General features: G+C 56.3%; 3 protein-coding genes across 11 annotated transcripts; 2 read left to right on the top strand and 1 right to left on the bottom strand.

Moving 5' to 3' along the window:
• Nucleotides 1-47,374: 47,374 nt before the first annotated feature.
• PEMT (phosphatidylethanolamine N-methyltransferase) lies at nt 47,375-106,068 on the top strand. 8 transcript variants are annotated; one of them, XM_070393911.1, is made up of 9 exons: nt 47,375-47,387; nt 47,801-47,913; nt 48,792-48,849; nt 62,552-62,659; nt 92,336-92,451; nt 102,559-102,704; nt 104,218-104,329; nt 105,362-105,436; nt 105,795-106,068. In XM_070393911.1, exons 4-9 carry the CDS (start codon nt 62,567-62,569, stop codon nt 105,850-105,852), a joined length of 600 nt encoding a protein of 199 aa, XP_070250012.1. In that variant the 5' UTR covers nt 47,375-47,387; nt 47,801-47,913; nt 48,792-48,849; nt 62,552-62,566; the 3' UTR covers nt 105,853-106,068. The 8 variants fall into 8 exon arrangements, with proteins under 8 accessions (XP_070250012.1, XP_070250015.1, XP_070250017.1 ...); XM_070393914.1 differs by lacking the exons at nt 47,375-47,387; nt 47,801-47,913; nt 48,792-48,849 and adding an exon at nt 49,151-49,226; XM_070393916.1 differs by lacking the exons at nt 47,375-47,387; nt 47,801-47,913; nt 48,792-48,849 and adding an exon at nt 49,270-49,505.
• A 4,499-nt stretch (nt 106,069-110,567) lies between these two features.
• Nucleotides 110,568-112,345, top strand: RASD1 (ras related dexamethasone induced 1). 2 transcript variants are annotated; one of them, XM_070393483.1, is made up of 2 exons: nt 110,568-110,964; nt 111,279-112,345. In XM_070393483.1, the coding sequence occupies exons 1-2, from the start codon at nt 110,679-110,681 to the stop codon at nt 111,992-111,994; spliced, it is 1,002 nt and encodes a 333-aa protein (XP_070249584.1). In that variant the 5' UTR covers nt 110,568-110,678; the 3' UTR covers nt 111,995-112,345. The 2 variants fall into 2 exon arrangements, with proteins under 2 accessions (XP_070249584.1, XP_070249583.1); XM_070393482.1 differs by having other exon boundaries at nt 111,205-111,828.
• Nucleotides 112,346-113,592: 1,247 nt separating this feature from the next.
• On the bottom strand, nt 113,593-126,183 carry MED9 (mediator complex subunit 9). The gene is made up of 2 exons (XM_070393485.1): nt 125,950-126,183; nt 113,593-115,377 (listed from the first exon to the last, which is right to left on the bottom strand). Exons 1-2 carry the CDS (start codon nt 126,147-126,149, stop codon nt 115,161-115,163), a joined length of 417 nt encoding a protein of 138 aa, XP_070249586.1. The 5' UTR covers nt 126,150-126,183; the 3' UTR covers nt 113,593-115,160.
• Nucleotides 126,184-138,965: the final 12,782 nt, after the last annotated feature.

Below are 138,965 nucleotides of genomic sequence, written 5' to 3'. Positions count from 1 at the left end.
TATGCAGTGAATGCTGTTGGCATTTTAGGTCAAATGCTAGATGTGTGGGGATGGTCCCTTCCATTCGTCCAGAAGCTTCCTCGCCCCCAGCGTGGCCCTCCCTGCCTTAACCTGCTGCTGCCGAGAACCTAGGGGAAGGCCACGTGCTGGGAACAGCAGTGAGCAGCAAGAAGAGGAGGACCCTGGGAGCCATTTCTGAGCACCTACTGTGTGCCAGATGCCTTCCGTATGTGCTGGTCTCCTAGGGCTATAGTAACAATGGACCACAAGTCTAATGGCTTAAAGGGACGTAGATTTCTTCTTCCCAGTCTGGAAGCCAGAAGTCTGAGGTCAGTTTCACTGGGCTAAGGTCAAGGTGTGGAAGGGCTGGCTCCTGGAGACTCCAGGGGAGGGTCTGTCCTTGCCTTTGCTTGCTTCTAGAAGCCGCCTGCATTTCATGGCTCATGTGCCCTTGCTGACCTCCAGAAGGTCGAACAGGTAAGGAAACAATTGCTTCTATTGCCACATCTCCTACCTCCTTTGACTATCTTGCCTCCGCTCATAAGGACCTTGTGATTCTATTGGGCCCTCCTGGGTTATCCAGGACACTCTCTCCATCTCAGGACCTTTAATTCAGTCACATCTGCAAGACACCCCCCCCCCCCCACCCCCAGCTTTGCCATATAACAAACTATTCATAGGTCCCAGGGATTAAGACCTGAATATCTTTTTTTTTTTTAATAAATTTTTATTGATTTCAAAGAGGAAGGGAGAGAGATAGAAACATCAATGATGAGAGAGAATCATTGATCGGCTGCCTCCTGCAAGCCCCACACTGGGGATTGAGCTTGCAACCTGGGCCTGTGCCCTGACCGGGAATTGAACCATGACCTCCTGATTCATAGGTTGACGCTCAAGCACTGAGCCATGCCGGCCAGGCAGACCTGGGTATCTTTGTGAGCCATTGTTAAGCCTCACTTTCTCTAAAACAAGCATGTCAAACTCGCGCCCACAATGAGGATTTTTGCGGCCCAGCCAATATAACGGTCTGTAAGAAACATTTTAATAAAAATTTCATAACTTAGTTTTTACAATATCCTGTTATACATAATTATTAATAATGAACTACAACGTTCGCTAATGACTGATTACTATCATCGTGTTGCATTCATTTCCCTGACGCACCTTACGCGCAGACACACCATTTCTCTCCACTGATACCAGCAGCGAATATTTTAGCAGCAGATCGCCACGTCATTAGTGTTGGACTGACTTGTTGGGTGTGCGCAACAGGAAGTATTTCACTTTCAGAGAACAAGAAAAATAGGTTTATTTGTGTTACGCTTATTAATTTGTGCAGTTATTCAGTGTCTGGTAAATTAATGTTCAAGACAAAATATTAATTTTTATTAAAATGTTCTATTATTTTATGTTAACAATGACTCATTTATTTCAGCCCTTTGTATTCAGCATGTCTCTATTGAAATAAACCTGTTTCTAGGAAAATTGAAGCTTTTATTTGTGTGCCGCCACATACACTTACACCTTGTTTATTTGGCCCGTGTTAGCTTTGAGTTTGACACGCTTGGTCTAAATGCTTTCTCATCAAAACTCATTTCACAGATGAGAGAATTCAGGCTCTGAGAGATGAAGTCACCCCTCCAAGGTCACACAGCAGGTGAGTTAGTCACCTGTTCCATGCATGTTATTGAGTGGGTCAGACATCAGGTTAGGCTCTGGGTTGTATGTAAAAGTTACCTATGAAAAGCAAGCTGTGAAGCACAGGCATGACGTGTAATACCTGGTCCTGTTGAGGAATTCAAGGGAGGCCTCCAGGAGGGGGTGTCCCATGAGGAGAGATCTGAAGAGTGGTTTTCCCTTAAGACAGGCAGGCTTATGAGCAAGAGCCACTTCTGGGATTAACCATCGTGAGACTGTGCTTGCTGGGAGGGCAAAGGGCTTCTCAGGGAGAACCAGAAACTCGTCGGGGTCCCTGCCAGCATCGTCGCCCCACCAGGAGACTGCTGAAGCTGTCTGTCATCCTCAGCTCGATGCATGTAAGAGCACGAGGAGGGAGGGTCTCACTGTGCACACAGGTGCCCGTAAAGTCAGCGCTGTGCGAAGACCTCAGACTTGCAGCTTGAAGGTGGAACCCAGGCTGCTGGATTGGACAGAGCAAAGTGTTGGAAGGTTTTGGAGTGGAGATGCCTTTAAGGACTCTAAGCTCTGGGGCCCCACCACTCTGACCTGTGGCTCTTTATCCACATTTGAATCACCAGCTGACCATCTAAGGCACTGGAGTTGGAGATGTCCTCGCTCTCCCCAGGGTTATGGCCCAGTTCTGCATCTGAATGGCCTTGGCCCTGAGCTCCCTGATTTTCTCTTTGGCCAAAAGGAGACAGTGACTCCTGCCAAGGGGGAGAGACCCCTGGGCACTGGAAGCCAGGGGAAGGGGGCATCCATCTCCGGATAGAGTCCACAGTGCGAGGGGGATTTCCTTAGGTGACATCCACTTCAATACCTGTACTCACTGCTGGGAAACAGGCCTGGAGGCCAAGTGCGGAGAGCGGGGAATGCAGAGCAGGACTCAGGTGTCCTAGGCCCGTCCTGCCTGCCTGAGGACGAAGACAGCCGAGGCCCAGGCTTCCCACACAGCGCCTTCCTGGCCCAGGCAGAGCGGGGTGCAGCCGGCCTCGCTAGTGAGCACACAGCCAGCGCTTACTGAACACTTTCCATGTGCTGGGCCCTGTGGCTGGGTCTCTTACCACCCTTCTGCGGAGAGCAAAAGAGGGTCCCAGAGGCAGGAGGACCCGTTTGGAAGGGAGCGAGATGGAAAAGCAGGGGGACCCCTCTCCCAGCTCTGCCTTGGGCAGCTCCATGCCCGCTCGGAGCCTCTCGTTCTACAGCAGGAGGGAGGCCGCCCAACTCTGGGTCTGGTTGCGGGGAGTTAAATTAAAACTATGAAAATACTTAGTTTATCATTCATTCAACAAAATGTAGGCTAATATGCTAATTCTTAGGTTAACGTGCTAACGTAGAGTGAAAAACAGTTGGTTTGAGGAGGCCTGGCCGTTCCCACAGCATCGCCTGGGGGTGTTCTCCAGGCCTCCGGACAGTGACTGCGCACAGGCCCCACCCCGGCTCTGCGGCCCGAGGCCCTGCTGTCCCAGCCACTCTCCCCGGGAGCACGGTGTCTGTTCTTCACGTGGGGGTGTAGTATTTCGCCAGGTCGTTTCCACCCTCCGGCCGGCGCAGGAGCTCAGGGTTTCTCCAACATCCCTCCCATCAACTCCGTGAAATTCTGCAACTTAGGCGGGACGTGGAGACGCCACCACCTTGCGTGCCCGGCCTGACCCACAGATGCTGATGGCCGCGGGAGAGACGCGGTGCTGTCGGAGTGGGAACTGTCAGTAAGCGGCCAACACAGTAGCAAATACGCTTGTGTTTTAACCACTTTTCCTTCCCAGGCAGATAACAAACGCTCAGCTGCCAAGGACCCGCCTCAGGCTGGCCGGTCAGCGCTTTCGAAGTTCCATTAGAGAGAAAACGCCCCCCCGGCTTCCGCCACGTGGGTCTGCTGCAGAGCCCTGCCCTGCCCGCCACTGGGTCCTGGGTGCTGAGCGCTCCCCGGGGAGTGCAGGGAACATCCTTCTCACTTCCAGCCCCTGCGGGTCAGCCCGGGCGACCTTACTCCGACTGCAGAGCTGGTCACAGGACTCAGGCTCAGCCAAACCGAGTGCTGCATTTGCCGGCTACAGCGGCCAGCTCAGGGATGACACAGGACCCCAGCTTTGGAAGCATTGAGGTTTGCTGGCGCCTCCAGGGGGGTTAAGCGGATTGGGTGTGTGCCTGAGAAGAGGGCCAACGGGAGGAAGGCAGTGCGGGCACCCCTGGGCGCCTGGACCAGCTAGGCCTGCAGTTAAGGAACCTCTGGACTCTCGTCACGCACATTAGTAAGTCCACCTGTTCGCCTGCATCGGTTTGAGCTGGTTTTCTGTCTCTTGTCTCGAAGAGAACTGAGGTTGCTTTATCTGGAGAAGAATTAGGTGGGGAGAGCAGGAATATGACCACGATCTTCAAAGATCAAAGGCTTCCCAGCCTGTGTACTGACGCACAGATTGTGTGGTTCAGGGGGTGGAAGGGCTGGGAGCAGGATTTTGACTATTTGGCGGGGGGTGGTGGGGGGGGGGGCGGGATTCTTCATGAGGAAGAACCTTCCCACAATGAGAACTGTTCAAGGAGGGCTATGCACCATTTCTGGGGGTACCCAAGAAGCAGGGGGTGGTGAGGGGCCTCGGCTGCTAGGACAGCATCCTGTCCCGAAGGAATATGACTTGCTACCTCAGACCAGCTCAAGAGGAGAGCTGGGAAATGCCAGTCACTCCCAATTTCTCCTTAATTCTCAGCGGAGGGTGTGCTTACAGGGAGGGAGGGAGGGCAGGAGGGAGGGAAACATTGATGTGAGAGAGAGAGAAGCATCGTTTAACTGCCTCTCGTATCAGCCCGACCAGATATGGAACCTGAAACCCTTTGGTGTATGAGACGACGCTCCAACCAACTGAACCACCTGAGGAGGCCACTCCCAAGTTTTAATTGTAAACTATTAAAGATATTTAGGAAGGTACACGGCAATAAATTGAGTGATTGCTCCTGAACCCGCTGTTGTCGGCTCAAGAAAGAAAGCCTCAGCAACACAGCTGGGTTCCTGACCCAGGCTACCCGCCCCCACCCCCCCGCCTGGCCGCTGTGACTGGGCCCGGCCACCAGCCTCAGACACGCAGCTCCGGTGTTTCTGGCTGAGGATTAGAACGCCGTCCTTGGAGACCTACAGGTTCTTTATTACCAGCGGTGAAAATAACCGTGCTCAGCTACTCATAAAGCACGTGCTTTCGTTATTTTTAATAATAGAAAAGTATTACAAGATGGTCCCCAAACAGGCTGTCACTTAGTTCACATGAAAGCGGTCCCCTCACCCCAGTGCCTGCGCAGCATCTGAGCTGGCCCCCTCTGCGGGGCACGGAGAGCCGGAGAGCCGCAGTCTCAGAGCCGGCGGGCTGAGCGCGGCAGGAGCGCGGCATGCACCAGGTGCTCCATTCTTGCGTGGCTGTGATGATTCTTGTTACGGCAGGAACTGCCGCCCTCCAGTCTCTCCCTGCTCACCCCATCGTCCACGAAATCCCATCGGTTTACCCTTGGTTCTCTCTGATCACACCTGTGACTGGTCTCCTTCCTTCAGGTCCCTCCCCCGCTCTGATCACACCTGTGACTGGTCTCCTTCCTTCAGGTCCCTCCCCTGCTCTGATCACACCTGTGACTGGTCTCCTTCAGGTCCCATCCCCCGCTCTGATCACACCTGTGACTGGTCTCCTTCCTTCAGGTCCCTCCCCCGCTCTGATCACACCTGTGACTGGTCTCCTTCCTTCAGGTCCCTCCCCGGCTCTGATCACACCTGTGACTGGTCTCCTTCCTTCAGGTCCCCTCCCCCGCTCTGATCACACCTGTGACTGGTCTCCTTCCTTCAGGCCCCTCCCCCGCTCTGATCACACCTGTGACTGGTCTCCTTCCTTCAGGCCCCTCCCCCGCTCTGATCACACCTGTGACTGGTCTCCTTCCTTCAGGTCCCATCCCCCGCTCTGATCACACCTGTGACTGGTCTCCTTCCTTCAGGTCCCTCCCCCGCTCTGATCACACCTGTGACTGGTCTTCCTTCAGGTCCCATCCCCCGCTCTGATCACACCTGTGACTGGTCTCCTTCCTTCAGGTCCCTCCCCCGCTCTGATCACACCTGTGACTGGTCTCCTTCCTTCAGGTCCCCTCCCCCGCTCTGATCACACCTGTGACTGGTCTCCTTCCTTCAGGTCCCTCCCCCGCTCTGATCACACCTGTGACTGGTCTCCTTCCTTCAGGCCCCTCCCCCGCTCTGATCACACCTGTGACTGGTCTCCTTCCTTCAGGTCCCATCCCCCGCTCTGATCACACCTGTGACTGGTCTCCTTCCTTCAGGCCCCTCCCCCGCTCTGATCACACCTGTGACTGGTCTCCTTCCTTCAGGTCCCTCCCCCGCTCTGATCACACCTGTGACTGGTCTCCTTCCTTCAGGCCCCTCCCCCGCTCTGATCACACCTGTGACTGGTCTCCTTCCTTCAGGCCCCTCCCCCGCTCTGATCACACCTGTGACTGGTCTCCTTCCTTCAGGCCCCTCCCCCGCTCTGATCACACCTGTGACTGGTCTCCTTCCTTCAGGTCCCATCCCCCGCTCTGATCACACCTGTGACTGGTCTCCTTCCTTCAGGCCCCTCCCCCGCTCTGATCACACCTGTGACTGGTCTCCTTCCTTCAGGTCCCTCCCCCGCTCTGATCACACCTGTGACTGGTCTCCTTCCTTCAGGTCCCTCCCCCGCTCTGATCACATCTGTGACTGGTCTCCTTCCTTCAGGTCCCTCCCCTGCTCTGATCACACCTGTGACTGGTCTTCCTTCAGGTCCCTCCCCCGCTCTGATCACATCTGTGACTGGTCTCCTTCCTTCAGGCCCCTCCCCCGCTCTGATCACACCTGTGACTGGTCTCCTTCCTTCAGGCCCCTCCCCCGCTCTGATCACACCTGTGACTGGTCTCCTTCCTTCAGGTCCCATCCCCGCTCTGATCACACCTGTGACTGGTCTCCTTCCTTCAGGCCCCTCCCCCGCAGTGACTCCGCACTTCCCAGTGGCTCACTCCCTGGCTTGCCCCCACACCCTGAGGCTGGCCCAGCCCCAAGCATCCTCCTCTGCTCCATCCCTGCAGAATGACTTCAGGCCCCTCATGCGTCCCATCCCTCTGGCATCCCCGCATGCTGTCCCCTCTGCTTGAGGCACCTTCCCTGGCAGCTCTGTCTGACTGCTCCCTCCACCAGCGGTTCTCAACCTGTGGGTCGCAACCCCTTTGGGGGTCGAACGACCCTTTCACAGGGGTCACCTAAGACCATCGGAAAACACATCTATAATTACATATTGTTTTTGTGATTAATCACTATGCTTTAATTATGTTCAATTTGTAACAATGAAAATACATCCTGCATATCAGATATTTAAATGACGATTCATAACAGTAGCAAAATGACATTTATGAAGTAGCAATGAAAATAATTTTATGGTTGGGGGTCACCACAACATGAGGAACTGTCTTGAAGGGTCGCGGCATTAGGAGGCTGAGAACCACTGCCCTCCACCCTCTAGGCTCAGCTCCAGTGGGCTCCCCAGGACGCGCCCCCGGGCCCTCCCAGCTGTGCACCCGGCAGTGGCACCGCTGGCCTGTGCCTCCTGGGCAGTCACTCTTCTTTGCGAGTCTGTCAGGCTCCAGGTGACAGGTCCCGAGGCCAGGAGTGCCGTCTTCTTTAGAGTTTGGCAGATAGTTTTTGCACAATAATTCTTAAGAACAGCACAATTCGCTTTCTAAGCTCTTTGCACCTTCCAACGCACTTACCCTCCCAGAGCCCAGGAAGGGGAGTGTTCAATCAGCCGTTTTACAGAGGAGGCAAGGCACTAGGAGGGTGTCCACGTCCCTGTGGCTGCCACGGCAACCTACCGCCCCCAGAGGCTGGAGCAGCACCGCTGTTCTCGGACAGTCTGAGCGCAGTCGCCAACCTTTCAGACCTCACGGGCCACCAGTAGTCCGCGGACCACCGGTTGGCGACCGCTGGCCTGGAGGAAGGAGGGCAGAACCAGTCTCCCGGGTGGGGCTGAGTCCAGTGCCGCAGGGGCAGGGCCGGTTCCTCGGGAGGCTCCGGGAGCATCTGTGTCCTCGCCTGCAGGTGGAGTCGGGCTGCCTGCACCCTCCCCTCGTGGCCCCTTTTTAGCATCACTGCAGCCTCTCGCCTCCCTCGTGCCTCTCCTTCCCTTCTGTGCCGACCCTCCCTTTGCCTCTCTCATGAGGACACGTGTGTTCCATGTAGGGCCTCCCCGGCTCAGCCAGGCTAACCTCCCATCTCCAGATCCTCACCTTAGTCACATCTGCCACTCCCTTTGCCAGCGAAGGTCACTCTCCCGGGTTCCGGGGCTGGGGAGTGGGGATCTTTGGGCGCCCCCCCCCTCCCCCCCCCCCCAGGGGAGAGCTGAGACTCCAGCCCAGGAGCTCTGGCCCCGATGTCAGTCCATGGAGTCTCCTGCTCAGGAGGTCGCTGACTGGCTGACCGCATGGGGCAACGCACTCCAGGCGGGAGGGAGAGGGGGCGGCCTGTGGCGGGAGGCAGAGGCGGCATGGGAGGGGAGGCCACGGGCTCTGGGGGGAGGAGGGCCCCGGTTATCTGGATCCCCATGAGGCACCTCTGTCCACTGCCCGTGCGCTGGAAGCAGTGGCCAGGGAGCCTCCACAGGAGCAGGCACACTGTTCCTCCGACTCCTCCCCACCCCAGGGGTCAGGGCCTGGGCAATGGTCCTTCCTGGAGAAGCAGTTAGAATGTGCCAGGCAGTGGGCCACGCTGTCCCCGCTCCTCCAGTCTCTCCAACCATAGCTGCTCGCAGGCGCGCTCTGTGGGTGCAGAGAGAGGCTCATCTCATGCTGGGGTTCCCGAGTGCTCCCAGTCGGTGCCCCTCACTCCGCACCCACACTCCCATGGTGCCTCCACCCTGTGCCCCTCACTCCACACTCACACTCCCATGGTGCTCCCACCCTGTGCCCCTCACTCCGCGCCCACACTCCCCTGGTGCTCCCCGCCTGTGCCCCTCACTCCACACCCACACTCCTATGGTGCTCCCAGCCGGTGCCCCTCACTCCACACCCACACTCCCATGGTGCTCCCACCCTGTGCCCCTCACTCCACACTCACACTCCCATGGTGCTCCCAGCCGGTGCCCCTCACTCCGCGCCCACACTCCCATGGTGCTCCCACCCTGTGCCCCTCACTCCACACTCACACTCCCATGGTGCTCCCACCCTGTGCCCCTCACTCCGCACCCACACTCCCATGGTGCTCCCCGCCTGTGCCCCTCACTCCGCACCCACACTCCCATGGTGCTCCCAGCTGGTGCCCCTCACTCCACGCCCACACTCCCATGGTGCTCCCACCCTGTGCCCTTCACTCCACACTCACACTCCCATGGTGCTCCCAGCTGGTGCCCCTCACTCCACACCCACACTCCCATGGTGCTCCCAGCTGGTGCCCCTCACTCTGCACCCACATTCCCATGGTGCCTCCACCCTGTGCCCCTCACTCCGCACCCACACTCCCATGGTGCTCCCAGCCTGTGCCCCTCACTCCGCACCCACACTCCCATGGTGCTCCCAGACGGTGCCCCTCAGTCCACACCCACACTCCCATGGTGCTCCCAGCCTGTGCTCCCTACTCTGCACCCACACTCCCATGGGGCTCCCAGCTCTGTAATGCAGGTACTCTTAGCTCTGGTTGTCCAGGGGAAACAACTTCTATACAGTGAAGTCACAGAACCTGAGGGCCGTGCCCTGGGCAGGCCCGTGTCTGCAGGGCTGCAGTCTGATGTGGAGGTGGCGCACAGGCCTCTGCCCAGCACCAGGCAGAGGGGAGAATGGGTGGGGGGTGCTGGTGCTGGCGGCAGGGAGGGGGAGGGGAAGTATGGGAACAGGATGGGTGATGGGGAGTGAGGAGGGGTAAGGGGGGGATGGGGAAAGAAGCGGCGGGGAAGGAAGGGATATAGGAAGCAAGGGACAGAGGGAGGGGGAGGGGCAGTGTGGGGACAGGAGATAGGGAGGGAGGGAGGGACGGAGGGAGGGAGGTCCAGGACAGTTGCCATAGTAACGGGAGCCTGACCTGCTCTAAGGTTGATCTGCAGGAGGGGGGTGTGGGGGGGGAGATGAAAGATAAAGTCATTGGTGATAAGCTCCTGCAGCCAAAACAAGCTGGAGGTGTGTCCGGAGGGAGTGCGCACGGCTGGGTCAGATGGGGTGGGCTGGGCAGTGAGCTGCATCCACCTGCTTTGCCTCCGTCTACCCTCGCTCGTGGGCGGTGCACCTGAGCTGCTGCCCCCCTCTGGAGCTGTGCTGCTGGGACGGAGCGGGAGGGGAGGGGCTGGACCAGCTGGGATGCGGGAGATTGGGACGTGATTCTCTGCACCTGGAAGGACAGTCGGGTGCGGGAAGCTTGTTGGTTCTCTCCCAGGAATTGGTCGGATTAGCCAGGAGCCCCCCGGGGCCTGGGCAGCCCTGGCTGAGGAAAGGCTTGGTGGTCTTGGGTGGGGACAGATACTGCCAACACTGGCAGGCCCAGGCCCACTGTCCAGGGCCTGACTGGGCCGAGGCAGCTTCAGTCAGGGCCACCTGCGTGCATGTGTGCATGTGCAGCTGTGCATGTGGGCGGCAGGCCTTGCCCTCTCGGGGGACAGGTGTGCACAGGGCACCTGTCTCTGCCGGTCGCCATGAGTGTCCCTCTGCGTCTGTGCCCATGTGCTTCCTTCACTCCCGGGTGTGAGGGCCTGCAGTGTGCCCGGTGCTGGGCTGGGCAGGGGCGCCACGGTGGCGACCAGAGCAGCACAATCCACATCCTTGCTGAGTCAGCACGTGGGGGGGCCGGGGGGAGAGAGACAGACAGACAGACAGACAAACAGCCAAGTGAATGTATGGAAAGCGATGTTGCCAGGACGCCAGGAAGGGCAGGGAGTGGGCATGTGCTTCTTCGTCACGTGCAGGAGTCATGGAGAGCTAGAGCAAAGGTGCTCGGCCTGGGGCCGCAGCCAAAGGCCCTGCGGCAGAGGGAGCAGGGGCAGCGAGCAGGCCTGTGGGGGAGCCGGGCAGAGGCGGGGGTGGCGGCCACAGCGAGTCCTCTGGCTTTGATTCTGAGCGGGGGCAGCATGTGAGGGGCTCTCCCCGAGGCTCACGGCCTCCCTGGCTGCTGTGAGAGAGCCACGTAGCTCAGGGCAGGAACGGGAAGGCCGGCGAGCGGCCACTGCATCGTCCAGGGTGGGCATGGAAAGTTCCCAAATGAATTCTGAGGGTAGAATGGACAGGACCTGCCGGCCTGGGTGAGAGCTTGGGCCCGGCGGCCGGCAGCGTGCCTGCCTGGGCAGGAGCACGGCGCTCCGTGGGGTCTGCCTGCTGCTGGGGCTCCAGTGCAGGCTCCGTCCGCGTCAGTGTCTCTGCTGCTGGCAGGGATGCAGGTCCGCACACGTGGGTGTGGCCTGTGCATCTCTGTGTGTGCCCTCTGCGTGCAAGGGCAGTTCCAGGCCCGCAGGGTGGCTGGTGCCCTACCCGCCCTCCAGGGCCAGACCCCAGCCATGTGTTCCTGGGCCTCCCTGGGGCCCTCCTGCTGTGCTCAGTGCCAGGCACGAGGGCACCCTCAGCCCAGCAGCCCCCGCTTGTCCCACCCCTGCTGCCCCTGAGGAAGCAGGAGAAGGGGCTGCGACAGGCCCTCAGGAAACCTGATGGGTGAATGTGAGCACTTCAGAACGAACACCTCCCTGGGGGCTGCCTGGTGTTGGGGTGCATCCTGGAGCCCCGAGAGGAGGGACCTGCCGGCAGCAGAGACACTGACCCCACCCCATGTCACCTCCTTCCGGAAGTCAGAGAGAACCCCACTGGTCCATTCAGCTCAGCTTCTCCGCTCCCCAAACCCTTCCAGCCAGGCCTGGCTCCGGGGCCTGGTGAGACAACAGGGTCAGCCAGAGGCCGCTTCTGCGCCTCCCGCTGTGTGGTCTGGGGCAAGTCGTCCGCTTGGAGCCCACGCCCCTCCCTCCGTGTCCTGGAGCGGAGCACCTGTTCGTGGTTGTCCAGCTGTCGCCTCTGCGAGCCTCCGTTTCCTCGTCTGTGGGGGCGGCTATGGGAAGATGAAACAGGTGCCCCCCGCCGGCCGTGCACCTCTCTCCACGCTCGTTCCTTGCTCCTCCCTGGGAACCCAGCCGCACCTGCCCGTGCTCCCCCGGCTTCTCTGAGAGCCTCCCCTCCGGGGCGCTCACCAGTCCAGGCCCGCAGGTGGCACAGCGCCCGCAGGCCCGGCGTGACCCCTGGGAGCCAGGCTGGCTCAGGCGCTGGCTGCAGTGGTGGGGACTCCACTGGATGGGCCCCAGGCAACGTGCCCTCACCCGGGAACTTGCAGACGCCCCTTCAAAGGCGAAGAGGAGGCTCTGCGGGTGACTGAGGGGAGGATCTGAGCTGGGGCCTGGCCGCGTTATCCAGGCGGGCTGCCTGCCTCAGTGTGACCTGACTCACACGGGAGCCATGTGACCGGAGAGGCCGGCGGAGGGATGCAGCGTGAGGGGGCGGGGAGGGCCGGGGGAGGCAGCCACCAGGAGCTGGAAGAGGCGGCAGGTCCCCGGGGCGCTCGCTGAGCCTGACTTGCGCCCGGATGCTGACTTCAGCCTGCTCACCTCCAGAGCTGCCAGAGCGCCAGTGTCTGCTGCTTCGAAATAAAAATGTTTTAATGTAGTTCCTTAGTCACAACAACCACATGCCAAGTTTTCAGTAGCCGTGTGTGGGACCTCACATGAGTGCTGCATCCTAATGGAGCAGCTGCCCATTTCACAGATGGGAATGCCAGGACCAGGCACAGGGAGTGACTTGCTGAGGGCCACTCGGAGCAGCCAGAACCTCCAACTCCACAAGGTAGTGGCTGTGTCTGGCTTGGTTGCCATAGTAACCCCAGGGCTGCTAGGCAGAGCAGGTACTGGCCAATGGTGGTTGCTGAGTGATCACCTGTGCCATCGTCGGCATCCTTCGGGGAAAATAGCTCTGGGGGAGTAGGTGAAGCCTCCTGAGCTTGGCTGGTCAACCCTGCCTCGGCACCTCGCTTCTTTGTGACTCAGTTTCCCCACTCATGAGATGGAGACTGTAACAGCCTCAGAGGGCTGCTGCTGATTTCTCTAGGTTACTCTGGGCTGTGGGAGTGGCCTCAGGTCAGGTGAAGCTGATCTGAGAATAATGTGACCACAGAGGAAAGGGCCGCCCCGAGGAAGGTTCTGGATGATCCTGAGAGCTGAGCCGGCTGCTCCCAAAGCTGGTTGTTTCCCAGTTATGTTCACCAATGATTTTTTGGTCATTTGCAACTCAGAGACTAATGTGAAGCCATCTCATCCAACCCCTTGCCCCCTGACACCCTTATGATCTTTCTCCACAGCAGCTGACAGTCTCTGCTTGAATGCCACTCACGACGGGGGTCTCACTTCCTCATACAGGAACTCCACAAGGGCAGAACCAACGCGGGCATGCGTGAGAGCTGATCATTGATTGCTCCTGTCTGGAGAGGGTTTGCAGAAAGACACGATGAGTGGGTGGCCAGGCTGTTCCTAAAGAAGTCCTCCTTGTGAATGCCGAGCAGGGCAGTGGGGAGAAAACCCTGCCTGTCCCGCAGACCTGGGTTCACATTTCATCCCTGCTGATGACTCGCTGTGTGACCCCGAGCAACAGACTTACCCTCTCTGAGCCTCAGTTTCACCAACTGCAAAATGGGTTCCCTGGCAGCACTCATCTGGTGAGGACATCGTAAGGATTAGGGGAGAAAGCATGTGCGCCCTGTGCTGGGTGCACCCCGTGCCTGGCAAGAGTGGGAGCTACATCCCTCGTGGGTGATGACAGGGCATGCCCTCATGTCTGGGAAGGTCTGCTTGTGCCCATGAGGGGCTGGCACTGGGGGGCTGTGAGGAGGCCCAGGCTGCTCTGCGAGGAAACAGCTTCTGCAGCTGTGATATACACCCCGGTTCAAACCCTCCCCTTGGCTGCTGGGCACAGCCCGAGATGGAGGAGCTGTCTGTTGTCGTGGTGACAGTCCATCGGAGTCCTGGGAGCATCAGTCCCTAGGTCTGCTGCTGGGGATGCACTGGCGTGTGTGTGGTTTGAGCATGAAATTCCTCAATGTGCAAGGCCATGCGCCCGTGTGCATGTGGAATCCCTGAGCGTGCAAGGCTGTGGGCCTGTGTGTGGGTGTGGAAATAGAATTCTCGCGTGTAGGAGGCTGGCTGTGCCCATGTCGTGGGTGGCTCCGCGGATGCTGGCCCCGAGGCAGGTGTGGAGGAGGTGCCTGGGGAGGAGGGTGTGCTCAGGTGCCCACCACTCTGACTGTGTGGCCCTGAGTGGGTCCCTGCCTTTTCCGAGCCTCCATTCCCTCTGCTGTAAACACAGCAGCTGCAAAGGCAGCCCCACCCACCATTCACGTCCTCCTGTGAGGCCGATGGCAGCAAAGCTCTGCATCCAGCACACATCTCCCGGGGCCCTGGCGAGACCACGTGATCTGAGCCGCTCCTCAGGCCCTTCCTCCTGGGGGAGCTGGACAACGCACAGGCGAGCAAAGGCCATCGCAGCGACCCAGGTGTGAGCTGGGAGAAAGAGCACGCGGAGGGCGGGTGGTCAGGGAGGCGGCCTTTCAGCAGGCCTGAAGGAAGGAGGGACACAGTCACGGGAAGAGCGTTGCGAGTAGAGGGAACAGCATGCACAAAGGTCCCAAGGTGGGGCCGAGGTTCAGGTGTGCACAGGCAGCAGCTGTGCTGAGGGGAGGGCGCGGGGAGAAGGAGGGGAGAAGAGAGACCAGCTGTGCACAGTTGCCAAGCAGGCGAGAGGCCTTGGATGTTACCGAGAAAGCCTGAAGAGCTTTTTACGTTAAAAAGGCCCCATAAGCCTGCGCAGAGGGCCCGAGAGGTGGGTGAAAATGGTGTTGGTGGCAGCCAGCGCCTCTCCCCTCGTGTCCTGAGTGATTCTGCTCTGTGCCCCCTGCACATGGTGGGAGTAAAACAAACCCAGAACCCTTACCACTGGATGATAAGCAGCCAAACCCCAATCAAAATGAGGAGAGGCCTAACCGGTTTGGCTCAGTGGATAGAGCATCGGCCTGCAGACTCAAGGGTCCCGGGTTCGATTCTGGTCAAGGGCATGTACCTTGGTTGCGGGCACATCCCCAGTAGGAGATGTGCAGGAGGCAGCTGATCAATGTTTCTCTCTCATCGATGTTTCTAACTCTCTATCCCTCTCCCTTTCTCTCTGTAAAAAATCAATAAAATATATTTTAAAAAGAAAATGAGGAGAGGTCAGCAAGCCTAGGGAAGATGCCCACGTCGTTAGTCACTAGGGAGATCATGAAATACCACTGCACCCCACAGTGCGGGAAGTGGGCACCACCAAACACCGCGAGGAATGAGCAGCAGGCGCCCTCATGCTTTGCTGTGAGGATGAAATGGTACCGGCACTTTGGAAAACAGTCTGGCAATCTATCTATATAAAACCCTAATATGCAAATAGACCGACCGGTGGAACAACCGAACAACCGGTCGCTATGATGTGTGCAGACCACCAGGGGGCGTGTGCGGAACATGGCAGGTGTCAGGGAACATGGGGGAAAAGATCCTGATTCCTCTGGTGAGGATTAAAAAAATAAAGTAAATAAAATCATACCCCCCCCCCCCAAAAAAATAAATAAAATAAAAAACATATCCTTGGGGTAGGATTTTTAGAAAAAGAAGATTCAGGAATTCTCAAGTTGTCTCAGAAATACTAGCAAAGAACCTTGGTAACTTGACTCTCAACCCTAGTACCAAATTCCCTTTCCTTCTACCAGGAGGTTCACCCCAACAGCAGGACAGAGTAAAGAATTTCCAGGGGCTTGGCCTGGGGCTGGGTCAGGCATGCTCTACGTGAGACATGAAATGTGGACATTGGCAACTGCTTGGAAAGAAAAGCTGCAGAGGATGCTACACGTTGTTAAATACTGCACCCTCTCTCTACTTGGAAAACACCACGTGAAAGCAAACTTGAGACTGAATCAAGATTCAGAAGCTTTAGATGTAGCGGTCATTATTGCCTATTTCTTGGAGATCCTTCTGATGATATTGCATGGAGAATAATTAAGATACCAAGTGGATTTAGCCATAAGCCTTATTCTTGTATTTTTTTCTTTTTAAACAAATGTTTTTTATTGAGTTCAGAGAGGAAGGGAGGAGAGAGACATAGAAACATCAGTGACGGCCCTAGCCGGGTTGGCTCAGTGGATACAGCACCAGCCTGTGGACCAAAGCGTCCTGGGTTCCATTCCAGTCAGGGGCATGTACCTCGGTTGCAGGCTCCTCCCTGGACACCAGGACCTTGTCCTGGCCAGTGCAGGAGGCAACCAATCGATGTGTTTCACATGGCTATTTCTCTGTCTTTCCCTCTCTCTTCCACTCCGCCTAAAAATCAATGGGAAAATATCCTCCGATGAGGATTAAACAAAACATCTGATGAGAATCGCTGATCAGCTGCCTCCCGCACACCCCCCACTCCCACCCCCACCCCAAGGGGACTGAGCCCATAATTTGGGCATGTGCCCTGACCAAGGAATCAAATCACTGGTGACTTCTTGGTTCATGGGTCAGCACTCAACCAGTGAGCCACACCAGCTGGGCCTGATGCCTTTTTTTTCTCTCCATCTCTTTCTTACCTTTTCATGCCAGTAACTTATAAGGAATGTCAACTGATGGTTGTTGGCACCAATTCAGGGCCGTGAGGCGGCCCTGGGCCAGGCCCCTCAGCTCCTCTGTGCTGCTTGCTGCTTGCTCCCGCTGGTCTGCACTGGACTGGTCTGCTCTCCTCTGCAGTTTCCTCAGACAGGGAGACGCAGCCTTCCGTCTCTGGTGGAAAAGGAAAGTGGTTCCCCAGAGCCCAAGGGAGCTGGCTTATGTAGACAGATGTCCCTGCCCCGGCCCCTGGCCCATGAATGGTCCGTCCTCGTGCAAATAAGGGCTCTGAATCTCCAAAGTTTGATTGGCCCCAAAGGCACTCTCCTGGTTGGTCAAAATAGAGTCACTTTGATTGGTCAGCCACTGACCTCACTCCCACAGCTTTGCCGTCTCCACAAGGGCCTCTGGTGGGACTCACACAGGGGCAGCCTTCCACTGGCTGCTTCCCTCAGGGTCTGCATCGCAGGTCCCTCCTGCCTCTGCAGGGCTGACAGCTCATCTGTTTGTAGTGCTGAGTAACAGTCCATGGTCTGGAGGTACCAGTTTATTTATCAATTTATCTACTGAAGGACATCTTAATTGCTTCCATGTTTTTTTTTAATGTATGTTTATTGATTTCAGAGAGGAAGGGAGAGGGAGAGATAGAAATATCAATGATGAGAAAGAATCATTGATCGGCTGCCTCCTGCATACCCCACACTGGGGATCGAGCCCACAACCTGGGCATGTGCCCTGACGGGAATCCAACTGTGGCCTCCTGGTTCATGGGTCGATGCTCAACCACTGAGCCAGGCCGGCCGGGCTGCTTCCGTGTTGTGGTGATTGTGCATAAAGCTGCTATGCACATCCATGTGCAGGTTTTTGTGTGGACATACGTTTTCACCTCATTTGGGTAAATACCAAGCAGTGTGGTTGCTGGATTGTGTGTTAAGATTGCGTTTCGTTTGGGGAGACACTGCCTGCTTCAGGTAGGTGTGGCTGCCATAAACAAAGCGCCCCAGGCTGGGTGTTTGAATTAGCAGTTCATTCTTCACGGTCTGGAGGCACTCTTGCTGTGGCTTCACGTGGGTGGAGAGGGAGGAGAGACAGAGGGGCAGAGTAGAGACAGGAATAAGAAAGAGAGTGTGTGTTCGCTGGTGTCTTGTTTTATGAGAATATGAGTCTATCCAATCAGGGCCCCACCCTTAAGACTTTGTTTAGCCTTAATTCCCTCCATAAAGTCCCTATCTCCAAATACTAGTAGAGTCGCATTGGGTTTGAGGCTTCAACATGTGAGTTTGAGGGGAACACGAGCATTCAATCCACAACATTGCCAAACTGCTTTCCAAGTGGCTGCACCTTCTGCATTCCCAGCCGCAGCGAGTGGGGTTCCGTGCGCCTCCTCCCGTCGCTCCGTGTCACCGCGCCTGGGTTTCAGCCATTGCAATGGGTGTGTAGCGGGCTCTCACCACTGTTTTAGTCCGCAGGCCCCTCATGGTTACGATGATGAGCATCGTCCCATGTGCTTATTTTCCACGTGTAAATCTTTGGTGAGGTGTCTGTTCAGATCTTTTGTCCATTTTTTTAAATTGGGTCATTTTCTTATTGTTGAGTTTTAAGAGTTCTTTGTATTTCAGTCCTTTTCCAGATGTTTTTGTTGCCAACATTTCCTCCTAATCGGCTTGTCTTCTCATTCTCTTGATAGTATTTTTTTGTAGAGCAGGAGTTTTAAGTTTTAATGAAGTCCAAGTTATCTATTCTTTCTTTGATGGGTTGTGCCTTTGGTGCTGTTCTAAAAAGTGATTAATCAACCTTTGTTCTTTTAAGGTTTAAAAGCCACTGAGACTTGGTCGTCCTGACCAATGCAGCCATTAACAACAGAAATGTTGCCTGGCCTGCAGAACCAGACTTCAGGACTGACTGTCTGAGAAGCTTTCACTCCGTCACAATCAGGACAGTGAGGGTCAGGAACTCCCTGGTAGCTGGACCCAGATACCTTTGCCACCATAGCAACAGCTCAACATTCACAAAGCGGGTGTCTGGACTTGGGTAGAGGCTGCAGCCAGGCCTCCTCTAGCTGCAAGAGACCCGGGAAATGGTTGCAGCTTTCCACCTCACCATCCAGGGAGATGTGGGAGGAGGAGTTGGGAGTGGATGCTGAGGATGCTCCGCACGGTTAGTGCAGTGGGTTGGGAAGGAAGGGCTGACTGCAGAGCAAGAAGAGGCAGAGAATGAGGCTGGCAGAGATGAGCAAAGGCGGAGAGGAGGCTCAGAGTGGCAGAGCGGCCAAAGGAAACGATGCTGAGGGGAAAGTCAGGGCAAATGTTGGTCCTGGAGAGGGAGCAAAGCTGGGGACAGGATGAGAGAAGGAAGGGAAATGGATTATAGTTTGGTCCGGCTATAGTGGGTTCAATAGTGTTTCTCAAAATGCATCTCCACCTGGCCCCTCAGAAAGTGACCTTATTTAGAAATAGGGTCTTTGCAGATGTAGTTAGTTAAGGATCTGAAGGTGAAATCATTTTTGATTTAGGGTGAGTCCTAAATCCAATGCCTGATGTCTTTAAAAAAAAACAACTTTATTGTTGAAAGTATTATATATGTCCCTTCCCCCCACCATTGACCCTCTCCAACCTGCTCCCACCCCTCACCCCAGGCCTTCACCACTCCATTGTCCCTGTCCATGGGCTATGCATATCTATACTAATAATAGAGGAATATGCAAATTGTCTGGGATGCAGTCACAGTAACAATAACGACCAAACAGCAGGCTGCAATTTCCCTAGTTGCGTGGGGCAACTAGGCCAGCAGGGGGGTTAGTGAGGGATGACCAAACGACTGAACAGCAGGCTGCGTGGGGCAACTAGGCCAGCGGGGGGGGGGGGGGGGGGGGCAGTTGGGGCAACCAGGCCAGCGGGAGGGGGGCAGTTGGGGGCAACCGGGCCGACAGGGGGGCAGTTGGGGGTGACCAGGCTGGCAGGGGGGCAGTAAGGGGTGACCAGGCCAGCGGGAGGGGGGCAGTTAGGGGCAATCAGGCCAGCAGGCAGAGGTGGTTAGGGGTGATCAGGCAGGCAGGTGAGCAGTTAGGAGCCAGTGGTCCTGGATTGTGAGAGTGATGTCCGACTGCCAGTTTAGGCTCGATCCCCAGGATCAGGCCTGAACTGGAAGTCAGACATCCCTCGAGGGGTCCCGGATTGGAGAGAGTGCAAGCTGGGCTAAGGGTGCCCCCCCCCCCCCCCCCACATGAATTTTGTGCACCGGGCCTCTAGTATGCATATAAGGTCTTTGGTTGATGATCTCCGCCCCCCGCTCCTCCTTCCCTCTGAGATTACTCACTCGGTCCCATGCTTCCATGGCTCTGGATCCACTCCGTTCATCAGTTTATTCTTTTAATTAAATTCCACATATGAATGAGATCGTGTGATACTTGTCTTTCTCTAACTGATTTATTTCACTTAGCATGATACTCTCCAGGTCCCTCCATGCCGTCTCAAAGGGTAAGAGATCCTTCTTTTTTACAGCTGCATAGTATTCCATGGTGTAAATGTACCACAGCCTTTTTATCCACTCATCTGCTGATGGGCACTTGAGCTGTTTCCAGATCTTACCAATTGTAAATTGTGCTGCTATCAACACAGGGGTGCACACATTCTTTCTGATTGTGTTTTGGTTTCTTAGGATATATTTCTAGAGGTGGGATCACTTAGTTAAATGGCAGTTCCATATTTACTTTTTTGACAAAACTCCATACTGTTTTCCACAGTGGCTGCACCAGTCTGCATTCCCACCAGCAGTGCACGAGGGTTCCCTTTTCTCCACATCCTCACCAGCACTTGTCATTTGTTGATTTGTTGATGGTAGCCATTCTGACAGGTGTGAGGTGATACCTCATTGTCATTTTAATTTGCATCTCTCTGCTGATCAGTGACTTTGAGCATTTTTTCATATGTCCCTTGGCCATCTGTATGTCCACTTTGGAGAAGTGTCTATTTAGGTCCTTTGTCCATTTTTAAATTGGATTGTTTGTCTTCCTTTTGTTAAGTTGTATGAGTTTCTTATATATTTTGGATATTAACCCTTTGTCAGATGTACTAGAGGCCTGGTACACAAATTCGTACAAGGGTGGGTGGGGTCCGGCTGGCCCGCTCTGATAGGGCTGGGACAGCTGGGGGGAGGGGATGCAGGAGGCTGGCTGGCCGGCCCAACCCCCATTTGCATATTACCCTTTTATTATATAGGATTATTGACTATGCTAGAGACCTGGATTCGTGCACCAGTGGGGTCCCTTGGCCTGGCCTGTGGGGATCGGGCTGAAACCTGCCCGGTGCACAGATTTGTCCAGGGCGTGTCCGTCCTGTCTCTCCCAGTCCCCATCAGCAGGACCCCAGCAGCAAGCTAACCTATCAGTCGGAGCGTCTGCCTCCTAGTGGTCAGTGCGCATCATAGCGACTGGTCGAACAGTCGGACACTTAGCATATTAGGCTTTTATTATATAGGATCATTGTCAAATATGTTCTCCCATACAGGTGGCTCCCTTTTCATTTTGTTGATGGTTTCATTTGCTGTGCAGAAGCTTTTATTTTGATGTAGTCCCATGTGTTTATTTTCTCCTTAGTTTCCTTTGCCTTAGGAGATGTATCCGTAAACATATTGCTGCGAGAGATGTCTGAGATTTTGCTGCCTATGGTTTCTTCTAGGATTTTTATGGTTTCACAACTTACATTTAAGTTTTTAATCCATTTGGAATTTATTCCTGTGTATGGTGTAAGTGGGTGGTCTTGTTTTATTTTTGCATGTATCTGCCCAATTTTCCCAGCACCATTGATTGAAGAGACTGTCTTGATTCCATTGTATGCTCTTGCCTCCTTTGTCAAATATTAATTGAGCGTGATGACTTGGGTTGATTTCTGGGGTCTCTGTTCTGTTCCATTGATCTATATGCCTGTTCTTGTGCCAGTACCAGACTGTTTTGAGAACCATGGCTTTGTAGTATAACTTGATATCTGGTATTATGATTCCTCCAACTTTGTTCTTCTTTCTCAAGATTGCTGCAACTATTCAGGGTCTTTTTTGGTTCCATATAAATTTTTGGAGTAGTTGTTCTAGATCTGTGAATTATGCTGTTGGTATTTTAATGGGGATTGCATTGAATCTGTAGTTTGTCTTGGTAGTATGGCCATTTTAATGATGTTGATTCTACCAATCCATGAGCATGGTATATTCTTCCACTTGTTTATATCTTTCTCTCTCTCTTTTTTCAATGCCCTTTAGTTTTCCAAGTACAAGTCTTTTACCTCCTGGGTTAAGTTTATTCCTAAGTTTCTTAATTTTTTTGTTGCAATGGTAAGTGGGATTATATTTTTAGTTTCTCTTTCTGAGAATTCATTATTTGTGTATAAAGGATCCATTGATTTTTGGGTGTTTATTTTGTATCCTGCTACATTGCTGAAATCATGTATTAAATCTAGTAGTGTTTTTTTTAAAATATATTTTATTGATTTTTTACAGAGAGGAAGGGAGAGGGATAGAGAGTTAGAAACATCGATGAGAGAGAAACATCGACCAGCTGCCTCCTGCACATCTCCTACTGGGGTTGTGCCCGCAACCAATGTACGTGCCCTTGACCGGTATCGAACCCGGGACCTTTCAGTCCACAGGCCGACGCTCTATCCACTGAGCCAAACTGGTTTCGGCTAATCTAGTAGTTTTTGGTGGAGTCTTTAGGGTTTTCTATGTGCAATATCACATCATCTGTGAATAATGAGAGTTTTACTTCCCCCTTTCCAATTTGGATGCCTTTTATTTCTTCTTCTTGTCTGATTGCTGTGGCTGGGACCTCCAGTACTATCTATAATAATAAAAGTGTAATATGCAAATCAACTGAACTACCGAACAGCAGAACGACTGCCCAGACGACCTTCTGCATGACCACGCTATGACACGCACTGGTGCCAGGCCAGCTAAGGCGGGTGCAATGCAATTGGTTGGGGGGCCTGCCATTGCCCCAGGATTGCCCCGCAGAGGGAGGCCCAGGCCACCAGCCGGTGAGGTGATTGATGGGGGGCAGAGAGGGCTCCGCAATCACCCCAAAGAGGGAGGCCAAGGCCATCCTCTGTGCAGCGATCAATCGCAGAGCCCCGTGATCAATCGCCCCACAGAAGGAGACCCAGGCCAGCCAAGTGATCGCACCCCACGCCTATTGCCAGCAGAGGGGGGCAACGGGTGGCGAGGGAGGGGGAGTAGTGCGCACAGATGGCAAGTAGTGGCAGAGGCAGGGGTGGGGCCAGCTGCTGGCAGTCGGGGAAAGGAAAGCCCCCAATAGGCCCTGATCACTGGCCAGGCCTAGGGACCCTACCCGAGGGGTCCCGGATTGTGAGAGGGCACAGGCTGAGCTGAGGCACACTCACACACACACACACACACACACACACACACACCATGCACGAATTTCGTGCACCGAGCCTCTAGTGTTGAATGAGTGGTGAAAGCGGACATCCCTGTCTTGTTCCTGTTATTAGGGGAAATGGTTTTGTTTTTGCCTCTTGAATATGATGTTGGTTGTAGGTTTGTCATGTATGGCCTTTATCATGTTGAGATATGCTCCCTCTTTCCCACTTTGCTGAGAGTTGATTTGTCAATATTGTTCCAGCCTTGCATCCCTGGAATAAATCCCACTTGGTCACGGTGTATTATCTTTTTAGTATGTTGCTGGATCTGATTTGCTAATATTTTGTTGAGGATTTTAGCATCTGTGTTCATCAGGGAGATTGGCCTGTAATTCTCTTTCTTTGTGCTGTCTTTATCTGGTTTGGGTATTAGGGTGATGCTGGCCTCATAGAAAGAGCTTGGGAGTGTTCCTTCCTCTTGGAGTTTCTGGAATAGTCTGAGGAGGGGTGTCAGTTCTTCTTTGAAGGTTTGGTAAAGCTCCCTGTGCCTGGTGTCTTTATGAGAAGAGGAGAGGACACAGAGACATGGAAAACGGCCATGCAGAGTCAGAGGGAATATACTGAAGGGATTGATTATTCCCAGGGGCCTCCTGGCCTGGAGTCTCGGCAGGTGCGGGCCCTGTGGCATCTTCATTTCACACTTCCGGCCTCCAGAATCCTGAGAATGTGTGTCGTTTGTTTGAAGCCAGCCCACTTGTGTTAGCTTGTTACGGCAACACGAAAATGAATATACCGGCCGACAACTGCATTCTACCCAAGAGGCTGGCATAAAGGGAGGGCACGCTGGAGCAGGCCTGGGTGGCCTGGGAGGGAAGAGGATGTGAAGGGGCCCCCAGGGGAGGTTGTGGGGCTCATCAGAGCCCAAGAATGTCCCGTCAGCCTTGGGGCAGAGAGCCCTGACAGGGCCAGGCGTCTTGGACCCTGGGGGATGGGGTGGGGTTTGCGTGTGAGGCTGGGTCATCCTGCTGCTGGTGGCATGGGGACAGCTGGAAGGGAGCAGGGCTGCCTCCAGGCCTCCAGCCTCTGCCTCCTCCGGATTCTACCTCCCAATGCCTGTCAGCATTTCCCACCTGGCTGTGAGACTGTGGGCAAGTCATGCATCCTCGGGCTCCCGGGAGCCGGGCAGATAAGGCTGCACAGGTTTTGAGTGTGTAACAGGGGGAGGGGCTGTGGTCACCATCATGGGGAAGGGTTGGGGACACAACGGGGTCAGGGACCACCTGCCAGCTTCTGAGAATTTAGGGGAAACTGAGGAAGCCATCCAGAACCCTGGCTTCCCGGGCCTGGGAAAGTTGTAACAGAGCACAATGTTTCCTTCCCGGTCCCTGAGGGCTGAGTCAGGTGACCGTTGAGTTCAGGGGTCCTCACACTGGGGTGCAGTATCCTGGCTCATCCTGCCACTTGTTTTTGCGAACAGTAGTATTGGCACCAGCTATACCCATTCAGTTATGTGCCAGCTCTGCTGGCCTTCGTGCCTTGCTGGTGGGCCCAGCAGGAAGGCAGGCTCCGTGGGGCCTGCAGAGCCTGAAATGTTTGCCCTCTGACCCTTGCAGCAGCATGCTGACCTCTGCTAGAATGGACACACTGGAGTGCAAGGGGGTCGAGCTATTGAGCGTAAGCGGGGTTGTCCCGGGAAAGGCCAGGCGTGCTGCTGCTCGGGGCTCTGGCTTCTGCCTCGAGGTGGCAGCTGTGGCTGTGGTCCTCAGTCCTGAGGTGGCTGAGAGGCCACCGTGAGAGTGACCAGTCAGCGGCACCATGGGGCCCACAGGCCTGTCCGGACTGGAGCAGATGCTTGAACCCCCCAAAGTCGGGTTCACTGTTAGAAGCACCGGGTGGGGCCAGCCGCCTGCCGCTCAGCTGTGCTGACACGGGGCCTTTTCTCCTGTCCCTGTTGTGAATTCAGGAGAGCAGCTCTGCCTTTGGCCCGGAATCTATCTCATGGCACCTGGGACCATTTCCCCTGTTGCCGGTAGTGCCTGAATCTTACACCAGGTGGCACTGTTCACCCAGTGTTGGGGCAGATTTGAAACCCTTTCCACATTTTTATAAAGCACTGGTGACAACCAAAATGGCCAGGCAAAGTCTGGGAAATCCTCGCAGAACACCGGCCATGCGCCTCGATGTGAGTGTGGCCTTGAGAGAAGGTCAGTCTCTGCCCTGCCTCCTACTGGCCTCCTCCCGTAAATCAGGAGCTGGTACTGTCTTGAAAAAAAAAATGTCTTAATCATCATCTTCATTGATAAAACAGACTCCTATGCAGTATACACATACCTTCCACATAAATTTAAGGTTCTTCTTTTAAAAAAGTATGGGAGCCTGGCTGGCATGGCTCAGTGGTTGAGCATTGACCTGTGAACCAGGAGGTCATGGCTCGATTCCTGATCCCCAGAGTGGGAAGTGCAGGAGGCAGCCAATCAATGATTTTTTTCTTCTCATCATTGATGTTTCTATCTCTTCCTCCCTCTCCCTTCCTCTGTGCAATAAAACTTTTTTTTTTTTTTTTAAAGTATGGAATGGATCGAAGATGGCGGCATAGGTAAACACCGGAGACGCCGCCGTAAACAACCACTTCAAAAATACAACTAAAAGTTGGAACAGACATCAACCAGAACCACAGGAAGGCTGGCTGAGGAGAGACTCTTCAACTAGAAGCAAAAACAACAGCATTCCGACGCTCAGAGGAGGCGTAGTGTGGAAAATTTAAAGGTACGGCGGTGCGCGCGCAAAGCGGGCTGGCGGCTGAGGGCGCGGTTGTCGTTTTCAATCAGGAGTGAGTCTCAGACTCTGGACTACAGATCCGGGCGAGTCTCTAGAGACCCAGACTCAAACGGGAGAAGCGGGACTGTCTGGCTACGGCCCCTCCGAGGTTTGCAGTGGTTGCTGGGACAGAGAGGCAGAACCCCTGGGGATGGACTGAGAGCGGCCATAGCGGCTCCCTCCCCCCGCCCTGTTGATCCCGCCCGCCCAAGCCCTGCGCAGAGCCATTTGCCGATCGCCTCAGGCAAAGGCTGGATTAGCGCCTCCCCAGAGGACAGACGTTTTCCGCACAGCTGATTCCTACAGCCAGTTGGCCTGGTGGTCAAATCCCTCTAGTGTTAACTACAACAATTAAGGCTTGGCTAGAACAAGACTGCGCACAGAGACCACAAGGGGGTGCACCAAGAAAGCATAAAAGATGCGGAGACAAAAAAACATGACAGAAATGGAGGATATGGAGCTAAGAATCGCAATTTTGAGGGCTTGCCATAAATTTGTGCAGAGCCTCACGAAAACTAATGAGACCCTCGATGCTACGATAAAGAAATTAGAAAGTAAGCATACACGGACTGAAATAAAGAATATTATACCCAATAGCAGACCAGAGGAGCTCAAGAATCAAACCAAAGATTCGACAAAAAACACCCAATTGGAAAAGCAAAATGAAAAAAGAATCCGAAAGTGTGAAGATAGTGTAAGGAGCCTCTGGGACAGCTTTAATCGGTCTAATATCAGAATTATTGGAGTGCCAGAAGATGAGAGACAGCAAGATATTGAAAACCTATTTCAAGAAATAATGGCAGAAAACTTCCCCCACCTGGTGAAAGAAATGGACTTACAGGTCCAAGAAGCGCAGAGAACCCCAAACAAAAGGAATCCAAAGAGGACCACACCAAGACACATCATCATTAAAATGCCAAGAGCAAAAGACAAAGAGAGAATCTTAAAAGCAGCAAGAGAAAGACAGTCAGTTACCTACAAGGGAATACTCATACGACTGTCAGCTGATTTCTCAACAGAAACTTTGCAGGCCAGAAGGGAATGGCAAGAAATATTCAAAGTGCTGAATACCAAGAACCTACAACCAAGATTACTTTATCCAGCAAAGCTATCATTCAGAATTGAAGGTCAGATAAAGAGCTTCACAGATAAGGAAAAGCTAAAGGAGTTCACCACCGCCAAACCAGTATTATATGAAATGCTGAAAGGTATCCTTTAAGAAGAGGAAGAAGAAGAAAAAGGTAAAGATACAAATTATGAACAACAAATATGCATCTATCAACAAATGAATCTAAGAATCAAGTGAATAAATTACCTGATGTACAGAATGAACTGGTGATTATAATAGAATCAGGGACATAGAAAGGGAATGGACTAACTATTCTGGGGGGGTAAAGGGGTGTGGGAGATGCGGGAAGAGACTGGACAAAAATCGTGCACCTATGGATGAACACAGTGGGTGGGGAGTGAGGGAGGAGGGTGGGGTGGGAGCTGGAAGGAGGGGAGTTATGGGGGGAAAAAAGAGGAACAAATGTAATAATCTGAACAATAAAGATTTAAAAAAAATAATTATGTATAACAGGATATTGTAAAAATTAAGTCACAAAATTTTTATTAAAACGTTTCTTACATACCATTAAAAAAATAAAATAAAATAAAGTATGGAATGGAAAACTTGCTATTTAACAAAGTAAATGCCTTTAAATGCACCAAGACCTTCAAATTATATCCAAGTGAAAAACTATGAATAAATTAACTCAACTTATTTGTTTATAAAATAATTATTTATTAAGTAATGTTTTATAATAGAGTTGCCTCAATGAACCGCCTCAGGCTTAATCTCAACTCTGTAGCTTATTTTCATTAATTCCAACTTGGGATAAAAACAATATGAATGAATGTGCCATCAAATTAAGGGATACTTTCCCCCAAAACAATAGAATAGATTAAAAATAAAATAAAAACTGCCATTTATTTATGAAATATTAAGGCCTCTGAATGAGAAAACAATGAATTTAATGTTCAGGTCAAAACCTTTTCTATTCAATCAGCCCCATCAGCCCCAGTCCCCACTTCAGATAGAAAAATTCCAAAAAGCAATTTTGAGTTTTACCAATATATGAAATTATGCATAAAACTTGCCATGTAAATATTTATCAAATTATATAGTTAAAAGTAAATTTTCTATTGTACTAATTTAATATGTATTTAATATAAATGAGTATAATAGGTCTAATCATATATGACACTTTTATCCTTTTATTCTACAATCGCCAGAATGTAAGAAAAATTTGGATTTTAATTGAAGTTAAAGCACATTTCTATTTCTGGTGGCTTTTTAACATCTACATACTGACTATATATTTTACTAAAAATAAAACAAATACTTCTAACTCCATAGAGTTTTTAAACCCCTTTTTTGACCAAAAGAAATGAGGGCAAGATGGTGGTTGAGAGCAATTCCTCTTAAATAGGGCCCTGTGAGGTGGAGGATTCCCAGTTTACTGTGAAATTACCACATCAGCTGCTGCCGCAAACACTTCAACTCTGCCAGCTGAACGAGCTGCAGATCCTTAAAGACTGGCCAGCCGCAGGGGGGTCCTGACCCCCTGTAGGCAGTTCCCACACCCTTTGCTCTTCCTCCCGACAGAGGGGAGCAGAAACAGTAGGATTCTGTCCTCTTGAGTGGCACTGGCTCCAGAACTTCCCCCACCCTCCTGGCTCCCTGATGCCAACCCAGCTCCAAACCTCAGACTGACCACGAAGACCCTGTGTAATTGGTGCCGGGAAGACTCCCCAGAGGCTGCCTGGAACAACTGGCCCATTTTACAGATGGGGAGACCAAGGCCCAGTTGGGCAACCAGGGTGTGAGGCTCAATGTCATGGTCTCATTTGGCCCTTTATACCCAAACTAGAGGCCCGGTGCATGAATTCGTGCACGGGTGGGGTTCCTCGGGGTGGCATGCGGAGATCGGGCCCCAGCTCGCTCCCCCAGCCTCGAAGCCCCGCTGGCACCCTGCCTTAGCCTGGCACCACCCCCTCACCTGCTCCACCATTCCGCCTGTGGGGTGATCAATAGGGGCTGGGTCCCCTGCCCAGTTCCCTCAGTGCCGGGGAGCCGGGCGGTGGCCCTGCCCCCACTGCCACCACTGGTTGCTGCCTGTAGAGTGATCGGCCGGGCAATCGGGCCCCCACTCACACCCACCTTGACTTGGTGCCGCCCGTTCACCTGCTCCACCATCCCACACGGTCCTCTCCTCAGGGGCCATTGGGTCGCAGCGCCTCCACTGCTGCCCCCTGGTGGTCAGTGCACATCATAGCGAGCAGTCGAACTCCCGGCCCAACGACCACCCAAGGGGACAGTTTGCATATTAGGCTTTTATTATATAGGATGTCCACAGATATCCCACCTCCAGGGTCCCCGGGTCCCCAGTCCCACACCACAGCCCACCCCAGGAGTGGAGCATGTTGGCCAGGTCCCGCGCCCTCCCGCACCCAGAGGAGACTGCAGCCTCCAGGCACTGCCATGCCCGCCCGCAGTGGCTGTGCTTCTCTCTGGTCTGGGGAAGATGCCGGGCGCCAGGGGCGTTCAGGCAGGTCAAGGCCACCTGTGGGCCTGTCGGTGGGCAGCCTTCCCATCAGGCAGCGGGCACTTGGTGAAAGGGGTGGTGGTGTGAGGACTCAGCACCGCCCTGGGCACCCTGGGAGCCTGTGCTCCCCTCCTTCAGTCCGAGGTCGCCCCCCTTCCGCCTCCTGCCACCACAGACCCCTGAAGCCTCACTCGGGCCAGAGGCACCAGCAGGAGTGGAGGGAGCAGAGGGCGGGCAGGCGTGTTGCCTCCATCACCACGGCTGCCCCTGGCAGCTGGGCTCCCCGTGATGGAACTACGGCTGTTCGCTCTTATCTCCATGTCTCTGTATTTGAGATCTTTTTCTTAAAAAGAAGAACAAAAGGAGGTGGCAAGACTTGCTGGCTTGGGATGGGTGCTGAGAGGAGGGCTGGGAGCCGGCGAGGGCCGCGTGGGAGTGTGGGAGTGGATGCAGCACTCCCTCCACTCCCCAGGATGGAGCAGGGTCCCGAGAGGCTGTCAGCCCAGCCCAGCCAGGCCTCACTAACCCGTCCCCTCTGGCAGCCCCACCAGGTCGGGCTCTCAGCCTCACTCTGCAGGCTCAGACAGGTGACGTGACTGGCTGGAGCTCCCACAGCCAGCCCACGGGCAGCTGGGATTCAAAACCAAGTCTGGGGCTCTGCTGACGGCACTGTGAGCTGCTGGAGGCAGGTTGTGTTTGCTCGGGTTCCAGGAGGAGCTGTTTGCGCCTCAGATCCCTGACCGGCAGGACACAGCCTGCAGGCCCGGCAGGCAGCCCGGAGGCTCTCTGCAAGTCCAGGGAGGGTGCCAGGCATGTCCAAGTCTGTGTGGATGTGCCTGCTGGGCCCCCCAGTGCCCAACTGTGCCCTGTGTGTGCCTGCTGGGTGCCCAGTGCCCAACTGTGCCCTGTGTGTGCCTGCTGGGTGCCCCAGTGCCCAACTGTGCCCTGTGTGTGCCTGCTGGGTGCCCCAGTGCCCAACTGTGCCGTGTGTGCCTGCTGGGTGCCCCAGTGCCCAACTGTGCCCTGTGTGTGCCTGCTGGGTGCCCCAGTGCCCAACTGTGCCCTGTGTGTGCCTGCTGGGTGCCCCAGTGCCCAACTGTGCCCTGTGTGTGCCTGCTGGGTGCCCCAGCGCCCAACTATACCCTGTGTGTGCCCTGCTGGCTCCCCAGTGCCCAACTGTGCCCTGTGTGTGCCTGCTGGGTGCCCAGTGCCCAACTGTGCCCTGTGTGTGCCTGCTGGGTGGTCCAGTGCCCAACTGTGCCCTGTGTGTGCCTGCTGGGTGGTCCAGTGCCCAACTGTGCCCTGTGTGTGCCTGCTGGGTGCCCAGTGCCCAACTGTGCCCTGTGTGTGCCTGCTGGCTCCCCAGTGCCCAACTGTGCCCTGTGTGTGCCTGCTGGCTCCCCAGTGCCCAACTGTGCCCTGTGTGTGCCTGCTGGCTCCCCAGTGCCCAACTGTACCCTGTGTGTGCCTGCTGGCTCCCCAGTGCCCAACTGTGCCCTGTGTGTGCCTGCTGGCTCCCCAGTGCCCAACTGTGCCCTGTGTGTGCCTGCTGGGTGCCCCAGCGCCCAACTGTGCCCTGTGTGTGCCCTGCTGGCTCCCCAGTGCCCAACTGTGCCCTGTGTGTGCCTGCTGGCTCCCCAGTGCCCAACTGTGCCCTGTGTGTGCCCTGCTGGCTCCCCAGTGCCCAACTGTGCCCTGTGTGTGCCTGCTGGCTCCCCAGTGCCCAACTGTGCCCTGTGTGTGCCCTGCTGGCTCCCCAGTGCCCAACTGTGCCCTGTGCGTGCCTGCTGGGTGCCCCGGTGCCCAACTGTGCCCTGTGCGTGCCTGCTGGGCCCCCCAGTGCCCAACTGTGCCCTGTGTGTGCCTGCTGGGTGCCCAGTGCCCAACTGTGCCCTGTGTGTGCCTGCTGGGTGCCCCAGTGCCCAACTGTGCCCTGTGTGTGCCCTGCTGGCTCCCCAGTGCCCAACTGTGCCCTGTGTGTGCCCTGCTGGCTCCCCAGTGCCCAACTGTGCCCTGTGCGTGCCTGCTGGGTGCCCCGGTGCCCAACTGTGCCCTGTGTGTGCCTGCTGGGTGCCCAGTGCCCAACTGTGCCCTGTGTGTGCCTGCTGGGTGCCCCAGTGCCCAACTGTGCCCTGTGTGTGCCTGCTGGGTGCCCCAGTGCCCAACTGTGCCCTGTGTGTGCCTGCTGGGTGCCCCAGTGCCCAACTGTGCCCTGTGCGTGCCTGCTGGGTGCCCCAGTGCCCAACTATACCCTGTGTGTGCCTGCTGGGTGCCCCAGTGCCCAACTGTGCCCTGTGTGTGCCTGCTGGGTGCCCCAGTGCCCAACTGTGCCCTGTGTGTGCCTGCTGGGTGCCCCAGTGCCCAACTGTGCCCTGTGTGACACATGATCCATGGGCATTGGGGCCAGAAATAGAGAAGTCAGCCTGGACTTGGCACTTAACATTATGGGATGGTTTGGAGGGGTCAAAGGGAAGAGGAAGGCCACGGTGAGTGGGTGACAGCCTAAGCCAAGGCACAGAAGTGGGTGGGGTCCAGCAAGTCAGGAATCATCCAGCAGCAACTGGGTGCTGTGCTGAGGGCTTACACGGCCTGTCTCATCACAACCACTGACCACGCCAGGAAACGAGGCTAGAGTGACTGATCGGTGATTGCTGCAGTCACACGGCTCACACGTGTTGGAGGCGTAACTCAAACCCAGTTCTGGGTGATGCTAAAGGTGATACTCATGCAATAGAAATTGTAACTGGCAATTCGTAAGAGAGATTTGGCTGTAGTTCCTTAAACAAATCAGGGTTTATTTTCACATGAAAGATGGCGAGCGGCAGGGACTAAGGCTGGCAGCTCCACACAATCACCCTCAGCATGTGGCTTCCATCCTCACGTGACCTCCTGGGCAGATGGCGCTGGGACTGCTCTCTCTCAACTGTTTTACGGCAAAAGGAAGAAGAAAGAAGGAGCAAACGACTTGACTCCCACTTTAGTTGCCCCTTTAAAGGTCTTTGTTAATCCGACTCAAAGACTTCCAGCTCCAGGTCATGGGCCGCCCCCACGGAGGCCGAGAAACGCGGTCCCTTTCAGTCGGGCATGTTGCTCCGCAGGGAGGACGTGTTACAGGGCCACCAGTGGGAGTGACCTGAGGCCTTGAAAGTCACTCGGCCACTCTCTTCCCGATTGCTTTGTGGGACACGTGCCACAGAATGAGTTCGTATGGTCCCGCCACCCCTCGGGGCTCTGCCCGTGGGCTCCTAAGTGGCCCCACTCGGTTGCCTGGTGTGTTTATAACCTGTTCTCCTGTCTGTTCTGCCAGCGGCTCGTGCTCATTGGCACCAGGCTGACTGATGAGCGGCTTAAACTGTGGGGCTGGGGTTGGAGACACCTGGCTTTGAGCCCTGGCTCCCCCGTCACTGGTTGCATGACCATGAGCAAATGCAAAATTATTTGTAAATTCCTGTCCCCTCATCAATAAAATGGGCATCAAATACTTGCTCACATACACTAAGGGCTGATCTTGGGCCAGTCCTGCTCTGAGTACTTTACACATGTTACTAGATGGGGTTTTCCCAATGCGTCTTTGAGGTAGGTGCTACCATCATTCCTGTTTTATAGGTGGAGAAACTGAGGCACAAGGAGTTTAAGTACAGCTGGGGGATGACCACGCTGGAGAATAAGCCTGATCTGACCACAGAGCCCACATTCTGAACACTACTCTAGGTATTACCTTTGTGAGCCTCAGTTTTGCTACCTGTAGAATGGGTGTGCTTACAGTACTTCCTCGGGCTGACTTGAGGATCCAGGAAGACACGATGCCTGTGATGGGCTTGGCATGTGTTGGCGATGATTGCCCTGTTCCCAGTCCCTGGGCTTCTGTTGTTTCCCACGTTTGGCTAAATGTTGTCTGCCTGCGAGCACATCCTCCTCCTTCTGGGTAATTTCAGTCCCGGTCCCTTAGAAGTCCAGGCTGTATGCGTGAGCCCGAGCGGGTGTTTGCTGCTCACCTGAGAAGACCAGGGCTCGGGGAGCTGTGATAGCTGCTCAGATGGAGGCCCTGTGAGTGCCGTGCTTATTCTTCAGAACCCGCTGCTTCCACCTCCTGGGGACAGAGCTCAGCGTTGCCCAAGTGCCGAGGAAGACCAGGCCCGATGGGCCTCTTGGTCCTAGGAGGAGGGACTTCCTGGCAACAGCCCCAGAAATGAGGACTGAAAGTTGAGACAGACACCATAGGCCTATTTCCTAATACCTATTTGCTTTGTGCTAACAAAACATAGGTTAGTTTTCAAACCAATGTTCTAAGGCAAGCGTGTCTAACTCAAAGGCTAACACAGGCTAAATAAACAAGGTTTAAGTGTATGTGGCCGCAAACAAACAAAAGCTTCAATTTTCCTAGAAACAGGTTTATTTCGATAGAGACATGCTGAATACAAAGGGCTGAAATAAATGAGTCATCGTTAACATAAAATAATAGAATATTTTAATAAAAACTAATATTTTTCTTGAATATGAACTTACCAGATACTGAATAACTGCACAACTTAGTAAGCGTGACGCAAATAAACCTATTTTTCTTGTTCTCCGAAAGCAAAATATTTCCTGTTGCGCACACCCAACAAGTCAGTCCAACACTAATGACACGGTGATCTGCTGCTAAAATATTCGCCGCTATAGTATCAGTGGAGAGAAATGGTGCGCCTGCGCATAAGGTGCGTAAGGGAAATGAATGCAACACGATTATAGTAATCAGTCGTTAGCGAACGTTGTAGTTCGTTATTAATAATTATGTATAACAGGATATTGTAAAAACTAAGTTATGAAATTTTTATTAAAATGTTTCTTACATACCGTTATATTGGCTGGGCCGCAAAAATATTCATTGTGGGCCGCATGCAGCCCGCAGGCCTCGAGTTTGAAGTGCTTGTTCTAAGGCAGTCATGACCATTTTGTTACCAAATTTTGCAGCTTCTGGTGCCTGTCATGTGACCCAGTTCTGGCCAATCAGTGCTAACGTGGAAGTCTGCTGGGGGCATTTCTGGGAAAGCTTTTGCTCTCCTGATGAAAAAAGGCCTGCCTGGCCTGTGCGGCTCAGCAGTTGAGCCTCTAGCTATGAACCAGGAGGTCATGGTTCAATGCCTGGTCAGGGCACATGCCTGGGTTGTGGGCTAGATTCCCACTAGGGGACATATAGGAGGCAGCTGGGATCAATGATTCTCTTTCTCCCTCTTTCTTCCTCTCTGAAATCAATAAAAAATATCTATAATAATAAAAGCGTAATATGCTAATTAGATCGGACAGCCAAACGACCTTCCGGACGTCCTTCCAGATGACCTTCTGGACGAAGCTGGGGCTGCAAGGGCTGAGGCAGCTGCTGCAGCTCCAAGGGCCAACCCCCTTGTATCAATTTGGTGCATCAGTTCTCTAGTATCTGTACTAGTAAAAGGGTAATATGCTAATTAGACTGGGAGACCTTCTGGATGTTCTTCTGGACAAAGCCATGGTGGTGGGGCCGAGGTAGAGGCAGTTAGAGGCCAAGAGGGGAGGACAGTTGTGGGTGATAAGGCTGGTGGGGGCGGGGCCGTTGGGGGTAAGCAGACCAGCAGGGAGGCCAGTTGGGGGCAAGCAAGCCATCAGTGGGGGGCAGTTGGGGGTGATCAGGACAGCGAGGGGGGGCAGTTGGGGGTGATCAGGCTGGCGGGGGGCAGGGTGCAGTTGGGGACGAGTAGGCCAGCAGGCAGAGTGGTTAGGGGCAGGCAGGCAGGCAGGTAGGTGAGCAGTTAGGAGCCAGCAGTACCGGATTGTGAGAGGGATGTCCGACTGCTGGTTTAGGCCTGAACCCTGTAAACCGGCAGTAGGACATTTCGAGGGGTCCCAGATTGGAGAGGGTGCAGGCCGGGCTGAGGAACACCCCCTCCCCCGTGCACGAATTTTGTGCACTGGGCCACTGGTATACACATTAAAAAAAAGGAGACATGAGACATGTGAAGCTAGTATGGCCCTTGACCTTTCCCTCACCTTTGGCCTTTCTTGAACCCAAGTGTGATGACTAGAGCTGCAGCAGCCACCTTGTGACCATGAGGCCACAGCATGAGGATAAAGGTCAACTGTTTCAGGGGTGGCGGGTCTCTGCGCGAGCAGCTGCCTGCCCCTAGTTGTGTTGTGTGGAAGCAGAACCTCCTGTCTACCTGTCTAAGCCTCTGTCGGTTGGATTTTGTCTCTCGCAGGAGACGTGAGGCAGAGGGGGGCTGGGCATCCAGGAGGGACACTGCGCCCTCAGAGACACCCACGCACGTCCCTCGGGACGCTGTGCGCCGGGGCCTCTGCTAGACCTCAGCGACACCCGGCAAGTCAGGCCCAGGCCCGCCCCTCGGGGGTCACAGTCCATCAGAAAAGAGGACACGGGTTGTGTAACTGGTAAGGACTGTGGCACAACTCAGGGTGCAAAGAATCCCTTTGCTTTTAAAAATTGAAACCCTAATTGAGGGCCCATTTGCCAACGTTGGCAAAACCTGCAGGAGAGTGTGACGGGCAGGGGTGGGATTGCTCGGGGTCGGCCGGGGCCTCAGGGCTCGGTCAGCTCTGAGAATTGGAAGGGGCCTTGTCTCCCACCTTTGATATTTCTGCTGACCCAGTCTGGTTTTAGTTAAATAAGATTAACTGCTATAACGAGTAAACCCCAAAATCTCAGGGTGCAACACAATGAAAATTCTTTCTTTTTTTAAATTATAGTAGCTATCTTTTTAAAAAATATATATTTTTATTGATTTCAGAGAGGAAGAGAGAGGGAGAGAGATAGAAACATCAATGAGAGAGAATCATTGGCCGGTTGCCTTCTGCATGTTCCACACTAGGGATCGAGCTGGCAACCCGGGCATGTGTCCTGACCGGGAATCGAACCGTGACCTCCCGGTTCCTAGGTCAATGCTCAACCACTGAGTCATGCCAGCCAAGCGAGTAGTTATCTTTTAAAAATATATTTTTAAAAATATATATATTTCATTGATTTTTTACAGAGAGGAAGGAAGAGGGAGAGATAGAAACATCAGTGATGAGAAAGAATCATTGGTCAGCTGCCTCCTGTAGGCCCCACACTGGGGATCAAGCCCACAACCTGGGCATGTGCCCTGACTGGGAATTGAACAGTGACTTCCTGGCTCATAGGTCAACACTCAACCACTGAGCCCGGCCGGTCCAACAAAAATTCATATCTTGTTCAGTCACAGTCTGATGAGGCTTGTGGTGGCCAGTAGCTGGGGTCTGCTGTGTGCAGTCATTCAAGGACCTAGGCCCCTTCCGTCGTGTGGCTCTGCCTTCCTTCAGGTCTTCAGGGCCCTCTGATTCAGTGGAGAGATGGGGAAGATGGGGAAGATGGGGAGGAAGAGGAGGGCCAGCCTTGAATGTGGTGACATCACTTCCTCTCACATGGCCACACCTCACTTCAAGGGGTGTCGTGGTGTACCCAGAAAGAAAAAAGAGCATAGATTTTGTGGACAGCAGTGGCCTTCAGAGGTGTTGACAGCAGGCTCCCTTCCTCGTCTCTTCACGACCTATGTACAGCTGCCCCTCCTCCTAGACCAGCTAGCCAATGGCCTCACCGCATAGAAACCTGGACTTGGGTCCCTCCAGGAAGCCCACCTCCCTCAGGCAGTGCCCTCCTGCCCTGAAATACACCCTGTATTTCCACCCGGAGAGACAGCTCTCTCAGCCTCAGCACTGTGACATGGGGGCCGGGGAACTCTTGGTTGTGGGGCATCCTGCACATTGTAGGGTGTTGAGCAGCATCCCTGGCCTCTACCTCCAGCTGTGACAACCAGACATGCTAACAGACATGGCCCAAGGTCCCCGGAGGGCCTGCATGTGGCAACATCCCCTCTGGATTAGCAGATGCTGGGACTTTATGTAGGAAAGTCTTCTTGGTGGGGGTCTGAGGTGGGGGTGGGGGGGCGCTCATGGTGTCCTGGTGTGTCTATAGCAGAAGAAAAGGAAAACAAGATGGCAATTCATTTCCCAGAAAATGACAGTTAAAGTAACAGCTGGATGCGATCAGCATTGTAATGAGGTTCCTGTGGGTCTGGGAGAATCTCAAAGGCAGGACCAAGGGGTCAGCTGTACATGGAGGGTCAGCACAGAGGAGACACTGCAACTGGGTCATGAAGGCTGGAGAGTTGGCCTAAAGGGTGAGCAGGGAGGGTCTTCAGTGGGTTTGCCGAGACAACATTTGATGTGGCCGCAGTGTGTGTGGGTAATGCGTAGCCTCTTCCAGGAGCCCCGCTTCAGGCTGGGTTTGGTCCCCTCCTCTCTGTCCCCCTATTGGACCATTGGACCACTGGGCACCCTGTAATGGCTCGCTTCCCCTCAAGTCCCCGCCTTTTGTCCTCTTGTATCCCAGTCGCTTGCACATAGAAGTACTCAGAAACCTGAGTGAGGGAATCGTACGTGAAGGGACTGATTCATGGAGGGTCTCCCACGCCAGCTTGAGCAGACTGGACTCGGTCTGGGCACTGGGGAGCCATTGCAGTTCTGAGCAAGGGTGTCACCTGCTGAGGGACAGAGGATGCTTTGGGGAAAGGGTGGGGGCCGGAGGACCAGCCGTGCAGATGGTCCAGGTGGGGTTCCACCATTAAGCGGACCCATCTGCCACAGAGGGAATATCTTTGCTGAGGCTCAACCCAACCCTTAACTCTAATCACGATGGCCTCCCTGCCCGTCCTGCGCATGACCCATCGTTTCTTCTGGGTCCCTGTCCACGTGCTATTCTCTAGGCACCTGTGGCTGCCGGGCAAGTCAGCTTGGTATCGCGCCTTTGCACTGTTGGTCCCTGCAGCTCTCAGGTGCTCTTAACTCTCCACCCGTCCCCCCGCTACTCCACCCGTCCCCCCCGCTACTCCACTCGTCCCCCCGCTACTCCACTCCTTGAATGGTGAAGTGGGAAATGCCATCTTCTCCTACCTAGCGTCTGCCCCTCCTCCCACTGTTGCTTGACTAGGATTGCTCACCTGACCCACTGCGGCAGGCCTCGCACCCACACCCTCAGCTACCCTTCTTGGTTCAGGGTGGAACCAGCGGGGCCTGGGCGCTGGGGTGTGAACAGAACTGCACTCCAGTGTGAACAAACTGGGAACCTGCCGAGACTTGCTTGGCGCCTCAGCGCCCGGGCACATGCTGCCACTCGGAGAGAGTGTGGGCCTGCAGCTGGGAGGGCAGTTGTGAAGGCCGAGGCCCAGCGCTGGTTCCTCCTGTTGCTCAGATCTGTGGCCTGAGGGGCTGCCTGCCTTCCTCTCAGTGACCAAGATGGATATTTACCTCCTACAAGGCATCTGCATTGTCACAGACATCTAACATGCATGCAGACGTCCCTCCTCGCCCTGTGTCCTCCCCGTGGCCGGGGCTTGGGCTGGGCCTCTCCTAGCTTCGCCTGGAGATATCTTGACTTTGTCTCCATTCTGAGGGATAACTCCATGGATAAGCCCGGTTGGCCTGCGTGGGTCCATGTATTCCTGTGTCTGCTAGGATATTCCGGGGGTGCCTGACGGTGCTGAGGGCACCAGCGCAGGAGAGGCCCTGCTCCCCGAGGGGAGAGGACAGGGGCCTGGACGCGGGAGAGGCGCTGCGGGCCCTGTGGCTGGAGCCCCGAGAAGAGACTGCGTGGCGGGGGCCAGAAAGCGGCGGGAGAGGCAGCCCGGCGGCGCTTGCTATGGTGAGGACCAGGCTGCCCAGGGAGGAAGCTTGAACTGGACTCTGGAGGTGAATGTGATGGAGACGCGGAGAAGGCTGGTTTTGAGAGCTGGTTTCTGAGTGAGTGTTGGCCTGCATTGGGTCCCTGTCCTCAGTCCTCGGAGGCAGGGCTGGGTGGTGGGGAAGGCGGCTCAGATGGGGGCTGGCAGGCAGCCGTGTGACTCCAGATGGGCGCTCCCTGCCACTGAGTCGGCTCCCTCGTCTGAGAAGTCAGAATCGCAGACCTTACCTCACGGGGCAGTAGGAGGCCTGAGGGGAATGCTGAGGCTGCAGGTTTTTAAGAGCTTGAACATCCTGGCTCTCATTTCTATGGTTAGGGTTTCCTCTTCTATGAGAGTCAGAGAGGGTAAGTCACTTGCCTCAGGCCACACAGCCAAGAAGTGGGGGGAGACTTTAAGTCTCACTGGTTGACTTGATTTCCGATCCACAGATTCGATCACCCACCCCATTTCATAGACAGGGTCACTGAGAAGTGTTTTGTCCATGGAATCCCCAAATTTGGGAATGATGGAACTCTTCATTCATTCATTCATTCATTCTTGAGCTCCTCCTTTGTGTCAGGCAGCCAGGCACAACCCAGGTACCAGGGAGAGAGTCATGTATAAACAGATAAAATCCCTGCCCTCATGCAGCTCCATTCTATGGGGAGACAGACACTACACATAAGTGAGCTAAATAAAGTTGTTAGATGGCAACAAAGGCTGTAGAGCAGTGGTTCTCAACCTGTGGGTCTCGACCCCTTTGGGGGTCGAACGACCCTTTCACAGGGGTCGCCTAAGACCATCGGAAAACACATATATAATTACATATTGTTTTTGTGATTAATCACTATGCTTTAATTATGTTCAATTTGTAACAATGAAAATACATCCTGCATATCAGATATTTACATGACGATTCATAACAGTAGCAAAATTACAGTTATGCCAAAACCTGTTTGGCTCAGTGGATAGAGCGTCGGCCTGTGGACTGAAGGGTCCCGGGTCCGATTCCGGTCAAGGGCATGTACCTGGGTTGCGGGCACATCCCCAGTGGGAGATGTGCAGGAGGCAGCTGATCGATGTTTCTAACTCTCTATATCTCTCTTCCTTCCTCTCTGTAAAAAATCAATAAAATATATATTTTTTAAAAATTACAGTTATGAAGTAGCAACGAAAATAATTTTATGGTTGGGGGTCACCACAACATGAGGAACTGTATTAAAGGGTCGCGGCATTAGGAAGGTTGAGAACCACTGCTGTAGAGAGAAGTCAAGTTGGGCAGCGGATGGAGTGTAGGGGAATCCGACATCTCAGCACAATGGAAAGGTGATTCTCTTTAAAAATATAGATTTTTATTGATTTCAGAAAGAGGAAGGAAGAGAGAGAAAGATGGAAACATCAATGATGAGAGAGTCATCGATCAGCTGCCTCCTGCATTCCCCCTGACCAGGAATCAAACTGTGACCTCCTGGTTCATAGGTTGACACTCAATCACTGAGCCACACCAGCCAGGCTTTGCTTCTAATTCTTTTTGGTTTTTTTTCCAATATATTTTTATTGATTTCAGAGAGGAAAGGAGAGGGAGAGAGAGAAACATCAATGGGAGAACCACCGATTACTGACCCTCCTGATGATGTGGCTTGGGGAGCTGTCTGGAGAGCAGCTCTGACTCCCCATCCTGGCTCCTCACCCCAAGTCCTTCTGGGACTTGGCAGGACCCCTGAGCTGCTGCTACCTGCCTTCCTCTGTTACCAAGATTAATATCTTAATCCCTACAAGACATTTGTGCTGTCACGGATGTCCTGGGGAGGGTCCTCACCCACTCCTGTGGGGGGAGTGGATTTCTTGTGTTAACGTAAAAAAACCATTGAAACCTGTAAAGAACTTTTGTGAGTTTATTTGAGCCAAACTGTCGACATATGCCGGGAAGCAGAACCTCAATGGCTTGAGATCATGCTCCGGAGAATGGCGGGTTACATCTGTATTTATACTTTGCAATCAAAGGAAAGGGACGTGTGTGGGTTACATGAAATCCATTGGCGATAGACTAGAGAGACTGGAGAAGGCAAAGCAGGGAAACCCCTGGGATTGGATACAAAGTAAAATGATAGACACATACTTAGGTGGGTGCAGGATCAATTAACATGATAGTGAAGGAATTTGTGGTCTTTGTCCTGGAAACCAGGCACATTAGGTTGTGGCCCAAGGGGTCCAGAAAAAGAAGTTACACGTTACCCAGACATTTCAAGGGTATGTTATCATAGATGCAAAAAGATAGATAGGCTCAGTTAAGGTAAAGGTTGACCTTGTCAGGGAAGATACTGGCCTAGGATGTAACTGCTCACCATCACTGCTTTTAGTTAAAGTTTAATTTCAGACCATCCTTTGTGGCGACTTTAGGTCTGAGTTTGCAAGACCGCCACGCAGGCCTCCCCTGAGCTTGTCAGGGTAGCATGTGGCCCCTTTCGTCCACAGTTGCAACATCCCGATAAGAGGAATTTTCTGAGACTCGCACGGGAGGACGAGGCACTGTGGAAAGCGTTATTTCTGTGGCATTAAACCCGTTTCCAAGGTCTCATTTCCCTCAGCCCTGCCGAGGAAGCAGTGTAGCCGGGCTTCAGCGGAGCTGGAGCCAGACCCAGGGCCCAGAGGTTCCGTTCCATGTGGAAGCTGAGTCCAGTCCAGCATCGGGCTAGCTTGGCCTATGTGTTCCCAGTTGCAGTCCGTTAGTCCTCTGTGTGTGGGTCCACATGACGGTGGCCACACAGGCAAGTGCAAGAGAACCGAGAGCCAAGAGCACTCAGAGCAACAAGAGCAGCTCGACTGCAGCGGTCGGCGCACTCATCAGTCAGCAGAGCCAAATGTCAACAGGACGACGACTGGAATTTCTTCTGAGAGCCACATTTCTCAAACTTAAACTATATAGGGAGGTACATTGTTATTAACTTAATGAGGGTGCTCCTAAGGCTTAGGAAGAGCCACGCTCAAGGGGCCAAAGAGCCGCATGTGGCTCGCGAGCCGCAGTTTGCCGACCACTGAGCTAGAGCAACAGGAGAGGGAACTCTTGTTCGGGGGATTAGGCATTCCCAAGTCTTGTGGGCTTGCCGTGGCTACGCCGGTTCTGGCCAAAGACCTCCGTTCCCAGGTGTGACTGACAGACACCTTCCCTAGTCACCCCAACTTCACTGCCCATGTGTCCATCTCCCCTTTGGTGGGTTCCTTCCCCCAGTGATCTGCAGGGAATGGGCCCATGGTCCCGTAAGGAGTGTGAAGTTTCAGCTTCCTGGGGAAGCTGCCCAGATTGAAAAGGAAAATGGGGGGGGGGGGGGGAGGGCTTGCAACCTAGCTCAGTGTCTGGTTAAAACTGTAGTCTTCCTTCCCCACTCTGACTGACTTGGGTGGAGCTGCAGAGCCTAACCCCAGGCCCCGCCACAGCTGACTAGGGCGGAGCTGCGGGGACCCTCAGGGGCCGTCATGGGAGGAGACATATAGATCAGAGCCTCCCCACGAGTTCAGCTCAGGCTTTGGATCCGGAATCCCCTGGACGCAGATCTGCGAAATAAAGGTTAAACTTCCCTCCCTCAGAGCTGGCTGGCCGTTCTCCCGTGCATTCTGCCACAACAAGATGACATGCCTATGTCTCGGTCCCCCTTCGCTCCTTTCCTATTATTAATAACTAGCTAATTACAACAGTCACTGTCACCCAGCTCTCCTGGGCCCCATGCTGGGCTGATCCTACACCCCAGTGTGTCCAGGAGTGTCATGCATGCAAATGCAGTTACACAGAAAGGAAGACAGACATGGAGAACTCACTGTGTACTGAGCACTTTCGTGCATATCATTACCTCTACTCCTTACCACGGCTGTGCTCAAGATATTATTATACCTATTTTATGAACAGAAAATAGATTCAGAGTCGGGAAAGGTTTAAGTTCTATTCAAAGCCACCCAATAAGCTAATGTTAATTTTAGTAATTGAAAGGGCGAGGGCTAGGCCCTCCACCTTGCCCCAGGGTAAGGGCTAGGCCCTCCACCTTGCCCCATGGTAAGGGCTACGACCTCCATCTTACCTTGGCCACGTGTTTGGCAAGGAGCATCTTCCCGGAAGTCTAAGACTCTGCTAGCCACACCCAGGAACAAGACATCGACTTGCACCTGGCCAATCAGCAGAGCACAGTCCTTTCTCCTCCCCTTACTCCAACCCCCCCCTTTAAAAACCGTCTCTAGGCAGGGTTCTGTCTCTTGGCCACTTGGCTAGCCGATGTGTCGGTGAGTCTGGTGGATGGAGAGCTCAAGCTAGCTTGAAATACAGATTCTTATGCTTTTGCATCGGATTGGCTAGCTCCCTGATGTGGTTTCTTGGGAATCTTGAAATCTGGGCATAACATTTGGGGACTCGCCCGGGGTTCCCAAGACCATGTAGGGATCCTCAATCCGTAGAATCTGCGTAGCCGCGGTAAGTGTCTGTGTGTTGTGTATTCTGTCCTGTATGAGCTCACTTCTGGAATCGGTGCCTGAGGGGTCCAGGCGGACGCGACGTGCACGACCACAGGCGGGGGAGAGTTAGAAGACGTTCTGCTCCCCACGAGGAATGTGTATTCTCCTCACGGATATGAGAGATGTGTATTCCTCTCATGAGAGATGTGTATTCCTCTCGCGGATTTGAGACAAGGCGGGTAGCTCCCGCTGGGTTTGGCGTAATGCCATCGTCTAGTTGCTACCATGGAGTTGGAAGACTGTATTTTCGGGCCCGTTTGTTGTTTATGTTTGTGTTTTTTTTCGGTTTTGTTTTGTGGACTTACTGGACGGACGTTATGGAATGGACTCAGACTGCTCCTTTGGGTATTGTGATTGATCAGTTCAAGGAGATTGCGGGAGGCTTTAGAGCTCCCTCAGGAATTGGGAAGTTGTTAGGAATTGAATGGATTGTTTAAACTCTGAATGAATGTCTGGTGAAAGTATGTGAGTGTAAAGGCAGGGGAGGGGTCCCCGCCCGCCTGCACGCCTCCCAGGCAGGGAAGGTGAGCAGAGATCACTGTGTCTCGGGCCGCAGGAGAGGAAAGATGCGCCTGGGTGCGGAGGCTGAGGCCGGCGCACCGAGGCCGCTTGCTGCGCAGTCGGGGCGCCGGGGGCCCGGGGGTAGGTGTGCAGGAGCGAGGCGCGCGGCCAGTGCAGCCCTCGCCCCGGGGCCCGGCCGCGCCACGGGCCCAGGCGGCTTGGGCTCCGTGGTGGTGGCGGCGGCGGCGGCGGCAGGGCGTTGGCCCCCGGGCTTGTGGCGAGCGAGTGGAGCCTGGTGGAGCGCGGGGGGCGGGGCCGGCGCGTAGCTCACGGGAGGCGGGAGCGGCGAGGCCCCTGGTGGCGTTGGGTCCGGGGAGAGGTCGCCCCAGGTAGATCATAGAAGTTAAATGTAAAAGTTTTAAAATGCATCCGGGATTTCTGTGCACGTGTAAAGGGGAAAGGCCAGTTTAAAAACGAGTGCGCATAGTTTTGAGCTGAACCTGACCTTTTGCTGTGTACAGAATAAAAACCCGAGACTGTTTTGGCCTTAAAAATGGCAGAGATGAACCTGACAAAGAAATGTTTGGATTGAATTGGGAAAAATTGTGTTATTGTGGTAACTAAATGCCTTTGCTCATTGGTACAGCCACCATTTTGGGCTGTAAGCCTTGGCAGCCGCCATGTTGGCCACATGGTTTGCCGCTCCCCTGGGGGCCGCCATCTTGAAACAGCAAAGGCCCCTCCCTCTGATTTAGTCAGGGGTGGAGCTTTAAGTCAAAGTTTTATCGGGCTGCAAATGTGCTTGCTTTGTGGATTTATTTTTTAAGCTAATCTCTTAAATCTAGAAAACCCTACTTTCCTTAAACTAAGGACAATCAAAGGTTATGTCAAAGTCTTTAAAAGGGACTGATAGCAGTAATCCAATTTCTAAAGTCAGATAGAGACTGTGGTTTCATGCTGATATTCAAGGGCATATTTTTCCTTTGCCTGGGAGGGACAGTGCAGCTGTCCCAGGGTCGGGAGGGCTCCAGCTAACTTGCAACTCAGTGTTCGGGAGACCCAGGATATGCCTAAGTTTAACCTAGGTTACCCAAGGACTCTAGATAATGTGTTTACCCACTGCTGTGGTTTGGATTGCATGCTGTCTCTGCTTCTGTAAATTGATCTGTCCTTATTGCTTAAATATGTATCCTTGTTAAATTTGAATGTATTGTTAATCTGAGGAATGTTAATTATTTACATGTCACCTAAAAATTAAGGCTAAAAGTTCTAACTAACTGGAAAGCATGGCTTTGGTGTAATGGGAGGAAAGAAATTTTAAATAGATGGTAGGCCAGTAAGCTGGAACTGGTCACTGGTGGTGGATTGTGAGAAGGGCTGGACATTGCCTAACTTCTCCTTCCTTGGTACCCCTGAAACATCAGAGGGTACTTCTGGCCTTGGTTTTCTTGGTTTCTGGTTTTGGATTTGTTTGTTTGTTTGTGATGAAAACCGTTTCTATCTGAATGAGACATAGGTCAAGAATCCTGTCCTCGAATGTGGGAAAGGGAAGACCCCCACATCTGTTCCTGTCAGGCCCCCATCAGGGGACTTGGATGATGTTCCTGTTATCAGCTCAAGAGCCTAAGACTGTAAAAATACTTGTTCACTGAAAAGGCAGGGCGCACGAGGACATTTGGCTTCGCCTCGGCGCCACCCAGGAGACTGGCCCAACCCCAACTCCTCATCAGCACAGACCAGGAGATTGGGTCTACGTCAAAAGGCACCACCTGGAGACCCTGGAGCCACGTTTGAAGGATCCCTACACCCTACACCGTGGAGCTGAGACCCCCACCACTCTCAAAATAGATAGATGGCGTCGCGACCTGGGTCCATCACACCCACGTCCGGTCAGCGGACCCATCCATGATCCGGAAAGACTTCGTCACCAAATGGAGCGTCGATCGAGATCAACACAACCCGCTCAAGCTCAAGCTACGGCGTGCTCGACCTGCCCGATGCTGGTAACATTGAATAGACTTAGATAATGCCTGCATCTTCATGGACATGGCTCCAAAAAGACAAGGACAATTCATAGGAAGATCAGGAATAGACTTTAGTATCACATGTTTAGTATGTTTCATTGTATTGATATGTTATATTGACCTTTGATTCTTTTGCAGGTTTGAATGTATGTTGACTGTCCTGGAAGGGAACTATGTGGGGTGACCCCCAAAAGTAAAGGGTGACTAGCTGCCAAGAGGGCAGGTGCCCAACTGGGCAGGGAACGGTGCCCATCAGGTTTTGGTCTCTGTTGAGAGACAGCTAACAGTTGGCAGCCTGTGTACTGCTTGCAGGCCTTTGTGACCATGCCCATGTCAGGGGTAGTCTGAAAAAAGCCTGTTTAGAATAGAAGGTCTAAGGCATGGTTATGCATAGAAAGAAAGTTTAATGCCAACAATTACTGTTTTGTTAAAAAGAATTGGCAAGGAAAGTCAGAAAACCTTAAAGTAGGTCAGTATGTCTTTCTTCTTATGTAATTCCTCCGAAATTTGGCAATGCTAACATGGCAATACATTTCTTTGCATAGATTCAATAAGACCGGTTCCTAATAGTGGTTTTATTAATGGAAAACTTTAACTGGAGTATCATGTTTTAAAGAGCCCTGTCTGAGCTCTAAAGACTTGAAGCCAGTAAGAATGCCACGAAGAAAGCCTGGTATCCTGCTTGGAAGCCCTGAAGATGGCTGGCGCTGGAGTGTCAGGCCGATGCCCTACCATCACTGGCGGTTGGTAAGAGTAGAAGGGGAGCAGTAAGGATGCCTCTGCGTCCCTGCGGAACCCCCACACGCTCTGGGCCGCAACAAGTAGGAGGGCTATTGAGATGGGCCTTAAAGCCTGGAGCGTGGGCTCAGGTGGAGTTGCTAAAAGGTGAAGGATTCACCTAACTCAGCAGATACTGCAGGCGGGCCTGATGGCAGCTGGGTGGCGTGGCTTCCTGGCCCTACGGGGCATATTAAGATTCAACCATGAGATTCCAGCAAAGGTAGTCAGTTACCATTCTTGTTGTGTTTATGCAAACATCAGGACAGTAGATAAATTAATCTTGATTTTGCTTTTTGATAGCCATGGAGGAATTTTAAGAAGAAAAATCCTATTTCAATAGAAGTTGTTAAAGCTAAAATGGTTTCTTCCCCTTCCACCAGACCATTTGTTAAGATATGCCCAGTACAGGCCTCTAGCAACGGTGGAATGGAAATGCAGTCCGTCTCATGATTGAGCCGGAAGTTCCAAGACAAAGGGGGGAATGAAAGGGCGAGGGCTAGGCCCTCCACCTTGCCCCAGGGTAAGGGCTAGGGCCTCCACCTTGCCCCATGGTAAGGGCTACGACCTCCATCTTACCTTGGCCACGTGTTTGGCAAGGAGCATCTTCCCGGAAGTCTAAGACTCTGCTAGCCACACCCAGGAACAAGACATCGACTTGCACCTGGCCAATCAGCAGAGCACAGTCCTTTCTCCTCCCCTTACTCCAACCCCCCCCTTTAAAAACCGTCTCTAGGCGGGGTTCTGTCTCTTGGCCACTTGGCTAGCCGATGTGTCGGTGAGTCTGGTGGATGGAGAGCTCAAGCTAGCTTGAAATACAGATTCTTATGCTTTTGCATCGGATTGGCTAGCTCCCTGATGTGGTTTCTTGGGGATCCTGAAATCTGGGCATAACAGTAATAAAAGCCCATGTTAGTGATTGCTGGGAGCCATGCAGCCAGATCCAGTGCCAAGGAGGGGAGGAGGAAAGCAATGAAGAAATGGCTGTTAGCTTTGATCCCCTCATAGCAAGGGTCAAAGTCCTGGCCAGGAGGCCATCTGCAGATGTCTGCCTCGGAGCGACTGTGAGTTGAGATAAATTGCCTTCCATATCTGAAGATTTACCAAGGGGCAAAGAGAGATAACTTTGAAGGTGTTAATGTAAAAAAAAAAAAAATTCAAACCTGTAAATAATTTTTGTGTTTATTTGAGCTAAACTGTCGACAGTTGCCAGGAAGCAGAACCTCAATGTATTGAGATGGTGCTCCAGAGAACAGCGGTTCTTCACCCTGTTTAATACATGACCATCCAAGGAGGAGACGAAGGTGGGTCACATGAAATCCACTGGTGACAGATTAGGGAGGCGGGAGAAAGCAAAGCGGAGAGTAGGGGGGCGGGGTAAGGAGGAGGGGAACCTCTAGGTTGGATAAAAAGTAAAATGATAGACACCTACTTTTAACAGTGAAGGAATTTGTGGTTTCTGTCCTGGCGCCCAGGGCATTTGGTTGTGCCCTGAGGGGTCTGGAAAAAAGGGAAGTTACAAGTTACCCTGACATTTCAAGGATGTGTTATCATAGATGCAGAAGGACAATAGGCTCAGTTAAGCTAAAGGTTGACCTTGTCAGGGAAGATTCCTGCCTAGAACATGACAACCCCCCATAACTGCTTTTAGTTGAAGTTTTAATTTCAGACCATTCTCTGTGGTTACTTTAGGTCTTTAAGTTTGCAAGACCGCCACGCAGGCCTTCCCCGAGCTGGTCAGGTCAGCATGTGGCCCTTTCGTCCACAGGGTAGGAGCTTCTGTTTGTTGAAGCTTCAGGGGCTGTGCCATGAATAAACGGTGGAGCAGGCCGCCTTAGCGGGGGTGAGCCTTCCACTGCTTGAGGTGTGTGAGCACAAGTGACTTCCCTATTTGCCAGGGGTGCCCCCAACGGAACAGTCTAGTGAGAGGCTGGCCTGGATGGTTTCCCCACAAGCTCTCAGACCAGGGGACGTCCAGGCCAGGCAAAGGCTTCTCCCGGAACTCTTCAGCAGGAGGCTTTTGATCCGAACAATCCGTCACACTTGGAGCTGCAGGCTGGCTTCCACATGTCTGGGTGTTTCCTATTCACAGACAGCGCAGGGCACAGGCTGAGGTGCAGTGGGTTCCTCCAGTTGCATCAGCTCTGGTGTGACCTCTGATGTTTACCTTCTTTGTTCTCAGATCAATGAAACACACAAAAACTCATTTCCTGGCTTAAAAAAACAACAGGGGTGGCCAGGTAGGTCAGGGGAAAACGGGCTTCTGTGAAGTAGCCGTGCATGGGGGGGAGGGCAACGCTCCATAAGAGCCCTCCCCCTTGGGGGCTCCCCAGAATGGGCTCTGGTTGCCGCAGGGTGGTCAGCAGGCCAGCCAGCCCCGCAGCACCTGTTGGAAAGTCCCAGAGCTGTGAGTGCAGCTCTCAAGCTGCCCAGCCTGGTGGTGAAGGTGGGCCTGTCTGCAGGGCAGTCCGCACAGGGGCGTGGCCTGCTCCGGGCGGGTGGGTGCCTGGGGGCGGGCAGGGCGGGGGTAAGCCTCCATCAGGAAGCAGCTGCCTGGTCCCGACCCCCCATGGACGGGTGACGGGGCAAACTGTGGGAGTCTCTCGTCTTTCCTCATGTACGTGGGTAACGCCCGGTGCACAGGCGGCTCTCTGGGACCCGCCGTCCAGAATCACTTCCTCGGCTCTTCCCTCCGCCCGCCGCGTCTGGACTCCGGAAGTGCCCTTCCCCCTGGCCAGTCCGCCTCCACCGCGCCTCGCTGCGGCATCGGTCCCCTGGTACCCTTAGCCCGCTTTTCCATCAGGACTTGTCCAAGTTACGATCCTTTGTTCATGTTTTGTCTCCTATTTCCGTGAGGAGCCAGCGTGGGCGTGAACTTTGTGTTGTTGGCGAGTGGGTGAGAGAATGCGTGGAGGAACGGAGTGGAGGAGTCTCTGGCGGGGACGAAGGGCGTGGAGGCCGCGGGGGCGGAGGCCGCGGGGGCAGAGGCCCGTGGGCCGAGCAGTAGCCTGGGCCGCCGGCTTCGGGGCTGCACCGCCTGCACCGTCTCTGGGCACACGCAGATCTCAGAAGGGGGCGGGGGCCGAGCCTGGGCCAGGGCCAAGGCCGCGGGGGCGGCGCGGGAAGCTACTTATACCTGCGACCCGCGGCCGCTGGCCTCTGGCCTCGCCGCCGCCAGCCCAGGACGGGAGCCCAGGTAGTCGGGCGGGCCGGGAGCGGGAGCCGGGGGCGGAGGGGGCGAGGCGGGAGGCCGAACCCCCGCGGACACGGCCGCGATTCCGCCTCGGAAGCGGCGGTCCCTGCAGCGTACAATCCTGGGACTTGTAGTTCTCGTTCCCCGAGAGGCCGGCTCGCGCGCTCCAGGAAAGTGGCGCGTCGCGGGGACGAGAAACTACATTTCCCAGGGACCCCGGAGAGGTTGGGGTCACCGGGAAAGCGCCCCGGCAGGCGGCGCTTCCCGGGTGCAATGGGGCCGGTCCTGGGGCAGGTGGTGGCGAGGCCCCGAGCGGTCCCCCCAGAGGCGGTCCCCCCAGAGGCGGTCCCCAGGGGAGAGGATCGGGGGCCGGGAGCAGAGCCCATGAGCAGCTCGGTGGCGGGGCCCGACTGCTGCGGAGGCCTGGGCAACATCGACTTCGGGCAGGTACTGTCCGGGAGGCCAGCGGGGAACCGGAGAGGGACCCGGCCTGCCGGCCGAGCCCGCGGCCCGCGGGCACCGCCTCCGACGCTTGGTGGGCGGGCCCACCGTCACCAGGCAACGGGGGCGGGACGTGGCGGGCGAGGGCGGGTGTGCGTGTGGGAGGAGGGGCTCCTGGGTTGCGCGTGTGCCGGAGCGCCTCGGCCGCGTGGCCGGGTCTGTGGTCTGGGTGAGGGGGGAGCCTCTGAGGTTGAGTCAGAGTGAGCGTGAGCGTGAGCGTGAAGGAGGCCTGTGCGGGGGCGGGGGTGGGGCCGCCCATGCGGGCACCGGGCGGCGCGGGGCTGCGGGCCGCGGCCCTCCCTTGGCGGGCGGCCGCGCTGGCCCCCCTGGGGTGGCGGCCGGTGTCCGACTCTCGCTGGGCGGCGTCCTTTGCAGCCGCGGGCGAGAGCGCGCCTTCCAGGGCATCTCCCTAGGCTCCCAGTTCCGTGGCTTTTCCTCTGTCTTGCGTCCTCCCTCCTATCAAAGCTGCCGCTGAGATTTCCCCTTATCCCTCCCTCTCCATCCACCGCTCGCCATGCGCCACCAGATTCCTCTCTGCCTGCAGCGCCTTTAGCTCTTTCACTCCCTTCGCTCACCGTGCAGACCGCTGGTCTTGATGGAGAGCCTGGTGTTGGGGGACAGTCAGGCGCCTGCTCTCACCGCTTTCGTCCTAGTGAGGGAGACAGTAAACCTGGAAACAACATTTCCTGAAGGAGATAAAACGGGTCAATGCCTTAGGGGAGGAGGGTTGAGCCCCGGGGAGCTGGTGTCCTGCCTGCGAGAGGTGCTGTTGGTGGAGGGACGGGGCGGAGGCGGGGAAGCTGACCCAGGCACAGAGACAGGGCCAGGGCCAGCCTGTGGGAGTCGGGCTCGCGCAGTGGGTGCTGGGGAGCAGCAGAGAGGACGATGCCTATTATTTTGTTTAGTAAACTCTTTCCTAAGAATAACATGCAGCTCAAGGAGTCACAGTTCGATTCCCAGTGTCGGGCCTGCAGGAGGCTGCCAATCAGTGATTCTCATCATTGATGTTTCTATCTGTCTCCCTCTCCCTTCCTCTCAGAAATCAGTACAATATATTCTTTAAGAAAGAAATAGCCCTAACCGGTTTGGCTCAGTGGATAGAGCGTCGGCCTGCGGACTGAAGGGTCCCAGGTTCGATTCCGGTCAAGGGCATGTACCTTGGTTGCCGGCACATCCCCAGTGGGGGGCGTGCAGGAGGCGGTTGATCAGTGTTTCTCTCTCATCGGTGTTTCTAACTCTCTATCTCTCTCCCTTCCTCTCTGAAAAAAATCAATAAAATATATTTAAAAAAGAAAGAAAGAAAGGAATAGCATACAGTTGGGTGGATGATAGATCATGTGGGTACAGCTCAGGCACTGTCACGGCGTGAACACCCCGTGGAAGGAGCACCCAGATCAAGGGCATCGCCACCCAGGGAACCGCCCGCGGAAGATGCGCCCACAGATGGAATTCTTAGAATCTTACTTTGTAAATGGCCTTTGAGCGTCTTCGGACACAGTGGTCAGTGGTGGGCCTGGGATTCATGTTTCCTGCCACAGCACCTCTCAGATGGAAGGGCCCTCGGAACGCCAGAGAGGGACCTCGGCATGGCTTGGCCCGAGATGGGTGGCCCATGTGAAAGAGTGGCTCACCACCAACTGCAGGCAGGGAGCTTCGAGCCATAGGGCAGAATGCAGGGGGGTGGGCCCAGGGAGGCCCTCGGGAGGGCCAGGGTCCTGTCCTCGGGTGTCTGAGCAAAGCCTCTGTTCTAGACTTAGAAGCAGGAGGTGGCCCTGGCCAATGAGCTCAGTGGGTAGAGCATCAGCCTGCATGTCGAAGGGTCATGAGTTCAATTCCCAGTCAAGGGTGTGTACCTGGGTTGCAGGTTGGATCCCCGGCCTGGTTGGGGGCCTGGTTGGGGTGCATGTGGGAGGCAACTAATTGTCTTTCCTCCACTCCTGCCTCCCTCCCACCTGTCTCTCCCACTCTCTCTAAAAATCAATGGAAAAATATCCTTCAGTGAGGATTAACAAAATACATACACACACACATACATTAAAAAAAGAGCAGGAAGTAAGGGTCAGCCCTGGGCGGGCCTTTTCCCCAGAGCCGGGTGGGTCTGTGCAGCTGGCCGCAACTGGGACCAGCCACAGTGACCCTCGTTGACTAATGTTCAATTTTTTTCACTCCTGCCCTTATTGGTACAGTTAAGCTTCCTGTTGCCAAGGGATTTTCCTTCAAAAAAATAAACCAACAACATGTAATGTGTATTTTATGTGGTAGCTCTCCTCCCTCCTCAATCAAAATCTCTGGTTTTAAAAGCTGCCGGTCCCTGGCCCGAGGGAGCTTTCAAGGCTCCTCCTCACCCAGGGCCGCTGGCTGCAGGGTTGGAGCGCTGGGGGGGGCTGTCTAGAAGGAATACGTGCCACATTTCTGATTTAAACTTCTCTAGTAGTCGCATTTTAACAAGTAAAAGGAAATTGATGAGATTCCTTTTTAAAAAATACATGAGTATCACAGCAGCTTTATTCATAATAGCCCCAAACTGGGAACAACCAAAATGTCCTTCCATGGATTGTTAAACAAAAATACGGTACATCCCCCTGGCCAGTGTGGCTCAGTAATTGAGCATCGGCCTTTGAACGAGGAGGTCACAGTTCGATTCCCAGTCGGCATATGCCTGGGTTGTGGGCTCAGTCCCCCGTAGGGGTGTGCAGGAGGCAGCTAATCAATGATTCTCATCATTGATGTTTCTATTTTTCCCCCTCCCTCTCAAGTCAATAAAAAAAATAATTTTAAAAGTATGGTACATCCATACTATGAAATACTATGCAGCAATAAGAAGGAACAAACTGCCCTAGCCGGCTTGGCTCAGTGGATAGAGAGTCGGCCTGCGGACTGAAGGGTCCCAGGTTCAATTCCGGTCAAGGGCACATGCCTGGGTTGCGGGCTTGATCCCCAGTGGGGGATGTGCAGGAGGCAGCCAATCATTTATTCTCTCTCATCACTGATGTTTCTATCTCCCTCTCCCTTCCTCTCTGAAATCAATAAACAAATATATTTTTTTAAAAAAAGAAGGAACAAACTATCAATGCATCTTGCATGAATCTCAACATAATTACAGATTAAAAAACATTTTTTTTATTGATTTCAGAGAGAAAGGGAGAGAGAAACATCAATGATGAGAGAGAATCATTGACTGGCTGCCTCCTACACGCCTCCTACTGGGGATTGAGCCTGCAACCTGGGCATGTGCCCTTGACTGGAATTGAACCCGGGACCCTTCAGTCCACAAACCGATGCCCTATCCACTGAGTAAACTGGCCAGGGCATAATTACAGATTTAAAGAAGACAGAATACAAACTTTCAACAAATGGTGCTGGGGAAACAGAATACATGCAAAATAATGAAGTTGAACCTTCACCTTACAACATAAAAAAATTAATTCAAAATGCCCAGCCTGTGTGACTCAGTGGTTGAGCCTCAACCCATGAACAGGAGCTCATGGTTCGATTCCGGTCAGGTAACATGCCAGGGTTGCAGGCTCGGTCCCCAGTATGGGGCATGCAGGAGGCAGCCGATCAATGATTCTCATCATTGATGTTTCTATCTCTCCCTTTCCCTTCCCCTCTGAAATCAATAAAAACATTAAAAAATGAATAGAAGACCTAACCATAACAACTAAAAATATAAAACTCTTAAAACAGGGAGAATGCTTCATGACACTGGATTTGGCAATGATTTCTTGGATGTTGAACAAAAATAAAATTAGATAAATTGGACTATATCAAAATCAAAAACATCTCTGCATTAAGGGACACAACAGAGTGAGAAGGCATCCTACAGAATGGAAGAACATGTTTGTATGTCACATCTAATGGAAGGTTAATATTCAGGGACATATAAAGAACTCCTAGTCCTGGCTGGTTGGTTGAAGCATCACCCCATACACTGAAAGTCATGTTCAATTCCTGATCAGCTAGATCCCCAGTATAGGCGGGTATTGGAGACGACCGATCAATGTTTCTCTCTTACATCGATGTTTCTTTCAACAACAAAAAAACAAATTCAAAAATGGGCAAAGGACTTGAATAGACACCTCTTGAAAGACATACAAATGGCCACCAAATACATGAAAAGATGCTCAACATCACTAATCACTAGGGAAATACAAATCAATACCCCAATGAACCTGGCCAGCGTGGTTGAGCATCAACCTATAAACCAAGAGGTCTTGGTTTGATCCCTGGTCAGGGTACATGCCCAGTTTGTGGGCTTGATCCCCAATGTGGGGCATGCAGAAGGCAGCCAATCAATGATTCTCTCGATGAGATTACATTTTATTTGACCTGGGATGTAAAAAGTATGACTATCATGTAGCACTGTAAGTGCTCAGTAACCACATGTGGCCAGTGGCTGAACAGCGTGGCTGTTGGGGACAGTGCCCGTAACCAGCTCTCTTCTGGGCATGTTCCAGTGGGTGCACCATCTTGGCACCTGCAGGGTTGTGGCGTGTACCTGCTGTAGCCTCATGGACCAAGGCTCCCTTTCCCTCCCCACCCTGGGATTGCAGAGCCTTGCTTCTCCGCTTGGCAGCAGCGTGCAGCAAGCTGACTGGTGGGCGGATGGGAGCAGGGACTGCCAACCTGCTGTCCTTAGGCAAGAGCACCCCCAGGATCAGAAGATGTCTCCAGTGGGGCCTAGGGGTGCTGGCTTCCTGCAGGGCCCCGGCGGGCTGGGTATAGTCGCGGTGGACCCTTTATGCCCATGCGTCAGGTCCCTTTTCCCTGTGAGCTCCCCTGCTCCCGAGAGCAGATGGTGGTGCCGCTCAGTGTAGGTGTCCCGAGGTGCACTTCAGTTTCTTGATCTGTAAAATGGGGGTAGTAATGGGACTCTGGCAACGACCAAAGTGTGATCAGGATGCACAGGAGCTTTATACAGCGCCCCCGAGGCAGCCTTCAGAAGGCAGAGCCCCTGGATTCAGGGCCGTGGAGGCTGCTTGTGATTGGGGGCTGAGGGAAGCACTGGAGGCGGGTTCGGAACATGTTGATTGTCTTTCGGAGCCAGATGCCTGCCTGCAATACAAGTGTTTTTAAAAACCTTTTGTTGTCATCACTTTACTAGTAGAATAAGTGCCAGGCCTTTTCATTGGGAGACTTGATTTGTGAGGTTCTCAGGACGTGGTTTGTGTCATACGTATTCTTTGGATCAGAGTCAAAGCACCCAGCCTGGGGCTCCTCAGCCTGATCTTGGGGAGTCACGTACACTTAGGGGGCCTGTTTCTTCTGCCTCCATGGAGTCGACCCGGCTTTTCCTCGCTCTTCTGCTGAGATGGGGAATTACATCGATGTTTCGATGGTCAGACCAGCTCTGCATTCCCTAGGGTGACTCCCACTTGGTCCTGACACGCTGTCCTGTGTGTGTACTGCTGGCTTTGACTTACTGTCATGGTGTCGAGGACTTTGGTGGGTATGTTCATGAGGAATATGGTTGAAGTTTTCTTTTTTTTTCTTTTTTTAATATATTTTTACTGATTTCAGAGAGGAAGGGAGAGGAAGAAAGTGAAATAGGAACATCAATGATGAGAGAATCATCAATCAGCTGCCTCTTGCACATCCCCTACTGGGGATCGAGCCCACAACCTGGGCATGTGCCCTTGACTGGAATTGAACCTGGGACCCTTCAGTCCACAGGCCAACGCTCTATCCACTGAGCCAAACCGGCCAGGGCTTGAAGTTTTCTTGTAGTGTCTTCGTCTGGCTTCCGTATTAAGGTAATGCTGACCTCTTCATGTGAGAGGGGCAGTGGCTCCGTTCTGTATTTTGGGAGAGATTCTGTGGGTGTGGTGTTATTCCTTCCTTAAGTGTTAGGTAGGGTTCATCCAATGAAACCTGCAGGGTCTGGAACTTTCCTTTTTGGAAGGTTTCAAACTGTGAGTTCAATTCCTTTCATAGACGTGGGGCTGTGTCTTCTGGAATGGATGTCGGTGGCTGTGTCTTCCAGGATTGGCCGTTTCACCCGAGTTGTTGGATTGTGGTGTAAGCGTGTTCTCGGTGTCCCTGTTACCCTGCGATGTTGCGAGGTCTGTGGGAGGCTCCACTTCCATTCCTGGTGTTGGTCATTTGGGCCTTTTCCCCCTTGGTCAGTATGGCTAGAGGTTTATTGATTTTATTTTTTCCCAAAGAACAAATTTTGGGTTTGATTCCCCCCACCTCTATTTTTCTGTTTTCAATTTGATTGATTTGGTGTCTTTTACTTTTTCTTTCTGCTTCCTTTGAGTTTAATTTACTTCTCTACCTCTAACTTTTTAAGGATAAAGCTTATGCTGCTGACTTAAGACTTTTAAATTAATATCCTAAATAATAAAAGGCTAATATGCAAATTGACCAAATGGCGGAACGACCAGTCGCTATGACGTGCACTCACCACGGGGGCAGACGCTCAACGAGGAGCTGCCCCCTGGTGGCCAGTGCGTTCCCACAGGGGGAGTGCCGCTCAGCCAGAAGCCCTGAGCCGGGCTCACAACTAGCGAGTGCAGCGGTGGTGGTGGGAGCCTCTAAGGATGTCCCACTGCCGGCTTAGGCCCGCTCCCTGCCTAAGCTGTCAGTCGGACATCCCCAAGGGCTCCCGGACTGTGAGAGGGCTGGGCTGGGCTGAGGGACCCTTCCCCCCCAGTGTACAAATTTCGTGCACCGGGCCTCTAGTAAGTTATAAATTTCCATCTTAACCCTGTATCCCACAATTTCTGATATGTTGTATTTTTGTTCAGTTCAAAACACTTGAAATTTCCCCTTAACCCATGGATTATTATACTTTAACAAGTATCTTTCTGTTATTGATTTCTAGTGTAATTCTGTTACAGTTTAATAACATACTTTTATGCTTTCTTATTCTTTTAAGTTTAATATCTGTTGTATGGCCCAGAATGCGTGCTTGGTATGTGTTCCATGTGCCCCTGAGGGAATGTGCTGCTCCTGTCACGTGGGGGTTCTGTGGGCACCAGCGGTCCAGGTGCTGGCGGTGGTCTCATGGCAACCCCGCTCTGTGCCTGTTCACTCTGTCACTGAGAGGAGAGGTGAGGTCTCCAACTGCGATTGTGGATTTGTCTGTTTACCTTTCAGCTCTGTCAGCTTATGCTTCATGTGTTAGTTTGTTGTTTTTTTTTAAATATATTTTATTGATTTTTTACAGAGAGGAAGGGAGAGAGATAGAGAGTTAGAAACATCGATGAGAGAGAAACATCGATCAGCTGCCTCCTGCACATCTCCCACTGGGGATGTGCCCACAACCAAGGTACATGCCCTTGACCAGAATCGAACCTGGGACCCTTCAGCCCACAGGCCGACGCTCTATCCACTGAGCCAAACCGGTTTCGGCCATGTGTTAGTTTTTTAATCTGAAAAATGGGCATGCCTCCCAGGGTTGTTGCATGGACTGAACGACGCCGTCATAACAGCTAACGCCTGTCAAGCTCCACTAGTACCAGATGCTGCTGAGCCTTTCCTCGCACCGCCTCACGAACCCTCCTGACGGCCCATGAGGGAGGAGCCGCCGTGGGCCAGAGTCTACAGAGGGCACGAGGCATGCCTAAGCTTACAAAGAGTGTCCAACTTGGCCAGTCTGGGGCAAACCTTGTTTCAGGACCGTTCTCTGCCCTGCCTCACTAAAGCTCTTTGCAGGGCTTGGCACCCAGTCACTGGCCAGGTCAGCTGGCTTGTTGCTATTATTGCCTTTAACACATAGTGTGTCTGAATACATGTGCTCAGCAGCACCGACCTAGTGGCGTCTGCCAGGGCCCTTGGTGCCTGTCAGGCCAGGGGTCAGCAGTTCAGTCACGTGGAGGAGAAGGGAGAGGGAGCCCAGGGCAGGAGATGGGGATTGTGGGGAACACAGGCCCCTCCACAGACTCCACTCCCAGGAAGGGCTCCCTTTGGCCCAACTGACGGGGAGCATGGGAGCCATAGCCCTAGCCACAGCTGTTGAATGCGGAAGGAGACCTCCTTCCCTGTCCTGAGGGAGTTACAGACTCAGGGGCCTGGGGCAGCTGCTGGCCGCCTCCTTTTATCATGGGATTTAGGGACACTTCAAAGTAGTGTTTTTCCAGAAAGTGTCCGCAGCTGACCACTGTCACAGTGTGACATTTCTACAGGCCCCGCCCTCCGAGGTGTTCAGGGCTTGCCTGACCTCCAGGCTCCCCCCTGCTTTTGCTGGAGTTGCAGGTGTGCTCAGGGGGCCCCTCCGGAAAGACAGGCGAGGGGTCTGTGTTAGCATCAAGCAGATAGGGGGAGGGGCAGAGCGCCTGGGCCCTAGAAGCGCCCTCGAACCTGTACTTCCACACCTCTTCCCCTCTGTGCAGACTTGGGGGGACAGTCTCATCACCCATTTCACCAAAGGGAACCCCAGGCTGAGACTGGTCTCGGAGCCCTGCTTTTTATTTGTGTGTTTGTGTTTGTGGGGGGGGAAGGGGGGTGCGGGGGGAAGCACCCTGATTCCAGCCCGTACTGTGGGCTGACCAGAGAGACCCTCTGAGCCGGGTAGAGAGTAGGAAATGAGGCCGAGATGCTGCGCTGGTGCCCAACTTCTGCGAGGTGCAAGGGGGTAAACATCTGTTCCCAGTCTGTGCCAGGCACAGGGCTTCTAACCCAATGTGGGTTCCCCTGGGAGGGGCAGGAGGGGCTGTGGCTCCATTCTGCAGGGCTGGAGGGTCCTGCTGGGGCTCACCCCTGCCCCCGCCCACCCCGTGCCGCCCGCCCTGCTGTGGACCTCACTGTGATCGATGGGACTTTGACTCTCTGGCCCCGCTGTTTGTTTGGATGTCACAATGTGACCCTGCTGTGGCCTGTGGCAGGCCGTTTCTGCCGTGTTCTCAGCCCCTCCGCAGAGCCACTGGCCGGGCCTTCCTTGCCAGACCTGGGGTTGCAGGAGCGAGCCCGCGCTGGCCCAGGGAACGTTCTGGCTGCGGTAGGTAGCGCTCCTGCATGCACCATCGTGAACTCTGCAGCCCGTGCCTGCAGGGGGTCTCTGCTCAGAAGGCCAGGGCTTCTGTGGCTGTGATAAGGCTGGGGTGGGAGCGGGGAGGGGGCACTTCCCTTAGTCAAGGCAGCTGACGGGGGTGCAGGGGTAGCTGAGGGACTTCTACTCTGCTCACGTCTGACCCTGTTTTTGGTTCTTTTCTGTCCATCCAGTCAGAGGGGGGAGGTCTGCCCTCTCAGGTGGGTTTGTCTGGAGTGGGGACCCCCCAGGGCGCCCCTCTGTGGCCGGGAAGGCCTCTGGGAGCTGCTGTTCATTCCTTCCCGCTGAGCAGGCCCTTCTGCAGGCAACACAAAGTCCCTGGCCCGCTCCAAGGTGCCGGGACCTGACGCGTTCCTCCCGCCGAGACAGGCTGGCCCAGGGCACTGGGACCCAGAGGGGGTCGAGGTGTCCGCTTTGGCCAGTCCACCCCTAACCGGAGGCCTGGCTGCCCGTTGCTGCCGCTGCAGCCAGCGCTGGGTGAGCCTCTCAGTGCCACGGCTGCCCTCCTCCCTCTGCTCCACAGATGAAAGAAGCTGCTTCTTCCTTCTAGACCTGGCGCCTGGGCCTTTACCCCTGCCCCCTGCAGCGCCCGCCCACATGGCATCCGGGGAAGGCAGGCTCTCCGCTCCGCTCTGCTCCGTCGGGGCTTCTCCGGCCTCTGGCTTCCTTGCTTGCAGAGCGGGGCACAGTGGTGCCTCTGCGTGAGAGGGCTGCCCCTGCCGAGGGATGTGGACCTGGGACTTGAGCTGGGAGCTCACGGACCTGGGGACTGGCCTGTGAGGTTCCCAGGGCCCGGCCGGTGCCTCGGGCTGTTTGTCTCGCCCCCCCCACTCCCGCCCCCAGTCTGGTGAGCAGCACGGACTGAATTCTTAGAACTTTCTCAAGCATTTGAGAGGACATTTTACCCCAATGGCCCAGCAGCAAAATAGTGACACATTCCCAGTTCCCAGTGCTGCGTTCTTTCCCAAGTGGTGTATTGTTCCCATCCTGTGAGGCGGCATGTGACTCCCACCACCGGCTCCATCACCCAGGGCGTCCCCTATGCCCTCCGGGACCCCTGCCCTGTTGGCCCAGCTCCCTCTTTCTGCTTCCGTCCCCAGGGCTGGGCTGCTGGCTGGCCTGGAGCCTCGGCCACCATCTGCAGGCTCCCAGCCGGCAGGACTGTCTGCCTGGCCCTCGAGCCTCTCTCCTCGGCTGGGCACACAGAGCTGAGCACACCGGGCTGGCCGGGGCGGTGCTGCTCGGACCCTCAGCCCGGCTCCCCGCAGGCCCACACACAGGGCCGCAGGTTCCATTCCTGTCAGGCATATACCTAGGTTATGGGTTCGACCCCCGCTGGGGGTGTGTAGGGGAAGGCACCGGTTGATGCTTCACTCTCGTACCAGGTCTCTCTGTCTCCCTTCCCTCTCTCTAGAAGCAGTAAGCAGTCCTGGACTGAGGATTGAGAAAACAAAACAGGGGCAGCCTCTGCTCCCTGGCCCCCAGACACGGGAGACAAATACTTAAAAGAATGTTCTATATCCTCAAAGCAACAAAACCAAACCAAAAACACCATGAAAACAGACTTTATGGGAAAGAGCAGAACTCCGATGGACTTCAACTTATTTCACAGTTTAGACTTTTCTATAAAAGATGAGACAGCCTAATCAAAATTTTGAAATGCATGTGGTGAGTCACCGGAACACGTGCAGTGCTCTGGGCCTCTAACGCCCCTTCTAAAATGAAAACGAGAGTGAGGCAGGGACTCGGTGAGTACTCGCCACTCGGAATGCTGGCTGTGTCTCATCTTTTTTTTTAAATATATTTTTATTGAGTTCAGAGAGAAGGGAGAGGGAGAGAGATAGACACATCAATGATGAGAGAGAATCATTGATTGGCTGCCTCCTGCACGGCCCCCACTGGGGATTGAGCCCGGAACCTTGGCATGTGCCCTTGACCGGAATCGAACCTAGGACCCTTCATTCCGCAGGCCAATGCTTTATCCACTGAGCCAAACCGGCTAGGGGGGTGTCTCATCTTTTATAGAAAGACATCAATGTTGCCTGATGGGTATGGCCCAGAGGTTGAGCTTCATTTGACCCATGGACTGAAAATCACAATTCCATCCTGGTCAGGGCACATGCCCAGGTTGCAGACTCGATCCCCAGTAGGGGCAGTGCAGGAGGCAGCTGATCAGTGATTCTCTCTCATCATTGGTGTTTCTGTCGCTTCCTCTCTCTCTTCCTTCCTCTCTTAAATCAATAAAAAATATTTTAAAAAATTAAAAAAAATCCATGTTGAAAGTGTCCAGCTTGTGCCTAGAGACGGGGATCTCAGCCGTGGGCAGTTCTGTCCCTGGGCGACATTTGGGCATGTCTGGAGGCATTTTTGGTTGTCACAACTGGGGAGAGCTACCGGCATTTAGGGGTGGAGGCCAGGGGTGCTGCTGACACCCACTGTCAGGGATGGCCCTCCCCGAGCGACCGAGCGGCAGGGCATGTGGAGGCCGAGCTGCCCGCTGCAGATGCCACCACCTGGGCTCCTTGGCCGCCGGGCTCCGCGGCATGCCAGGCCCTGGGTAGCACAGGAGCTCGGTGGGTTGGCTGCTGTGTTCTGAAGGCAGTGCGTTTGCTCTGGAATCTGCAGCTCGCCGTGGTCAGTGGCGTGCTTTCCAGAATATCACATGTTGATACACATGTCTGTCTAGTTTATGCTGAATTCTGTAGCTGAGCTGTGAGGAGTGGGCCACATTTTATTTATCCATTCCAGTAGATGGACACATTTTCATTGCAAGGGTGCGGGCGGGGAGATCTTTGCTCACACACTGGGCTCGCACGTGTGAGTTTCTCTAGAGCTGCGTGGGAGCCCACCTACCTGTTCAGCTCACAGCCTCATCGACACTCAGGACTGTCGCTCAGTCTGTTGAGAAGAGGCCCATCGGGTTGTGGAGTGTCATCTACCCGACTGCGGCGAGGCTTTGCGTCTATCTCTTCCCACGGCAGCCCCTCAGCCCTCGGGTGCTCTGGGCTTCTGGGCCTCTGCAGGCCCAGCCCCGGCCCAGCACCCTGCACACTCCCCGGTGGCTCGCCGGAGCCCGAGTCCGGCACAGCTGATTGGGTTTCGGCTCTTTATCTCCAGTTTATGAGCTCGCACTGTAGCAGCCTCTGCAGGACTCCATGTGCCGAGCCTCCCAGTGTGTTCCCAGAGGGTGACTTTTCCCGTGTGGGCGGCGGGTGGGGCAAGGGGGCCTCAGCTGACGCCGGCTCTGTCCCTGCAGGCAGACCTCTGCGTGATGGCCCGACTGCTGGGCTACGTGGACCCCTCGGAGCCCTGCTTTGTGGCCGCCGTCCTCGCCATCGTTTTCAACCCGCTCTTCTGGAACGTGGTAAGCGCTGCTCTGCCTGCCCTAGGTCTGGGCCCGTGGGAATCAGTCTTCCTGCTCCCTGTTGAGGTGGCATCCAGTTAGGGGACCTTGGGCATCCCACCATGCTTTGGCATTGCCAGATGGCCCCGGGCGGCTGCTGGGAAAGGCTGGGCAGCAGGCTGCCCCTGGCGCTGCCCACTGTGCCTGGTGGCGTCACGAGGTCCTCCAGTGGGTGGAGTGGACCGACTCGGTTTAGGGTTCCTTTCCTCTCCGCATCTCACACGCGCTCCGCACACATGGTTAGCTTTCCTAAATGAGGCTTCCTGCAAAGTGGGTCGCACACCACTGGCTTGAGGTAGCCGGGTAGCAAGAACAAGCCTCTGAGGAGTGAGGTGAGAGACGGCGCCACTCATCAGAGGGGCAGGGATGCGGGGAGGGTGGGAGAGGGCTGGGCAGTGGCAGGGGAGGTGGGAGAGGGCTGGGCAGTGGCGGGGGAGGTGGGAGAGGACTGGGCAGTGGCGGGGGAGGTGGGAGAGGACTGGGCAGTGGCGGGGGAGGTGGGAGAGGGCTGGGCAGTGGCGGGGGAGGTGGGAGAGGACTGGGCAGTGGCGGGGGAGGTGGGAGAGGGCTGGGCAGTGGCGGGGGAGGTGGGAGAGGGCTGGGCAGTGGCGGGGGAGGTGGGAGAGGACTGGGCAGTGGCGGAGGAGGTGGGAGAGGACTGGGCAGTGGCGGGGGAGGTGGGAGAGGACTGGGCAGTGGTGGGGGAGGTGGGAGAGGACTGGGCAGTGGCGGGGGAGGTGGCCCTGGCCTTGGAGGGAGGCCCTCTGCCATAGCCTTTCCCCGGACCAAGGTGTGGGGGCAGCGTTTGGAGCTTGTGGTCAGGCTCTCCTAGGGCACCATCCCCGGAGAGATGGAAAAGGGCAACATTTGGGGCTGGAAGCTGCGCTGGGGTCCCAGGGCTGTGGGTTTCTGAGCTGCAGGTTCCTGGGCTGTGGGGTTCCTGGGCTGTGGGTCCCTGAGCTGTGGGGTCCCTGGGCTGCGGGTTCCTGGGCTGTGGGGTTCCTGGGCTGTGGGTTCCTGGGCTGTGGGGTTCCTGGGCTGCGGGGTTCCTGGGCTGTGGGGTTCCTGGGCTGCGGGGTTCCTGGGCTGTGGGGTTCCTGGGCTGTGGGGTCCCTGGGCTGTGGGGTTCCTGGGCTGTGGGAGCCCTGGGCTGTGGGTCCCTGGGCTGCGGGGTTCCTGGGCTGTGGGGTCCCTGGGCTGCGGGGTTCCAGGGCTGTGGGGTCCCTGGGCTGTGGGGTCCCAGTGCTGTGGGGGCCCGGGGCTGGGTGCTGGGTTTGCTGACGCAGAGCCCAAGCAGCTGTGTCTCCCTTGCATGTAGCTCAGTGTTAGCAACACCCTGTTCCCGACAATTTTCATTTCAGGTGACCACCCGGTCCCAGGGGCAGAGTAGGACATGTTCCTCATCTGAATTAGTCCTTTATCCTTCGGGGACACTGGGGTGGGGCGAGGCGAGGCTGCTCACCTTGAAGAGTCTGCCTTGGGAATGCCCTGTTCCTCTGTCCTGAACACGCTGGGCCTGCCCTAGGGTCGCTGCCTCAGGGGGAGGGGAATTGAGGGGAGGGACAGAGGCCTCCCGGGAGGCATCTCCCCTGCCAGCCTGCCCTGGCCCTGACCTGCTGGGCTCCCCCACAGGAGCTGTCACCAGTGGGCAGTGCCTGTGGTGCCCCTGGCCCCGCGGAGCCCCAGGCCCCCTCCCTCTGCCCACGCCCCCCCCCCCCGACTCCCCCCGCCGACCTCACCCTTCGGCTCTGTGGCAGCAGATAGGGCGGGGAGGCGGGTATGGCACGCTGACCAAAGCCCCCCAGCTGTCCAGCCTCACCCTGGGAACCTGTGACAGTTACTGTGAGCAGATAGGTAGGTGGCTCTGTGGGTGTGTGATGGTTCTTGCGATGGGAGAGTCCTGGACTTTGGGGTGGTCCTTCCTGCAGTCAGGTGTAGCCGGTGAGCGGAGACAGAGGGGCAGTGGAGTGCTCGCCTTGAAGAGCAGGGGTGCAGCCAGAGTCCTCAGCGCTAGGGGAGGTAAGGACTGGGCTCTCCCTGGGCCGTGCCCGGACTGTGGACTCTGGTGTCAGATCCGTGAGAGAGTTCCTGTGCCGGTAGCCACCCGCCTGTGGGGGTTTGTTAGCAGCACAGGAAGCTAGCCAGGGTGTTACAGGGCTGTCACTCCTGGCGTGGACAGCGTGGTCTTTCTGCCACCGCCTTTCCTGCCAGCCTGGCCTTGACCAGTAGTCACGCTGGTCCTCCCAGCGCCCTGAGGACACGGCGTCACGCACAGGCCCCTCAGCTCTTCCTCTGGCCCTTCCCACAGCGCGTGCTGGGACGTCATTCTGGAGCCACACAGTGCCGTGCGTCACCGTGCGAGAGGCCTGGAAGTCAGGAGGCACGGGTCTGGGTGGGTGGACCAGCTCTGGGGTGGGGGCACGAGAATCCCAGCCCGAGCACAGAGCTGGCACTCTGAACCACTAGGTGGGCAAGGACTGGGTCCTCTGGCTAACCCAGCACCTGGCGGGATGGTGTGCCTGTGCTGAGTGCATGTCATGTACTATTTCAGGTAAGTGTCACAGTGAAGGCCTCGGAGACCTTCATCATCTCGTTCAGGCATCGTCCTGAACACAGGAGCGCATGCCTGGGCCTGAGGCGTGGGGACACACAGCAGGGAAGGGGAAATGGGAAGGCTGGCAGGGGGCACCTGGAGCAGGAACCTGCCCTCTGAGGGAGGGAGCCCTCGGGTATTGGGGGAAGAGGAATCAGCAAGTGGGAGAGTTCTGACCAGGGGACAACGGCGGCGGCAGACCAGGGTGGCGTGGGTCTGAGCTGGCAGCGCGGGATGAGCAGCTGGCCTGACTCAGGTCTTCAAGGCTGACGTGGGGGTGGGGGCTTCTGGGAGAGCAGATGAGGCAGGCGGAGCGGGAGGTGTTGCAGCAGTTGAGGCCCAAGATGCCAACCAGAGTGGCACCAGCAGGGTTGGGAGAGGCAGTTAGATTCTGGACACAATTTGAGGAAGAGTCACTTGGATTCACCATGGTTTGGGAACCTGAGTGACTTATTAGTAAGAAATATACATGGGGTCTCCCAAGTGTGGGGTTCAATCCAACCCGAAAGGACTGCCTTTGGAGAGCGTCTGGGTAGGTGAGTGTGGGGGCGGGGCATGCCCAGAGATCATGGGGGGTCGCCCCAGAGAGCTTGGAGGGGGAGGGGCACACCCAGAGAGCACGGAAGCTCTGGCCCTTCCCATCTGGCTGTGATTCATGTTCTGTAATATCCTTTGTGATAAACTGACAACCTAGTGAGTAATCTGGTCTCCTGAATTCTGTGAGCTGGGTAGGTGGTATCAGGATTGAGTTGAACTACAGAATACCAGCTGGTGGCACAGAACTGCTCCAGGGTGAGGGGTAAGAGAGGGGGCATCCCCGGCCGACCTGTGCACCAAAAGGTTGTGGGTTTGGTTCATGGTCAGGGCACATTCCTAGATTACAGGAGGCAACCGATCAATGTTTCCTTTCATCTCTCTCTCTCTCTCTCTCTCTCTCTCTCTCTCTCTCTCTCTCATCAATAAACATATCCTCAGGTGAGGATAAAAAAAAACAAACCAAAAACCTGGCTGTAGAGGGCGAGGCATTTGCTGCGCAGGGCAGTGAGAGGCGAGGGCTGTGAAGGAGCCGCGCTGGCGCAGTCCCGCCGTCCGGAGACTCCAGTGGAGAGGGGCTCGGGCACCTGGGACTCGGAGTGTATGGGCTGGGAGTGAGGTGAAGCCCGCTGGGGCTGGCTCTGACCTTGGCCCCAGACTCTGCCGCTCAGGGCCACGGTCTGCCTCCCTGGGACTTGGCTCTTGGAGAGGTTCCCAGGATGGTGGCTGGGCTGTCTGCCCACGTGTTGCCACCCGCCCGCCAGCACCCGGCCCATCTCTCTCCTCCTCCCACCCCCACGTTAGCACCCTGTTCCCAAGGCCTCAGCCCTGTGTGGCTCAGGCCACGGAGACTTTCTCCCTTCTCTTTTCGTTCTCCGGGGAAACGTGAGCGTTGCTGACCTGCCCTCGCTGCACCCCCTGCTTTCCTGCTCCCTGGCTGCTGCCATTCAGCCTTCCAGCAGAGGTGCGGGGCGTGGAGCTCCAGGCTCACGCCACTGCTTGTCCGCCCCCACATCGCCCTCACAGGTCCCCCTGCTCCACCTGGGCCACCACCGCCACCCTCTTGCCCAGCCACACATCGTGAACACGGGGCAGCATCGATCCCGTACACTTGTCTAAGGGAAGTGTACGCTCTGGCCTGCCGGGGAGGCCCCTCTGCGGCACCCCTGGGTGACCCACCCTCTCCCCCAGGGCTCCCCGAACTCCTGCTGCTTGTTCCAGGCTGCCATCCTGCTCCCACCCCTCCAGCCCCACTGGTCAGGGCTGCCCAGGCTGGCGTTGACATGTTGGGCTGTCCTGTGCACGCAGGGTGTGTGAGCACACCCCATGCTCCCACTAGGGGTCAGTAGTACCCCAAGTCCCGACAGTCTCAAATGTCTCCAGACATTACCAGGTCCTGAGGGGCGCAGTCGCCCTGGTGATGTGAGTGAGACAGCCGTGTGCCTCCACTCTTGGACCTCCGCCCGCAGCCGTGTGCGCAGCTCTGTGCGTGGAGGCTGGGCCCTGCTCCCCATGGGCTCGTACCCGGCACCTGGGGGCCTGTGGGCCGTGTGTATGAGGCTCCCAAGGCCTCAGCCCTGTGTGGCTCAGGCCACGGAGGCTTTCTCCCTTCTCTTTTCGTTCTCCGGGGAAACGTGAGCGTTGCTGATCTGCCCTCGCTGCACCCCCTGTGTAGCGTTCACTCTCACACCTGATGCAGAGGGAGGGGGCCGTGGGCCTGAAGCACCCGGCGCTCCTCACGCCTTCAGCAGAGATAAGTGGTGGCCCCATGCCCTGGGTGCCCCCGCTCTGCCCGCCTCCCCCCCCCCCCCCCCCCCCCCCGTGCCCTGATGGTGCCCTGGAGCTGCCCTGGAGCACCCTCTGTCACAGCGAGCAGACGTGGGCCACAGCCTGAGCTCTCCCGCTGTTCACAAAAGAAACTGTTCTGGTGTCTGAACTGTTATTGCAGGCACATTGCTTGTCATGGCATCCAGGCTGGTTGAGGTGTTCAGCACGTTTGGAGCCGGCTGCACTCGTGGTTGACGGACAGTGACCCTATCGTTAATCTTCCACAGGGGACCCAGGGAGAGTGCAGGGTTCTAGCAACCCCCCAGGACAGTGTAAGTGCGGGGACAGGCCTGGCAGTGGGTTCCTTGGCGTTGAAGGTGCTTCTGAGGCTGTTCTCCGGGCCCAGCCTGGCCGACTCTGTCCCCACCCCCAGTGTGCCTACTTGCTTGCGCCCATGCCTCTGCTCTCTTCTCCCGGAGACCCAGGGGCAGTGTGCAGCCCCCTGCAGCCCCCCTGCAGCCAGCCTCAGGCCCCTCTCTAAGGGGGGTCCACAGCTGGCTCAGGGCAGCCCCCAATGTGCTCCCCGAGGGCATGTGGTTAATGGGTTGGCCTCCCCAACCAACCTCGGCCAGTGCCCCCACAGGCCCTGAAGCCCGGAGGCCCTCAGGCCTGGCTCGTTCCCCTGGGGAGTGGCCAGGGGGATGAGGCCCTCCCGAGGGTGAGATTGGGGGGAGGCGGCTCTTTCTCTCCAGGAAGTAGGCTGCTCGGCTGCCTGGCTGGGGGCAAGGGGTCCGAGGCAGAGTGACCCTTATCCTGCAGACACTTGTGGTCCAGGCTGTGGTCTGAGTTCCTGGCTGCAGGCTTTGCAAGGAGCCAGGCAGCAGGAGGGTAGGTGGCGCTGTGGGCAAGGCGAGGCCTTCCCCTCCACTCCCAGGGCCGGGCGTGGCTGAGCGGCAGATGGATGCTCCCAGCCTGCCCTGCCCACACCTGCACTGGCCGTGCTGCCTCAGTTTCTGTTTTCAGGTGCCCGTTTAGGGGAGTCCTGAGGGATCCCCACCGGTGCTGGGAAACTGGCCCTGCAGATGCTTCAAGCTGAAGTGAGGGAACCAGCCTGGTACCGGGAGGGAGGGCCACCCAACCCCTGGGTTTGCGTGCCCTCTGGCCCCGACTTCTCCATCCACGAGTGAGGGCGTCAGCTGAGGTCCCGCCATGCCCTGAAGCACAGGGACCCCCCTCGCTCTCCAGGTCCCTCTGCTGGCCCTCGGGCCCGCAGGCGAGAGCTCTGGGAAGTGCAGGCTGTAAGCTGGGACTTGATGAATAGTAAGGCTCTCAGTGAGAGGGCATGTGCAGAGCACAGGCATTGAGGGGCATGAGCTTGGGGGCTGCACAGTGTCCTGAGGGGACCGCTGGGCTTTCCAGAGGGGCGGAGGGGTGGGAGGCGGGGGCAGGAGTCCAGAAGACGAAAGGAGGGGCACAGCAGACCCAGGTCCCCTGAGGGAGGATCCCAAATGCTGGCCTGCAGCCCTGACTCTGCTAGAGTCTGCCAGTGCGTGTGTGAGTGTGTGGGCGTGCTCGGTGAGCGTGCATGCGTGTTCCATGCAGACAGGCGAGAATGGATGGGGGTGTGGACCAGGCTGTCTGAGGCCCTTGCTCCCATCTGGCTCCGAAGCCAGGCTCCCAGGGCCTGGCCACACCCCACTGGGCCCTGGGCCGCGGTTTCCGGGTCAGGAAGGAGCTGCTCTGTCGGCGAGGCTTCGTTGGCGGGATGCCGCGCGGGCTGCTGGCATAACCTGGCAGCGGGCAGTGACGGAGGCCTTGGCTCTGAGAGCACAGGCCTCTTCCCACCGGGCGGCTCTTGTCCCTTCCCTGCGACCACCCAGCACACTGGCCTCCCGGGTCTCCCTGCCCCGGCTCGGCTCGGGCTGGGCTCCTGCAGAACTCCTGGTGTGTCTGGCCTTGGCTTGCCGGCCGGGACAGTCTGCTCCTTGTCGTTAGGGACCGTGGCCTTGATGTTGGCTCTGTGCGGGTGTTCTTTTCTGAGCCAGGAAGCAGCTGGCTGCCCCGTCGGTCTGCCCGCCTCTGCCTGGAGAGCCGCCGACAGCAGCTTATGTTGTGGGGCTGCTGGCCGAGCCTGGCGGGGAGCCTCCTGCCATCGGCCAGGACTAAGCGGAGTCAGTGTCCGAGCACGTGGTGCCCGGTGTCCGTGGCACCTCCGTCGGGTCAGCTTGGACAAAAGGGAGAAGGCTCTCCCATCCATGCCCTGCCCCGGCGGCCCCTGCCTCAGCCGGGCTCCTCCCTCCCTCACCCTGCTGTCACCCCGATGGGAGCCAGGGCCCTGGCTCATGTTCTAGAGCTGGGATGTGAGCTTCCTTAGAAGGCTGCCGGGGGCTGGGGCCCGAGCACAGCTTCCTGCAGGGGCTGAGCCCTGGTCCTGCCGCAACACCGCCCGGCCGCCCTGGTGTGAGGTCCACAGGGTTGAGCGCAGTGGGACGGCTCCTGGGGGCATGGTGTACTGTGGGTGGTCTCAGGATCCTTCCCCCACAAGGGGCGGGGCAGATTCCCATGACCTCACCTGTTCTCGGGGTCCCAGCAGGTGGGACCCTCCTACTCGGGTGGACCCTCAGAAGTTAAGGGGCCCTGGGAGCCGGCAGGTTGCCTTGGGTCCAGGGGAGAGTCTGGACCATTTCCAAGGCTCAGGTTTCAAACTTGCTCCGTGACCTGACAAGGCCCCTCCCCTGGGCCTCCATTGCCCCATCTCAGGTCTGCCCAGAAGTGAGGTGGGGGGCGGGGGGGGCGGTGTGCGAAAGGGCTTGGAGCATGGAGTGCCCAGTGTCCTATCTGGCTCGAAGGAGCAGCACCGGACAAGGGCTTGCGTCCATGGAAACTTCTGCCCTAGTGACTGCCCCAGCTTTGGGCCAAGCGCTTTCAATTCTCCCAGAATCTCACAGGAAAAGTCTGTGGCCATAGACGTGCATCTTGAAGAGCATTTCTGTAGCTGCTGGCCCTTCCTTGAGCCAGGAGGAGGGATTAGCTGGGGCGAGACGACGAGACTCAGGGGTGGCTGCTGTGTGCACTGCTGGCCGGGGAGCCAGGCCTTGGGGTTCCAGTCTGCTGGTGGCCCAAGAGGCAGCCGCCCTTCCCCCTCTGTCCCGAGTCCCAGCGCGGGGCTGGCTCCGTGCTTGTGCCGTGAAGGCCTGAGACCACCATCCTAGGAGTGGATACAGAAGAGGGGGTGCTTGGTGGCTGGGAGCTCAGCTGGGGTGCTGAGGTGTGCACTGGACCCCGAGCTGAGCTGCCCGGCCAGATGACCCAGCACAGAGGGACGGGGACCTGAGGGACAGTGGGAAGTGGGTGAGGACAACAGGCAGAGCCTGCAAGGATCCCAGCGCCGTTTCCAACCCGGCGCCTCGAGGCCGGGCCCTGCACCCAGACAGGGCTGTGCCCGTGCCCAGTGTCCCTGCCACTCACTCACCTGTGCGCCTTCTTGCTTTGTCCTCCCCCTCCCCCCGGAAATCTCTGAGGTGGGCCCACTTGTGCAGCAGGGAGGCAGCCCCCTTGGGTGCGGGGCAGGGAGGAGGGCAGCGTGACACTGGACGGACCCTGGCTAGCTGCGAGGGGCACACACAGCAGGTGTGGGCGGGGTGGCCTGCAAGGACGCGAGGCCTCTGGCACCTCTGCCCAGGACTGGACTGGTGGTCCTTCCTCAGGGCTTCTTGGCTGAGAAAAGAGCGCAGAGTGGAAGTGGGCGGCGTGCTCCGGGCACAGGGGGCCGCAGCTCCTCGCCATCCACTGGCCAGCTCGGTGGTGGAGCGGCCCTGGCAGCAGATGAACAATGGGCGTGAAGGGGCTTGTGAGCAATAGAGCTCCTTGAGAGGGTCGTAAGGCCCCACCACATGTGACCTACAATAAAGGTATGTTTGGTCTTCCTCCCGGCTCCTGGCACAGAGCTCAAAAGATCCTTGCAAGCTCCTAAGTGCTGAGAGGATCGCAGTGTCTTCGTTAAGTCCGGGAGGCGACTTAACACCTGGAAAGCCCTGGTCACCCAGGGGTGGGGCTGTATACAGTGGAGCCAACTATGGTGTGCGGGCTAGACTTTCAGTCCCGTCTGGGACCTCCAGAACACTGGGCGCTCGGAGTGTGAGTCACACCTGCTGTAAGGGCCTCCGCTGAAGTCCAGGAGGTGAAGCGGGGAGAGTCCCTAGGCTGGTGCCTGGGGTTGGAAGGTGGTGCGTGGAGGCTGCCGGCCTCCCCCTCCTGCCCTGCGTGTCGCCTCCAGGGGCTGCTCCTGAGTCACACCCTCCATCATAACCCAGAGCCCTGTTCCTCCAGCTACGGTGAGGCGCTCCAGCAAGGTAATTGCGCCTGCGGAGGTGGAGGGACCTCCAGCGCGTGCCTGTGGCCTAGAGCAAGGTGACTGCCTGGACTGGGACTGGCGCCTGAGGTGGGAGTTGGGGGAGCAGTTTTGAGGCATTGAGCGTTAACCTGGGGGACCCAGTGCAAACACACACTGGAAGTTACTATGACTATTAATTTTATTTGCTCATTAACTTTTAATGGCCTTTTGGGCCAGGCCTCCGTTTGGGCCTAAACTTGCCCTTTTCTTGAGGGGTGCCCTAGGCCTCACCCTCCAAAACTTTATCTCATCCAGTTCTGGTGGTGCCCGCCTGGATACACCAGCAGCAACGCCCACGGGGCCTCCTGCTGCCCAGAGAGTCCCTGCTCACCCCTGCACCCCCTCCCCCCGCCCTCAGAGACAGGCCACCCATCCGCACGCTGGCTCGGGTCAGCCCTGACTCCGAGGCCCCAGCAGAATCCTGGGTGGTTGCCCGAGGCTGGGGGAGTTGTCCGGTCTCGGTGGTGTCTCAGGGGCCCAGGGAGGTGCTGCCAGGGAAGCCACCTGCAGAGGCTGGGCCTGAACTCTCCCCCAGGTGCACCCCGTGCTCCTCTGGGACCTGCCCATCTGCAGGGAGAGGGTGCGCTTCCTGTGGGGCGCCAGCAGGAGGGGCTGGGTCGGCCTTGCTGCTGACTGGCCTGTCCTCCGTGCCCCGCCCGCCCTTCTCCCCCCCCACATGGCTCTGAGACAGACCACTGTCCTTTCACCGGTGTCACAGCTCCTGCCCTGTGGCCCTGTGGCAGCCTCCTTCCCTCTGCACTGGGCTCGGAGAGGCTGCTCTGAGCATTGCCCTCTGCAGGCTCCCCTGTTCTGTCTGTAGACTCTGTCCCTGGTCCAGCAGTTCTCAGACGGGGGTTGGGGGTGGGAGAGGGGAGGCACGGGGGGCATTGCTCTGTTCTCAGCCTGCCTCCCCACCAGCCTTTGAGGGTGGCACTGAGGGTTTCAGCCCATAGAGAAGGGCCAGGAGAGCCGGGCAGGAGCAGAGCCTGCCGTGGGAGTGAGTGTGATGTCACCACCACTGGATGGACTCAGTTTGGAAGCCCTGCGGGGTCAACCCCAGATTCTTCAGAAGTAGCAGCTGAGGACCAAAGAGGTTGCTCGGCCTGCCCAGTTCACATAGCTCGGAGCTCATCGGTGGGCCTGGCACTGGGGCTCCCACTCGTGCATTACCCCACCCTCCCCACCGCCCGCTGGAGGGCTGGCCTGGTGCAAACACAGCCCTAACCGGCAGCATGGCCCGGCCAGGATGCCGGGCCTATTGGGGTCCACAGGTCCAGGGCTTCCCAAAGGTGTGGACCGAGTCGGCGAAGAAGGAATGACACGGAGACAGCGTTCAGTTGATCAGCATAGTTGGGTTCTCTAGCCAGGTTCTCCAGCCAGGTATTCTAGCCAGGTTCTCTCTTTTTTTCCTGTTACCTCTGTATTTATACCATTTGATTTTAATCCTATCCATTCTATTCCAAAGGTTAGGGCGTTTGTTATCTCCATTCCAAGGTCACTACTCTACTGTTCTGTTAAGCTACAAGGAAGTAACTGAAGGAGATTATCCTAAGTAAAGATTATGTAGTTTAAGCATGATTGTTCGTAGTTAAGGTGATTAACTACCTGCCTGGCACTTAGTTAAGGGGTTTTACTGATTTATTCCCTTCCTTAGTCCTGTTAATCCCTAACTCCAGGGAAAAATCCCCACCTGGGGAAACAACCTTTCTCGGGGAGGTGGTCCTGGTTAAAACACATAGTGCTAAGAGGGGGAAGCAAACATATGCCATATATGCCAGGTCCCTTGAAGCATATGCTGTGCAGATGTTTCTTCCCTGCAGCGACTGTGTCAAGCAGGAAGGGTGGACCGGCTTCTGGCAAGGGCCTCCTGGCAGGAGAGACCCTTGGAGCACCTGTTGGGGATCTGGCCTTGTGGCCCTGCCCCCTGGCACCTGGGGTGCACGTGTGTGCCCAGCACTGATTCTGACAGCCTGGCTTCCTGGCTGTGTTTGCCCTCCTGTGTCAATATTATGACTGCATGTGGACTTTCTGTGGGCAGGGCCTCACGTGGGGCTGCCACGAGGGCTGCCACCAGCAGGGACGCCTCTCCTGGGACAGGGCGGGTACAGGTGTCCTCAGGTCTGCCCTTGGCCTCTTCAGCCCCAGGAGCTCAGTGTAGTTGGGCTGCCCTGCCCCCTGTCCCCCCAATCCTCCCTGTCCAACTGGCTCAGCCAGGGGATGGGCACGGGCCCTGACATGCGAGTGGACCCGCCAGGATGCCTCCCAGCTGAGGTCCCTGGGGGAGCTCAGTGACTATCCTGAGCCACTTTTCTCAGCTGCAACCTCAGCGCAGCAGTTGGGCCTGCGGTGTGCAGGTTGGATGGGGCCAGAGTAGGGCCGCTGGAGCCAGCTGGTCAGTGGGCACGCTCCCTCCCCCTCCCCCCAGCGCACTGTCAGCTTATGCCCGGCAGCTCCCTGAGGCCTGCTGCCTCAGGGCTTCTACGGGGGAGCTGTCCTGTGGCTGTAGTCCTTCCTGTGGGTGTGGGCAGGGCCTGGCCTCCCAGCTTGGATCTGACCGCCTGGGCCCACATTGTGGGTAGCTACTGACCAAGTTCCTCACCTACGCTCCATGCGTCATTCCCTCATCTGTGAGATACTGTGGGGGTCCGTCCCAGTGAGTGGCGAGGGTGATGAAATGCATCTGCACACGGCTGAGCCCGCTCAGAGAGCCTTTTCTCTTGGTCCTGCCTGGTCAGGGCCCAGGCTGCCTGCTGGCCCTGCTGATCATACGATTTGACCCTGTGGTCTGGAGGAAGGGGCAGGGAAGGTTGTAGAAAAAGGGAAGAGATGAGGGAGGGCGTCCCCACGTTATGGCCTTCACATTGGCCTCTGGGTCCCTGGCATGCGCCCACTGGGCCCAGGAGTCATGGCCCAGAGGAATGGCCAGTTAGCTCCAGGGTGGCTCCTGGAGCGGGGGACAGTGGGAGTCTGCCCTGTGGGTCTTCTGAGGAGTTTGCACCTGCTGCTGGGCTGGCAGGGCCTGAGACGGGCACCGGATCCTCGTGAGAATTCAGCGGCTTAGTCCCTGGACGGGGTTGGTGCAGTGCCCATCAGCGCGCATACAGATGCTGCCATGGCCACGCCTGAGTCCCACCTCCACACACGGGCGCGCACACGCCAAATGTCGTTTGCATAAATGAGTAGATACTATGCCCCTTCTTTCACATCTGTGCTGTGAGCTCGTCTTTAAAAGTCGGCGGCAATGTCCTGACGGTGCTGATGAGCAGCTGCCCTGGAAGGGCCGCTTGCTGGGCCCAGCGCCCTCCCTCACCTGCGCGGAGGCCGCGCCTGCCGGTGTGCGCCTGCCAGCAGCCAGCTCCAGGGCCAGCCGTCCTGAACAGATGGGGGTGCTTGCACCTTCCAGCCTCTTTACTGACCGCGAGCACGTCGCCGTTCACTGGGTCAGGGGCCCCGATCGCACACCGCGGCTGCTGCTGGAGGCGGAGGGTACAGGTCTCCTGTGCTGCCTGCACAAGCTGTGTTGCAAGAGGAGTGACAGGAGGAGGTGGGGCAGCTGCCTGCGGCTGCTCTGGGCCTCCAGCTGCCGCTCAGCCCCCACAGGAGACCCCGACTCCCAGGCTGGAGCAGCCGAGCCCTGGCAGGGCCTGTTGGCTTTGGAGAGAGGAAGAGTCAGCCCTCCCCAATGCAGCCCACCACCTGCTGTGGCTGGAATATGGCACCTCTCAAGACAGGCACAGAAAACAGGGAAGCAGACGAGAAGTTTCTAGATTTTGCTAGACTCCCAAGTGGAGGTGCAGAGCTGGAAGGCGCCGCGAGCCTGGCTGTGCTGGTTGCTGGCTGGGAAGGGCGCTGGGGGGGCCGAGGCGGCTCTTCCAGGAGGCCCTGTGAGGGTGAGAAGGCAGGAGGCTTTTCCTGGGCTCCCAGGACGCAGGGCTGGGCGCTCCAGAGGGCGAGGAAGCCGGGCGCAGAGCTCCAGGGGTCCTGAAGCAAAGCCTGGCGGCAGGCGGGAGAGCTGCCCAGTGTGTGGCGGTGCGCCTACCCTCCCTCTGGGGTCTCCCAGCAGCCCCCCTGGAAACAAGGACAGTTAGTTAGTTAGTTAGTTAGTTAAAGGAGACATCGGGAGGTCAGAGCTAAGCCCTGGGCAGCGCTCTGGCTCACACAGCGAGGGGGGTCCCCCACCAACTCCCAGGGCTGGGCAGAGGGAGTTCCAGGGTGCCCTTCTCGAGGGGCTGTTGGCAGCCTGACCCCTTGTCGGCCCCGGTGTGACTTGTGGCTTGCACGGAGGGTGGCTCCTGGGACCCTGAGAGCTCGATCCCCAGAACACAGCCTTCCTAACCCTCAGCCCCCGAGTGTCCTCACCCGGAACGGAGCCTGGGCACCGGTTTCTATGAGAACAGGCTAAGACTGTGGTTTCTGGAAGTGGTGAGGGGGCTGGGCCCGGCCTCCAGGTGCGAGCCTTGGTGCCCCAGCCCCACGGGCAGGACAGGTGCTCCCGAGGCCGGAGCAGCGTGTTCAGAAGCCCTTGTTCCCTGGACATGGACTTGACACCTTCCCCGGTCGGGGCGGAGACTTCCTCCCTGGGAGTTTGGAAAGTCAGGTGTGAGAGCCAGTGGCCTAATTCTATTTTTAAAGATATATCTTACTTATTTACTTATTCTTTATTTTTATAGATGTAGGTACCAAGGACGGATTGCAGACTTACCTTTTTCCAAATATTTTTTCAATTGCAGTTCACATTCAATATTGTTTAGTATTGGTTTCAGATGTACCGCATGGTGGTCAGACAGCCACGTACTTTACAACGTGCCCCGATACCTGCGGTGCCGCCTGGCCTGAGTGCAGAGCTCGGTCTCCGTGTCACGGCGGCAGCAGGATGTTAGACAGAAGGGAAGAGCGACGGCAGTCTGGCCTCGACCCTGCTGAGCTGTGAGGAGAGCATTTCCCCGGAGGAGGCGCCAGGCCCCGTTCTAATTGACGGTCAGTAGTGCCCAGTGGCTTCCGCAGGCGAGGTCCCCTTCATTCCTTCAGCCGCTGCGGCCCACTCTGCCGCCTGGCGGCCTGGCCCTGACTCACCGTCCTCCCGCGGATGCATGTCTAGTTTATTTCCGACTTCTACTTCCGTGCACAACGTTACATGGACATCCTTGTACTGCTTAGGTGCACACATGGCAAATACACACAGGTCTGCCGTGGACCTGGGCTTGCCCGGTCAGAGCACCGTGGGTGTGACTGATGGAAATTGGCAGGGAGGCCCAGGACCCCATGTCCTGAATGGAGCTGCCCGTGTGGCTTCTGCATGAGACTCGACCCCCGAGTGCCACCGGGAGCCCTGTCCCAGCTTGGCATCTGCAAAGCCAGCAGGGGCTCCTGCTGACCCGGCGGGAGGCAGGGAGGCTGTGCCGGCTCCTCCCAGGGGCCCGCGGCAGCAGGGGCCGTGCTGTTCTGCTTTGTCCCTCCCTGGGGGACAGGACCGCAAGTGTCCCCATCCTCGGAGGTCATGAGGACGTTCCGGCGGGCGGGCGGGGGATTAGCACAGAACCCAGGCTGTTCCCAGGGCGGAGAGTCCCCGTGCCAGGCAGTCTCCCCTGTCGGAGCCTCAGGACAGTCGCACCGCTCTGCGAAGAGCTGGGTTTCAGCCAGGACCCCGCCTTGTCTCTTCTCCCTGCTGCTGGGCAGGTCCCTGCCTCCCCGCACTGGCTCTGCTCTGCTGCTCTCTGCGCAGGCACTGTGTGGCTGTGCGGGCACCGTGTGGCTGTGCGGGCACCATGGGGCACCGTGGGGCACTGTGGGGCACCGTGGGGCACTGTGGGGCACTGTGGGGCACCGTGTGGCTGTGCGGGCACCATGTGGCCATGTGGGGCACCGTGGGGCACCGTGGGGCACTGTGGGGCACTGTGGGGCACTGTGGGGCCGTGTGGCTGTGCGGGCACCATGTGGCCATGTGGGGCACCGTGGGGCACCGTGGGGCACTGTGGGGCCGTGTGGCTGTGCGGGCACCGTGTGGCCATGTGGGGCACCATGGGGCACCGTGGGGCACCGTGGGGCACTGTGGGGCCGTGTGGCTGTGCGGGCACCGTGTGGCCATGTGGGGCACCGTGGGGCACTGTGGAGCACTGTGGGGCACCGTGGGGCACTGTGGGGCCGTGTGGCTGTGCGGGCACATGCCTAGCAGACAAGTCCTCAGACCAGCAGAAAAGCATTGCTTTTGCCCCAGGAATGGACGAAAATTCACCTGCTGTTGCAGCAAATGGCCTGCAGGTCCTGGGGGTGTCACCCTCAGGGGAGGTGGCCGGAGGCACATGAGGACTCCCTGTGCTGTCTTTGCCACGTTTCTGGAAATGTAAAAGCATGCCATGATAAAGGGTTACTTCACACGGCCACGGCTGCTTGCCACGCAGAGCTGTACCCCAGGGCCTGGGCAGTGATGACCAGAAATGCCACTGAGTTAGGCAGTGTATGGCCCGTGCCACCCTGTACCCCTGCCTGACGGGCCTCCCTCCCACCTTCCCGGCCTGTGTCCAAGGAGGCCTCCGGGACTCTGGGGCAGATTTGACCACTGACCGTGGATCCTCTGGGTCCTTGAGGGCCCAGCAAGATAATCCCCAGTCTTGCTCAATGCCTCAACATCACTTCCCTTCCTCACTGCCCCTCTGCCCTGCTCCTGCCTGCCTGCCTGCCTGCCTGCACCCCCAGGCGTGCGCAGCCCTTGCGGAAGGGCTGGTGTGCAGCGCAGGGTCCTGAGCCGATGCCTGGGACCTGCAGGTCCTGAGCTGCCTCAGGGGTCTCGTGAGGATGGGGCGGCTCCCTCCCCTGGCCAGGCAAGGCGGCCGTGGGTCCAGCAGGTTCTGGCCTACATGGTGGCACCTGCTGTTCTCCCTGATGCTGTCATTTCCTTTCTTCCCCCGTGGCTGTGCCTGGGCCACTGCGAATGCAGAAGTGACACTGGGCGCGCTCACTTAGCCTGTTGGTGGTGGAGCCAGTGTGCCTGAGTGCAGGGCCCCGGGGAGGTGCAGAGGCTGCGTGAGGAGGATGGTGGGTGCAGAGCTTGGCTTGCTGTGAGCGCGGCATGGGCAAGGTGGCCCGGGCTTAGAGAGGGGATGGAGCAGAGGAGGCTTCAGCACGGACCCCGGAGGAGACAGGCTTCAGCAGGAGACTGGCCGGGGAGGAATGGGTTTCTCAGGCAGAGGACCTTTTTTAATTGACAAATTTCAAGCACACAGAAAAGCAGAGAGTGACCCCCACACTGTCAATAGATTCCGGAACATCTTGCCATATTTGCTGGAGTCACAAATGCCATGGCATGTACCCCTTCAACCCTTTACTGTAGCATTTCTAGCACTAAGAACACTTCTTGCCTCAGCACAACTTCATTATTCCAAGAGGAACATTTCGAGCAAAAGTTTGGAAGCGGGCAGAGCAGGGCTTGTTCTGAGATGGAGGGAATGAGTCAGCGGAGGTGTGCAGCCCTGGGGGGGGGCGTCAGGCAGATGGTCCGTGTCCTGTTGTCAGGAGAGTGGTTGGAGAGGTGAGGCCAAGACCTAGGTTGCAGGACGAATGAGGCTGCTGCTTCAGCCCGTGGACATGGCTCGGGCCGGCCCTGGGGGTAGGCGCCCATGAGGAGGGTGCGCAGGCAGCCTGCCCGCACAGGGTGATGCTGACGGACAGAAGGCAGGGGCAGCTTCTCCAGGCGGCAGGCACAATGTGCCAGAGGCGGGGGGGGGGGAGCCTGGACAGACCTGGGTGAGGTGAGCTGGGCAGTGTGAGCCTTGGTGGTGGTGGCCTGTGTGTGCTGGACCTCTTGGGGCCACTGCTGTGGGAGAGCCCCTCAGAGTGTCACAGAAAGATGGCAGCTCTGGCCTGCACTGCGACATCACAGGACGGCTCTCGGAGGGTCCCGCCAGCCCGCCCCACTCCCCCAGAGAGGTTGGGCTTTAAAGGGGTGTGTCCTGGTGAGGAACTGGGTCTCGCAGGCAGATGGTCCCACTGTGGCTCTCTGTGGGGGTCGAGGATGCCGGGTGGCCCTGGGAATGGGATGTGCTCTGTGACGTTGACGAGGGCCTAGCCAAGGCAGTGCACTCAGGAGGAAGCGCAGGCGTCCACCGTTGCCTGGATCGGCCTGTCCTTCCCCCAAAGCTCATGTCCAGATCCCTGGTGGGAGCGGGGTTGCAGTGGTGGCGCAGACTGCCTGTGCTTCTGCCCGGGGTCACCTGGGAAAGGCCGAGTCTGGTGGGAAAGGGCCCTGGGCCCAGGTCTCGCAGGGCGTGGGGACAGGCGCCATTTGCTGCTGTCCTGGCGCTGCAGGATGCTGGAGGGGGGATGCTCAGAGCATTCCCTCTGCACCCCGTGTCTGTCCGAGCCAATCAGCCAGTGGGAGGGTGGGCCCGGTGCTGAGTGCTTAGAAACAGGCTGACTTTCCTACTTCTCAGCTGTGTGGCTTTGGGCAAGCCACTCAACCTCTCTGTGCCCTCGTGTGTGAAACGAAGTACCTCCCTCCTGGGTGGGAGTGAGAACTCGACAGTCCCTGCCGGTCCAGGTCTCCCACCCGCCACACTGGCCTCTGGCCAGGCCGGGCGGGGCCTTCTCCTGGCAGCTGGCACTGAGATGCCCCAGGGCAGGGCTCCAGCCCCCAGCTCTCCTCCTGGTGGTAAAGCTTCCTATTATAAGTAACCAACAGTCAAGGGTCACGTCTAACGAATCACGTGCACGGTCACGCCTTTTTGGAGAAGGCATGGCTGGGTCTGCCCCCTGCAGCTTGTTCTGAGCAGGGTCCGGCCGACCGAGAGGGGGCTACCCTCCGTGACCGCTTCAAGGGTGGCACCCAGAGGCAGAGTCTGCAGAGCCATGGCCTGGCGGGGCCACGGGCCACGGGCCACGGTGGTCCTGGCCCTGACCCACATGACTCACGTGGGGCTCGTGTGTACAGCGGCAGTGATGATCCCGACCCCAGCACACTCGGGAAAGCTAGCAAGGGAGAGAAATGGTGGGGGGTGCAGGGCACACGGGAGAGCCAAGCGGTGCCCCTGGGGGGGGCTGCCTGCAGGGATGGCGTTGGTGACTGAGCCGGGTGAGGCTTTGGACAGCCCCTGGGAGCTGCCTTGTCAGGCTGCGCAGGCTGATTCTGCACCTTCCACAGCTCAGAGCCCGGCCACGCTTCGGAGAAGAGCAGAACTGCGCCCAAGCCCTCCGGCAGCAGGACACAGGCCTGGGTTGTGGGCTCCACCCCCAGTGTGGGGCGTGTAGGAGGCAGCCGATCAATGATTCTCTCTCATCATGGATGTTTCTCTCCCTCTCCCTGGGGCTCACTGGCCCTGGAGCTCCTGCTGGGACGGGGCCGCGTGGAGGGCTGAGTGCTGTGCCGCCGGCAGCGTTCTTTCCGGGGTCTGGGCAGTGGAAGACGGAGCTGGAGGCCCTGGGGCAGGTCAAGTTCCCTCTCTGAGCCAGAGCCTGGGAACACGGCGTGGAAGTATTTGCTTCTGGACCCTTCAGAAACGGGGCTCGCTTCTGCTTCTCAAGGCTCCTGACTGCTTCCTGGCAGATGCCACAGCCGCGACCAGGCCCCTCACTGCCGGATGGAGGAGAGCGTGGCCCCACGCCCTGGGAGCTCTGTGCTGTCCCTGCTCCCAGGCAGCGGGCAGCCTGGGCCAGGGTGGGGCGTGGCACTGGGGGTGGAAAGGCGTCTTGGGGGGCGGGCTGAGGCCCACCCCCGTCCTCCCCACCCCTGTGAGCCCCTTCCCCAGCGCCCTCCCCACCTCCCCGGGCCCCTCTGCATCCTCACTGTTCTCCGCTGCCTGTGGCCTCCGCACTGGACGCCTCTGTGCTTTCCAGCCTCAGCTCAGATTCCCTTTCCCAGGAAGGCGTGTATCTGCCTTCACCCCGCTCCCTGTCCTCCTCGGCTGGTGGCCCAGCACAAGGCCTGTGGCCCCGGCTGCCTGGTCAGTCTCTCCTGCCCCGCTTCTGGGACTCACACGGTGGGGCAGGGGGCAGGGAGCTCTGGGAGGAAGTGTCACCAGAGGATCCTTGGGAGCCAGGAGGCCAGTGTGTAGGCCTGAGGCCTCTGAGACAGTGGCGCAGATGTGGGCAGCCATCTCACAACGGCAGTCTTGTGACAGCCAAGTGGCCCTCAGCTGGGAGAGGACAGACCAGGGTCCTCCACCCAACCTCAGATGCTTCCCTCGGCCACCCACACTGCGGGTGCCCACGGCCTGGAGAGGTTGGCTCAGGCCCCGGGGAGGGAGGCTCAGACCACACTCCACCCAGGCATGCTGGGAGAGCTCGCCGCGGGCAGGGCACAGGTCAGGGTCGGCGGGGCCGGCCTGGCTGCCAAGGGCATGGTGCTTTTCAGGGAAACGGACATGTCTACCTTCTGGATAAATCTGACCCAGAAGGTATTGTAAGTCTCCCCTCCTAAAACAAACCTGTTCTCAGAGAAACGGGAAAGCTGGCTGGCCGCCGTGCTGGTGCTGGCGCTGGCACTGGCGCGGCACCTGGCGCCACTGCTCTGATGCAGCTGCTTAGGAGCCCTGTGTATCCAGACAGCCACCGCCCAGAGGCCCGTGCAGCAGGGACTGGGTTCGCACTGTCTTTGGTTCGGAGTTGCAGAGCCACGCACTCCGCTGCTCTCCCAGCGGCCTCGCCAGGTGGGCCTGCTTCGTTAAACAGCTCTGGAAAAGCTGTGCGAGGCCCGCATCAAAGGTGCAGCAGGAGCCCCACACTGTGCTCCGTGAGGCTCAGCTTCCCCTGAAGCAGCGGCTTAAGTAAAATTTAAAAGTAGATGCACCACATCTTCTGTATCCACTCGTCTACGGGTGGGCACCTGGGCTGCTTCCAAATCGTGGCTGTTGTAACTGGTGCTGCCATGAACATAGGGTTTCCTTGGGTAAATATCCAGAAGTGGAATCGCTGGGTCATAAGGTAGTTCTATTTTTTATCTTTATTGACTAAGGTATTACATGTGTGTCCTTATCCTCCCATTGCTCCCCCCTCCCCCCACTCATGCCCTCACCCTCCTGTTGTCTGTGTCCATTGGTTATGCTTATATGCATGCATACAAGTCCTTTGGTTGATCTCTTACCCCCCCTCCCCCCTTCCCTCTGAGGTTTGACGGTCTGATCGATGCTTCTCTGTCTCTGGATCTGTTTTTGTTCATCAGTTTATGTTGTTCATTATCTTCCATAAATGAGTGAGATCATGTGATATTTACCTTTCTCCAACTGGCTTATTTCACTTAGCTTAATGCTCTCCAGTTCCATCCATGCTGTTGCAAGTGGTAAGAATTCTTTCTTTTTTACAGCAGTGTAATATTCCATTATGTAGATGTACCACAGCTTTTTTATCCACTCATCTACTGATGGGCACTTGGGCTGTTTTCAGACCTTAGCTATTGTAAATGGTGTTGCTATGAACATAGGGGTGCAGATATCCTTTCTGATTGGTGTTTCTAGTTTCTTGGGATATATTCTTAGAAGTGGGATCCTGGGTCAAATGGCAGTTCCATTTTTAACTTTTTGGGCAACTCCATACTGTCTTCCATAGTGGCTGCACCAGTCTGCATTCCCACCAGCCGTGCACCAGGGTTCCCTGCCTGCCTACCCTCAAGTGGTACATATATACAATGGAATAGTGCTCGGCCATAAAAATGAAATCTTACCATTTGCTAAGTGAAGTAAGACAGAGAAAGGCAGATACCATAGAATTTCACTTATATCTGGAATCGAAAGAACAAAATAAACAAACAGAAACACTCATAGAGCGAACAAACTGGTTCATGGGCTGATGCTCAACCACTGAGCCACACCAGCCGGGCTAGTTTTAACTTTTGTTTCCACAGTGGCTGCACCGCTTTACCGTCCCACCAGCAGGGCACAGCTCCCGTTTCTCCACACCCTCCAGCACTTGTTGCTTCCTCATGGGTGTGAGGCGGAATCCTGTTGTGGTTTGACTTACGTTGGTGACGCTGACCCCTTCAGGTCCGCTGCGGTCCTGTCTGCGCTGGAGGAGTGTCTCCGGGTCGTTGCCCATTGGAGTCGGTTGTCAGTTGTGTTACTGTTCCTTCCTCTTCCCCGGCAGCGCTGGCCCAGTGCGTAGACGTTACCGTCTTTGTACGGGGTTAGCGACCGAGGTTTGCATCTCAGGTGGATACAGGGAAAGGAGCCAAAGGTGTGGTCGTTGTCCAGCCTGAACCTCTCTGTCCACTCTGGTCAGCCCTGACCTGCGGGCCCCTGGCTCTGGCTGTAGGCAGGTTCCCCACGGGTTGGGGTGAGGACTTGTGCCTCCTGCGCAGGCCCAGATGGACCATCAGCACCTGGGGTGAGAGCAGCTGGGAAGAGCTGATCCTGCCTGACAGGCCCCATCTCCCGCCTGGCAGGCCCCCCCTCCCCCCCGCCCCCCGCACTTCCCGCCTTGAGCAGGGGCGCCAGCGGAGTGCAAGCTCCAGGCCCCTGCCCCCGGAGGGGAAGGTCCGGGGGCTGCTGGTGGCTTTGGCACGAGACACATCCTCTGCAGCCAATCCAGGTGGGAGGAGGAGGCCTTTGGACTTGGCTTAGGTGGTTGGGTGGAGCCAAGGACAGAGGCTCAGGGTCTGGGTAGGGGAGACGGTGTGGGAGGGTGAGTCTTGGGTTTGCCATCCTTGCTTAGCCTCCCAGCTCCTGAGATGGACCCCCCCGGCCAGCAAAGCCGTGCAAGGTGTGGCTGATATGGGCTGCCCACCGTCAGGCCCCTTGTGGGGGGGTCTGTGGGTGCAGAGAGGTCAGGAAGGCGCTCCTGGGTCAGGTGGGGGGGTCGGTGTAGAGCCTCCGTGGGGGAGACGCCCATTTACTCACTGTGCCCCCTGCAAGTCAGCCGTGCAGTGGGCACACACTGCTCTCCCCAGAGGATGCTGACTCAGTGCCGGGACAGGAACAGGAGCAGTGTGGCTGCCTCCACAGAGCCCGCCCTCCCTCCCTCCAGGCGAGGAGCTGTGTCCAGGGGCCGCAGGCATCTGGGGGAGTGAATGGCAGGGCCTACAGCCACTCCAGTGAGCCAGCCAGGACCCACGGGGGGCGTGACCAGCCAGGACCCACAGGGAGGGGGGGTGCGAGCCAGCCAGGACCCACGGGGGGGCGTGACCAGCCAGGACCCATGGGGGGGCGTGACCAGCCAGGACCCATGGGGGGGGCGTGACCAGCCAGGACCCACGGGGGGGGCGTGACCAGCCAGGACCCACGGGGGGCGTGAGACTTGCATGAGCAACTCGACTCTCAGGGTGCAACTTATCAGTTGTTTCCTCTTGTGAATCATGCTTTTTGTGCTGCATCTACAAAATCATTGTATAACTTAAGGTAATGAAGGTTTTCTAGTATGTTCCCCTCTAAGAGTTTTATTGCTTTAGGTTTTGTTTTTAAATTTATAATCCATATGAGTTCATTTTTGTAGATGGACTGAGTTATGGATTGAAATTCACTTTTTTTTGCATATGATATCCAGTGACATTTGTTTAAAAACTCTCTTTTCTCCACTGATTGCCTTTGTAGTTTGTCACAAATTAGTTGACATAGGACCTGGGTTTGCTCCTGGGCTTGCTCTGTCCAGTGATCCATCCGTCTGTCCCTCCACCAGCTCTGCCCGCTGGGGCTACTGCTGCCTGGAGCACAGTGTGAAGGCTGGTGCCCTCGCCCCAGTTGTTTCTTTCTCAGAGAAGTTTTATTCTAAGTGCTGTGCGTTTCCACATGATTTTAGAATCAGGTTGTCATTGGCAACCAAAAGCCCGTTGGGATTCCGTTGGATTGTGTTAAATCTGCAGGCCGACCAGGGGGACTTGACATCTTCGTAAAACAGATGCCCCTTGACCTACGATTGGGTTACATCTCAGTGAACCCGTCACAGGTTGGAAACATCCCAAGTTGGAAATGAACGTGACACTGCACTGCAGGGTTTGCGTGTGGACGGGAGCTGCGGCCCAGCGCCCGTGGCATCGAGGCATCGAAGCATAGCGCCAGCCCAGAAACACCAAAATGCAAAATTCCAAGCGCAGTTTCAACTAAATGCAGCCACCTTCTCATCATCGTAAAGTTGGAAACTCTGAAGCTGAGCCATTGCTAGTTGAGGACTTCAGAGCCATGGCACGCATCCGGGCCTTTACTTAGGGACCACGTTGTCTCAGCATCGCCGGGCTCCGTGGACCAGCCTCACATGGCTTGTAGATGGCATCAGGTTTTCTACGTGGGAGAACATGCGTCTGTGATCAAAGACATTTTACTCCTTCGCTGTGATCTCTCCACCTCTGTTCCTCACTGAATGAGCCCGCTGGGACCTCAGTGCCAGGAGCAGGGGAGGTGCGGCGTGGAGGGAGCTGGGCTTTCCACAGGCGCCTGGGAGGGTTTCCCGTGGGGGAAGGGTTCCCCATCAGGGGGAGGGTCCCTTGTGCTCCTGATGTGCTGTGTGTTTGTCAGGAATGTATGTTGGATTTTGTTAATTGCTCTTTTGTGTCTATTCAGATGATCGCAATGTTTTTCTTATTTAGTTTATTTATATGGTGAATTACCTTGATTGTTTTAAATGTTAAACCACCTTTTCACTCCTGGGATAAAACACACTTGGTCGTGATATACTGTGTCACCTTTTTTAATATACTAGAGGCCAGGTGCACGAATTCATGCACAGGTGGGGTCCAGCTGGCACACTCCAATCGTGGCCAATTGGGCTGGGTGAGCCAGGGGGAGGGGACGCATGTGGTTGGCCAGGAGGCCCCGTCCCCTGGTCCAATTCCTGCTTGAACCCCCTGTCAAGGGGACAATTTGCATATTAGCCTTTTATTATATAGGATTGTTGGATTCCATTATCTATTTTGCTAATGTTTTGTCTAGAATTTTGGCGTTTATGTTCAGAAGGAATATTTGTCTCTAGTTTTCATGTGAGGCCTTTGGTTTTGGTATCAGTTAATCTTGCTTCACTGGGTGCGTTGGGAAGTGTTCCCTCGGTTTCAGTTTTGGGCGAAGTGGTCCCTAATTGGTATTGTTTCTCCCTGACGTGTTGTGTGAGGGCCAGTGAGCTCGGCAGGACGAGACGAGTGTCGGGCTCACGCATGTGCCCTGGTTACTCTCTCAGGCCCACAGACTTTGTAGTGACGTCTTTCATTCTTGATACTGAGAATTTGTGTCTTTCTCTTGATCGGTGTTTTTAGAGATTTTATTCATCTTCTCAGAGAAATAGTTTTTGGTTTCATTGATTTTGCCCTATTGTTTTTATATTTTCTACTTCATTGATTCCACTCCACACTTTATGGTACTTACGTGGGTGCCATTTCTCTTTAGTGTAGGTGGGAGCTGAGGAGATCTGAGACCTTCCTTCCTTTCCTAACGCAGCAGGTGTGAGTGATGGCCATGCCGCCTCAGCACTGACTAGCGACTGTGATGTGCCCGACGTGGGGTCATAGGTCGTGCAGTGCCGGGGCCTCCGATGGTTGGGGATGGGCAGCTGGTGCAGGTCTCCAGGAGGTTGTGGCCCTGGCTTCTGTCTGGGGACCCGCTCCCAGGCAATCGAGTCCAGCCGTGAGTTCACTGCAGGGGCGGCCTTGGGCGCCCCTCTGAACGGATCACCTGCTTGCCCAGCGGTGGGAGGTGGCAAGGAGCGGCCCTGACTGAGGATGCTGTGGGCCATGGGAAGGGCTCGGCTGTGGGGCCGCTGGCGCTGAGCGGGGTGACCATGGGAGTGAGAGGGCCGCCAGGGCGAGGCTGGCAGTGGGTACCCCGTAACCCAGGTGTCTGTCCTCTCCCGGGACGCTGGTTCACACCAGACTTCTCTCAGGCCAGCAGCCAGGGCTGCTTTATGCCTCTCAACTCGCACCCGCTTGTCTACACCAGAGAGGAAGCACACAGCGCCCCAGCACCCGAGTGCCGCTCCAGACGGGCTCTGAGCCCTTTCCCTGCGTTAACTCACCAATGCTTCCAGCAGCCCTGTGGGAGGGGCATTGTTAGCTCCAGTTTACAGGTCAGGAAACTGAGGCACAGAGAGACGAAGTGATCCACTCAGGGTCACAGAGCTGGTAGGTAGAGGAGCTGGTGCTGAGCCGAGGCCCTGCGGCGCCAGGGCAGATGCCTGACCATTAGTCATGCAATACAAGGAGAGGAAGCAGCCGCTGTCCCCTCCCCGTGGGATATTAAAGAGCCCGCCCGCACAGCCGTCACTTCCAGGATATATTGGAGATTTGAGTGGCAAAGAGGAAGATGTTTCCAGAAAAGAGCCTCACAGCTTGGAGAGGTGCTTCCAGGCTGTTGTCCTGTGGACATCCAGAGGGAGGAGGGCTTTAACTAGCACCAGGAAATTGCCTATTTTACATAAAAACAAGCACCATTGTCATGAATGGCTTCCTATGGCTTCTGCCCTCCTCCATTTTCTTTTCAAAATATTCTACTGTCTAGCACAATATCTGGCCTGTGTAGATTCCTCAGTAAATGTTGGGTGAATGAGTGGTTGGTTGGATGGATGTGAGGATGGATGGATGGGTGTGTGTGTGTGAGGATGGATGGGTGGGTGGGTGTGAGGATGATGGATGTGAGGATGGATGGATGGATGTGAGGATGGATGGATGGATGGATGGATGGATGGATGTGAGGATGGATGGATGGATGGATGGATGTGAGGATGGATGGATGGATGGATGGATGTGAGGATGGATGGATGGATGGATGGATGGATGGATGTGAGGATGGATGTGAGGATGGATGGATGTGAGGATGGATAGATGTGAGGATGGATGGATGGATGTGAGGATGGATGTGAGGATGGATGGATGGATGGATGGATGGATGAGGGACGAGGGCTAGATGGGTGAACATGCCCCGACCAGGAATAGAGCTGGGGATCTCCTGGTGCACAGGTCTGCGCTCACCTGCTGAGGCACACTTGCTGGGCCCTGTGTCACTAAGCACATCAAATGGGTCTAATTCATTTAAAATTTCTCCTTTGCAAGGAGAGGTAACAAATCCTCTGAGGTATTCCAGGGGCCCATTGGAACAACCCAAAGCCATTCCCAGGTTTTAAAAAAGTCTTTCTTTTTTAAGTTGTCAAACATACTTGTACCAAAAGATTATATATCATTATGAAGCAATATTAAATTTATTTTTGCTCTAACCTTTGTTATTTCCTTCCTTCTTACTAACTTTGGACTTTATTTGTTCTTCTTTTTCTACTTCCTCGAGGTGAAAGTTAGGTTGTTTATTTCAGATTTTTCTTCTTTCTTGAGATAGGTCTCTATTGCTATGAACTTCCCTCTTTTTTTCTTTTTGTTAATCCTCACGTGAGGATGTTTTTTCCATTGAGTTTTAGACAGCGTGAAAGGGAAGGAGAGGGAGAGAGAGAGAAACATCATGTGAGAGAGATGCATGCATTGGTTGCCTCCAGCACACACCCCAACCAGGGAGGGGGATGAACCTGCAACCCAAGCACGTGCCTTGACTGTGAATCAAACTCGTGACCCTTCGGTGTGCGGGCCAGACGCTCTACCACTGAGCCACACCGGCCAGGCTGAACTTCCCTCTTATAACTGCTTTTGCTGTGTCCCATAAATTTTGGTATGTCTTATTCCCATTGTCCTTTGTCTCAAGATGTTATTTTATTTCTTCCCATTGGTATACTTTTCTTGCTTGTCTTTTCTGATGGGCAGTCGCTCTGAAAGGGCCTCCACTACTTGGGCCAGCGCCCCGGAGGGTGTCTGTCTTCCAGGGACCTTCAGAGGAACCTGCAGAGGCCGCACAAACTGTCTTGCATTTGACCACCCCAGATACCTCCTGATCTAATGCAAATCCGCTTGGCCAGGCCGCGTGCCACAGGGACAGGCACACAGATGGAAGCTCCACTCCATGTATTATCCTGGCGCACTCGGCCCCGGAAGGCAGACCTGGCCGTGTCCTCACTGTGGAGCCTAGGTAGACTAGAGGTGGGAGGTGGAGCTGATGGCAGTGGGCGTGGAGCTTCTACGCAGGCTGGTGGGAATGTTCTTAGCCACAGTGCAACGCACACCGGCAGGCCTGGAGGAAGACCTGCTGAGTTGGGTGGAACAAATTGGACCATCAAAATAAAAAGAAAAGGCAAAGACTCCCGTCGAATAGGAGGGAATATCTGTGAATGATACGTGAATCTGATAAAGATCTACTATCTGTCTCAGTAACTTGTTCAACTCAAGAACAAAAAGACAATCAACCCAATTTAAAAAACGGGCAAAGAACTTGAATAGACTTTTCTTCAAAGATCTGTAAATGGCCAATAGGTGTATGAAAAGATGTTCAATGTCATCTTAGTCACAGGGAAATGCAAAGCCAAGCCACAGTGATTGCCACTTTACACCCCCTAGAATGGTTACAGTTAAAAATGGAAATAACAAGCGTCGACAAGGACATGGGGAAATGGGAATGCTCACACAGTGCTGGTGGGAATGCAAACTGGTGCGGCCGAGGGAGGAGCCAGCCTGGCAGTTCTGCAATAAGTTAGAAATAGATGTACCATGTGACCCAGCAATCCACTCTGAGATGTGCACCCAAGAGAAATGAAAACGCTTATCCGCACAAAACGTTGCACCTGGGTGTTCACGGCAGCGCTACCCGTCGGAGCCGAAAGGACACCCCATGCCTGTGCACGGCCGAATGGGCACTGCCAGTAAAGGGCAGGCTCACACCGTGGAAGAGCACTCCGCCATCAGAAGGAATGGAGTGCTGGCACATGCGCAGCGCGGATGAACCCAAACCAAAGGTGTTAGTAAAAGAAACCGAGTCAGAAGTTACATCTTGTGTGATTCTGCTTATACGAAGCTTCCAGAATAGGCAGGAGAAGAGAGGCTGGAGGAGCAGGGGACGGCTCACGGCACGAGTGTCTGTGTGGGCTGATGGAATGTCTGAAGTTAGACCGTAGTGATGCTTGCACAACTAAACACCACTTTGAAATTTTATTTAAAAAAACGTGTAAAGGCCATAATGTGAAGTCTGTGGTCCTGGATCCTATGGCCCACGTGCAGGGCCGTGGCTCTCGAGCCCTCCCCGCCCCCGAGAACGGAGCTTGGGGCAGAGGCCCTGCCTGGGGCGGAGCAGAGGCTGGTCCGCAGGGAGACTGGGCAGCAGTGTCAACAGCAGAGGCGTGCGGAGGGGAAGCCAGGAGCCCCTCACCCACTTCTCCTCCCGCAAACTGCAGCCTAAAGGCCCCTCTGCGCTTGCTACGACTCAAGAAGTCCGAGGACAGGCCTGGGAGCCGCCTCTGGGGCCAAATCACTGTGGGCCTGGAGCCGCCAGTCACTTCCCCGCTGATTGTGGGTGCAGAGGTGAGGGCACACCCCCCTCATAGCTGCCCCCTCATAGCTGGGCGTTGCCCAGAAGGGTAGGTCCACGTGGGCAGCCCAGCCCAGCCCGGAGCAGGCAGCAGGCAGAATTGGTGCTGATGCCACAGTGGAGAGCGAGCCCGGGGTCTGTCCTCCTGCAGCGTCCCCGGAGCCAGGAGCCAGGAGCCCTGCCGGCCTTCGAGACTCCGTGTGTGACGATGTTCACCTCACCCAGGTGCCTGGCCCCCGTTATCAGAGTGCGGCCTCGTCTCCCTGTCCTCTCTCAGCCGCTCCTCCCGCAGCTCCCGCTGGCACTGCCCGAGCCCAGTGTGCCTCTGGCGTGGCAGAGCTGGGTGCGAGCTAGGGCCTGGCGACCACAGAGGCAGCAGGGCGCTGCAGAGCTGCCCGCTCCCCCTGCTCCCCGGCTCACTGTTGAAGGTTGACTGTAGATGTGATTGGTTCAAAAAATAAAATAAAAATGGCGGCTCAGTGGTTAGAGTGCCAGTCACGCACCAAAGGGTCTTGGGTTCGATTCCTTGTCAAAGGCATGTACTTGGGTTGCGGGTTGGATCCCCAGCTACAGTCGGGCAAGTTTGGGAGGTAACCAATGGATGTGTCTCTCTCACATCGATGCTTCTCTTTCTCCTTCTCCCATCCCTTCCACTCTCTCTAAAACAAAATCAGCACAAAAAATATCCTTGGGTGAGGATTGCCCCCCAAAGGTGAAAGCTTGAAAGTCTGTGCCTGGAGGTGCTGGGGAAGCAGGGGTGGGGGTTTGGGTCGCCCCTTCTCGGCCCTGCCCGGGGGGTTGAGGGGGCTGGGCCTGCTTCCTTTGGGGGACCCTCACCTGTTCTCAGCAGCTCCTCTCCTGCCCCTCGCCCACCGGGCGCGGGGAGCTGGGCCTGGAGGAGGTCCCTCTGCTTCTGGAGGAGTCGGGGTGTCGGTGGCAGAGGCTGCTTCCAGCAGACTGTGTGGCCCCCCCAGACAGGACTAAGGACGTGCGGGCACCCCTGGCCTCCTCCCGCACCCGGGTCCTCCCAGCACCTCTCACGCTTCTCTTTCCGAATGCAGGTGGCGAGATGGGAACAGAGAACCCGGAAGCTGAGCAGAGCCCTGGGCTCCCCCTACGTGGCCTGCTACGTGCTGGGCGGGGTCATCCTGGCCCTGAACGCCCTGCGCTCGCACTGGTAAGCCCCGCGGGGGGTGCGGGGGCCGCCGCCGGGAGGCGCTGCTCTCTCAGGCCTCGCGCCCAGCAGCCACCCCCCCACCCGGCCCCTGGACTCCTGTCCGCTGGGGGGTCCTGGGACCTGCCCGGGACTCGGCTCGCACCCCGGCCTCTGTGCGCACAGAGCCCTGTAGGAACCGGAGGTGTTACCTCCTGGCGTCGAAGAGGCCGGGGTGCGTGAACTTGTTCTACAGGATGAGGCGCCGCCGGGAGGTGGGAGTGGACACTCTGCCCAGCTGCACGGCGGGCGCCTGGGGTGGGCGGGCCGTGGAGGCCAGCGTGGGGGCAAGTGGTCAGATGTGGCCGCGGCCAGCCGGCCTGTCCGTGAGCCTGGTTCTCGCCTCCTGGGCTCGCAAGTGGCGTGAACGTGGTCCGGGCAGCACTCGAAGAAGGGAGAACTGGCACCTGAGAGCCCCAGCCCCCACCTGGGGCCAGACTGTGCTGGGCCGGCCGGCCCTGCGGGCACGGAGGGCCGGGCATCGAGCAGCGCGCCCATGGGAGTGGCAGAGGGTAGCGCGAGGTGGTCGGGGCGGTCATGTCACAGGACACGCGTGTATCAGAGCATCACGTGGTGCGCCTACCCTCAGTCGCAGGGCAGTGACAGCTCAGCAAAGCTGGGGAAAATAAACTGAGAGCACTTTGAAAAGTATTAAAAATAGAACTTGCTAAAAAGAAAAATAGAACTTGCCTCCTTTTTAAGGCCGAATAAGATTCCTCTGTGTGTGGAGCCACATGCTGTTTGCCCGGCTGCCTGTGTGGACACGGCTGCTGCCACCTTTTGGCTAATTGAGTCCTGCTGCTGTGAGGGGGGGGGGGGGGGGGGTGTGCCTGGGGGTGCCCTCACCTCTGCACCCACAGTTCCTGTTGTTGCTGTGGAAATGGGCCTGCAAGTGGTGGTGGGGGGGACCAGGGCAGGCAGCTCCCAGCTGTGGGCTGCACACTGTTCCGGAGGAGTGGGGATGTGGGGGTCGGGGAGCAGCCCGGCACCCGTCTGTGTGCAGGGGCTTGGAAGCACGTGCCCTGTGCCTAGGCTGGCCGGCTCCCCGGGGGTCTGTGTGCAGTCACTGCCTCATGCAGGGCCGGGCTGACTGTTCCCGGGAGGTGGTCCCAGGAAGCGAGCTGGCGGAGGGCGCGGTTCCCCCAGGAGTGAGCGTGCCCAGAGCATGGGCTGTGGGGCTCAGTCCTGGTGGCTAAGCCCCGAGCCTCCCTCCGTCTGCCTGCTGCTGCCCGATCCCGTGGGACATGGGACTTCTCTCTCTGACCTGATGACCCTCTGAGAGCAGCCCCCTCCCCCACGTCCTCTCCTTTTCAATGTACTTGGGTCAGCTGATGGGAACCTTCATTGCGTCTCTGAACCGCCCTGCCCCAGCCAGCCTGCCCTGCTCTCAGGGATTGCACAGGGCCGCTCTGGCCTGAGCAGGGAGCTTAGGCCTCGGGCCGACGTGGAAGGAGCTCTGGGCCCAGGCACAGGAGGCCTGGGTGCGCTCAGTCAGCCCGCAGGCGGGGCCCTGGGGAGTTTGCCATGCGAGAGGCCTGGGCTGTGGGGTCTGGAGGGGGCGCTGGCAGCGGGAAGGGAGGTGCTACAGGGAGGCTTGAGCCGGTACCCCTCAGCGGGCAGTACCCCTCTTCCTGCTCCACCCTGTTCCAGGATCTCAGGGGCGCAGAGCGCAGACAGCCCGAAGTCACATAGGTGCCCAAAGCTCAATTTAAGTTTTTTAAAATTAAATATTTTATTGATTTTTTACATAGAGGAAGGGAGAGAGATGGAGAAGAGGGTTAGAGAGTTAGAAACATCAGTGAGAGAGAAGCATCGATCAGCTGCCTCCTGCACACCCCCTACTGGGGATGTGCCTGCAACCAAGGTACATGCCCTTGACCGGAATCAAATCTGGGACCCTTCAGTCCCTAGGCCGACGCTCTATCCACTGAGCCAAACCGGCTGGGGCTCAATTTAAGTTTTAAAAATGGAACCGGAGACAAATGAATGAGACTCTGCACACTTCCCCCTGGAGGACATTCTAAAGCATAGGTTCTCAACCTGTGGGTCGCGACCCCTTTGGCGGTCGAACGAGCCTTTCACAGCGGTCGCCTAAGACCATCCTGCATATCAGATATTTACATGACGATTCATAACAGTAGCAGCATTACAGTTATGAAGTAGCAACGAAAATCATTTTATGGTTGGGTCACAACATGAGGAACTGTATTTAAAGGGCCAGAAGGTTGAGAACTACTGTAAAAGCGCCGCTCGACCTGAGTCCGAGTCCCCCGTGTGAGTCCGAGTCCCCCGTGTGAGTCCGGGTCCCGTCTGTGAGTCCGGGTCCCGTGTGAGTCCGGGTCCCCCGTGTGAGTCCCGGTCCCGTGTGAGTCCGGGTCCCGTGTGAGTCCGGGTCCCCCGTGTGAGTCCGGGTCCCGTGTGTGAGTCCGGGTCCCGTGTGAGTCCGAGTCCCCCGTGTGAGTCCGAGTCCCGTGTGTGAGTCCGGGTCCCGTGTGAGTCCGGGTCCCCCGTGTGAGTCCGAGTCCCCCGTGTGAGTCCGAGTCCCCCGTGTGAGTCCGGGTCCCGTGTGAGTCCGGGTCCCCCGTGTGAGTCCGGGTCCCATGTGAGTCCGGGTCCCGTGTGAGTCCGGGTCCCGTGTGTGAGTCCGGGTCCCGTGTGAGTCCGGGTCCCGTGTGAGTCCGGGTCCCCCGTGTGAGTCCGGGTCCCGTGTGTGAGTCCCGGTCCCCCGTGTGAGTCTGGGTCCCCCGTGTGAGTCCGGGTCCCGTGTGTGAGTCCGGGTCCCGTGTGTGAGTCCGGGTCCCTGTGTGAGTCCGGGTCCCTGTGTGAGTCCGTGTCCCGTGTGAGTCCGTGTCCCGTGTGTGAGTCCGGGTTCCTGTGTGAGTCCGGGTCCCGTGTGTGAGTCCGGGTCCCGTGTGTGAGTCCGGGTCCCGTGTGTGAGTCCGGGTCCCGTGTGAGTCCGGGTCCCTGTGTGAGTCCGGGTCCCGTGTGTGAGTCCCGGTCCCGTGTGTGAGTCCCGGTCCCCCATGTGAGTCCGGGTCCCGTGTGTGTGAGTCCGGGTCCCGTGTGTGAGTCCGGGTCCCGTGTGAGTCCGGGTCCCCCGTGTGAGTCCGGGTCCCCCGTGTGAGTCCGGGTCCCATGTGTGAGTCCGGGTCCCCCGTGTGAGTCCGGGTCCCCCGTGTGAGTCCGGGTCCAGTGTGTGAGTCCGGGTCCCCCGTGTGAGTCCGGGTCCCGTGTGTGAGTCCGGGTCCCCCGTGTGAGTCCGGGTCCAGTGTCTGAGTCCGGGTCCCTGTGTGAGTCCGGGTCCCGTGTGTGAGTCCGGGTCCCGTGTGTGAGTCCGGGTCCCTGTGTGAGTCCGGGTCCCGTGTGTGAGTCCGGGTCCCTGTGTGAGTCCGGGTCCCGTGTGTGAGTCCGGGTCCCGTGTGTGAGTCCGGGTCCCTGTGTGAGTCCAGGTCCCGTGTGTGAGTCCGGGTCCCTGTGTGAGTCCGGGTCCCGTGTGTGAGTCCGGGTCCCGTGTGTGAGTCCGGGTCCCTGTGTGAGTCCGGGTCCCGTGTGTGAGTCCGGGTCCTCCGTGTGTGAGTCCGGGTCCCTGTGTGAGTCCGGGTCCCGTGTGTGAGTCCGGGTCCCGTGTGTGAGTCCGGGTCCCTGTGTGAGTCCGGGTCCCGTGTGTGAGTCCGGGTCCCTGTGTGAGTCCGGGTCCCGTGTGTGAGTCCGGGTCCCTGTGTGAGTCCGGGTCCCGTGTGTGAGTCCGGGTCCCGTGTGTGAGTCCGGGTCCCGTGTGTGAGTCCGGGTCCCCCGTGTGAGTCCGGGTCCCCCGTGTGAGTCCGGGTCCCGTGTGTGAGTCCGGGTCCCGTGTGTGAGTCCGGGTCCCGTGTGTGAGTCCGGGTCCCCCGTGTGAGTCCGGGTCCCCCGTGTGAGTCCGGGTCCCTGTGTGAGTCCGGGTCCCGTGTGTGAGTCCGGGTCCCGTGTGTGAGTCCGGGTCCCCCGTGTGAGTCCGGGTCCCCCGTGTGAGTCCGGGTCCCGTGTGTGAGTCCGGGTCCCGTGTGTGAGTCCGGGTCCCCCGTGTGAGTCCGGGTCCAGTGTGTGAGTCCGGGTCCCGTGTGTGAGTCCGGGTCCCTGTGTGAGTCCGGGTCCCTGTGTGAGTCCGGGTCCCGTGTGTGAGTCCGGGTCCTCCGTGTGAGTCCGGGTCCCGTGTGTGAGTCCGGGTCCCTGTGTGAGTCCGGGTCCCTGTGTGAGTCCGGGTCCTCCGTGTGAGTCCGGGTCCCTGTGTGAGTCCGGGTCCTCCGTGTGAGTCCGGGTCCCTGTGTGTGAGTCCGGGTCCCGTGTGTGAGTCCGGGTCCCCCGTGTGAGTCCGGGTCCAGTGTGTGAGTCCGGGTCCCGTGTGTGAGTCCGGGTCCCGTGTGTGAGTCCGGGTCCCTGTGTGAGTCCGGGTCCCTGTGTGAGTCCGGGTCCCGTGTGTGAGTCCGGGTCCTCCGTGTGAGTCCGGGTCCCGTGTGTGAGTCCGGGTCCCTGTGTGAGTCCGGGTCCCTGTGTGAGTCCGGGTCCTCCGTGTGAGTCCGGGTCCCTGTGTGAGTCCGGGTCCTCCGTGTGAGTCCGGGTCCCGTGTGTGAGTCCGGGTCCCTGTGTGAGTCCGGGTCCCTGTGTGAGTCCGGGTCCTGCGGGGCGGCGCACAGCCCGGCCCTCGGCGAGTTCTCCGTGTGCAGTGGGCGGAGGAGCCGGCACCCGGCCTCGAGGACCTGGCCCAGCTTCTCGCTGAGAAGCCGAGTGAGCCCGGGGCACTGGGTGGTGGCCATGCCCATGTGCCGAGGGAGGAGCAGAGGGCTCCGGACCCCACTGGCCCTGGATGGGGGGCGCAGGTGGTCCGAGGCCCCGGGCCAAGTCTGGGGCAGCCCTGCGGCTGCTTTGGGACCCCCTGCCCCCTCACGGCCGGACCTGCACTTGGTCAGGAACCTCCGCCTACTCCAGCGTGGCTTCCCCCCAGCTCAGCTGCTTCAGTGCCGTGCCCCTGAGAGGCCCACTTCATGGGCCGGCTGCCCACACTGGCAGGAGTGTGCCCGCTGCCCGCACTGGCAGGAGTGTGCCCGCTGCCCACACTGGCAGGAGTGTGCCCGCTGCCCGCACTGGCAGGAGTGTGCCCGCTGCCCACACTGGCAGGACTGTGCCCGCTGCCCGCACTGGCAGGAGTGTGCCCGCTGCCCACACTGGCAGGAGTGTGCCCGCTGCCCACACTGGCAGGAGTGTGCCCGCTGCCCGCACTGGCAGGAGTGTGCCCGCTGCCCACACTGGCAGGAGTGTGCCCGCTGCCCACACTGGCAGGACTGTGCCCGCACTGGCAGGAGTGTGCCCGCTGCCTGCACTGGCAGGACTGTGCCCGCACTGGCAGGAGTGTGCCCGCTGCCCGCACTGGCAGGACTGTGCCCGCACTGGCAGGAGTGTGCCCGCTGCCCGCACTGGCAGGAGTGTGCCCGCTGCCCACACTGGCAGGACTGTGCCCGCACTGGCAGGAGTGTGCCCGCTGCCCGCACTGGCAGGAGTGTGCCCGCTGCCTGCACTGGCAGGAGTGTGTCCGCTGCCCGCACTGGCAGGAGTGTGCCTGCTGCCCACACTGGCAGGAGTGTGCCCGCTGCCCACACTGGCAGGAGTGTGCCCGCTGCCCACACTGGCAGGAGTGTGCCCGCTGCCCGCACTGGCAGGAGTGTGCCTGCTGCCCACACTGGCAGGAGTGTGTCCGCTGCCCACACTGGCAGGAGTGTGCCCGCTGCCCACACTGGCAGGAGTGTGCCCGCTGCCCGCACTGGCAGGACTGTGCCCGCACTGGCAGGAGTGTGCCCGCTGCCCGCACTGGCAGGAGTGTGCCCACTGCCCGCACTGGCAGGAGTGTGCCCGCTGCCCGCACTGGCAGGAGTGTGTCCGCTGCCCGCACTGGCAGGAGTGTGCCCGCTGCCCACACTGGCAGGAGTGTGTCCGCTGCCCACACTGGCAGGAGTGTGCCTGCTGCCCACACTGGCAGGAGTGTGCCCGCTGCCCACACTGGCAGGAGTGTGCCCGCTGCCCGCACTGGCAGGAGTGTGCCCGCTGCCTGGTGGTGCAGATGAGCCCTGGCAGAGGGGCAGGAGCAGGAGCAGGCTGTGCCCTGGGCCCCAGACCTGGTCCATGCTGGACTGTAGCTGGCCTCCCACTCTTCCCTCCCACGCAGGAGGCTTCCCCACTGGCCTGGCTGGGTTTTTTTCTGGAATGTTCTCCCCGCCCACCCCTCCCCCTGGCGAAATTCTTCTGTCACATCTCAGCTAAGCCTCACTGTGGCCTCTAGACCCTGTCTGGTGCCCATCCTGCACCAGCGTGGCATCCATCCCAGTGTGTCACCTTGGCTCACTGTCCTTCCCACCGTCCACAGCCCCGTGCTCACCAGCGTGTGCGCAGCTGCCTGGCAGCAGCTTTGCAGGGGACACGGGAGGGGTGACTGTCACCGTCATACAGAGGCAAGCACTGAGGCCAGGGTGCCCAGCTCTGTCTGGAACCTCCTCCTGCCGTGTGCCAGGAGCCCTCAGCCCGGTATCAGGTGGCTGTGGGTGCCCCGGAGGACTTGAGGCAGATGGCTGTGCTGGGCTATTGGCCCAGCGGCCTCATCGCCCTGGGCTGGCGGCCGGGAGTTAGCCCGGGCAGGGAGGAGTGGGTGCCAGTGGGGGATAGCGGGGGGCGGGGGGGGGGGCGGCGGGTTCACCCGGCCCTTGCGATCTTGGAGGCGAGTGTTGCCTCTTTCTCTTTCTGCGTCACGGTCCTTCATGCAGGGCTGAGCCAAGGATCCCGGGGCGGGTAGATGAGCCAGCCCTGAGTCGGGCAGTCAGCCTTGCCAGGGCCACTCCCTCTCCATGCCCCACTCCACCATGTGCAGACAGGAGAGCGGGGGAGGCTGCTGAGGCTGGTGCCCACGCCGCCTGCTCCACGGCCTCCGCTGCTGTCGGCAGGGGAGAAGGTGCGCTTGGCTGCAGGTTTATCGGAAGGTCAAGTGCAGGCAGAGGGGCAGGGCAGGCGTGGCGACCTGGCACACCACCAGGTGCGTGTGACCCTGAGCAGTCGCAGAGATCAACCTGTAACTGCGGGTGACCCTGAGCCTGGCAGCTGGAGCTGAGCGAGGGCAGTGGTGGGCGGAGAGCTGGGGGTGTGGGCAACGTGACCAGTGACCAGGTGTGCCCTGACACGTGGGCCTTTGTTTGACAGGTCATCATGCAGGCTTCTGTGCATGGCGTCCTGTTTGCTGTTTGTTCGCAGTCCTTTCTCCGCTCTGGAGGGAGTCGGGGAGAAGGGTGAGGGTGTTGCTTGTCCTCCTGTCCAGGCAGGTGCCCTAACCCCTCTGCCTGGAGTGTACCAGGTGCCAGGAGAGCTCGGGGAAGGACAAGCAGCCTCTGTTCTCTAAGCTGAGAGTAGTTGGAGGGAAGAGTTCCAGGAAGGCAGCTTTTAGCTTAGCATAAGTATGACAGTGAGAACTTACAAGTGGGATGAATGAAAATGATGAGTTTGTTCTGCTTGCAAAAGCCTGGCAAACAGAGGGACTTTGTGATGGATGGATGGATGGATGGATGGATGGATGATGGATAGATGGATAGATGGATGGATAGATAGAGGATGGATGGATGGATGGATGGATAGATAGAGGATAGATGGATGGATGGATAGATGGGTGGGTGGATAGATGGATAAATGGGTGGGTGGATGGATGGATGGATGGATGGATGGATGATGGATGGATAGAGTATAGATGGATGGGTGGATGGAGGATAGATGGATGGATGGATGGATGTAGGATAGATGGATGGATGGAGGATGGATAGAGGATAGATGGGTGGATGGATGGAGGATGGATGGATGGATGGATGGATGGATGGAGGATAGATGGATGGATGGATGGAGGATGGATGGATGGATGGAGGATGGATGGATGGATGGATGCATGGATGCATGGATGGATGGAGGATAGATGGATGGGTGGATGGATGGAGGATGGATGGATGGATGGAGGATGGATGGATGGGTGGATGGATGGGTGGATGGATGGAGGATAGATGGATGGATGGATGGAGGATGGATGGATGGATGGATGGAGGATGGATGGATGGATGGATGGATGGAGGATGGATGGATGGAGGATAGATGGATGGATGGATGGAGGATAGATGGATGGATGGATGGAGGATAGATGGATGGATGGATGGAGAATGGATGGATGGATGGAGGATAGATGGATGGATGGATGGATGGATGGATGGAGAATGGATGGATGGATGGATGGAGGATAGAGGATAGATGGATGGATGGATGGAGGATGGACGGATGGATGGATGGATGGAGGATAGATGGATGGATGGAGGATAGAGGATAGATGGGTGGATGGATGGAGGGTGGATGGATGGATGGATGGAGGATGGACGGATGGATGGATGGATGGAGGATAGATGGATGGATGGATGGATGGAGGATGGATGGATGGATGGATGGAGGATAGAGGATAGATGGGTGGATGGATGGAGGATGGATGGATGGATGGATGGATGGAGGATGGACGGATGGATGGATGGAGGGAGGATAGATGGATGGATGGATGGAGGATGGATGGATGGATGGAGGATAGAGGATAGATGGGTGGATGGATGGAGGATGGATGGATGGATGGATGGAGGATAGATGGATGGATGGATGGAGGATGGATGGATGGATGGATGGAGGATAGATGGATGGATGGATGGAGGATGGACGGACGGATGGATGGATGGATGGAGGATAGATGGATGGATGGAGGATGGATGGATGGATGGATGGAGGATAGATGGATGGATGGATGGAGGATGGACGGATGGATGGATGGATGGAGGATAGATGGATGGATGGATGGAGGATGGATGGATGGATGGATGGAGGATAGATGGATGGATGGATGGAGGATGGACGGACGGATGGATGGATGGATGGAGGATAGATGGATGGATGGAGGATGGATGGATGGATGGATGGAGGATAGATGGATGGATGGATGGAGGATGGACGGATGGATGGATGGATGGATGGAGGATAGATGGATGGATGCATGGGTGGGTAGATAGATAGACTAATGGGTGGTGATAGAGGATACACAGATGGGTGGATGGGTTGGTGGATAGTGAGCTGCCCTGCTAGGAGTACCTGGTACAAAGTGGATGCAAGCAGCTGCCTCCTGTGAGGTGGAGGTCTTGTTTCTTGTGACCGAGGGGCAGTGTGAAGGGGATGTGTGTGGGACATGCCTGCTCTTGCTCCCACACACACCTCTCTGTGGGGAGTGTCCCTCTCCCCAGCGCCTGCTCTCCCTGAGGAGGCAGACCGGGCGCCTTGCTCCTGTGCGTGACCACGAGCCCAGGCCCTCCAGCTTCGGAGCCCGCCGGAGAACCCCGTCTCAGAACTCACTAGCACATCACCCCATCTGCTCAGCCCCCTTGCAAGGTCTCCCACGGCTCCAACCCGGAGGGAACCTGCTGGGGCATTCCAGGTGTGGAAGGAAGGGGCACAGGTGCTGCCAGGGCTGCGGCCAGCGCTGGGCAGGGCCCAGGAGGCTGGAGGGCAGAGTGCCCGAGGCCGCGGCGCCGAGCCCACCAGGGGAGTGGATGCCCGCACACAGCCTGCGGCGCACATCTTTCATTTCCCGGCTCACTCTCCTCCACAGCACCAGTGTTTGCAAACTGCTGGTCTTCGGGCTGAATCTGGCCTGCTGACACGCACAGAATCCAAAATAGTTTTCATTAATCGCCTGTTTTTAAGTTTTTAAAAATGAGGATACTTCATATCCAGTCAGGATTTCTGACTCCTGAAAAACCAAACACTCCTGCAGGCCTGGGCCCCACCGCACCGCTTCCCTGGAGGCAGCCGGGGGATGAGGCTTCAGGGCGGCCCCCCGCCCTCCTGCCCCCTCCCCACCTGCAGCTGCTGCACCTGCCTGCCTGAGTCTGAGACCCTGGGACTGGCTCCTCTGGGGGCCACTTGGGGGCGGGATGGGAGGGAGTGGCAGCCTTGTCTTCACGCCGTGACCCCTTACCTACCCCCCTCCCGCAGGTTCACTCAGGCCATGCGGAACCAGCCCCGGATGGACAGCCTGGACACGCCCACGGCCTACCAGGCCGGCCTCGTGCTGCTGGGCGCCGGCAGCGTGCTGGTGCTCTCCAGCTTCTCCGCCCTGGGCTTCACCGGGACCTTCCTGGGTAAGACCATTCAGGGCCCAGGAGGAGCCGGGCTGGGGCACCTTCCCCTTCAGGTCTCACCCAGCTGCGTGGCTGCGAGGCCAGGCAGGGTGTTGGCCTGCGAGGGGCGGGGCCACCGTCCCTTTCTGCCTGCAGCTCTGGGGACCCCGGGCAGGAAGGCCTCATGACGTCAGTGACTTCCAGCAGCTTGGAAGCCCAGGAAGGAAGCCACAGGGTTGGCTGCCAGGGCCACGGTGACCTTGGGGGCAGGGCCAGACGGAGGAGGCAGCTGCTGCCCTCAGGGGAGCCCCTCCCACAAGCCCGTGGCACCCAGAGCTGCCTGGCACCCTGATGGGCTGGGTCAGAGGTTCTTGGGCCCTCCCTCCTCCCCCAGCCCTGGCCAGCTCGGACTAGGCCTGTGTCGTCCAGGCCTGGGTGGATCTGGTGCCCCTCGCTGTCTGGGCATCTCTGTGCGGTGCTTCGGCCTGGGCTCTGCAGGGTGCAGCAGGGCCCCAGCGCTCAGGGGCGTGTGTTCTCGGCCCACATGGAGCAGCCCTCCTCCTGCCCGCAGCAAGACCTGGCTGGGACTGTGGCCAGGCAGTGCCTCCTGCCTAGGCAGGAGCTGTAGGGAGCCTGGGACTAGAAGAGGGTGTGCGGCAGGGAGCCCGGGGGGAAGGGTCAGGAGCCTGGTCCGGCAGGTGCTGGTGGGAAGGCGCGAGCCAGCGGGAGGCAGGCAGGTGGCTGGTATGCAGGGGCCAGTGGGGCCAGGGCTGGAGTCTGGGTGGGGCCACATCTCTCCGTCCACAAATGCCACACAGGTGCTGAGCTCCAGTCCCAGGGGGCAGGGGACGTGCGAGGGGCTGGGAAGGTCCTGTCTCCGAAATGAGAAGGTTGGACTGGTGGGGCTGACACCCCCGGCAGGGCCAGGGCGAGGCACAGGAGGGCGGAGGGCACCGTGCTGGCCCGCTCATCCTCTAGACCAGGGTGACTAGCCTCCGTGGGTGCTGCGGGGAGTGGGCCCTGACAGAAAGCGGCTGGGGTAGCCCCTCCGACTCAGGGCCACAAGGTGAGACTGGCTGGAGGGGCGTCAAGGTGGGAGGGGGACCCAGTGGCTGCGCGACCCCCGGAGGAACGGACTGGAATTGCTTGGCACGTGGGGCACGTGCTCCTTGCCCTCAGCCCCAGCACCCGATGCTGCGCCACTGCCTCAGGCCACCGCCCGCTTCCTGCTCCTGGAAAGAAAGGCCCCCCAGCCCTTCCTGCCCGCTCCTTGGCCCCCAGACAGTGGGTGACCCACTCCTGCCAGTTCCTCCCGCCAGGGCTGTCCTGCTTCTGCCTGGATGAAGGGCCAAGGGATTCTGGGGGGAGGAGGCCATGGCTCCGGGGCAGTGCCCATGCCCTCGAGGGTCGCAGGTCAGGCCTGCTCCCCGCCAGCCTGGGACTCCTGGAGGGGGAGGGCAGCCGGGCCGTGCCGGCCCTTCTGGCTGATGGTCTGGCCAGGGGGTAGCCTTTGTCCTGCCCACCTTGTCCACAGGTGATTACTTCGGGATCCTCAAGGAGGCCAGAGTGACCACGTTCCCGTTTAACATCCTGGACAACCCCATGTACTGGGGCAGCACAGCCAACTACCTGGGCTGGGCCGTCATGTGAGTGGGTTCCTGCCGCCCTCCCTGCCGGCCGTCTCCCCGGAAGGCCAGGCACCAGGCAGATGTGTGCCTTGGGATAACTTCTCTCGGACACAAACAGCATCTAGAATAGGAGAGGGCTGGCCAGCTTCCCTCACGGGCCAGAGTGAGGCTGGCGGACCCAAGCTGAGAGGGGCTGCCCGTGGAGCGCAGCCCTGACGGCGGGGAGCAGTGTGACGGTGTCAGCATGGACGCTGACATTTGAATTTCATACACTGTCCAGGTGTCACTGGAGGCCATTATTCTTTTGATTCTTTTTTAACCACTTAAGGATGTACAAGCCAGCCTGGCCCATGGACGCCAGCCCGCCAGCCCCGTGTAGTCAGGTCCACCCGGGTGGGCGGCAGGGCTTCCCAGGGCCCTGGTCAGACCTGCAGCAGCCTCTGGCACCGTCTGGGAGCTGGTCTGTGCACGTGCCCAGCACGCAGAACTCTGCCGCCTGGAGGGAGTCCCATGCCGGGGAGGGAGTGCCACCGGCCTTCTGCCGCCTGCCTCAGCCAGCCAAGGTCCCGCCCTCCAGGTGTGGGCTCTGGGCTCAGGCCCCGCCCTCTGAAGTAGTTCTCCTCGGTCCGTTGTCTGTGGGAAGTGTCCTGCTTTTATGTAACCACTGAAGATGGCTTGCCTTGTGCTCCCAGAGAAACCAAGGGTGAAATGTCAGGATTGCGATGTTCCTTGCTATGCCCCACCCCACAAGCACTGGGCTTTGAGGGACCAGGAGCCAGGGGGATTCTGGCTGGGGCCCCCCACGCACACCCCAGCTTCACTCCAGACCAGACAGCCCCGGCCCCACTTGCCCGACTTGGACCCGAGCCAGCCTGGACGGCAGCACACTGGCCAACGGGTCAGGACCTGGACGGCGGGCGCCCTGGTCTGAGAGAGAAAGCCAGACACTGGAAAGAGGCCCCGGCTCCACGCATTGGCCGCAGGACCCAGCCTGGCAGGGAGGGGCACCCGTGCCAGGCTGCCCACTGATTGCCTGTATCTTGTCCACAGGCACGCCAGCCCCGCCGGCCTGCTGCTGACTGGGGTGGTGGCCCTCGTCTACACGGCAGCCACCCTGTACGAGGAGTGAGTAGGCGCCGACAGTCTGTGGGCAGGGCTGCTGTCTGCCATCAGCCCATGAGGGAGGAGGCGGCCTTGCCTCCCCTTCAGGGCTGTTCCCATGGCCACCGTTCCCATGGCCACCGTTCCCATGCCCAGGACAGGCCAGGTCAGCTGGCCACAGCCGGCACTGACACAGTGGCAGACGGGAAGCTCAGAGAAGTCACCGTGGGGGCTGAGGGCCCGGACAGGCAGTGACAGGCAGCCGCTGGCCCTCCTAGTCCTACAGGGGCACCTTCACTGTCCGTGCTCCAGGAGGGTAGGGCTGGGTGTCGGCATCAGCCCCAAGACCAGCTGACCAGAGCCTGTCCTCCTGCCCCTGCAGGCCCTTCACTGCTGAGATCTACCGGCAGAAAGCCTCCCAGTCCCGCAAGAGCCGCTGACGGGCTGCCCGGCATCTCACCTCCCGCCGGCCTCCCCGGGGCCACGTCGAGACAGCGAACGTGCCCGCTGCTGCTCGTCCGCTGCTGCTCGTGCCTGCTGGCGTGGGCCCCTCCAGTGCCTTGGAAACCGCTGCCGTGGGACCTCGGACCTGCTACCATGTGGCCACTGAGCCCTTCCTACTGCCCACCATGTTTAACTCCCCAATAAAGGCCCTGACCCCAGCTCCTCCTCTTCTGCTCCTTCCCACAGGGGTGGAGGTGATCACACCATCCAGTGCCCGCCCCCCGCAAATGCCCCTGTGAGCTGCCATCCAGGGGAAATGATCAGAGAGAAAACATGCTGAACTAAGTGACAAGAAAGCGCCCGGTGGAAGTGGGAGCCATGTCAGCCGTGATGGTCAGGGGCCAGGCCTCGGGCACATGTGAGAGGAGATGCGAACTGGAGGAGGAATGCTGCAAGCAGTGGGTGTGGCAGGTGCCAGGACCCTGAGATGAGGAAGGACCAGCTAGTGAGGGCCTCAGCCTCAGGCACCTGGCCCCTAGGGGCTGGCGCGGCCATGATGCTTATTTTCTCTGTACCCCAGGCTGCCAGGTCCAGCCGGACCAGCTGGCCCTAGAAACAGATGACCTTCGTGGGGTGATGTGAAGGTATCAGGAAAGTTCAAATGTGCGGGTGGAAATGCGCATGCGCCTGGAGGTGGCAGGTGGCAGGTGGCAGGCCAGGGGAAGGCACTGGCCCACTTCTGTCTGGGCTAACTTCCCCGAACGCACAGGCAATGCTGGAGGGGCCGGGGCGGGGGGGGGGGGGGGGTGGGCACAGGCACATGGCGTGCCTCTGCTCTGGCCTGCCCTGCACGGGCTCTCGTGAAGCCCACACAGGCTGAGGTCACCCCGTTTAGCAGCCGAGGATACGGGGCTCAGAGAGGCTGGGTGACTTGTCCCTGGGGACACATGAGTGTTAGCATGTGAACCGGCTGGAACCCAGGTCTGTCCCACCCTGAGCCCACGCCTCCCTCTCCCTCTGAGGTGAGGAGCTGGAGAGAAATGGGAGCTCCCAGTGGTATCAGGGAGGACTTCCAGCAGCTCCGCACTGCCCCCTCCTCCTCGGCAGGAGTTGGCACCTCCAGTTACTGCCAACACTTCTAGTCCCTCACGGACCTCATGCAGCCACCAGGAGTGGGCCGCGTACTCGCCTGGGGCCTGTTGAGGGAGCCTGGTGCAGCCCTGAAGATCGGCAGCCCCTCCAAGGGCCAGGCTCGGTCTTGCCCGCCCCGCCCCCCCACACCCCATGGGAGCCCAGGTGCGAAAGGACACCAGCCACACGGCTGGCATCAGCGGTGCTCAGCGGTGCTCGGGCCTGTCGCCCTCGGCCCTCTCCGGGCTCCTCTCTGGTGTCTCAGGGCCTGAGAGGCCACAGAGGCATCTAGTCGGACCCCCAGTGCTCCCATCCCCGCCTGTTGGCAGCCCCTCCGAACAGGGAGCTGACTCCCCACCAGCCGCTCTGCACACACAGCCTTTGAGGAGGACCTGGCCCTGGCGGCCTGAGCCCTTTGCCAGCGCAGGAGCAGCTCCAGGCAGCCTGACCCTCGGGCCCAGGCTGGGGCCCGGCTGGCTCTGCTGGAAGGGCCCGCGGACAGGAACGAGCGGGGGCTGAGGAGGAGACTGCCGGACTGCTGGACGGAGGGAGCCCGTAGGACGGGAAACCAGACTGTTTTGTCAACAAAGGTCACGGAGACCAATCCAGTGCTTGAAGGGAGAAACTTGCTCGAGAGAAACAGCCCACAAGAAACCGTGAACCACAGGAACCTCGTCCTCCTGCTGTTGGGTCTAATTTCATGCAAGTGATCCAAACGCACAGTTTGATGGTCCGAATTGCAGTTATGACTGGTTGTCAATGGAGCTGGTATGATTGGTCACTGAAGAAGCAAACAAGGAGAAAGCTGCACAGCTTCCATCCAGGGACGGTGTCACCCAGGCCACTGGCAAGGACGGGCGGGCAGGAGCCCGAGGTGCGGTCCGTGGAGGCCTCTGCGAGCCCGGCTGCCAGCCGCCGGCCACAGTCCAGGTCCTCTCGGGCAGTTGGGTCCTTCTCCTCTGCTTCAGGCAGCAGCCGTGGCCCGGGAGCCAGGCAGCTCAGAGCCCTCTGTGAGGCTAAGAACGGGCTTGGGCTCGGGCTCGCACTGATGGTGCACGGACACGTGTGCTCGCCGGAGGTTTCCACACGCTGCCCCCCGACCAGGGCCCTGCCTGACAGGCTCCTCACACACAGCTTTCAAGAACCTTCTACAACCTCTAGGCCACCCACAGGCTGTGGCAGACATGGCCTGCCTTGGAGACCAGCTGTGCCCCCCCCCCCCCAACATTTGGTCAAATATTTTTATTTATCTTTTTAATATGTTTTTATTGATTTCAGAGAGGAAGGGAGAGGGAGAGAGAGACAGAAACATCAATGATGAAAGAGAATCACCAATCATCTGCCTCTTGCACACCCCCTGCTGGGGATCAAGCCTGCATCCCGGGCATGTGCCCTTGGCTGGAATAGAACCTGGGACCCTTCAGTCCACAGGTCAGCACTCTATCCACTGAGCCAAACCAGCTAGATCTGCTCAAATATTTTTAAAAGCTCCCATTCCACTCTTAGCAGGAAAGTTGCTAGATTGCAAGTAAATTACATTTACAGGCAGGTTCAGCCTCAAACGCTGTCGGTTGCCACACACAGAAAACAAAACTGCCTGTAACCATTATGCACCTGACAACGTAACCCAGTGCTCTGCGGCAGGACGCGGGGTGGCAGGGCCCTGTGGGCGGGCGGCGGGCGGCGGGGCTGGCCGTGGGGCTCAATGTGGAAGATACTCCACACTCTGGACTCGTCCCGCCCAGCGCAGTGCTTCCCTTCGCAGCTGTGAGGTGGGCAACCTCGAGGGAGTTCGCCTCACTCCCAAGGGCGGGGGCAGGAGGGCTCTCCCTGCCGATTCCCTTCACTGCATTCCTTTCTGAAGCTTTAGATATTTTAGAAACATTAACAGGTATTACTTTTTAAATAAAGAGAGACAGGTAGGAATGAAGCAGCCCAAGCTAACAAGTGTCCCCTCTGCTTGCTCCCTGCAGGCACGAGGGCCCCAGCCAGACATGCAGGTGGTCAGGCTCATGGGCTTTGGGGCATTAACGGGCTTAATGAACTCAGCAGCCTTGGGAGAACAAGCCTTACAGCCTGGCCTCTGTGGGGCAGGGTGACATGCCCAGAAAGGACCAGGAGTCCTCATCTGAGAAGCCCAGCTGGGTCCCAGCCCACTGCATCTCTGAGGGAGAGCTGGGCTCAAGCTCTGGACCCGCCACCCTGGGCCTCAGCTCATGGAAGTGGCCCTCCCAGGACTGGCACCCCGTGGAGGGTGGGATTTCGCCGGGACCCTTGTCAAAGGTCTGGAAGAGATGACATTGAGTGCCCCTTCCCAGGCAGCTGAGGTTCGCCAGGCCTGCAAACAGCTGAGGGGTGTGGGTGGCACCTCCAGGACTGCCCGTGGCACCCTGAGCCACGTGGATGGGGTGGCACCAGCTAATGGCTCCCTCCTTGGATTCTTCCAAATCCGACGAGGTCAAAGCAAAGCTGCACAGCCTCCCCTGGAGCCAGAGCAGCGCTGGCTTAGCTGTGCCGTGCGCTCTCAGCTGAGCACTGCAGACAGCCTGCACCAGGCCTGTAAGCAGCATCAGCCACTCCTGGCTACTCATCAACCTGCTTCCCCTCACTGCTCCTCACCACCCCCACCCGCCCAGCCCTGCAGCCTCCTGGGCCACTTAGCACTGTTGTAATGGCCAGTCCTGCCTTCTAAGCTTCTTGTACTTGCTCATCCACAATCACAACAGGAACCACCATCTTCCAGATGAGGAACCCCAGGCCCAGAGAAGGCCAGAGGCTGTGCTGTGAGCAAGGACCTTCCTTGGCTCACTCTGTGGCGGGGAGGCCCCGCTCCCAACCATAAACTGGAAATGTTCGCCCAGGGGACTGAGAGGCACAGGATGCTGCAGAGGAGGGAGAGGGTGTTGACCAAGGAAGGGCACGTTTCTGGTCCTTTTTGGCTTTCAGACAGGAGGATGGGGACAACCCCAGCTGAAAACGCCAGGCCCCAGAGATCTCTCCTCCGAAGAAAGAAGCGGCCGAGGTCTGCAGCAGGCGCGGGGCGGCCGGACATCCCCAGGGCAGTGACCAATTCTCCCCAGACCCCAATCTCGCAGCTCCGTCCCCACTCCAGCCGTGCGGTGCCCTCTGCTGCCCTCTGGTGGCCAAGCACCAGCCCGGGGCCGGGAAGGGCCCGCGCTGCGGCTGCTTCCAGGTCTGACAGGTGAGGTGCCCGGAGCAGGGCAGGGCGTCTGGTTAGTACCCGCCATGGCGCGGCTGCGATTCCGGAAGCGCTATTGTTCTCTGGGAAAACTGAGGCCCAAAGAACGTGTGTGCGTGTGTGTGTGGATGGGTCCCTTCCCCAAGTCACAGGGGGTTAGGGCACAGCCGGCCGCAAACCCGACCAAAGCGCGTCCCTAGCCGAGCAGGGTTCTGGGCTCCGCTTCTCACCGCCCCCAGCGCGGGAGGAGCGGGCTGCGGCGGGGGAGGTCACGGGAGGGCGGGCGGGGGGGGGGGGGGGGGGCGCGGGGCGTGACGCACGGAGGCGGGGCGGGGCGGCCGCCAGGCTGCATATAAAGGCGGGTCGGGGAGCGGAGCCAGAGCGACTCTGCCCAAGAGGCTAAGGCTGCGAGTCCAGCCCGGAGCCCAAGCAGAACCCCAGCCACTCGGCGCTACTCTCGGCCCCTGGCCCGCCCCGCAGCCCCTCCGCCCAATGAAACTGACCGCGATGATCAAGAAGATGTGCCCGAGCAACTCGGAGCTGAGCATACCGGCCAGGAATTGCTCCCGCCTGGTCATCCTCGGCTCGTCCAAGGTGGGCAAGACGGCCATCGTGTCGCGCTTCCTCACGGGCCGCTTCGAGGACGCCTACACGCCCACCGTGGAGGACTTCCACCGCAAGTTCTACGCCATCCGCGGCGAGCTCTACCAGCTCGACATCCTCGACACCTCGGGCCACCACCCGTTCCCCGCCACGCGGCGCCTCTCCATCCTCACCGGTGAGCGGGGGCCCGGGCCGGGCAGCGGGAGGGGGGGGGGGGGTGTTGATGCAGCTGTGCCCCCGGGAGGGGGGTTGGAGACCCCTCGTCCGAGAGCACTGGCGAGGGTGCGGGTGCCCAGTTTGCGCGTGGAGAGGTCTGAGCGCCCGGCGCCCGGCTCCTGGGCGACCCCAAAGCCAAGCCCACTTTAAGGGCCCCCTTGGCAGCCCCCTCACCTCCTCTCCTGCTCTGCCCCCGCAGGAGACGTTTTCATTCTGGTGTTCAGCCTGGACAACCGCGAATCCTTCGAGGAGGCGCAGAGGCTCAAGCAGCAGATCCTGGACACCAAGTCCTGCCTCAGGAACAAACCCAAGGGGCGGGCGGACGTGCCCCTGGTGCTGTGCGGCAACAAGGGCGACCGCGACCTCCACCGCGAGGTGGAGCCGGCCGAGGTCCGGCAGCTGCTGGGCGACGGCCCCCCGCGCTGCGCCTACTTCGAGGTCTCGGCCAAAAAGAACAGCAGCCTGGACCCCATGTTCCGGGCGCTCTTCGCCATGGCCGGGCTGCCCGGGGAGATGAGCCCGGGCCTGCACCGCCGGCTGTCCGCACAGCACTGCGAGGCGCTGCACCAGGCGCTGCGGGGCGGGAAGCCGCTGCGCGCCGGCGGCCCGGGGGGCGCCCTGGGCATCGTGGCGCCCTTCGCGCGCCGGCCCAGCGTGCACAGCGACCTCCTGTGCGTGCGCGAGAAGGTGGGCGGCCAGGCCAAGGACAGGGAGCGCTGCGTGATCAGCTAGGGCTCCCGCTCCCCCAGGCCGACAGCAGGACCGAAGGAAGACCCTGTCGTTTAAAAGTCAAATCCAGGTCCGGGCCGGCCCTGAGCTTCAAGTGTCCTGGCGTCTTCCCTCCCCCGAGCCCGGCCCGCCAACTGGGAGGTGAAAACGGAGGAGGGCTGGTCATCTGCTTTGGAAGGAAAGCGAACTGGGTCACAGGTGCGCCCCCCCCCCCCCCATCTGAGCGCCCACTGGCACCACCACCAACCCCTGCGCCCTGACTTGGTGGGCACAGGTCCAACAGAGGGTGAACTTGCCCGGATCTCATAGAGACCCAATAGCTGGGAAGGTGTGTGTGGAAGTGAATCAGCCACCGCTGGGCTCCCAGAAGCCGTCCTGCCCGCCGCAGGTAAAGGGAGACCAGGGCATTCACTTGTCTGCGATTGGGCTGCCGTGGAACTAAGGGGTCAGATCAGCCAAATGCCTTGTTTACGTGTGTGTGAAACTGCACAAGGAAAAAACTTCGTGAACATGAACAAAACCTTATCCAGTGTTTATACTGTGTGAGACCGTGTTATTGTTACTGTTTATTTTACTGTAAAATAATTTAAAATGAAAACCATGCTTTCTTTGCTTTTATAAATGGGCCGAGGGGCAGGGTGAGAGGGAGGAGTGGGTTTCTACATTGTGGCTTAGGCTCCCCTTCCCAGACCCGGAAAACGCACCCGCGCTCTGAGCACAGCTTCAGCTCTCCTGGGGGAAGAGGCTCTAGGAAAGTTCCGGATGGCTGGGCGGAAGCCCTTCTATTTGGGGAATGGGTCCTTTGAAATCGAGGCCAACAAGAAAGGATTTCAGAGTCCTCTCTTGAGATGCATCTTTCTAGCCATTTACCTGCTTAGCTTCCCTGCGACCCAGCCACAAAGGCTCCTGGGGCTGTGCCCAACTGTCTGTCCAATACTCAGTGCAGGCCCCGGGTGACAGGTCTGGAGGTGTCACTGGGCCCTGCGTTCACAAGTAAGGAGGTAGAGCTGGCCCGTGGCTCCTCTCCGGACTCCCAGGCGGCTGTCTGCAGACAGTTGAGCCTCCGGGCCCCTCCAACTCCAGGAAGCACTTTCTGCCCGGGGTAGGGGTCCGGCGCGCTTCTCTGCTGGCTCCTTTCTTCAGGAGCGGAGGCAGCCACTCTCAGCTCAGGACCCCTCTGAATTGTGCGAGCCTGGGGCAGCGACACCTGCCAAGCCCCGAATTCTGTGCCAGGAAAATACAGAGAACGCCCTTTGCGTGGAGTTGCTGTGAGAATTAAGTGTGATGTTTAAGCCGCTGTGGCTGTTGGTTGGATGTCGTCCCATCCTGTGCACCAAAAGGTCGCTGCTGCAATCTGCGGTCAGGGCACATGTCCAGGTTGCGGGGCTTGATCCCCGGTGCGGGGGAGGGCCTGCGGGAGGTGGCCCATCCATGTGACAGCTGAGAGCGGAACATCGATGTTTCTCCCTCTCTCTCAAATTAATTTTTAAAAATCTTTAAAGAAATAAAAAGTGCCTGCCACCCAATAATCCAAATAATCGGCTTCCAGGGGGTGTTCAGCCAGTAAGGGGCATTCGATACTGTCCCGGGGGAGGGACTACCACCTCGCTCTGGTGAGGGCTGCTCCCTGCCAGGACTGAACCCCTTATGGAATGAGGGATGGCCTTGGGGCCCATCATGGGCGGGCAGGATGACCCTCCAGGCCAGCAGGAGCTGCTGCTTCCACACTAACATGTGTGTGCTGGGGGGAGGGGTGCGGAGTGGAGGTTGCCCCTTTGTCATCTCTAAGCAAAGGGAACATATCCAGTGCCCAGGAGACATCCTGTTAAGACTTCTCAGTACAAAAACCAAGATGTCCTGAGAGCAGAGCAAAGTGCTTTTAATGACGCTCCTGAAAACCACGGCGCCCAGGACGCTGACCTCCCAGCCTGGCAGGAAGCCCGGGCCCCGCATCCCATGTGCTTCATGCTTCATGGTATTTGGTCAGAGCCTTAAAACTGGCCCCACATTACTCTGAAAGTTCAAGAAAATAACTGATTCAGTTAAAGAACAGTCCCAACGTAGAAGTCTAACAGGTACTACCCACCTCAATGCAGAGCCGGCTCCTCTGTCCAAAGCCACAGAAACCGGATCCCCACCACAGACCCAGCTCCCGCCCCGCCCTCTTCTGGCAGGTGGCTGCAGGGCCACTGAAGGAGGCTCTGCTAAAAATATCTCCACCGTCAGCACCTGCCGGCCAGGTCAGCAGCAGGCAGCTGGTAAGCCCCAGAACTGGTCAGCATAGGTTATGCACTCATTTCTAGATTCAAATAATATTTGGTTACTAGTCTCACCTTATCCTTTAAGAGGCCAGGGACGCGCATGAAAATAAAACGGCCCACCTGCAGGAAATTAGGGTGTTTGTAAACATTTCATGAACCAGAACTTGGCTGCTGAGCTTTGGGTTTAGCGCGCCCCACCCTTCAGAACTGTACCTGGCCCAGGGACGGTCACAGCTGTCACCGAGCTGCCCTTCTGAACAAAAAGTCCATCATGACCTGCCTGCAGAGCAGTAATGTTTGTGCTGGCTCTTTAGCGAGGCCAGAGAGAGAGAAATAAACTTTTAAACCAAGACCACGGAATCTGAGACGCTGGAAGAGGCCGGCTGTTTGCCGGAAGCCCGCCTGTGCCTGCGTAGAAGCGACACTCCCCCCGGCCCCAGGAGGTCTGAAGCGGTTTGGCCACTCTTGGGCATTAAATGGCTAAACGAGAGGCCTGCAGATGACAGGAGACAAAGGGAGCAAGAGCTGAAAGTGAGAAGAGCATGCAGGTGGCAGAGAACCTGACAAGGGGCCACCGGCAGGCAGCGGGCCGACCCCCCACAGACAGTTACACTCACTGGCTCAAACATAAAAGGAAACAGTTTCAGGAGAAAACGTCTTTCAAAACTGCTTTCTCCCAGCCTTCCTTCACCATGTTAAGCCCACGCCGCACGAGCCCAGGCCTCATCTGTCCAGTGAACTTCGTGCAAAGGCTACACAGCACTGTTAACAGAACGATGTGGCCCTGGCACACACTGATCATGTCCGGGGGGAAGAGAGAGGGAGGCAGGAAGCAAAGCGGAGATGCCAGTGGAGCCCAAACACGCAGGAGGCGGCCCCTCCCCAGAGGCAGGGCCAGGACCCTCTTCTTCCCACCGGCAGGCACTCCAGCTATTATGCATCGAGACACGCGGACACATGGAAGGAAGCCCCAGCCACGCCGAGCTCCAGGCCGCCCCTCCCACAGTCAACGGCAAGTTCAGCTGAGGAAGCAGCACAATGGCCTCCCCACCACTCGGCTATAAAGTTCAGAGCTGAGGTCCAAAGAACCACACTTCATAAGGAACCAATCCGGGCCACTTGCTCTCCCGTGCTTTCTCGGGCATCCTGAACGCGGCGGCCTCATCTACTCCTTGGGGATCTCAAACATGCAGAGGCTCTTGTACTTCTGCAGAAGCTCGTTCTTGGTCCTGACTTGCTCCCGGAGGCTGTGCAGCTGCTGCTGCTGCTGCTCAGGGCTCAGGTGGATGCCGGGCATGGTGCTGATGACCTTGCGCGTCTCCTGGAATTTGGTCTTGAGGGTGTTGAGGTCATGGTGGATGTCCGGGCTGTCCTTGTCCATGCTGCAGGGTCAGAGGGTAGGCATTAACACCCGCAGCTAAGGCTGAGACACCCGGCTCCCTCCTCTGCACCCCACAGGCCTTGTAGACGCCTGGTTTCTGCCTGTCCCCCTCCTGGGCTGTGCACCAGAGGGCAGGGTCTGGCTCTCATGCAGCCTTAAGGCGGGCCTGTGACCGCTGCTCAGGAAAAGCCCCAGCGCCGAGCAGCGCCTGTGCAGCCCCTCCCGTGGCACGTGCGCAAAATTAGATGCTTAATGTCTATTAGCGAAGAGGGCAGGACTGTCCACCTCGTTCCCAGCTGCATCCCGTGCCACGGCCAGTCCCTGAGCACTTGGGCACTCAAGTAACATCTGTTGAAAGAACGAATGCTTGGCAAATAAGTTCATAAGTGTCTGCTGAACAAATGAACAAACCATTACCAATATCAGGTGACACACTGCAAGAAAAATTTGCTGAAATGTTACACTTTTTCTCATTTCAGCCATTTCCAGGCCAATCGGGAGACTGTCAGCCACTTTTAGCGGACGGTTGGATACTTGAATCTATTAACACAAAGACTAATTCCCACAGAGTTATTCATAGTATTTAAATTAGTTAGAAACTATTGGAAATGTTTCCGAAGGTACAGCTCTCTACCACAGTTATACAAACTCCGTGCCTTTAGGTCCAGCTCATCTTAAAGGCAGGAGCCTCCACTTCCTCTCACAGCTCTTAGCAGCTGCCCAGGAATCCAGGCCCCGCCCCCCCAAGCTGTCCCTCCCCCCTCCGTCTCCACTAACTTCAAAACAAACAAGAACAAAAACCTTTACCTAAGATCAAAGAAACAGCCTAACAGTTGCTCCTATAACAGTTGCTCCTATACACCATATATATATACCATATATACACCATATATATGTGTGTATGTGTGTGTATTTATTTACTTATTTATTTATTGCCCTAGCTGGTTTGGCTCAGTGGATAGAGCGTCGTCGGCATGCTGACTGAAGGGTCCCGGTTTCTATTCTGGTCAAGGGTACATGCCCGGGTTGTGGGCTCGATCCCCAGTAGGGAGCGTGCAGGAGGCAGCCAATTAATGATTCTCTCTCATCATGGATGTTTCTATCTCTCTCTTCCTCTCTGTGCCCTGACTGGGAATTGAACCATGACCTCCTGGTTCATAGGTCAGTGCTCAACCACTGAGCCATGCTAGCCAGGCTTTATTATTATTTTCTTAATGTGTTTATTTTTTATTGATTTGAGAGAGAGAGAAAGGGAGAGGGAGGGGGGGGAGAGAGAGAGAGAGAGAGAGAGAGAGAGAGAGAGAGAAACATCAATCAGCTGCCTCCATACACATCCTGACCAAGGATCAAACCCACAACCTGGGTCTGTGCTCTGACAAGAACTGAACCAGTGACCTTTTGGTGCACTGGATAAGCTTTTGAAAACAAGCAGTTGAAACTAAAAACTAAAATCCAATTCAGTAGGTGGTTCTAAACATCATCCTCCATTGAGGCATAAGGGGAAAACTGTCAATGATTTTTTAAAAAATATTTTTATTGATTTCAGAGCAGAAGGGAGAGGAAGAGGGGTAGAAACATCAATGATGAGAGAGTCATTGATTGGCTGCCTCCTACACATCCCCTACTGGGCATTGAGCCTGCAACCCAGGCATGTGCCCTGATTAGGAGTCAAACCGAGACCTCCTGGTTCACAGGTCGATGCTCAACCACTGAGCCACATCTTAAAAAAAAAAAAAAAAAGTTTGTGGTGTTTTTTTCTTTTAAAAAAAGCTGAGCCAATGATCTGTTTTAAAAATAAAAATAAATGTTCAAGCCTAGTGGGAAATTTCAACCCAGATGGTGCTAATTCATATTTACTACTCGTTTCTCTGCTTATGCAGACACAATATCCACCTTCCCCGGTGATCCATCAGGCACAGCTCATACCTGGCGAACGTATCAGTAGCTCTAACTCAGAGACAAGATGTGGAGAATCAATCATTTATCCTAAGAAATGAAGGGCCACCCCTTTCTTGTCAGCTGAGGCCCTCGATGTAGCTGTGCTCAGTTAGTGGTGTGCCTCCCTCCTCTCGGTTTCTGGGAGGGGAACCCTTAAGGCTGTAAGTCATCTGGAAAGAACCACTGAGCAGGTCTGATTTTCATCCTGACAGGTCTCAGCTCAGATCCACAATCTGGACAGAAAGCATCTGGACTTCTGAACTCATGATACTTGAATGGCATATGTGTTAACACACTGTTATGGATTTAAGTTCCAAGTGAGTTTTGAAATTATAGTTTTAAGAAAACTGATTAACCTCTCATGAATCTGAAAGGACATAGTAAAAACAAACAAAAATACATAAAATAAAAATTTGGAAGGAAGTTATGACAATCCAGTTCTGGAAGCAAACATTACCTGGCCCCAAAGAATTTTTAATTCTGAAAATAAAAAGTAGACCATGTTTAAGATGCTCATTTCTGAAAAAAACCCCAAATCCCCAGGGTTGCCCATTCTTTACCGGGTGAACTTTCAGTAAAGGAGACACCCTTTACATCAGCGGTCGCCAACCTTTCGGACCTCACAGACCACCAGGGGTCTGGGGACCACCGGTTGCAACCACTGCTTTAGACAGCAAAGGAGGAGCCACATGAAAAGCCACCTGGACGCACAGAGGAAAGACCACGTGAGGACAGGGAGAGGACCAGCACCTGCAAGCCAAGCAGAGGGCTCAGAAGAAGCAACCTGCCTACCCACACCTCGACTTCAGGTTTCTGGCCTCCACAACCGTGAGAAATTTCTGCTGTTTAAGTCAACAACAAAAGCCCACCTGGGGGAGCTGAGCAGAGGACCACCCAGACCACAGCGAGGCCCTCTGCAAGCTCCTGGGCCTGCCCTAGTTGTGGAGTAAACAGCATGGAACTCCTGGGGTGAGAAAAACACTCTATTCAGGAACTGGCTCAAACCAGGAGGGAACCTGCTAGGCCAGGGTGACTGTGAAAGACTCAAGCCGAAAGAACAGCAGCAGGCCCAAACACTGCGTGAACAGAAGCAGAAAGCTCCACACGGCCTGCCTTTGTGTACAGCGTGAGTCATCATCTAACTTTAGAAAGAAGGAGACTGGGCCAAGCTGAGAAACACACAAATACAAAGAGCAAGGTTAGGGCACTTGGTCCCACCCACTGTAGTTTTCAGGTGGACAAATGCCCTGGATGGTGTGGCTCAGCTGGTCGGGTGTCGTCCCATGCACCGAGAGGTCACAGTTCAATTCCTAGTCAGGGCACATGCCCGGGTTGCGGGCTTGATCCCCAGTAGGGGGCATGCAGGAGACAGCCGATCGATGTTTCTCCCTCTCTTAAAAAAATTTTTTTTAATGGACAAAAACATTACTTCTCTGCCTTGACAGGCCACTTCCTGACAGTCCTTTGTGCACATCTGGGTGATGCTTAGCACGATTCCAGCAGTGGGCAGACATTGTGTTGTGCCACCAGTGCAGGTGGTGAGTTAGCACGATGGTGAGCACAGACACTAGTAAGTAGGGCACAGCTTTGGTTTCTAGTAAAGGTGCTTTGGGGCTTGAAAATACAAGCTGAGCAAAAGTGTGCCCACTGGCAGCTTACAAGTTCAAGGAACCCAGATCACGGAAGCAACCTCCTCCCAAACCTAGCACTTCTTGTGACCTCTAGGTGGCATCTGACTGCTTCCCATTTCTTTCTCCTCAAAAGCTCATCCCCTTCAGCCTCCTGCCCCAGTGGCCTTGCTGCCCCATCCTGGGACCAGTCCTTCTCACCCTCTCCTCCTCCCACACTAACATCTTTCTAAACCAGTGTTTGCTTTTGTTGTTGTTGTTTATGACAGTAATAGGTGTTTGAAGGGGAAAGTTAAAACGACAGGCACCCAGGCTTAGGAAAGTCCCTGATGCCACGTCCCCGAGATCACCTGTTAACTGTGGCATACGCTGTTTCAGATTGCTTCAAAATATATAGCAACATACAAATACACACTTAATTTTTTATTTGTTTTGACCATACTACACACATGGTCTTATTCTTTTTTTTTAAATATATTTTTTATTGATTCTTTACAGAGAGGAAGGGAGAGGAATAGAGAGTTAGAAACATCGATGAGAGAGAAACATCAATCAGCTGCCTCCCGCACACCCCCTTCTGGGGATGTGCCTGCAACCAAGGTACATGCCCTTGGCCGGAATCGAACCTGGGACCCTTCAGTCGGCAGGCTGACGCTCTATCTACTGAGCCAAACCTGTTAGGGCTTATTCTTTTCTTTTCTTTTTTTTTTACATATATTTTTATTGATTTCAGAGAGGAAGGGAGAAGAGAGAGAAACATCAATGATGAGAAAGAATCATTGATTGGCTGCCTCCTGCACGCCCTCTACCGGGGATAGAGCCTGCAACCCAGGCATGTGCCCTTGACCAGAACCAAACCATGACCTACTGGTTTATAGATCAATGCTCAACCTCTGAGCCACACCAGCAGGGCACACGGTCTTATTCTTGCCTTTTCCCCTGAATAATGCATCCTGGATGTCTTTTCATGTTAACACATATACAATTAGACAGCTAAATGACTTGGCTGTTGATGGGTGTTTGGATGTTTGCAATTTATCACTTGCAATCAGAGTGGCAACCAACATTTTATACCTATATCTCAGTGGTTCTCAACCTTCCTAATGCCGAGACCCTTTAATACAGTTCCTCATGTTGTGGTGACCCCCAACCATAAAATTCTTTTCGTTGCTACTTCATAACTGTCATTTTGCTACTGTTATGAATCGTAATGTAAATATCTGATATGCAGGATGTATTTTCATTATTACAAATTAAACATAATTAAAGCATAGTGATTAATCAATCACAAAAACAATATGTAATGATATATGTGTTTTCCGATGGTCTTAGGCGACCCCTGTGAAAGGGTCGTTCGACCCCCAAAGGGGTTGCGACCCACAGGTTGAGAACCACTGCTATATCTGTATGTACTTGTGCAAGTACTTTGATAAGTTCCCAGAAGTGTGATTTCTGGGTCAAAGGTTACATATATTACAAAGTTGGGCAGATTACCAAAGGCACACTCCTGGAGTCCGGGCTCCTCACACCCTGGAGAGCAGCTATCACTTCCTCGTGGCCAGTTCTATTTCTCTGCTCCAGCTCTGCTAGCTCTTAAGGGGACCTCACTCACGCCCTTGCTTTTATCTACTCACTGACTTACGTGTGAAAAACATACTTTAAGGAAGAGTAAGAGGCTCTGCTGTTAAAAGAAGTTTGGAAGAAACTGCTCTAAACAAAACAGCCAAGAGTGTCCACCTGCTCCCACCCCCTCAGCTACTGAGCTAAACCCCCCTCCCCCCTTCCCTCCACATGCTCCGTGTGCCCGATGTTCACCCAGCGCCAGTTCTGCCAACTCCACCTCCTACCTCCCCCTAACCCCTGCCTCCTCCTCGTACTGTCACTCGTTTCCTACAGACCCAGGTCTTCTCCTCCTCCTGACACCCCTCTGCCACCAACCTGTACAAACTTAAGTCTGCGCTAACGACTTCAGATGGTTACCCCTTCCAGACAATACCTGCCAGACAGGCTCACTTCGACGGGAGCTACCCAGGCCCACCACTAGGAGCCTCCCCTCTTCCCAAGACGCAGGTAAACGGTCTGCCGTGGCATCAGCACGCTGCACGAGCCACTAACTCACGGAGCCTGTGTTCCAGCAGGTGCTGCCAGGCCGGGCTGGAGGGCTGGCGAGGTGGAGAGAAGAGCAGAGGCTTATGCGCAGGCCCAGAAACAGTCCCCCAGGCAGCCTAGGAATGTCCCCTCTCCGGGGCTCATCCTCTCACTGGGACTCGGAAGGAGAGAGAAGGGCAGCGAGGGAGGCTGCAGTAAACGAGCAGAGACAAGCCCTGGGAGCCAGTGGTCATCTGTCGACCTCTTCGCTTGCCAATGTGGAGGCTGCTTCCTGTGCAACCCCGACAGGCCTCCCCGTCAGATCACAGCAGACACCTGTGTGGGAAGCAGCAGGCCGGTAATACCCACTCCCAGACAGAAGCCTCCCCAGGGCTCTGAGGTCCTGCTGACCTGCCTCCACAGCAAATGAACTTGTTTTAAGCAACATGGCTCCACCCTAAGATTAAAGGACGAAGCAGTGTGCTCATGGCTTGGACTATCTCTGCGGCATCAAAGATGATGGTTCCCCTCTACCTACCCAGCAACCTAAAAACATCCATATACATAAAAGGCTAATATGCTAAGTGTCCGACCATACGACCGGTCGCGATGACGCACACTGACCACCAAGGGGCAGACACTCAACGCAGGAGCTGCCGTGACACACACTGGCCATTTACAGAGAAACTGCACCAAGACCTGATGCCCACAAAGCAACACTCGGCTTCTCCCAAGTGGGACACAGGCCTCACCACTACCCCAGAGCAACAACCCACCAACACTGCCAAGACCCCATGGCGCAAAATGCCCAGCCCTGAAACGGTGGCTGTGGGCGCCGGGTAATGATGTCATGTAGCAATGCGTTTTCCTGTGCCTCATCTCATTTGATCCTCGCAGAAGTCCTGGAGTAGGTAGATAGGAGACTTGGGGGAATCCTGTTCTCTTTTCATTAGCCGGAAAATGGAGATTTAGAAAGCTTAGAAACTTGACCCGACTGAAAAGAAGAAATGGTGGACCTTGAAAATGGTGGACCTTCAGGCTTTTTCACTGCACAGAATATAGTCAAACACTGCTGCAGTTAAATATTTTACCCTTTGTTCTCCCTGTGTGATCTACAATAATAATCTGCTTCGTGTTGATATTTACTGCTGTGTTGCTGACAATTACCTGAAAGAGAAGTTGTGCTTCACTGGGCTGGAAAAAGTTTAGCTACCTCAGAAAGCAGGTCTAATTAAGCAAGTTTGTTCTATGTCTGTAAAAGGCTAAGTTGACTCATGCGTGTGCGATACATATAAAGCTCTCGCTGGTGCCAATCTCATGCATGTGTTCCGATCTGTCATTGTCGATTGTGAATTTGGTTGACACTTCTATTATAGAGAAGGGCAAACAGTGATAATAAAATATTTCTTCTAATTAATTTTCTTTCAATGTGCACAAATTTGTGCACTGGGCCACAGCAACCTAAAAACATTCAACAACTAAAAACTCAAATTAAAAAATGTTTAAATACCCGCATTGACAGAATACATTTACTAGGTGACCAAAACCATCACGCAAGGCAGTGACAACTGCAATTCAGAATTCCTAGACAGGGACACTTCATTCCAGACTAGATTAGATTTGGAAAGTTTGAAGGAAACAAAAGTTATAACTTTCCCTGGTCCACAGGCCTCTTTCATTCCTCCTTTATTATATACTAGAGGCCCGGTGCATGGATTCATGCACCAGTGGGGTCCCTCAGCCTGACCTGCGCCCTCTTGCAAACTGGGACCCCTCGGGGGATGTAGTGCGGAGCGGCAGGTGGCCAGGGAGGAGTCCGGGCCAGGCACTGCGCCACTCCTGCTCAACCTGGTCCACTGCACCTGCTGTCACTACCGCCACTCGGTAGCACTGCCGCGGAGGCGGGAGAGGCTCATGCCACTGCAGCTGCGCTCGCCAGGCGTGAGCCCAGCGGCATCTGGCACCTGATGGTCAGCTGAGCGGTGCTCCTGCTGTGGGAGTACACTGACCACGAGGGGGCAGCTCCTGGGTTCAGCGTCTGCCCCCTGGTGGTCAGGGCGCATCATGGTGACTGGTCAACCGGTCGTTCAGTCGTTTGGTTGCTCGGTCATTCGGTTGATTAGGCTTTTATATATAGAGATGTACTTCTGTACTGTGGCTTCTATGCATAACAGAAATAGTCTCAAATACCTGAGACCTATAAAATTTCTTACAGGCATAAAAATGAGATTTTCCTTTTCCTTTTGCTCAATCTTTGAAAATAACACAAATGCGTAGTTTTGGCTGCTCATTTAACTAGGGAAGATGCTAGGAAGGATGGAAGTTATGGCTGTGGGACTGCTAACACCAGGCAGGGTGCACCTCCACCAGGAGCATGAGGAGCCAGAAGCTTACACAGCGGGAAGAGGTGGCCTCTGAGCCAGTCCTTGAAAATATGTGGCATTTCTCTGGGCACACGGAGGGCAGGAAGGCACACCCACAGAGGGTCTGGAGTGCGCACAAGCCGGGAAGACTCCGCCACCCACATCTGGGCTTTGTTGCAGTTCAGGCAGAAGACTTGATGATGGTATGCAGAGCTCTCTGGATGGAAGGCTAAAAGGTTGCAAAAACAATTTGGAAAGAGCCCTAGTTCTTCCTGTTAACTTACACAGGATGAACTGGAAAGAGGAGAGCATAAAGGCAAAGAGACGAATTAAGAGGCAATTATAGATCCAAAACTAAGGTTAGAAGACCTAGACCATGAACAATAAAGATTTAATTATTAAAAAAAAGCTGTTATTAAAAAAAAAAAAGAAGACCTAGACCAAAACTCAGAAGCCATAAAGTAAATTCTTAACAAACCTGCCCTATATAAATTGAGATGCTTCCGAACAACAAACCAACCCCCAAGTCAGAAGAAAAGATTTAAACTACACTTGACAAAGGACATACTTTCCTTAATATACAAAGAGCCCATAAAAGAGAAATGACCTAACAGAAAAATGGGAAGTTTATAGGGAAAAAATGAGAAATGACATATAAAGTTGCATATGAAAAGATGCTTTACCTCATATCATAAAAGACAGATTGATATAATGTATCATTTCTGACCAATCAGATTAGCCAAAATTAAAATGTAGCCCTGGCTGGTTTGGCTCAGTGGATGGAGCGTTGGCCTGCAGACTGAGGTGTCCCAGGTTCGATTCCGGTCAAGAGCACATGCAGGGGTTGCGGGCTTGATCCCCAGTGAAGGCCGTGCAGGAGGCAGCCAATCAATGATTCTCTCTCATCATTGATGTTTCTATCTCTCTCTCCCTCTCCCTCTAAAATCAATAATATATATATATATATATATATATATATATATATATATATTAAAAAATGTAATGGCGTGGCTCAGTGGTTGAGCATGGACCTAAGAACCAGGCCTGCCTCTGAGAATGTATACATTTTGTGCTTCCATATTTTTCTTAAAACCAGCATGTGTAATCTGGCACTGCCTGGGGCGGCAGGGTCTGCACCTGCATCTGTGTTTGCGAGCTCCTGCTGCCAGAGTGCTGCTCGGTGAGCAGAGGCCAAGAAGAACGGAGCCTGGTCACACCCCGGGCAGCCACGTGGAGCCAGGCTCTGACCCGAGAACATGGGGGACGCGTCGGGTCGCCCCCATCAACTGAACCTCATCTAGCTGCCCTCGAAGGGCGTGGGGCCAGCAACAGCCACCACTTCATTGCGAGTAGCCTCGCATGTCAGCAGCAGCTCCCAGAGCACCAAACGCTCCCTGGAGCCTCACTGTAACAGCCATTCGTTTTAGCTTCTTGTTTTGGTTTTCGATGGGTAAGTAAGAGCTATAAGCTGAGGGCTTACATTCTGTCTCATGTGGGCATAAATAACAGTAAAAATGGCTTAGCAACATGGGGCCGGGAGGCTGTTAGGCTGTGCACTTCAGCTTCCTTGCAGGGTCCGTTTGAAAACGGGCGACCCTGACCACGGCCGACAGCCGCAAGCACCTGCTGACCCGGCCAGGCCCAGCGCGACAGGGACCAGCTGTGGGCGGCCTCCGGGCCTGTCTCCTCGTCTCCCACCGTCACCCTCCAACTCTGTGGACGGGGTCTTCCCTCGTAGCTGGCGAGCGGGGGCGCGGGGTGGGGGAATCATGGACCCGCTGCCTCCTGCACGCCCCCTGTTGGGGACGGAGCCCCTATTGGGTATGGTACCCCTGTTGGGTATGGAGCCCCTATTGGGGATGGAGCCCCTGTTGGGGATGGAGCCCCTACTGGGGATGGAGCCCCTACTGGGGACGGAGCCCCTGTTGGGGACGGAGCCCCTGTTGGGTATGGAGCCCCTGTTGGGGATGGAGCCCCTACTGGGGATGGAGCCCCTACTGGGGATGGAGCCCCTGTTGGGGATGGAGCCCCTGTTGGGTATGGAGCCCCTATTGGGGATGGAGCCCCTGTTGGGGATGGAGCCCCTACTGGGGACGGAGCCCCTACTGGGGACGGAGCCCCTGTTGGGGACGGAGCCCCTGTTGGGTATGGAGCCCCTGTTGGGGATGGAGCCCCTGTTGGGGATGGAGCCCCTGTTGGGGACGGAGCCCCTACTGGGGATGGAGCCCCTGTTGGGGATGGAGCCCCTGTTGGGGATGGAGCCCTTGTTGGGGATGGAGCTCCCTATTGGGGACGCGCACCGGGGAGGGGGCCACGCCTGCAGGAGGCGCAGGAAAAGGAGGGCGAGGGGGGCGACCCCTCCCGCACTCGCGCCGGGTCTCCGGGGCGCCAGCCTGAGCGTGGCCCTGGCAGCCGCTTCCTTCCGGACCTGCCGCCGGGCCCACCGCGCGGGCAGCTCCGGGCTCGGAGCACCTGCTGAGCTCAAGGAAGGGCGCCTCCCCCGGGGTCCGTGCCCCGTTTATCAGCGGCGGCGCCGGGCCGGCCTCCGGGCCTCACCATTTGATGATGTTGTGGACCAAAGGCAGGAACGAGTAGCTGTCCTCCTTCGCGGCCGCCGGGGACGGGGGCCTCGGCGCCGGCTGCTGGGGCGCAGCGACGGGCGGCGGCGGCGGCTTCGGCTCGGCCAGCGGCGGCTCGGCCGGCGGGGGTATCGCATCTTCGGCCGGTCGCCCGGCCGCCAACCCGGCGGAGGCCATGGCGCTCGGAGCCCGCCAGCAGCCGCCCAGTCAGGGAACGGGACGGCGCGGCCGCCCACACGTCACTTCCGCTCGGCCCGGGAGGGGGCGGGGCCTGGAGGCTGTGCGCGTGCGCACTAGGGCGCGGGGCGGGGCAAAGCCGCGGCCGTTACTAGGCAACGAGCGGTTGGCGGGTGAAGATTCCGGAGACAACTAACTCATGGAACCGTCAGAAGTCGGAGATTTATTTCAGAAAAACATCTTATTCCTCCTCAGTGGACGAAGAGGGTCCACAAGCAGCGAGTAGAGGGAGCCCTAGATGGACGGTCAGCACGGCCCGGCCTGGCCTGCGGGGGGAGGTTCGGGGGCGGGGGGCGGGGGGCTCCCGCAGGGCCGGCTGCACTGCGAGCGGAGGGGACACCCCTCACCTGGGCTCGAGGCCGAGCCTACAACCCTGAGAATTCTTATGGAAGACCAGCCCGCACCCCCAGAGGCCTCCAGGCGGAGAGGACGAAGCTGACCCTGCGCAGCCCCAGGACCGGGCGCAGAGGCCGCCACGCCCGCCCCCTGGATGGGGAAGAACTGAGAATTCGACACTTCATACGCTTCTTCTGGATGCTGTGCGAGACGTGGGGGCGGTGGGAAGGCGTCCCACAGGAGGGGTTAGTGTCAGGAATAAGCACGAGATCCTAGGAGCCAATCCTCCGTCCCTGTGGGCCATTTCCTCTCCTCTGAAATCTTTAGTTCAGGGTCATAGCAGAGCCTGCACTGCCTTCTAACTTCTGCAGATGCATGATTAACCTCCAGAGGTTTGGTTTAAGGACATCATAGGGCCCTAGGCCAAGGTGGGGGACTTCTGGTGGGTTTGGGGTTCTGTTCCTCAAAATAAATATAATTTCTAGGCAGTGGGTCAGCCATCCTAAGCCTGGCCCCTGGGGGGAGAAGATAGGAGCCAGGCAGCTCGCCCTTCCTCAGGCGGCCATCCTGGGCCCTAAAGAGAGGCCAGGAGTCCACATTCAGGCAGCACCGCGGGCAGGGACACTCCAGAGCCTGCGGCCGACCCCAAGGCAAGCATTAATGCTAACATTTTCAGGCGCATCAGGAGCAGTTGATGGAGGCAGATCCTGGGACTTGAGTTTGCAGAAGGAGCTAGAGATGCTGGAGGCTGTGCTGTAGGCTCACCAGTAATGCCCTCAGCTCAGCTGTCAGCCGCCTCTGCTCAGGCACCAGTGGGGGAGCTCTCGGAGCCGAGGCTGAGGCCTCCTTCCCGCTAACCAGGGGCCTCTCCACTAAGGGAAGAGTTCCAGAGTCTGGTCCAGAGGGAGGAGAAAGTGCTGTTGGGGTGGGACCAGGTTGCTGAAGAGACTGTATACCCGCCGAGTCATCTGGGGAAGCAATGCTAGTACAATAGTAATAATAATAATAGTCATGACCACAACTACCATGGAATGAAAGTAGGTATAAGGAACAGAGTCACAATCATTATCGCATTTAATCCACAAAAGAGCTCTAGAAGGTGGATGTCAGTTTCCCCATTTATAGGTGAGGAAAGGGAGGTTTACAATGGTTGAGATATTGGCCCAGGGTCACACAACTTGCCTGACACCAAGATTATGGTCTTAACCAACACATAGGAGACCTTAGACCCCTACCAGTTCTGTAACTTTATGATTTGAAATGTTAAAGTGAAAGTTTTATTCAGAGTTCAAAAAGCAATCTAACATCTATAATAATAAAAGCATAATATGCTAATTAGACCAGACAACCGAACGACCTTCCAAACGTCCTTCTGGACGACCTTCCAGACCACGCTATGACACCCACTGGCGCCAGGCCAGCCAAGGCGGGTGCGATGTGATTGGTCGGGGGCTGGCCATCACCCCATGATCGCCCTTCAGAGGGAGGCCCAGGCCATTGGCCAGCAGGGTGATCGATCAATTGGGGGGCTCCACATTTGCCCCAAAGAGGGAGGCCCAGGCTACCAGCAGCAGTGCTGCGGCCGGTGGGTGGGGCCTCTGTGGGGGTGATCCATCACGGAGCCCTGGCTGTGTGGACATGGCCTACCTCTTTGGGGTGATCAATAGCAGGGCTCCTGGACTGTGAGAGAGCACAGGCCGGGCTGAGGGACCCCTCCCCCCCAGTGCAAGAATTTCATGCACCAGGCCTCTAGTTCATCAATAATATCCCCATGGCAATCGTGCACCATCTTTTCTCTCCTCGTGTGTATGTGTGTGTTTATCTTTATTGTTGAAAGTATTATAGATGCCCTCTCTTTTTTAACCCCACTAACCTCCTCCACCTCACTCCTGCCCCCCGCCCAGGCCTTCACCGTACTATTTTCTACGTCCATGGATTATGCTTATCTATATATATAAAAGCTTAAGCAACCATCCAACCAGTAGCTATGACATACACTGACCACCAGGGGGCAGACACTCAATGCAGGAGCTGCCAAGCTGGGGTGACTTGGCAGCTGCGGTTCTCAGGTGACACACCTGGAACCAGAGAGGACGGAGCCTGATTCTGGGGTGCATCACCTGAGAACTGCCCTCTTGCAATCTGGGACCCCTCGGGGGATGTTGGAGAGCTGGTTTCGGCCTGATCCCCGTAGGCCAGGCCGAGGGATCCCACCGGTGCATGAATCTGTGCACCAGGCCTCTAGCCCATTGGCTCCCCACTTCGGGTCTGGCTCCCCACCAGGCCTCTAGCCCATTGCAGAGGTTGTGGGTCTGGCCCTTACAGAAACTTCCACTCAATTAGCAAAATGATGAGACATGCAGGACCTATACTGTCTGGCGCCCACGCCGGCCTATCTGCTTAATATCCATTTCCAGTGGAGGCAGCCAATTTTCCCACCACACTCAGCTGGGAAACCGGCAGCGGCTTCCCTCCTCCCAGGTAGACAGTAGTGCCTGCGGGAACCTCCGGAAGGGGAGGAGGCAAGGACCAGCTCAGGTGGGAAGGAGAGGCTCTGGCACCACAGGACTCTGCCTGGGGAAGGGCCTGGCGGGAGCCTGGCATTGAGCAGGGTCCTGCCCTGGGCCCACTAGATTCCAGGCTAAGTAAACCCTGTTTGCTAAATAATTGCATTTTGCAGCTAAATGCCTACAAGTTGTCAGTTACCGCCAAACTTAGTGAGATGAATGAAGCAAGACAGAGAGAGAGAGAGACATAATATTGGGAGAAGAGAGGAGGGAGCCTGATTCTGGTGTGTCACCCGAGAACGGCCCTCTCGCAATCCGGGACCCCTCGGGGGGTGTCAGAGACCAGTTTTGGCCCGATCCCCACAGGCCAGGCCGAGGGACCCCAGTGCACCAGGCCTCTACTATGCATACAAGTTCTTTGGTTAATCTCTTCCTACCCCCACCCCCACCCCCATTGTGTGTTTTTTGTTAATCCTCATCTGAGGATATGTTTATTGATTTATTTATTTATTTTTTGAGTGACAGAGAAACATTGATGTGAGAGAGAAACACTGATCTGGGGATTGAACAACAACCCAGGTATGTGTCCTGACTGAGAATCTAACTGGGAACCTTTTTGGTGCACAGGACATGCTCCAACCACCTGAGCTACCTGGCCCGGGCCCAGTGTGTTTTATAACTTAATCACAAGCCTCAATTTTAATGTTGGCAGAATAATGAGGACCTCTCTTTTATATAACAGGGAAAAAATGATTTCGGTATAAATAGACACGGCTAAAGAAAACAAATTGAAAACATAGGAAACATGAAAGAGTATGTTGCATTGACAATTTGCCCTAAAAGTAGTTAATATAATTAATTAGTGGCAAAGAGTAAAGCTGGCTTCATAACATTGTAAGTGGGTGTCAAACAAACCTACCGGTTTCATTAAAGCTAAACTTGCCACAACAAATGTGTCTGTTCATAACTGTTCCATTAGAAGTTAAAACAGATGCTCTGTTGACACGTAAGGGCTGTACGTCGCTAGAGACGCCACCACATGAAGCTACTTGGCCGTTGCTGTCTGAGGCAGATTCTCAAAGTGACCCCCTTCCAGTGCAGTTGGCAGTTCCAAGGTCAGGCCGTGGAGCCAGCCCCCTGCTGGGTCCCAGCTCATCCTGCTGGAAGGAGCGCAAACTCGCACAGCCTCCTGTGCAGCCCCACAACCTCCCGGAGGCTGAACGGGTGGTTCCACATAAACCCCTTAGGAAGTATCTGTGAACAGTAAATGTTCTGATGTTTCAGATTTAGGGCTTGCTCCTTCACCAATTAGCAAAACCCAGCTGCCAGCAGTTAAAGGAAGGGTCTAGATCAGAGCTATCTGGCGGACAGATCATGGAAGCCACACAACACCACATATATTGGTTTCGATTTTCTAGTAGCTACATGAAGAACACACACAGGCACAATTGATTTTAATATATATTTTATTTAATCCACTACAACCTAATCAATATAAAAATTATTAGAGGCGTTTTACTGTTTTTCATACTGTCTTAGAAGTCCAGCCTGTTTTATACTTAGAGCACATACCGATTCAAACAGCCGTGTTCTAGTGCTCAGGACGGTGGTCAGCCTCGGAGGTCCAGGCTGTTGTCTTCTGCTGCCTCGGTGTCACTGATTATTGGGGGGAAAGCTAGGTCTATGATGGAAATATATCTATTTCTAGAGCTAGGACTTAAAACTAAATTAATCAACATCACAAAGACCCTTGGTTTCAAGAATTACAAAGGAAGTCCAGCCGCGAGGTTCTGTGGAGACCGTCCCAGAGGCATGGGCCCAGATGAGTGCCCCAGGCATTCCCAGCGATAGCGTTAGGTCACTATCAATAAGCTGAGACAGATACAAAACACATTCATGGACAGGCGATGGGAATGTAACAGGCATTGCAACTTTCTGTGTAGTGTTATATCTTAAAATATATAATAAAAGACTAATATGCAAATTGTTAACTGGGAGTTCCACCGTTCTCTATGACATGCACTGACTGCCAGGGGGCACCGTGGGACATGGCAGGGTCAGCCATGCAGCGCTGGCAGTGGAGGTGCTGCCGGCCCCAATGAGCCCTGACAGGAGTAGGACCACGGCAGGATGGTGGAGCAGGTGAGCAGGCAGCGCCAGGCCAAGAGGGGTGCAGGCAGGCCCCAATCCCGCCCCACTGATCATCCCACAGACAATGATCAGTGGCGGCGGCGGCGTGGGGTGGGGCCATCGCCTGGCTCCCAGGCACTGAGGCACGACCGATCACCCCACAGAGGGCGGCCCGCAGGCCCTGATCGCCCAAACTAGCCAGCCCCTGGGCTGGGACTGGGAACTGGGGGTGGGTGGCAGCGACCAACCTCCAGGACAACCAACCTCCCAGGCACTGTGACCTCTCGCTGGTACCTGGGGGCGGGGGTGATGGGGATGGAGGTGCGAGGTCCACCAAGCTTGCTCTCACTCCCCCTGCTACCCTACGGGCTCCCCGTGGGTTAGCTCAGGAGCCGGTCTGCGAGGCCAGCTGGGAGAGAGTGTACTGCCTGCCCGGCCTCCGTGCGGCACTGCTGGGCAGCCCAGAGGCCCACGCTGCACCCCAGCCCGCAGGGCATCCGGCTGCGCTCACCACATCTTCACATGGGGACTTGGGCGCCATGACTCAGGCGGAGAAGGGTTTTCGGGGGCCCAGGGGCCCAGGTGCTGCCCAGGGCCCAGCAGTCAGCTGCCCTTCCACGCCAGACACTAGTGCTTCGATCGCTGGCCAGGCCTAGGTACCGCACCCATGCATGAATTTCATGCACCAGGCCTCTAGTTCTTATATATTATAGGTACGTGGACTTAAAAAGCAAATAGAAAAAATATGGACAATTGCCAGTAAGTGAGCACATGAGAGTTGGGTACCTCCGCATCCAGGCTCTGCTCCTCCCTGGCCGTGTAACTGTGGACATGTCATTTAACCTTCCTGCCTCAGTTTCCTCATCTGCAAGGTGGAACCTACTAAGGAAGCTGTAAGGGTTACAGGAGTTCATGGCTTCAAACTATACCTGCCATAGAGTAAGCACTATTTGAACTTCAGCTCCTACTGCTGGATTTTTTAATTTCTCAAAAACCTCTCATAATTATTCCTTATGAAAGAAACTGTTATAAGAACAAATACAAAGCCCAGACTGCATCCGAGAGTTGAACTTGCAGATACCCTGAGTGGTGCTGCTGCAAAGACCTGTGCATATGCTTGTGACACGTTTCTGCTACGGATGCGGAGTCCAAAGAGTCATTGCTGCTGCAGTCATGGTGAGAACTGTTAGGAATCATGTCATTGGATGATCGGGCGTTTTCATCAAAGCCATAGTTTTACTGTGATTCATCCTTTTCTTTGATTGCCTGGAGCTTCAGGCAGGATGGAAAAGCCACGTGCTTCTTTGATCCGTGTGAGCTAAAAAAATACGTGGGCAGCAATCTCTGTGAGGCCAAATGCAGTCCCAGCCACAGCGGGACGGGCTCACGCCAGCTGCGATTCGCTGTGACACCTCGAGACAAAAGCCTTCTTTCTCCTCAGCCCCACCCGTGCATCGCCCTCCCTCTCTGAACTTTGATTTTTTTCTTTTTATTCCTTTCAACTATGCTCTCCTTACTCTAAGAGAGCCCATTATGCCAAATTTTTCAATGCTTTTAGTGGTTTCATTTCTCAGAAGCACTCATTTTGCAGCATATCAGCTACAGATTGGCTCATATTTTTTTCAGGCTCAGAATTTTCCCCTTAAGTTCTCCCATTCTTTTTTTTTTTTTTTTAACCAGACCTCCACCAGCTTTTGATACAATGGAAGCACTACATTCCAGGGCCTAGTTTTTGTCTAAAATGGGCTCATTATTGTCCTGATACCATATTCTTTCTGATCTCTTTACTGAGTCATTTTCATTCAAATTATAATTTAGCCAGGATTTTTTTCTGTCTAGTAGCCTGAACTTTAACACCTTCTGCTGATCCTTAAACAAACAAACAAACAAAAAACCTTTTTTTCATGATGGCCTTTTTGGTTTCCTCATTCTTCCTTCCTCCCCTTCCCAGAAGTTACTCTGTTTCCTTTATTGGATTTATTGTAAGTCTGACTCTTGACTACCAACTCCAGTTGTGAAGTTATAGTTAAAAACGAGAAGCCTGTTGCAGGAAGAAAGATTCCTGCAAGAATAGGGCTTCCCTCCGGTCTCTGCCACTCCTACCCTGCCTTCTCTGCCCCTCCTACCCCACCCTTCTCTGCCCCTCCTACCCCGCCCTTCTCTGCCCCTCCTACCCCACCCTTCTCTGCCCCTCCTACCCCGCCCTTCTCTGCCCCTCCTACTCTGCCCTTCTCTGCCCCTCCTACCCCACCCTTTCTCTGCCCCTCCTACCCCGCCCTTCTCTGCCCCTCCTACTCTGCCCTTCTCTGCCCCTCCTACCCCACCCTTTCTCTGCCCCTCCTACCCCGCCCATCTCCGCTACCTCAGCTCTGTTGCTTGGCTTGGTGTCTTCAGTCTTTGCTCCCAGCCAGTGTATGCAAATTAGCCACCATATTTGTTGGCGGTTAATTTGCATATCGCTCTGATTAGCCAATGGTGGGTGTAGCGGAGGTACGGTCAGTTTGCATCTTTGTCTATTATTAGATAGGATGATTGTACAACTGGAGTGTTAAAGAGGGCAGGACACATGCTGCTGCGAACGGTGTGCTGGGTCCGAGGCTGGGTGTTCAGACCTCTGGGGAGGGGAGGAGACAGCCTGTAACATGGACACCCGTCCAAAGCTGTGGGAGCCAAGCTCCCAGCTGAAGAGCGGAAGAGGCATGGAGAGGACGGTGGCCTCTGTCCCACTGTCCTGCATCTTCTCCTTATCGCCTGGCTTTGAACATATGGTTCTGTGAGCTTTAACGTTTCCTGGCAATTCTTTGGCTCAAACAAACTATGTGATCCTAAGAGCTATCAGGAGATTCCCTGGCCTGTTCACACACCATGCTTTGGGCACCAGCTTTGTGTCTAGAGCTGTCCCAGGGGAAGAGGAGGGGAGCTCTCGGCCAAAGGAAAATAGAGTTGTTTGCGAACTGGAGGTCCTGGTGCTTGTCTCTTACTGTAACCCAACGAAAAACAGAGGTGAAGCAGGCGCTGGTGCAAAAGGAAAGAAGTTTTATTCAGGTGCCACATGACTCCCGTCTCAAAGATAATCTCTCTTCCTGCTCAAGTCCCCTTCCTTAGAGGGATAGGGAGGACTACTTTCTACTCAATTACCTGGCTCTGCTTTGTCGTGCTCAGAGCCCTATCCATTCGTCTTGTAGCTTTTGGTGTGCTCCATGCGAGAACTCCCCCTGCACCATCTTGGTCAATGGGAGAGACTCCTCAGTGCTCCGTCTGTCTGTCTAAGGCAGTGGTCGGCCAACTGCGGCTCGTGAGCCACATGCGGCTCTTTGGCCCCTTGAGTGTGGCTCTTCCACAAAATACCGACTTCTGTGCATGGGCCACAAAGTTTCAATCGCACTGTACGTGTGCGCCTGCACGTGGTATTTTGTGGAAGAGCCACACTCAAGGGACCAAAGAGCCTCATGTGGCTCGCGAGCCGCAGTTTGCCAACCACTGGTCTAAGGTAATAATTCCCCTTCAACACTCTGGACCCTTGTAATCTTACAGGAGAAAATGGATGAAGATCTCATCTTCTGTAGTTTCTTCCTGCTCTCAAAGGGGTAGTCTTACTATCCTCCTGTCCAGAGGTTTTTACTATCTACTAAGGAAGGGAGAGTCAAGAGTGGAGGGAAGCCTTTACTTGAGGGAGATTGCTGTCTGAAGGCAGTATACGCGGTGTAGAGGATGGCACCATGAACAAGAAGCTGGTTTTCTGCTTTATGTTTCAAGAGCCAGTGTGGCCGATGGGCTTCCAAAGTGAGACCTATTGGGCAGACAAATGATCAAGTGCTCAGTGAGGGGTATGCCTAGTCGTGCAGGGGAATTGTCGAGAAATCAGAGACTGGAGAGACTAAGGGGTGGGCATGATCTAATCCTGAGTGGGGCTTTGGGTGGCACACCCAACAGCAGGATAAGTTTGCCAAGGAAGCCACTTTCTGGGAAATGCAAAGGTGTTATCAGTCTAAGCCTGGGCATAGAGTAGAGCAATTGTAAAAAAAAAAATAGTAAAAGGAAAAGTAATATTGTCACTTAGCTTTGGGAGGCGCTGTTCCTTCCCGAAAGCGGAATTTTAAATCTCTTTCACGATTGCAGGTCCAGCTTTCCCTTGCAGTATCAACAGCAGCAGCCAGATCTGAGTCCTCTCCAGGCAGCACCTGCTTTACCCTTGAGGGGTGGAACCAAGGCTTGATTCCCGGGAGCTTTAGGGAAGAGTGTGTTGTCAGCAGGATTATCACAGGGACTCGCCCATTGCTCGGCTAACTGCTGTTCAGGACGAGTCTTTCAGGTTTTTAGTAAGACTCCCGGCTGGAATGGGTGTAAGGGCTCGCCAGATGAGTAGATAGACCCGCAATGAGCAAACTTGTGCAAAATTGTTAGTGTTTGCCCTGGATGTTGTACAAATGTGGCCCAGTGAGGCCCACTAAAGCATCTTTTCCGTAGTACGTCCCTGCATGTTGGTGTCTGAGATGGGATCTACTGGAGCTTCAGGGAGTCAGATCGTACCCCGAGGGCTGATCTTCCATGTGGAATCTGGTCCGTGTTAGAGAATGTCCACTCATGGGCCCCTTCCTCATCTCCTTCTGCGAAATGGGGTTTAAGTTCCAACAGGTTGGGTACTCAGAACTGCCCTCGGTGTCCTGGGCAGGGCATATGCAACCTGGTGCGGTAGATTCCCTGCCTCGAGCAATTTTAAAATCTCTTTTGCCTGTTTGATAGCAGGAGGTGTCTAGGGGAGCCCTGGGCCTCAGATTCGTGATTCCTTTCTAACATTTCTTGGTGAGTGTTTCTATCCTTTTTCTTTTTTAGTTCTGGGCAGTCCTTTCTGCAATGGCCTCCTCTTTGCAACAGGCACATTGATTGGCGCCCCGGGTCTTTCCCTTTTCCTTTCGTATTCCATCTTCGCTGTGGGGGTTCCCCTGAGAAGTCTGGGGTCTAACGCCCAAGCCAGGCTCCTAGCCCAGAGACCAGAACGGGAAAGGTGCCCACAGACATCTGGCTGTGAAGAGCCGTGTGGTTTCTGTCCACTCAGGGGAGATGGCTAGAAACACAGGCACCCTCTTAAAGGGCCAATGCACAAAATTTCCTTTGTGGGCACTCACCTTGGGCTCTGGCAGAGGGAGGGCAGAGTGGACGAGAGCTGCATGCGGTTGGTGGCTCTGGGGAGAGGACTGAGTGGACAGCTGCAGGATCCTGCGCTGAGTCACGTAAGTAGCTGCTATTCATCTGCTGGTAGCAGTGTGTCAAGGAGAGCCTGTCCATCTGTCAGGTCGGATGGTGAGTGGCAGAAATGGAGGTGATAAGATCTGCCATTTTCTGAGGATTTGAAACCAGACACGGTGGGTCCGAGGTCGCCTGTCACTACTTGAGCCAAATTCAGCAGAGACAGGGTTGGATCCCATCTGAGCGTTTATCCCAATCCTGCCGGCAGCATGGGGAGTCCTGCTCTGACCCCCTCACAGCTGGCTGGTTACAGACACGCGGGAGAGACAGCCACATGCAGCTGCGAGTGTGACAGGGAAAGGGGAGGGAGGGTCTGCGGCCGGCCTTCAGGAGCTCAGAGCCCCTAACAAGGGGGCTAACCTGTGATGGGACACACAGCTCAGCCGCCTGGGCCCGGAGGATGGTCAGCGTCCCTGAGAGAAACTCCGGCGGGGTGGGGGGGGGTGTCACGGTCCGGCACAGCCACCGAGTCACAGCGTGCCCTGCCCTTGGTCTGTTCTCAACATGCATTTCTTTCCTGAGTCCTGGACCCAGCGAGGCATCTTATCCGTTACAGCCGGTCAGCCGCCGGGGCCCAGGGTCTGTGGGGAAGCTTCTCACCTGTAGTTGGTGAGGTGCGTGACTATTAAAGACCTGGGGCTCTCTCCTCATTACATGCCCTTCCCCACTATCAGATTCTCCCTAGATGAGGGGTTGGAATTCTCCCAATTCAGCAAATCTGAGGTAGACATGGAGTGTGGGCCTAAAGGAAGACAGCAGACCGGCCTTTCTGGTTTATTCTGCTTATACGGTGTTGCCTCAAAGGGAATTGTCCTGCTCCGGGTAGGGATGCTCCCTTGCCAAATCGGGTGCCCTGCCAGGTCATTGAGGGGAGACCATTCCTTCATCATACGGGGTGGGGCTGCCCCCCCCCTCTGGCCCTATCTCAGGGGCATCAGCAGCGGGGGTGATGGTGGGGGAAATCCTCCTGCTGCTAACCCTGGGTTCCTCGGTGGCTGGGCGTTAGAGAGACTCATTTCCTCATTCTCCTTTTCTTCTTGTGTCTTTCTATTGGAGGGGGTTTGGAGCCAGTTCCCTTCTCTGGATCATTAAGTTGTTCCCTTTCTTTGCTGAATCCGTATCCTATAAAAACATGGACACCTGGACATAAGGAATTTCATCCTATTTCCCTGACCATTGGCAAAATAATTCCAACTGTATGATGGAGTAGTAATTTAGGGAACCTGTTTTTCCCTCATAGTATAAAGTGTACATAGGCCAAGCAGTGTTACAGTAGAAAACCAATTCCTTCTCAGTCATTAGACCACAGCTGTCCAAGGACCAATCTTCTAAAATTCGGCCCAGTGGGCTCCCTTCAGGAGTCGAAACAGAACACCCTGATGGCACAAAAGTACAAACCCAAAAGCATAACCATAGCAAGACCCCAAAGTGGGAACATATGAACAAAACTTGTATCCATAATTCCATTATCCCAAATGAGTACTCACAGCACCTCTTAATGTCTTATCTCCTGCCAGCCAGTACCACAGCAGTGCTAGCAGGACCCAAGTGGCATGAAGCCCAAGCGACAGGGGTAGCCTGCCAACCGGTACCGCAAATGGTCCTAACAGGACCCAAGTGACACCGAGCCCAAGCAGCACGAAGCCTGAGCAGCAGGGGTAGAGGATCCCTGGTGTGCAGTCTTGGGGTTCTTCTCCCCAAAACCCGTTTCCTTTCACCAGCCAAGCATTTCAGGCGGCTGACACCTAGAGAAGGAGTGCAGGCAAATTCCCCGGGACAAGCTCTTGGCAGCTGCCGGGAAGTCCCCACTGTCCTTGGGCCAGCCCGCCACAGCCCCTGGGACCCCACCCGAGTCCTCCAGGACTTGCTGAGGTCCATGCTGTCCTGGTGGAATTGCCAAAAACTGTAACGGGCCTGGCCAGTGTGGGTCAGTGGTTGAGCATCGACCTATGAACCAGGAGGTCATGGTTTGATTCCTGGTCAGGGCACATGTCCAGGTTGCTGGCTCAATCCCCAGTAGGGGGTATCCCAGGAGACAGCCAGTCAATGATTCTCTCTCATCATTGATGTTTCTATCTCTCCCTTCCTCTCTGAAATCAATAAAAAGTATATATATTTTGAAACACACACACACACACACACACACACACACACACACAAATTCAACTAAACAAACAAACAAAAAACCTGTAACCAAACAAAAAACTGAGATTCCGCTGCCTGCGCTGGCACATCTGCCAACCGGTACCACAAATGGTCCTAACAGGCCCATTAATCTCAGGAGATTCCGCACCATTTTCCGCTGTCTGTCATGAAAGCCAAACTCGTGAGGCAGGAGCTGGTGCAAAAGGAAAGAGGTTTGATTTAGGAGCCACACAACCTGGGAGACCGAGAATGGCAGAGTCCAATGTCAAAGACCATCTCTCTTCCTGCTCAAGCCCACCATCCCTATCAGGGTAGGGAGGCGAGGGCTTTTTCTCTATCCACTCATCTTCCTACCTTTCGGCCCTTCAGTGTAAGAACCTCCCTGGCCCCA

Source organism: Myotis yumanensis, unplaced genomic scaffold (assembly GCF_028538775.1).
Source record: "Myotis yumanensis isolate MYYU_CA2020_CCGP unplaced genomic scaffold, mMyoYum1.0.hap1 SCAF_16, whole genome shotgun sequence".
Classification (NCBI taxonomy): Eukaryota; Metazoa; Chordata; class Mammalia; order Chiroptera; family Vespertilionidae; genus Myotis; species Myotis yumanensis.
The sequence above is the reverse complement of the archived record's forward strand: the minus strand, read 5'-3'. Positions and strand labels throughout refer to the sequence as shown.

What these genes read in the sequence shown, in the direction of transcription:
- PEMT (XM_070393908.1), top strand. Translation starts at nt 50,076, where the DNA reads ATGGGGCCGGTCCTGGGGCAGGTGGTGGCGAGGCCCCGAGCGGTCCCC. An exon ending in TACCTGGGCTGGGCCGTCAT is followed by an intron (nt 104,330 to 105,361) that starts GTGAGTGGGTTC and finishes TCTTGTCCACAG; the next exon opens with GCACGCCAGCCCCGCCGGCC. An exon ending in GCAGCCACCCTGTACGAGGA is followed by an intron (nt 105,437 to 105,794) that starts GTGAGTAGGCGC and finishes CTGCCCCTGCAG; the next exon opens with GCCCTTCACTGCTGAGATCT.
- RASD1 (XM_070393483.1), top strand. Translation starts at nt 110,679, where the DNA reads ATGAAACTGACCGCGATGATCAAGAAGATGTGCCCGAGCAACTCGGAG. An exon ending in GCGCCTCTCCATCCTCACCG is followed by an intron (nt 110,965 to 111,278) that starts GTGAGCGGGGGC and finishes CTCAAGCAGCAG; the next exon opens with ATCCTGGACACCAAGTCCTG.
- MED9 (XM_070393485.1), bottom strand. Translation starts at nt 126,149, where the DNA reads ATGGCCTCCGCCGGGTTGGCGGCCGGGCGACCGGCCGAAGATGCGATA. An exon ending in GTCCACAACATCATCAAATG is followed by an intron (nt 115,378 to 125,949) that starts GTGAGGCCCGGA and finishes CTGACCCTGCAG; the next exon opens with CATGGACAAGGACAGCCCGG.